Source organism: Eutrigla gurnardus (genome assembly GCF_963514095.1).
Source record: "Eutrigla gurnardus genome assembly, chromosome: 11".
NCBI lineage: Eukaryota > Metazoa > Chordata > Actinopteri > Perciformes > Triglidae > Eutrigla > Eutrigla gurnardus.
Genome location: NC_139925.1, coordinates 16,287,289 through 16,431,467, shown reverse-complemented (window position 1 = coordinate 16,431,467; position 144,179 = coordinate 16,287,289). Strand labels below are relative to the sequence as shown.

The 144,179-nt window shown below is 41.2% G+C and overlaps 4 protein-coding genes and 1 pseudogene across 6 annotated transcripts; 4 read left to right on the top strand and 1 right to left on the bottom strand.

The window, feature by feature from the left end:
* Positions 1-8,137: 8,137 nt before the first annotated feature.
* Positions 8,138-13,214, top strand: cyp26c1 (cytochrome P450, family 26, subfamily C, polypeptide 1; the record flags this gene model as incomplete). Its single annotated transcript, XM_084021161.1, is given in 7 exon segments — positions 8,138-8,156; positions 8,159-8,373; positions 9,257-9,481; positions 9,808-10,083; positions 10,474-10,632; positions 11,180-11,590; positions 12,784-13,214. Coding segments are annotated over 7 exon segments (1,650 nt in total). The 3' UTR covers positions 13,129-13,214.
* A 19,118-nt stretch (positions 13,215-32,332) lies between these two features.
* Positions 32,333-33,941, top strand: LOC311020811 (D(1)-like dopamine receptor pseudogene; annotated as a pseudogene). Its single transcript has one exon. The product of its transcript is annotated as a D(1)-like dopamine receptor pseudogene (transcript).
* A 9,002-nt stretch (positions 33,942-42,943) lies between these two features.
* Positions 42,944-49,740, top strand: fgfbp3 (fibroblast growth factor binding protein 3). Its single transcript, XM_084022011.1, has 4 exons — positions 42,944-42,963; positions 44,350-44,402; positions 47,769-48,048; positions 49,185-49,740. The coding sequence occupies exons 1-4, from the start codon at positions 42,959-42,961 to the stop codon at positions 49,615-49,617; spliced, it is 771 nt and encodes a 256-aa protein (XP_083878137.1). The 5' UTR covers positions 42,944-42,958; the 3' UTR covers positions 49,618-49,740.
* A 27,011-nt stretch (positions 49,741-76,751) lies between these two features.
* Positions 76,752-79,356, top strand: LOC311020628 (protein phosphatase 1 regulatory subunit 3C-B-like). The gene is made up of 2 exons (XM_084020779.1): positions 76,752-76,916; positions 77,293-79,356. The coding sequence occupies exons 1-2, from the start codon at positions 76,903-76,905 to the stop codon at positions 78,317-78,319; spliced, it is 1,041 nt and encodes a 346-aa protein (XP_083876905.1). The 5' UTR covers positions 76,752-76,902; the 3' UTR covers positions 78,320-79,356.
* A 25,124-nt stretch (positions 79,357-104,480) lies between these two features.
* On the bottom strand, positions 104,481-140,661 carry hectd2 (HECT domain containing 2). Of its 2 annotated transcripts, none has more exons than XM_084020527.1 (22): positions 140,171-140,661; positions 136,131-136,272; positions 132,023-132,161; positions 131,778-131,880; positions 131,490-131,579; positions 130,767-130,831; positions 130,543-130,588; positions 128,787-128,896; positions 127,538-127,686; positions 127,309-127,432; positions 126,720-126,816; positions 126,327-126,434; positions 125,461-125,593; positions 122,502-122,590; positions 117,534-117,598; positions 117,312-117,405; positions 115,485-115,559; positions 112,884-112,971; positions 112,190-112,296; positions 109,354-109,469; positions 107,375-107,518; positions 104,481-106,783 (listed from the first exon to the last, which is right to left on the bottom strand). In XM_084020527.1, exons 1-22 carry the CDS (start codon positions 140,252-140,254, stop codon positions 106,663-106,665), a joined length of 2,289 nt encoding a protein of 762 aa, XP_083876653.1. In that variant the 5' UTR covers positions 140,255-140,661; the 3' UTR covers positions 104,481-106,662. The 2 variants fall into 2 exon arrangements, with proteins under 2 accessions (XP_083876653.1, XP_083876654.1); XM_084020528.1 differs by lacking the exon at positions 140,171-140,661 and adding an exon at positions 136,814-136,844.
* Positions 140,662-144,179: the final 3,518 nt, after the last annotated feature.

Genomic DNA, 144,179 nt, shown 5'->3' with positions numbered 1-144,179 from the left:
ATAAGAGGCTGCCCAGGCGTCAAAATAGGACGAGTAGGGATGAGAACATGTTGCTCTTTTTTTGATACTCAAAGAGGCCTTGTAGTAGTAAGATAAACATCTCTACTTTTCAACTTGGCTTATCAAAATAAAGGCCAGGTTGCGAGGAAATCTTTTACAGTGTATGTAACAAAGAAGAAACATATTTTCTTTGGCACAAATTACTTAAAGACAAATCTTCCCTATGGTGAAAAATAACTGTAAAAGAATGAAAGGACAGATGATGCTAACAAATACAATTTGCAGCTCGTGATTCAAAATAAATGACACTAATGAGTAAATGATAATAAGAGGTGTTGGTGTTCGTTAGGTCCTCGCTTCACTTAACTTCATCAGATAACCAAGGAATCATTAAAGAGATGTTATGGTAGGCTCATAAAGTCTTCCTAGTCTTCAGTGTGGAAAGATACATTGCATTAGCCAGCTGGCTACACTAGTAACCTGAGTTTACTGAACTGTAGCCAAAGAGATGACCTGTACAGAATTCTCCTTAGAAGTTTAATTTCTATTTAGTTTAACTGAGTTTGGATCTGAAGTTATTGTCAAGAAAACCAGAATTCATACAGTCCAAGCATGCTTGATGTAAATACAAAAGCACACACACAATTTACTTTCCAATTCTGTCGAGAACAGAGCAATTCAACGACAATGCTTCATCTTAAAACCCTAACATCTCACATACGGTCTGACTTTTCTTTTTTCTAGGTGAGAAAGACAGTAAACCTGACTGTACAGGGTTTTAATTAAATTCCTGTGTGTGTGTGTGTGTGTGTGTGTGTATGCTGTATAAATGTGTGTGTGTGAGCACATGTCTTTTAAGTATGTGTGGGTGCAATTACACATCAAAGAGATGTGAGGTAATGAGTGTAATAAGTAGGAAACATTACAGTAAAATATCCCGCAGCGGTTTGGTTTTAATGGAGGTGTGAAGGGAAAGAGGCTCAACTCAACAAATGGATAACATCATCAGGATGAGCTTTCACTCTTAAGTAGGACTCTACACAGAGCCAACATTACAAACGTAAAAACCCGCCTGCCATCACCAACTGGCGTATGAACGTTTGTAAGTGCAGTATGGCATTTGTAAGTGCTTTTGCGTGCAATAAGAATGCATTCCTTGCTTTTTGCGTCATTGCATGCCATGTAGTCTGTAACCACGCAACTATGATACGCCCTCAACAAGTGACGTAGAATGAAATGTGAGGGAGGTGATGGATGGGTCAAACTCACAAACAAGTAGTGTTAAGCAGTGTTACTGCAAACTGCAAACATTTTCAGGCTCTGTGTGCTGTAGTGGATATTCCTGTTCATCCTGCATAAATCAATAAATATAATAAACATTATACTGTGGTGCCAGAAAACGTCCTAACAGTGGGCTCTTATGGTATGAGATCAAATGTTTTATTTTTTAACATTTGTCTAAATTAAAGTTGAGTTAAATTGTCTCTGTGTAGATTTTGGCATTTGAAGTGTGCATGAAAACCAAAACATCATAAGGGAGATATAATGGTGTGTGTGTGTGTGTGTGTGTGTGTGTGTGTGTGTGTGTGTGTGTGTGTGTCAGCCTCAGGTAGCAGGAGGTGAAGCTGAAGCAGATTTTAGCACCTGTCAGACTCCGTCGGCATCAAACCTGAGGAGACACTCCTGACCCAGAGAGGCATGCAGCTACGCTAATTACAAAGGCACGCATGCATGCATACACACACACACGGGAAGAATACTCACACAGTGGCTCAGCACTGAAGTGCCACAAATACACACAGACACACAAACGCACACACTCTTGTATTTAGCAGGACCCAGATCAAAGTGAAGCCTTCAGACTGTCAGTGCCGCCGTGCCTCGGGCTGACAGCAGCCACAGTTCATCCAGTGTTTACATTACAGCACTTTCTACTCTCTGCACACACACACTTCACCGGCTGATCTGCAGTCTGATAAGATGGTCAAGATCTTCACACACACACCTGAATTATCCTGCCGTGAGGAGAGTGCAGCTCGTCTGGGGGAGTCAGATATATATGAGAAATAAAAAGGGGGATTTTTCATGACATGACAGGACTTTTTTTTTTTGCCTTTGTAGCAAGGAATTGGAAGGTCTATGTCCAGACTACAGTAAATAAACAGGAAAATGTACAAAAGGGTTGTATAGTCTTTAAATTCCATTGATTCAGAAAGTGCTGGTATTTTTAGATTCTCTAACCTTCATAGAGAATGTGAATTCATCCTGACTCACAGGCCAAACAGGCCACTCTGCAACAGCAATTTGATTGAGTGCATGTGTCTAAATGTGCCCATGTATCTAGATTTGTGTGTATGTGCGTGTGTGTGTGTGTTTGTGTGTGTGTGTGTGTGTGTCCAGCATGCTCCTACTTGCCTCCTTCAGTCTCTGCTGTGGTACTGTCTGTCTGTCTGTCTGTCTGCTTCAATGTTAAAATGAAATCACGGGAGCTGAGTGAAGAACATTTTCAAAAGAAACCCTCATTGCCATAATTACTTTCCTATGGCCTGACTAACCTTAACCTAAACCTAAAACGCCTCTTGCTTTTGTATCTGTATGCTGCTGATTTATACATCGATCATGGGTAGCAGGGGAGTATATTTAATTTTATTTGGGTATGTTTTTTGTGTTGTTATCTACGCAGGGCTGCGACCAACAATCATGATCATTACTGATAGGGTTGCCCATTTGTTTGGCAGATTGATCAGCCGTTCAGTCTATGAAGTGTTGTGAGGATGCTAATCGCACTCAAAGCCTAAGGTGAGGGCTGCAGACGGCCTCTTCTGTGGCAACACGTTCTTACATTGTGAGAGGATCGGCAAAATGTCCTCAATTTCCAAAAATATCCTCACTTTTGAGGATAGTTTATCAGCAACCAAGATGACCACTAGATTACCAAATAGGGAGGCAAAAACTAAAATGTTTCATCAAAAGAAAGTAGACATCAATGGAAATTGGATAAAAAAACCTAATTTGAAAAATGTATGGAGAGCTTGTGATCACATCATTTGAATCTACACCTGTGATTAGTTCTCCCAAAGGCCCAGTGAACAACACCTCAGATGTGATCAAAACTGTGAACCGAACATCTGAGCCAACTTGAAGCATCAGTGAGCGTTCTGTTCTAAACTCTGGCTTAACTTATCAACTCATCAGCCCTCAGGCCTGCACACACACACACACACACACACACACACACACACACACACACACACACACACACACACACACACACACACACACACACACACACAGATAACCTGGAATGCAGAGGATGTTGAATAAATCACAGTAATAATTCAATCTAACACAATACATTTGCATCATTCAGACCTAACTCTTGTTCCCGTTGTTGTCTTCTAATTCATTTTCCATCTGCATCTCAGTCTTTGGTCTCAATGCTGTAAAACGTTCATGTTGATGAGGCTCAATAAGAGGAGATCATTCCCTGGTGTCTCTGTTGTGAAGTGAAATTAATCGGATCTGATGTATTTTGGGTCTCCAGAGTGTCTGAGGTCGAAACCAGAGCTGCAATCTGGAGAATAAACCGTTGTGAATGTAGCAGCCCGAGGCACAACATGGAGGAAGATCTCCATTACAGAAGCTTTTAAAAGCTCAGGATTAGGATTAGTGGAATGGCCCTGTAAGTGTCTGCAACAGAGCAGCATGGTGTGATGGGAAAACAGGAAATGCACCTCAGCATGTGTGTATGTGTGTGTCCGGAGTAACAATGAGTCCTCACAACAAAAAAAGATGCATTTAAATTCATTTTTGTGGCCTGGGTGAACACTTAAAATCACTGTTTTCTGAATCACATTGTTTATTCAGGCTTTGTGTCAATATTAACTTGCAGAAATTAAATACTTGCAATGGAAAAAATGAAAACTGTTGTGACAATGTTTATTTATTGTGGTTGATTTTCTGTGTCGTTGTGAACACAGTGATTTTTTGGCAGCTTATGTGATGTGTTTCCTTCAGCAGCAACAAGAAGCAGGTTGTCTGGTTTTAAAAGAACTACCCACATGGCTGCCTGGAAAGGAAGAAAACAACCCGAAATATGTTATAGTGTAGAAGATTGTCAGGCACAATGTAAACTCTGATCTCCTGACTATCATTTCTTCTTTTTAGCAATGTCACTAGTACGTTCCCAGATCTCAGCTACTGACATATGATGGACAAAACTATAGAAATGAGGGCAGAAGTTCCTTCAGTTGCAGTCTCGATTGCTCCTCTCGTGGGATTCCCTCAACAACCTGACCTGCAGGAGACGGCTGACGTCACGCTGCTGCTCTTCCTGCCTGGAAACCTCCCCACTGCTGTTATTAATGATCAGACTCTCTGTGATGGGAGCTGACAGGCAGGAAGGCTCTGACACAAGCATGAAGTGAATGTGATCACAAAAGGGAAGGAGGGCGTGAGGGAGGGACGGAGGAGGGAAACTAAAAGAAAGCAGAAAGCACCAGGAGAGGAGGATGGATGGAACCGCATAGAGAGAGATGAAGAAGTATAGTGGAAAGTAAAGAAATATAAAGCTGCTTGTTTTAATAACCTGGCTTGAAAGGTCACATCAGTGAACTGAAGTCATTCAAATCAAACTGGCTTTAATACGTGATGTTGGTGACTTTTGTAAAACTCTGTATTGTGCTCTAAATATTACATTCATCAACATCATGTAATTTAAGTCCAAAGCATTTATTCATTAAGGGCCAACGTTCTACATAAAAATATTTCATAGGCCTTTATACAGTATGTCCTACTCGTGCTGGGCTACGGGAAATGTAATTATTTTCGAAAATATTATTTGAGGATGCACAAAAAACAGCTAAAATTCTGTCTCATGTCCAACAGAGAGCAAAGTTGATTAGTCTTTTAAAAAAGTCAAGTAAAAAATAGAGACTTCCCTAACAACAGCAATAATAATAATAATAATAATAATGATAATAATAATAATAATAATAATAATAATAATAATAATAATAATAATAATAATAATAATAATAATAATAATACAGTTACATATGTTCACTCATCTTCTGAGAGATCCTGCTTCAAAACAAGTTCCCTTTCATCTTCATAGCAGAACATCTCTGTTACTTAAACCTCTTTAAACGTGTGACAGCTAATATGAAAGATCTTTTTTTTCCACGTTTTTTTAAATTTATTTTGATGTGTGCTGAATGATTTATGTATTTTGGGGGAATTCCCCAGAGGTTATAGCTATTGGATGTCAGCTGGAGATTTACTGATCTGTGAATATAATATGGACACTTTTGATTCTGAAGTTCAGAATCTTCAAGATCACATGAAGGAACAAGAGAAATAAAATAGTTTATACCCTAATTAAGAGGTGTTTGTCTCGGAATATGATTAGCCTGTTAGCCTATACGATTAAATTATTAAAATGCGTATTTTAAAAATAAAAATCTTGTGGTGGTTTCCCGCACGTGTGAAAGGTTTTATACTGAATTTTACTGCACACAGTGAGTTCGACCTCCATCACATCCGCAGTTACTGCTGAAAACGGCGGCCAACCGTGCACTTTAATGCTAGACACGACAGAACTAGATAGAAAGGAGCCCGGTGTCCGTTAAATTCACACAGACCACTCACATCTCTGCACAATTCATTTGAAGCGTCATACCCAAAGTCTGTTAATAAACGCTTCGGTTTGCGAACACAATTCAACACCTCAACCATAACAGTGTTCAGGTATTGAGGAAATGATATGCATCAATTTATTATATTTTATATTTTATATTATATTATATATTTTAATCACGCAATTAAAGTCCAGAAATGTACACCCGGATTAGAAACTTTCTGTCGGTCCGATTATATAAAAACAATGTAATTAATAGACAATACATATTGAAATCCAAAATTAAATCGACAGTGTGACATGTGGATTAGGCCTTTTGCGGGTTAAAATATAATTTCCTCTTTTCTCTGGAAACTGCAGGAGGCAAAGCTGTGCCGCTGAAGTCAAGAAGGCATTCAATAATAAAAAATAAAAAAAAACAACGAGAAAAAAACCCCCATCTATTTCCAGCAAACATTTATTCCTACCGCTTAAATGTACTATTCAAGGATTTTTCCTGCGCTCAGACCTTCTCCCCGCTGCCTCTCCCTCTGGAACTCTCTCCACAAACACATCCGATACCGACCTGTCATGTTCAGATCTCACCGTTTTACCATTTCTTATGGATTGTTTCCATTGGTCATTTAAATGTATAGGCATATTTGTAAAATGTGTTGAACACTCTAAAAGGCGCCTATAAATAAAATCTATATTATTATTATTATTATTATTATTATTATTATTATTATTATTATTATTATATTTATATATGTACTATATATTATTGTTATTATCATTTGTCGTCTCATGAATGATTTGCAACAAGCTTAATGTCACCATTCACAGGAAATCTATTAAAAAAAGACATACGCTCAGACATTGCCTATTTCTGTTACATTAATTTCATATTTGGCTCATTCCATAAAAATATATGAGGGAAAAAAACATAATGATTGCACCGTATTTCAGACGTCTTTGCGTCAAAAATCAATATCAAATTAAACTATCTGGATTATATTTTACTCTCTTCTTTCTACGTTGTTTCTCTAGGCTGGACCTTCATACGTAGAGACCGCAGACAGACGCAGCAGCTGCGGCTCCAACCTGAAATACTGAACTCAAACCTGCGCCAAAATCCGAACGGCTCCCACCTGATTGGCTTCCTCCATCCGCTGCTGTCTCTCTCTCTCTCTCTCTCTCTCTCTCTCTCTCTCTCTCTCTCTCTCTCTCTCTCTCTCTCTCTCTCTCACACACACACACACACACACACACACACACACACACACACACACACACACAGTCTCTCTCTCCCTCTCTCTCTCCATGCGCTCAGTCTCTCTCCCGGAGCGCACCGCTGCGTCTCCGCTCTGCTCTGATCTCCAAACTGTTTCCTTTTTTTTTTATTTCTCTCTCCTTGGCGCGGTGAACGAGCCTCTTTAACATATTCAGACCAACGTCATCCGCTGAAGGTGGATCATGTCGTGCAGCCTTTTCTATAAAACCCCCCGCAGCCCGCTCATTGTGAAGGAATAGCCCCGGTCTGGTGGAGAAGGCGAGAAACAAACTTTGCTTAAAAACACGCGGATTTCCCCCCTTCTCACCTTCTGACGGGACTGCTGGTTGGAGGTAAGTCTGCTATCTGATTACATAAAGAAAGACGCATTTCTATATCGGACTGTGGAAGTGGGCGAGCGACTAATTTGTTCAACTTTGTTTTCATCCTGTCGTCCTCTCCTCTCCTCTCACATCTAGTTTGATTATCCACTCCAGCCTACTGTATTCAAATCTCCTTTCTTCTGCTTTTTTTTGAAACAACAACCAGCTTTATTGCCATTGCTCCATAAACCTCGGCCCGCCTAGGGGGTGGCTGAGCCCCCTGAACTGTACCTATAAAGGCGCATAACCTAATAGACAAGCCGGCGCATGTAAACCTGTAAAACTATTTGGAATAGTTGACAGCTACTGCTATTTTGAAGGAGCAGCGTGCGGCGGAATGAAGGGAGTTTCCTCACAGGGGAGAAGCACGTTTCTCCCATATTTCATCCGGAGTCAAATATGAGTCGGTGCGGGCGCATCCACCCAGTCCGATGATTTATTTCCTCTGGAGGTGCGTCTGGAGGTCTTTAGCATAGACAAGTACATGCTGAAATAGCAGAATAATGATGACTTCCTTTGATTTTGGGGCATTATAATAAAACAATTAGATGAGTGATACCAACCTCAACCCCAAATTAATCAGGAGGCATGTCGTGTATGATCATTGTTATTATGATAATGATTATTATCATAATTGATTCTAACGGCTCTCGGCCACTGTTTGTCTCCAGAGATGAGTTCAGAAAGAGTTCAGATTCACTCTCCCTCTTTCTCCGCTTTGTCGGGCGGAGCTCACACTCACGCCGAGCTAATACAGCCTTCTTTTATTTGGACAGAGTTCACGGAGGAGAAGACGACGAAAAAGAAAACGAGGGAAGAGAAACTGGACGGAGCAGAAGCGCCTTTACGCACAGACACAGGTGGATGCTGGGAAGCGGACCGGCTCGTTGGAGATGTTACCCCTGGCCCAGTTCGGGGTGCTGTCGGCCCTGGCCACTGCGCTCACCTCGGTCCTGTCCGCGCTCTTGCTGCTGGTGCTGACCCGGCAGCTGTGGAGCCTCCGCTGGAGCCTGACCCGGGACAAAGAGAGTAGCCTCCCGCTGCCGAAGGGCTCCATGGGCTGGCCGCTAGTCGGGGAGACTTTCCACTGGCTGTTCCAGGTGAGCGTTGCAACGTCTGGGCTGCACTTTGCGATCATTTTTTACAAGCGTTCCAAACTATAGGTTAACCTCCTGCGCGTCTGGATGTAGTCCTTTATTTCTGTTCATCACTTGTGGATGCCCATTCCACGAGGGCTTAATTTGACAATTAAAAGGGGGTTAACCACGGAGATGCTTTAACAATCGCAATATTGATGTAAAGGCGCGGGAACCTTAGAAAAAAGATCAGATACTTGTGCAGGCTCAGTTCTGCTGTTAATGCGACGTGTGCGGACTTGATGCCCTGTGCGTAATTCCTTCTTGCGGAGGAAAAACAGAAGTTTCCTGTTCAATTCTTACTCTTCTCGCTCTCCCTCCCTCTCCGCCTGCCTCTTCTACATTGAGGAATGCACTCACTCATCCCTCGACTCCGTCCCTCCAACTATCCCTCCGCTCCGCACTGCATGGGCGTCAGTTTGAGCGCCTCGTTACAGCACACGTGATGCGTGTTGCTTTTCTTCCCCTCCTGCCTCTCATTATTTTCACCTTCTTTTTCATTCTCTTCCCCCAAAATGTCTAATTTTTAGCTAAAAACTTCTAATTCTAAAGCAATTAAATGCCCATAGGGACACATTGTTGGAGGGAGTCTAAGATCTATGATTTCTATGTGCATATGACAATAAAGAACATGAAACTAATAGCTCATGTGAAAAAAAAAACTCCTTGTGCCTTGGCCCATGGAGAGGTGTTTCAAAACTACCAAACAGTTTTTTGCATTATCCTGCTAAACAGCAAACAAACAAGGTGTTGGGCCTTTGAATAATGACATCTGGACAGGGACTTTAAAATTGTTAAGCCTGAAATTGACAAACTTGTAATCCAAATGTACTCTACATACATGCAGGGTTCCAACTTCCACATTTCACGCAGAGAGCGTCACGGCAACGTGTTTAAGACCCACCTCCTTGGGAAGCCCGTCATCCGGGTGACGGGCGCTGAAAACATCCGCAAGATCCTGCTGGGCGAGCACAGTCTGGTGTGCACCCAGTGGCCTCAGAGCACCCGCATCATCCTGGGACCCAACACCCTGGTCAACTCCATTGGAGACCTGCACAAGAGGAAGAGAAAAGTAAGGAGGGGGGCCTATGTATAACCAGTAACCAATAGTTTATTATATTAAGCTATCAATTAGTATTACATTGAGGAAAGTGTAAGTCATCATTTAAAGAAACATTCTTTCAATCCTCTCTTCAATTCTGTATCATGTCATTTCCTCCATCTTATCCCAACCCTCTCTCCTATATCTTCTACATGTTTCCCTTACTTGTCTCAAGTCCTGACCCACCCCACCTTCTCCTCCGCTTCAGTGACTATTTATTGAAAGTTGTTGACTGCCATGTACAAGGTTATAACTTTTTATGACACCTCTCTCTTTGTTTCCTTAACCCTTTTAAGATCCTGGCTAAAGTGTTTAGCCGGGGGGCTCTGGAGTCATACCTGCCCCGGCTGCAGGATGTCGTCAAGTCGGAAATCGCCAAGTGGTGCTCGGAGCCAGGCGCCATCGACGTTTACAGCGCTGCCAAGTCCCTGACATTCCGCATCGCGGTCAGGGTTCTGCTGGGTCTGCAGATGGAGGAGGAGCGGACAGTTTACTTGGCCAAAATCTTCGAGCAGCTGATGAACAACCTCTTCTCGCTCCCCATAGACGCGCCACTCAGTGGGCTACGCAAGGTGAGTGAGCATGAAGAAGCCAACTCAAGTTTATTCATCTGTTTTACCTGGCTATTATCTGTCTAGCATCACAGGGTCAATTTCTTCAAACAAGAGCCACTATCACAAACAATAGGACATTTTCACAATAATGTTCTGTGGAATTTGGGGGATTGAACAAGCAGAATCAGTTTCAGATTTTAACAGAAACAGACAAACAGAGAGAGAGAGAGAGAGAGAGAGAAACAAGGATGGAGGAAACAGTACACTTTTAGGAAAAGACCATTATGATCTTTCTTTGCTGTTATTAGAAAACTAGGATGTGGTTGGATCACGAAATGCTCTCTACAAATGACATTTTTCTACTAAATGAATATAATCCAATAATGACATTTTTGGGTTCATCTCCAGGGGATAAAAGCCAGAGAAATCCTGCACGCCAACATGGAGAAAATCATTGAGGAAAAGCTGGCGCGGCAGCAGACGGACGAGGAATATCACGATGCCTTCGACTACATACTGTCCAGTTGTAAGGAACACGGCCAGGAGCTCAGCATCCAGGAGCTCAAGGTACCAGAGTGGAGACTCAGATTTAATGTCAAAGGTTCACAAAAAATGGATTTGGAAAGAGTCAGAAACAGACATACAAGACTACATGAACCGTGTGACGTGTCTGTAAGAGTTCAGAATCACGTGTTGTGCAAAGCATCATACTAGACAAAAGAGGACAGAAAAGTCGACTATTGCTCACCATAAACATTACAAAAAAAAAAGCCCTATGCTTGTAACGCAAAGCATATTTTCTCCCAACACAGAATTTCATAAGATCAAGTGATTATTGGGCTGATGTTGAGCAGGCTGATCCTATGTTAACACGCTACACATGTCTTTTAAGGTCTTTACAGAGAAAAGAGGTTTCAGCAGTTATACACAATGGTTCTTTGATTTGAGTTCTTTATCATCCAAAATAGTTTTGCAACGGTATAAGTGCAGAACCTTTCAGTAATTTTTGTTCAATGGCCTAATCATTTTGAATGTGAATTTCAAGTAAAATAATCTTCACTGGTAAATAATGATGAAATGATATAATTCCACATATCCACTTCCTTCCTGGCAGGAAACAGCAGTAGAGTTGATCTTTGCTGCTCACTCCACCACAGCCAGCGCCTCCACATCTCTAATTCTGCAATTTCTTCGCCATCCAGCGGTGGTGGAGAGGGCCAGAATCGAGCTGGAGGCCGAGGGCCTTGGCTACGAATCCCATGGCAGTCACGGCCCATCAGGTGTCGCCATGCAGAAAGAGGAGGATGCTGCAGACACAGAGACGAGCTGCCTGCTGAATGGAGGTTGTCAGAATCACCACAATCACAGGGATGGTTTTCCTCAGTCACAGTCTCATATGCCATGTCTTAGCCTGGACAAGCTGAGCCAGCTCCGCTACGTTGACTGTGTTGTCAAAGAGGTGCTCCGCTTCCTGCCACCCGTCTCCGGTGGTTACCGGACAGCCCTGCAGACGTTTGAATTAGACGTAAGTTTATGTCTCTGGCAGGATTATCCCATTCATATGTATGCTGCATGATGTTTGGGTGGGTTTTCCTTCTACTGGGATTAATAGGCTCAGATCAGAACAAGGCATCTGTTGTTTTAAAGATAAGATGCAACGTTTTAAATTACCCAAAGATCCACATTCAAATGCAATATCCAGCCTTTTCTCTTTTTTTCCTCCTGCAGCTGTCAAGTCATTGTGGGAAATGTAGGAACTAATTTAAGTAGTTGTAGATGATGTGAATCCCTTCAAAGCCGTAGGGTTAGGGAAGTCCACCCGGTTGGTGTGGCTACTAATGCTTTCTTATAAGTTGATTATGTACAATTGGTCCAATGACAAGAGCACAGCACCTACTTGTAGAGAATCAGCAGCCTGAGTTTCTGCGTTTTTTACCAGCAAAAATGAGTCAACAGATTGGTGAGAACTTCAATTTGCTCTTCATGCATGAAGTAAAAGAAATTCTTGATTCAATTGTATTCTATTTGAGTCCATTTGTCATAAAGCAGGCTCTGCTGCACTTTAACAGACAAAAACATTGACATACAGAGTTGCGTGCCCTTTGCTGAGAAAGTGCCCCGGCATGGCCTCATCCCTTGTCCTTACATGCCCCCTCCCTGCCCTCACTGGACCCCTCAGAATACTATTGTGGTGCACGATGCCATTTACGCACCTCTTTCTCAGGGTATAAATTCTATAGCTGAGAAGTAATTGCAGTATTGAGAATGTGATTATGCTTGTGCATCCATGTGCATCTTCCTAAACCCGAGACAATACTCCCAAATCCATACTCAGAAATAATTAGGATTAGGTAATAAAGAGGTCTGGGTTAACAGAATGAATGAATGAATACATTAAGTTGTAACAAAAGTGGACAAAATGTATTGCAAATAATAACATTCACCTAGTTTTAGCCAAAAATAAAAGTTCAAAATCACATGGCAAGTTAGCATTTTTTGCACTTAACATTACCTGTAATTTTTACAAACATTTTTGATTTTTTTTCCCGTGCTGCAGTCCCATCATATAAATTCATTTTATTATTATTATTATATTATTTTATTAAAGAGCTTCTAAAATGTTAGTTTTTGTGGTGATTTTATACATAGAAATGGACCAAAATATTCAGTAAAAAGAATCCTTATTTATATGTATAGATTTCTGTCCTCATTCCACAGGGCTACCAGATCCCCAAGGGCTGGAGTGTAATGTACAGCATCCGGGACACCCATGAGACCGCGGCGGTCTTTCAGAGCCCAGAGCTGTTTGACCCAGACCGGTTTGGCCCAAACCGGGAAGAGAGTCGGTCAGCCCGGTTCAGCTACGTGCCGTTCGGTGGTGGCGTGCGGAGCTGTGTAGGGAAGGAACTGGCACAGATCATCCTAAAGACTCTGGCTGTGGAGCTGATCGGAACATGCAAATGGACTCTGGCCACGGAGAATTTTCCCAAGATGCAGACAGTACCGATAGTTCACCCGGTAAACGGGCTACATGTGCATTTCACGTACAACTACCCCCTTTAGATACGAACACAGTCTCACAGTGAGTCTCACAGACTTTCCAAAAAACTCACCCAAGTGGCCATCAATCTGCTTCTGGAAACACTCTCCAAGCCGGATGGTGTATAAAGCAGGCGTTTACATTTCTGGTTTGGAGCACGTCATCATCTTTTCAGCCGTTGGGTCCAAACTTAAAAAAAATCACCTTCTGTTGTACCACACCCTTTTACCACCTCATATGTACACCTGCAGCATTTTCCAATGCAGAATCATCAACATGATTTACAGATTTTTAAAGCAATTATTTTCTTCTTCAGTCCTTCAGTTGTTTATATTTACATCTTGTAACTCAGGCTTGCCTTTCTGAAATGCGTGAGTAAGGCACTGGATGCCTGATCCATGGAAATGTTGCCCGTGGAGAAACAAAAAGATAAAATATCGTTTTTCAATCTAAATGGTACAGTTCTCATTAGAACCCGATTAAGGTTAGATATACAGTGAAAAGAAAAAGTGTGGAAAAATATTTGAACACTTTTGGGAAATAGTTCCAGACCCACGTTGAACACAACAGAGAGTGGACTAATGTCTAATGATCTTAGTTGTGATGTTTTGCAATGACCTCCACTGCTAAAACACTTTCACTGATGGAACTTGCACTTGAGTTTGACATATACATCCCACAGCCAGGAACTATGCAAACATCAAGGTCAAAATACATTCAAATTGTTCTGTTTTTTGAACATGAATGTGAAATACTGTATATCCTTAACAGTGCTATTAAGTGTTTATCAAATGAAGTAGCATTATGAATAAGCTGTATTTAAAATGCAGATGTGCCATTTCTGTTGTACCTTTACTCTGTAACAGTATTTGCTGTAATTATGAATAGATAGACACTAACCTGTAGTGTAATCTCCTGCCCATCAAACTTTATTTCACTGCTAGAATATATCTTTCATTGTTTAGAGCAGCATATATATAGAGTAAAGTTATTATTATTATTATTATTATTATTATTATTATTATTATTATTATTATTATTACTGGTCTAATTTTAGGACTGTTTCTGTCTGGGTCTTGAAGCCTAATAGATGTGCTGTGAAATCTAATGTACGGCTGGATTCGTGGAAGGAGATAGCACTTTCTCCGCTTTAAGGAGTCTGTATATATTTGTCTTGTTAATGCATTCATTGAGTCTATGAGATGTAGCTGCTGTACAGTTGAGTAAATTAGAAGATGAAAAACAAAAATGTTGTTTTTTTATGAGTTGGTCATATCTTGGACAACAATATGTTCATCCTATGGTGTTGTGCATTATGTTTAGAATTGTTCATGCCATGTGCCAGTTATTTGAACTAAGTCACACACAAACAGTTTCAGATAGTGATAGTTTTTTTTAATATGTTTATTGATTTTCAATGAAGAGAAAAAAGAAAAAAATATTTCAAATGAAGAGAGAAAAAGAAAAGAAAAAAAAGTAAAGAACACAGCACATCAAGCATTACAACTATATGTCGTGGTCATAAAATGAGTATCTACTATAGACAGAATATAAGAGCAGAAAAAATATATAATAATAGTAAAATAATTAGGTCGGTAGACTTATACAAGATAATATTCTTGTTTGCACTGTGAGGCTTTGTACAATGGCCAGTGTCTATGGGCTCACATTTTTAAGGTAATTCAGTACTGGGTCCCATGTTTTATCAAATTTATCAGATAGTGATAGTTTAACCACTTGTATGGGAGGTTTGAGGAAACTGGAGTATTTTGCATTAGAACAATTGCACCACACATCTGTTGTCATTCATGTATGTGATCACAACATCCTTGCATACCTGGCTCTACTCCCCTATGGACCCTTATCAGTTTGCATATAGAGCCAACAGAGCTGTTGATGATGTAGGTATAACCACACGCCTCTTCACATGCTGCCCATTTCTGGATCCCCCTAAAACCTATACTCAAATCCTTAAAACAAATCATTATTAACTAAAAAAAATAAAATAAAAGTAAAAGTTAAAATTTTTCTTGGGGCTGCATGTTCTCTCAGTAGCTCTTATCAGTACACAGTAACAAACTCACATCCCACCGTAGATCTGGTAACATCTATATGCAGACGACACAACGATCCTAGGTCTAATCTTCCAATAACAATGAAACACAGACGCTACTAACAGTTTAATCAAGCAGTTAACTGGGTTCACAGACAATTATCTGCAACTCAGCTCATCCAAAACTCAACACCTTCAGGTAGTTGTAATCAGTATTAGAGAGTTGTCGTAACAGTAGTACTAGAAGTGTCCACCGTATTTATAGTAGGTCAATAACAATCCCACTTCATATCTTGACCTCAATACAGACAAAACGGACAGTGTGATCACCACTGAGGTCAGCGCTGATGTCACCACTGAGGTCACCACTTAGGTCACCAGGCATTTCCAGCCTCCACCTTGCCGCATTCATTGACAGGCAGAGAATGGGGTTAAGCTATGTGGCAGAAAATTAATGGGACACACAAACAGCCCGGCCTAATTATGTCTGCTGCAGGGCCCCGTAGCTCTGCCAAGGTCGTTATCTGATGGACACTCAGTCACTGGGAACTCTGCAACGTTTTGAACCAGAGTTTACTCCAATGCCACCGACTGCGCAGGTCAACTACCGGTCAACTGATAGAAGGGTGCATGGGAACCAGAGAGGGGACGAATGCAACACAACACACCAAGACCTAACCGCCCTTGCTGCGTATTATACAACCGAAACAAAGTGTACGAGACTCACAAGCTTCCACTCTGGGCTGAAGATTTGAAAATACCAAAGGGCTTTAATGTGGAGACTAAAGCTGTGTCCCAAATCCACACTGGAAATGTGAGCATAGAATGTTGTGCAACTTCTCACAGGTGCAGATTAAGGATTAAGGATATAAGAACATTTCCTGATCACACCGTTGTCGATTCAATGACATAAGTTGTATATGATTGCCAGATGTGTTACAAAACACTCTGCCTGCGTTTTCTCTTTTTTTTTCTTATTTTGCTGTGTTCGAAACTCTTCTGGGCATCAGCAAAGAGCATTTATACCCTACGTGGGGGTATAACCCCCAGCTGGGTAGACAGCCCAAATCCCAGTCTCATTCCCAGGTTAAACACCACTACTTTACGATGCCCTGAGGCATCCCGAGGCTACCAGACCTGACGCACGTACAGAGAGAGTAGACAGACTAGGACAGGATAGAGCATGCCTTGGGCTGCTCACTAATTTTGAATGTTCTGTTTACAAACAATAACGGACAGCGTGACTGTGGCACTAATGGAGAGTCTTCATTCATGTGACAGATTGAGATCACACACAAACTCCAGATGAAATCCACTAGCATTGCTGTTAGAGCTACTATATAACTTTCAGAAAGTCTTATAATGATGCTGAGGGCTGTTAGCTGAACTGTAGTCAGCATCCTGTTGTCTACGCTTGCAACAGTGACATTACATCGTCTAATATGAACTAACTTTTGCAACGTTTTTGATCCACTAACATGACAAAGCAACTGAAGCTAAATCCACACCACATAGAAAGCTACAGCTAGCTTGACCTGAGCTAAAGTTGTAAAGGTTTTTATTTCCTCACTACTAGTAGAAAGAAATTGTTGGTTACAGCTTTGCTTTGTAGCATGTCATCATTTATTGTTAGCTAAGATCAATACCGTTTTTCATAAAACATAACACATATTAATATTTGGATCACGCTAGCTGGTAATTTGGCAACCTAGCCAACTAACGTATCAGATATTATTTTGGTAGCAAGAAAGCAAGCTAAGGATAGCCCGCTAGCTGCTATTTAGGCCTCCCTCAACTGACAACTTGGTAAGTAGAAATATTCTGAGAGATGTGTTTGCTGAATTTTCCAGACATGATGGAGCAGGTGATACAGTATATTGAATTTCATAATTTTATAAAATGTTGATATTCCCAGTAACCGACAGTATTAGAATTAGCTGACTATCCACTCAGTAGGCTACATGCTTCTTTAGCTACACACTGTTGCTGTGGGTATCTGAGGAGAGGTAAGGCACTCGGGCACATAAACCTTGCAAACTTAGGAGTTTACCAGAAAAAAACATCTTTTAAACATAAACATAAATAAATCTGTCATATAACAACAAAATTAATACATGCAGATGTTTACATGTATTACCTTTAAGTAAATGTAGAATTCAAGTACATCTTTGAATGGGCATTTTACTATCACTTTGCATTTCATGGTTAAGGTTTTAGGGGATTTGGCACGAGGGATGAAAAGAAAAACAAAACCTTTCAAACAGGCTGTGATTCCTGATGTGTTTCTGCTACGTCTCTTTATCCATCCCATGAAATCTATTTTTTCTTTCCCTCAGAGCTATAAAAATCTTTGCAGGGAAGCTAAAAGTTCAGCTTCCCCGCTCCTCCTCCTCTTATTTGTGTGTTTTCTGGTTCAAAGACTGTTCATGGTCACGATAAGGGACACCCATTTGCAAAATGAGGGGGGAAAACGGGATCAGATGGTGACTTGGATGAGGCGCTCGGTGGCCAACATCAGCTCCTTAGCCAGCCAGCAGGCGTGTGCGAGTGAGTACAGATATTTTACCTCCAGCATGTCCAGCTTGTGTTTTCTTTAAGTTTATTTCCATCGCTACTGCTGTCACAGGAAAAACCACAATGCTGCAATCTTGGTGGTTCTTCTCTTTCGTACTTGTAATTGAATGTTTACATTGCAATGTTTGTGCTGAGTCAGTGTCAGAAACCTTCTGGGCTTCATTGTGTGACTTCAGGAATAAAAAATGGACTACATTTAAATTCTGGCAACTGTATCCAGCAGTTCATCCATCCTGAGCAAGCAGGGAAACCCTGCCAGATATATTTATTGTCTTTGTTTTGTTGTAAAATCAAACGGCTCCATCCAAAGTAACCAATATTTAGTTGGTCACTCTACTTTTGAATATGCTTGTTTTGGGTCTGTTTTAATCCAAAGATTGAGTTGCAAAACCGTAACAGTTTTACAAAATCTCAAGATGTGTGCAAACATCCCATTTTGTACACATAACAGCTTACATCATGCCCTAAATAATAACTTTAAGTGTGTTGTGTGTCGTTTCAGTGGAGTTAGGCACCTAAAACAGAAAAATGGCTTCTATTCTTTTATTTAATATTTTGAAAAGTTTATCTCCAAATAAATGCAGCATGGGCATTATTCTTTTTGGGGATCGACTGTAAGCAACAAGGATTTTGCTGTTCATCTACATCTTGGGGAAGTGAGATGTAGTTTTGCTCGTCACAGCTCTAATAAATAATTAATTAGAGCTGTGGTTAGTACAACAACGGGGATCACCTGTGGGTTTCATTGTTTTCAGTAAAGGATGATAAAGGAGGTAAATCTCAATCTAAACCAATTACACAAAAATATAGCATTTACTTGGATCAAAACATGAACATAGAGCATGAAATAACCCTATTCAGATTCTTCTCATTTTCAATCCAACAATCAAATGAAAGGACAAAACAAAAGCAACCTCTTATCAACCATTTGGCAGCATTCTGTCGTTTGCCGTACAACTGCTCACACATCGCCTGTACCCGACCTCCTCACCTCTCTGGACTCGTGTTGCTTGTGTTCTGGTTGAGAACAAAAGATACACATCAATAAAAATGTTCTCTAAATGGCTGTTTCAGGTCATTGGGAGAGCACTTAATTACATTAATGAGGTAAAAGAGCAGTCCTTAGAGAAAAATTAACTAACTGTTTTGGGCTAGCAGTGCACTGTAGCGATCTGTCCACCACAACAAAGTAAGGTCAGGTTTATTTAGAACAAGCTGTTCCAAAACAAACTCCAAACAGCTAAATATTCTTTGTAATGAGTATGTCTGCAGCTGACACAGTATGGTTTGTTTTGGTTGGTTCCTCCATTGGTTCCTCCATTTAATAATCCAATGATTATTATTATTGAGTGTTTGTGTCAATTCATAGCATAAACTTCATTAACACATCCTTTGTGAAATTAATAAATGGATTTTTAAAACTGGGACCCTGTTTTGAGCTATACAGACAAGAGATTCAGGGGCAGATGTCTTAACTTGGACAAATAAAACAAAAACTATCTGCATGGCTCAATGCCACTTGAAGGAAGTGAGAAAATAATTGTAATTTTTGGTGTAATTTCAGTGGGCCGATTTAAAAAAAAAATGTCAGAAGATAGGATAGAAGGTACATGTCATGTCCACATGCAGGGGTAAATGTATGTTGCTGCACTGGAGTCACAGAACAGCTGGAGGAAACATAGATGGTGAAGCAGTCAGAGGAGGCGGAGGAGGATGTGGAGAGGGGGGAGGGGGAGGAGGAAGAGCGGGTATGGACATACAGCCATACAGCAGATAATTATTGGCTTTGTCAGACAACATCTGTTATGTCAGCATTCCAGCCGTCAGCCTCGAGGAGAACGAGCTAAAAACCGCCTGCAGAGTTCAGAGAGACACAAAGACAGACAGAAACAAGGCCAGACACAGGAAGGCAGAACCCTGCGTTCAGTATGGACACTTCGGAGTTCACCTTCACGTTTATGTTCGCAGAGAGTCTAAACCTTCAGCCTGAGGGTCAGAAGTTCAAATCCCCGTCTGCCCTGCTGCAGTGTCCTTGACCAAGACCGACTACCCGCAGGCTGACCATGACCTCTGACCTACATGGAGTGTCCTAGAGAATTCACACTGACTACCTGGTTAATCCTTCACAGATAAACGTTTAAATCTACATGTTAGGGCTTTATTTGACTCTTACCTGTAAGGACGTTGCTTTATCATGTTGCCCCTAAAAATTCATACTCTACTGCTGCAAATAACAAAGCTGGAGACTGCGGTATAAGTTAACTTCACAGATGTTCGGGGCCTACGAGATTTACAGAGTCACCAGTAAATCTGGGTTGTGTAAAATAATTAGGACATAATAATGCGAGGGCTTCATCTCAAAATCTTTACTTCTTACTACAGGCAATGCACAATCACACCCCATTATGCAGCAGTTGGCCAGGTGTTCAGAGGTGTGAAAGTAGGAAGGGTTTGAACTTCTCTTCTTTTTCCACTCTTCACACAGCTTCTTCCGTCATCTTTCATACAACACCTAGAATAGCTTCAGGGCCGTTATCTCCATATGCAGACAGGAGTATCACCCAACTTTCAAGTTCGCCACGTGAACGTGGTACACACTTTAATCATTAGTGCAACCCCTAAAGGGGCAACACACATGGTGGTGCATGGGAAGCTTTGATATTATGTTGCATTTTTCAGCATAAACACATGTCAACAGACAGTTAATGTGGCAACACTACATGATGCACCGGGTGGGTTTCCCTTAAGGGGTTAAAACAAACAGAGTGGGAGAAGGAGAGAGGAGGGCAGACACAAGGAAAGGAAAGTGTGGGAGAAATTCATGGATCCAGGAGATGGGAAGATAGAGGGAACAACAATAGAGAGGAGGGGCAGAGGCACCGAGTCACGGCAAACCAACCAACGGACATTTATTGGTTGTCTTAGTGATTGATTAGGACTGGATGACAGATGTCAGTGACTTGGCCCTGTGTCGGAGGATCTACTGTTTTATCCTTAACCAACAACCATTTACTTATGACCAAGTCTGTCCCAGGAATTGACCCCAAAAAGTCCAAAAGCTCTCTCTATACTGTATATTTGCTGACTTCTCCTGAAATTAAATGTTTTCTTCATTTAAAATAACATTTTAGGACTCAACAGGCTTGTTAAGGCAGAGAATATTCCTGCACAGTTGGACCAACTAATTGTCTGAATGACTGTCCCTACATACCAGAGAGCAGTTCAAGAGTTCACTTAATTCATGAACTCTGTCAGGGCACCACACCCAGCCAGCGGCACATTAAAGCCTCACGTATGAGTGCTGTTGAGTCCTCATGCACAAGGGATTCTACAGTATGTGTGGAAGTGTTTAAGTTTGTCTGTACATGAATGCGTGTTAAAGCCCCGACACACACACACACACACACGGTCCACTCACACAGGTGTTTTCACTTATTCTGCCTGAATGGACCTCCATGTGGGCTTGGACAGACTGTGACTGACAGTTCTGTGACTCTGTTGGTTGTGTTGCATTTTTCAGGATGGAACTAATTAAAGTTTGAGTATTCTCAACACCAACATGGTCGTGTCACGTTCTGGTTGTACCACAGTTCTAATGCACACTGGAAGTAAGTATAGCTTTAAATTACTTTTCAAAATCAGAGTGCTCCACGGTTACAAATAGAGACGATAAAAGCCTTCAAATAAACAAACATTGTTGAAAAAATAAGAACAAACCAGGGTTAAGATGCTTCAACACAGACATATTTGATGCCAACCCTGATCCATGATGATAAAACTGTCTCGAAAAGTAATTTTCCACCAGAAATGTCAGGATCCAAAAGCTTGATGTCTATAAGTGTGTTTCAGTTCAGTGTGTATTGGAGACAGAACAAGAGCCTTGTGAGTGAACTTGAACACACACCGGGTCACGGTGGGGTCCGTGGCCGAGTCAAGTGGGCCGCGGCTGCATTCCTGTATGGAGGTTTGTGTTGATACGTGCGTCGCAGCGCCGCACGGCTGTCTGGGCTCCCAGCCTGTGAATCCAAACACCGAGGGGTCAGGACCTGGCCGTATTTGTTTAACGTCGAGATAGGTGTCACCGCGGCGGGGTTACAGCGAAGCAGCGCCAGGCATAACTAGCTCCGGAATGACAACAAACACGGCTGGAGTGTTGTTCCGGCTAATTTACTGAGCCGGGGCTTAGCTGACAACACAAGACGTTTAACTCGATCAGTGTTCCGTTTTTTTTTTATGTTTTATTTTTCACGTAACGTGTTGTTGTTGCCCTCACTGTCCCTCCGCCCAGAACTTAACTCAGTCCAGTGGAGCCCAGTCAGGCCCTGGTCCTGTTTTAATAGCTTCCTTTCATTGGCTTTAAATTGTTATGATTGGCCCTCATAATTCAGCAGCCCTCTTCAGATAACAAAGGACCAATGTGAAAACAAAAAAGGACATGAACTGAACAACCACCCGGCCGATGGAGTTATCAGGTTTTTGATGGAAATTTTTATTTCATCGTGACTTTTTTTGTTTCCTGATTTCTGTTACCTCTCTCTGACTTAATATGTTTGTCTGTCCGTAGTAAATAACTAGAAACATGCAAATATAGAGCAAACTGTAAATAGTAATCTTTGTAACTAGAAGGCTAATATCGAGCCTACAGAGCAGAAAAATCCACAAGTGAGTTGTTTCTGTAAAACCAAAAGTGTTTGGAACTTCAATGTGTTGCTTATTGACCTGGATAGAAACGATTTTCCTGCTCTCAACAAAATGTCTGTAAAGCCGTTACTCTTCAACTTTCAGTTTTATTTTGATGATACAAAGAATTGGAGAGAGAGGTGACACGATGCCCCACTAGATCTGATAGCACAGCTAGACACGCCCCAAGCAATCATGTCACAGCAGGTGTGTTAGCTTTGACAGCTGATGGGAAACACCTGCAGTGATCACTGATTAGGGCCACGGGGGAAACACGTAACACACTGTAGAATCGGCAATGCAGGAGTTGGATGAGACTTAATGACCTGAAATGTGACTCGTCCTGAACCTGCTGCCTGTCTGCACAGAGCTTACGCGACTGCTTCAGACTGACATTTTTTACAGTGCATCCATCCGTCTCTGCTGAAAAAGCAGAGCAGGCTGTCTGTGTGTCTTTGTGTCAGTGTTGTTGCTGAGTGCAGTGACCTGGGGTTACACTCTCTCTCCCTCTCTCTTTCCCTGTTAGGGTAAATATTCCTCTATTAGCAACAAGTGGTCAGAAAGCTCTGATGCTCTAAGAGCTGCTGGAAGCTTTTAGAGGGAGAGAATGAGAAGAGCAGCTCCGTCTGTTTAACCCTTACAGCGATTGTTAGCGTCTTTCTAATCTAGTTCCAAGGGGCAAGAACAGAGTCATCAACTGCAGATACATGTAGTTTTTGGTAATGGTTATTATATATCTTTCACAGAGGTTAATAAAGATAATGCATGCAGTGGCACAAGCAACACAGAAGTGATGTATGACACGTTAAAACATCTGAACCTTGTTCTTTATAAACGTTCACACTGCAAGCCTTCAATTTGTATTTATTGCTCAGATCCCCCCCAGAAATATTCCTTTGGTCTTCACATTATTTTTTAAATATGACCAATATTCCAGTGTGTAGCCAACATGTACAAAAGAACAAAAAAGAAAAAAAAGAAAAAAAGACATCACACACAGCACACTGAGGTAAAAATGGAGACGGCTGTGCCATGAATTCAGTCTTTCATGGTTTCATTTATAAGCAAATTTGTAAGCAGATGATAATGATCCACATAATGAAAGTGGCCTTATTCAAAAGAGCATACTGAAATGAACAAACTGAGTGAGTCACCGAGCAAAAACAACCGCCTGATTTGGGGCACTTTTGCCTGCAGTCTGAAGTAAGCCTGTGCACCGTGTTACACATCAGGTTACACCGCTGTCCTAATCCCCAGCTTCAACAAATATAATTTTCCCCCCATTTTCATATTTGTTCACAGATAGGTGGTAACACGTTTCCCTCTATCAAACTAGCAAAACATTTCCAACTTATTTCCATAGTCATTTTCATGCAAATCTCACACTGAGCTGATAAAATGCAGCATTGATGTGAGGTAGCTACAATGGGCCATGCTGTTAGGAAAGGCCCTTTGCTAGTTACTACTTGTGAAGCAGACAAACGCCATCGTATTGTCTGGTCACGTGACAATGTCTCGACATTGGACATCTACATCCATGACCATTGCATCTGTATGTGGCAGATTGCTACTGACTATTTTATAAAAAAAAAAAAAAAAATGGAAACCACGATGGAGATGGGTTTGCCTTGTTCCGGGGAGAATATAACAAATAATGGCGTCATGTTTGCATCAGTGCAAATTCTTCTTTGAACACAGACATTTCTAATTCAGCAGTGTGTCCCAGGAATAAAATAGGACCAGCGCAGGTAAATCACCTATCCTGTCAAAATGGGGCTTCAGTGCTGCAAAGCTTGAAAAAAAATAATAACGGAAGCATGAATTATGAATGATTATGGGTGATCAGCCAAACTTTAAAAAAGAAGAAGAAAATGAAACAGAAAAGTGCGAAAACAAATGGATTCTGCTGATCTGATTGGATGCACGGTCACTGATCGAGAATTACACTATGGCACTTCCTTTGACCCTCTACTCTTTTACAATCCGTGTGACATAAACACAATCACAGATTCAAAATGGCTCCTGTCTGTTCTCACTGTAAATATTTATGACTGAGGTTTCCTCATCTTCCTGTTGCTCAGATGTTCCTCCTGCGTCACTGTCGGACCTAAAAGCTCTTCTCACTGTTAAGACGCCAGTCTGACACTTTCTGAGACAGCTCACGTTCTGCACGCCTTCTTTATTTAGTCTCCATCTCAGGTGTCTGTCTCACTCTGTCCTTTGTCTCCAAAAGTACAATCAGCTTTCATGTCGACTGTAATTCTGCACAGTAAACTACTTTGCTGTAATTTAATTACAATAAACTGATAAAACGGATGCCAAATAACTACATAATGATGCCGATCTGGTAAAAAAAAAAAGTAAAATGCTTTTTTTGTAGCTTGGATCGATGGGTGCTAGGCTACGCTAACATTGTAGCTGCTCCTTCAGCCCTCACAATAACCTCATCAAGGCACAAATGCGCCAGTGGCATTGTTGTTTGTACCATAGACCAGCCATCCCCAATTAGTGTCCAGCCAGTGACACTATGCAATAACCTGCCATAAGGTGAAATAAAGAGTTCGGTAAATCTGAAGTGAAACGTTTTTTAAACACAAATGATGCCTCTGTCCCACCGTAATATCATAGACTACAAGCTACAAGGACCAAAACTCAGATTTCTTTTACAAAAATAAGCCGTCCTCCGAGCTGGACGGAGAACATTGATCTCTTGTCGCAGCCGGTAGCCGGGTGAGTGCGCAGGGACCAAATTGAAAGACAAGAGCAAGACACTGCAAACAAAAATAATTAACTCCACTGTTATACAATCTTTTTTTCCTCTTGTGCACCACTTGCTGTAGAGCTGTTGTTTTTTGTTGTTGATCAAAATGGTCATATTTTGTTGATCAAAGGGGTTCTCCAGGGGCATTCAAATAAATAAATTGATATTGGACTATTTTCTTTCAAGTGTGCATTTTTTATCTGTCCCTCAACACAGGCTATGACTACTACTACTATCTGCTACTACAACCAACTACCACTGGAAGTACTAATCATTACAATAATAATACTTCTAATAATAGCAGCAACAATAATAACATTTGCACATAAAGTAATGTTTAGTAGTCCAATGAAAAAACTAATTTGGCCCTCGACTTGGCAACCTGGAGATAATTTGGCCCTCAGTGAAAACTAATTGGGGAACCCTGCCATAGACAGTCTGTGGTTTAGAAAAAAATATCTACAGATGGTTTTGTCTGGTCTCTTTAAGGGACGGGAGAATCGCAAAAGCTGACGGGACACAGCCTCACGCAAATGTCTTGCTATTTCGACTATTTTCTCACTTTAAACATGATTGAAATATTTAAACGAAGGATCTTTTACGCTGATCAAGATCAAATTTAGATTATGAATAGAACAAAAGTCTCAATATAAACACAGCTGCTGTCAGAGATCTGTTTCTCATTTAGCTGATAAACTGATATAAAGTGAACACACAGTTGTTTGACTTGTCCCTCTCCCAGCAGCCAGTGGCTACAGACCACCTGTGTGTGTGCGTGTGTGTGTGTGTGTGTGTTTTTCTTGGTGACCCTGCCGTGTGTTTGCTGTCAAACAGCAGGATTTATGTCTCTCTCTCTCTCTCTCCCTCTCTCTCTCTCTCTCTCTCCTTTCAGAAGAGAAGGACTGCATGCTTTTCTACAGGACAAACAAGATGTCTTGAACAAACACAAATTAACATTCTGCTAACAAATTCAGGGAAATGTAATTAATTATAATTAGGATCCCAAAGGCTACTTGATGCATAATAAGAAGAACATTTGGTGTCCTCATCTTGTCAGGTTTGAACATGATGACATGGATTTGTACTGAGCAGCCGATACAAAGAAGAGATTAGATGTACATTTCTGGCTTGGCTTGACAGACTGAGTCATTATCTTAAAGGTTAACTATAGTACGTTTCTGAATTCATTCTCAACTTCAGAAGAGAAAACACAAAAAAACCTGAAAAACTAAAATAGAGTGTTTTTAAAAGGCACAGCCAACTAAAAACTATTAACTCCAGAACGTATGAACCCTGAAAAAACTGTGATAAAATCTAAAACAAGCACGGCCGCAATAACATGTTCAACACTCACACACACTTGTCCTCCAGGATCATTATCCCTCTCTGGTTCAGCTGTGGGTCAGCATCAACTCTGTTTTTTTCTCTTCTTCTGCCCTCCTCACACTTATCCACCACTCTCTAAAAACTTTGAATATTTCCTTCCAAGAGGAGTTTTTTGGAAAACATCTTTTCCCAATCATCAACTTTACCACTCACTACTGATGCAGCCATACGGAGCTAACGTCAGTTACAGAATCATGTTATTGATGCAGCTATACAGAGCTGATGTCAGTTCACACTAGCAATTAGCCACATCTAGACCAGTTTAGGCTAGCTAACCACTCATTTCATATTGCTAATGGTATCAAAAGTAGATCTCGTAAACCGAGAGGGAAGAGCCTGTTATCATTGAATGCATTGAATGAAGGAGTAAAAGCCCACGTTTTTTCTACCATGAAGCATTTCAGTGGTAAAATCATTTCATTTGAGTCAGCGTCTGACGACCTCGTACGGGCAAATAGGAATCATCGTCATTTGATGATGTTGCCCAGATTACTAAAAAGAAGGAGCCCTCCACTGACTCTGAGACTAAAGCTTTTTAGCTGTTTTGGAGGAGTTAGCAATTGATGATAGAGTGAGGAGTAATGAGATGTCAGAAAGAAGAAGAAAAAAACCCATGTCTGAGGTATTCAAAAGATTAATTCCTTGGGATGGGACACACAACCGGTTGAATATTTATTTTTACAAAAGTGATTTCTTTATTTTCAACACCACAGGTCTGTCTGCCCGCGCTGTTTTCATCATTCATCCAGCCTACAACACCTACACGGTTGTTGACCGAGACATTTCTTCATCAATTGTGGCTGAGGTGTGCTTTCTAAATGAAGGATTAAAGCTCTGGTCTACGATTTGAAAGATTTGTCAATTGAGCCAAAATTGATCCAATACGATCCATCCAGTCAGCATGGCTACTATTGGATCAATTTTCCGATCCAATCCTTGCTCACTCTCCTGCTCCTGCTCCTGCCTCGTCCCGACCCACTTCCGCATTTGAAACTACGAGCGGACAAGACACTTGTTGCCCTGAGCAGTTCAGGTATGGAGGGAAAGCAGAGCGGCAGTAGCAAGCGGCCTCTGCTTGCCCCACCAGCAAAGGCTGAAAGAAAGAGAAAGTCTGTCACTGAAAAGACAGACACAAAACGGAGATGTGATGTAAAGAGGGCTCAAACCAGAGTAAACCTCGGGTCATCATTTGAACGGTGGCAAAAGCTCCGCGAAGTTATTGATCTGAAGAGCGATGCTGATACAGCGGAGTTTCTGTTGAACAGCAGGGCTCTCAAGTCACATGCATTTCAACCTGTTCACACGCCACACGCCACATCTAGTATTTCTCACGCAGATAAATTACCGGGATAATTTAAAAAACATTCTTTTATTTTATGCAAATAGTTCACCGAAATGTAATTCTGAAAACATTTTATGCAAGAAATAAGCTATGCAGTTGCTGAATCTGTCTTTATTTTAGATCGGCAACGGTCAGTTTAAAAGATTTTCAAGAGCTTGAATGCAATGGAGCATTTCAGAGGAATCTCTCCCTCTTGTCCACCGATTTGTGCTGAGGGAATCGCCTCCTCCTCAACACAGCCAACTGTGACAATGTTTAGCTAAGTTGAAGAGGAGACTTTCACACAAAAGCAAAAGGGGTACCGACGTCACTAAACGGAGGTTCCCTACAACTAGAACTAATTGACATGCAAGCATCCTCTGCTCTGAGGCAGTGGCTTCAGTCTGGTGTTTGCATCACAATTACACATATGAATGCCATTTAAAATGAGCAATCTGAATTCTTACTATTTGTTAAGTGAATTTAGTGGAATTTAGGAGTCAAGCTGAGTGAAAAACTGCATTTATCCTAAACAAACTACTTCAAAAGGTGCCATTTTTCCACATTTACTAGCTTTACAATTGGGACATTTGTAAATGGAAATGTCTGGACCCTTGGCACTTAAACTTTTTTTGAAGAGTACCTTTTATCTTCTATCTTTTTCCACATCGCTACACTTTATTTTCAGTCATGAAATCTCAATGTGTTGAGGGAATGGAAATGGAGATACCAACACACCTCATCAAAATGCTACATTCTGTGAGAATGTGTAATGGATGGTTTAGGGTTTACTAAGTATTAATTTGTCCAAAGTACAACAGATAAAGGAAGGCTTTCACAGATTTGTTCATAATTTCTGCTTGTTATAATGTTACTCTTACTAACTCACTTTTCTGAGTTTGTTCTGGTTTCTTGAATTGACCACTCATGTTCCTGTCCCAGATATCAATTAACATGGTTAAGAAAATGTTATTATTGTACCTGATAGATGAGCATGGTGGATGAAATGAAAATAAGGGCCAGGTCATAAAAACATGAACTCTGCTTTCAATATTGAAGCTCATTTACCGTATACGAAGGGGACAAATGACTCGGTGTCTCCCTATATCAAACACATTTCAAGTCTCTACAAGTTGTTTTTCATTGCACAATGAAATGATCTAAAACGCTGCTGCCTGAGAGGAAGAAAGTCAATCTAAAAGAAAAGTGAGCACAGATTTAAAATGTTTGTGTAGCCAATGGGCTAAAATTAGTGGTCCTGTAAAAGGAATTATAGATCTGTTTTGTCATCAGATGCCACAGTGGATTCGACATTTTTGTAAACTATAGAGAGCTTGAGAGAGATGGATTACAGTTTCTCTTTAGCTTCTTTCTACTCATCAGGAAGAGCTGGCAGGTGAGCCGCGCCCCGCTGGCCACGATGCTCTGTTTATGTTAGCGAGATGACAGGCAGAGACGCTTTAGATGAAGCGAGGTGTTCACTGCACGGCGGGTTCACGTGAGTTCAACTTATATACCGCATACACTCACACACACACACACACACACACACACACACACACACACACACACACACACACACACACACACACACACACACACACACTCGTCAAAGTAGCAACACAGTAAACATGGTTGTTCATTAATATTACACGTAGTTATACTTATACACAGTCACAGTCAGAAACACACTGCCTGCAAAGAAGAAAAGGGTTTACACATACACTAGCACAAACATCCCCCCCACACACACTGAGCAGCCCCCCCCCCCCCCCCCCCCCCCGGCGTACCAAAACGGTGATTAAAGTTTCAACTCTTCACCTCGACGCTGAACCGTCAGTCGTCGCCAGATGTGCCACGAGGCAAGGAGGAGCAGCGTTATCAGCCCGCCTGCCTCAGAGATGACTCTGCTCTCACCTCACGGCCAACTGCAGCACACACACACACACACGATTAAATGAGCACATGTAAAAACAAAGTGTACAGGAGAAAACCAAAAGAATTAGAGATGTTGCCACGGACTACGGTTGTGCCTGAATCGTGTCTGTGCTTGTTGCTGTGGTTCTGCTGGACACCGACTGCTACTATCATTATTATTATATTTATTATGAGTCATATTTCTATCATTTTTGCCATGCATCTCTCTCTCTTTATTTTCCCATTCAAATTCAGTGGGGCTTTAAAGCATGAAAAATGCAAAAGCACTAAATTATAAGAGCCTTGTTTCCATTTATCCTCATATATTTGCTTTGCTGACTGGAGTGTCACCAGCCCAGCCAGTAATTGAGTGAATAACAGCTTATGAGTGAATGACAATAAACCAATGGGATTGGCCAGTCAGCCAATGTGTGGCCGGTCGGTCAATTTGGTGGCCAAAAAAATCCACAAATCAAAATCTTTTCGTTGCCAAAAAGAGTATAGAAAAGCTTGTTTTCTCCATGAGTATCAAGACACAACAGCAGACATGTTGCACCATCTAGTGGTTGCAAAATGCCTGCTGTGAAAAAAAGGTCTAAATTACTGTTCAAATTCACCTTCATCATCTCTGATCACTTCTTTGCCTTTCATCCAGTCATGTTGCTTCACCATATTTATACTAAATATTTAATCTGTGTTGACTCCGTGTGGCATCATCAGCTCTAGATGGATTTCATTCATTAAAACTCTGTTAATCAGGAGGATGGGATGAAGATAATCAGATGGAGTAGTAGTAAATGAATAGTGATGATTTTACTATATCTGTGCTGTGAAGATTTTAAGGACTCTGAGAACACAACAGTATAAAAACATCCCTCTCTTACGTGAGAAAGTTATCATTGAGTTCCATCGGTTCAGAAGGCTGTAGAATAACTGTCACTTTGAACCCGTTGAGATGTAGAAGAGAAGATCCATATCCCAATCCTGTTCTCCCAGCTGACACCAGCAGAGGGCCTCATCACAACCCCCAGAAGCATCTGCCCTATTGTTCAGATGGACAGTGTTCAAGAGCATGTAAGAGGTGTCAGACAGAAATTAATCTCATTAGACGCCGATTGATTAGACATTTGATTTATTATTTTTCTATCAAGCAGAACTGCTCATTCTTAGTATTTTTATCTCATATTTCTTGCATCAATTAATGATTTTGTTTTGCTTTAAATGAGTGAGTGAACAGTCATTACTGGGAAATGACACTTTTCTGTCATTGCAATAGTAATTGTTGGTCTTTGCTCAGGAATTTAAGAGATGCTTGGCAATAACACATCTCAATACATCCAAAAGATTTTATACTATAGCTAGTTGAGGAGTGTTTTTTATTAAAACTTTAGCACCATGACAACAGCAACAGGCTTTAAATGTGTTTTTACTGAACTGCCTATAGTTGTGAAGTGCTTATGCCGTGTGTTTATTCCTATGTGTGGCCGTTATGGACAGTGTATACAATGAAGCAGTCTTTGTTAGGCTACACATTGTGTTGTTGCTTATTGTCTGAGAAAAAAAAAACAGCTTTAATCATCTCATTGTTATTCAAATTATAGTCTCCATTTGTCTTAAATGAATAGGGAACATGTCCAATAAAGATTTCAAATATATAATTGCCAACCAACTGCTTCTGTAAATAAATAATAGGCCTACTTGTAATAATAGGCTACTCTGTAATATCTGCTTTTTTTCTGCATTTTTGAGAGGAAATGTCTGGCTGATGACACTCCTATCTGAAGAGTTGCATGCAGATAATCGTGACAATTATCGTTATTTTTCTTATTATTTGGATTGTGCAAGTTGTTTGTTTACCTGTTGAAGACGTCTGGATAATGACAAAAACATTGTAAACATCTGCATACCATTTAGATTAATTTTAAAACAATACTGAAGCAAATGCATTTTATAGTCAAATTGTTATTTATTTATTTTTTTATATTAGTCGCTTGTTTAGTTCTCACAGACGCGCAGGAGGAGCAAATGTGCCTGACGCTAATTTTCTCGGACATAAATCGTGATTATCTCATAATTCAGACATTCTTTACATTTCGACTCGTTTTTACTTAAAGCTGAAACGCTAGACACTGAACTGGATGACAGTAATCTATTACCTGAGCTGAGGAGGCAGCGAGCCCCGCAGAGGCTTCCACCTGACTGAGTCTGGGCGTCGCGCTCAGAGAGGTGAGTCACTCTGGGACGGAGACCTGTTTAGTCCCCCGGAACACACCGAACTTCGACGGGATGTATTATCACCTATGGTATTTAGTTATATTATTTATTACCACTGTTTATTTTTTAATTGATATGTCCGAGGACGAATACTCGCGGAGCGCATTTCTGGGTATTTGCCTCGCGCCTTGATCGTCCGGAGGCAGAATCTCATTTAAAAATAAAGTCGCATGCGGGATTTTTTGGGGTGTTTTTTAATTTTTTTTTTTATGGAAGACAATTTGAGTTTACTGTTGTCATCTTTCACTGAGAGATCAGAGGATGGTTTGTGCGTCAGGAGCCGCTGGAAAGAACGGAAGCCGTGTTCATTTTGGATGTTAATCACCTGTTACCACTATTAACCCTTCAGTGGCAAACAAAAAAGGAAATAGAAAACTACACCATGTGGAGTAATTTTACACAAGTTCTGTCGGAGCTGGACGGGACGGGTGGTGAGGAAGAGGAGGATGGGGACGTGGAGGAGGAGGAGAACGGCGGGAGCGCTGCGGGGAACGGGGGACTGCGCGTCCTCGTCGGCTGCTTCCTCTTCCTGCTCATCGTGTCCACGCTGCTCGGGAACACGCTGGTGTGCGCCGCCGTGGTCCGGTTCCGCCACCTGCGCTCCAAAGTCACCAACTTCTTCGTCATCTCGCTGGCGGTGTCGGACCTGTTCGTGGCTGTGCTGGTGATGCCATGGGAGGCCATCACAGAGGTGACCGGCACGTGGCTTTTCGGGCGCTTCTGCGGGGTCTGGATCGCCTTTGACATCATGTGCTCCACCGCCTCCATTTTGAACCTGTGCATCATCAGCGTGGACCGCTACTGGGCCATCGCCAGCCCGTTCAGGTATGAGAGGAAGATGACTCACCGCGTGGCGTTCGTCATGATCGGGGTGGCGTGGTCGCTGTCCATCCTGATCTCTTTCATCCCGGTGCAGCTCAACTGGCACAAGGTCGGGGAGGAGGCGGAGGAAGAGGTGATGGAGGAAGTGGTGGCAATGATGGCCACCAGTGGCGCGAACCTCACTAACAGCAGCGGCAGCCTCAACGGCACTGCCGCCTCCAAGAGCTGCGTCGCCAACCTGAACAAGACCTACGCCATCTCTTCCTCCCTCATCAGCTTCTACATCCCCGTGGTGATCATGATCGCCACCTACACCCGGATCTACAGGATCGCTCAGACTCAAATCCGCCGGATCACGTCTTTGGAGAGGGCGGCGGAGCAGGCGCACAACCACGGCCACGGTGGGAACCGGAACCAGCAGCAGCAGCACAGGCCCAATGACGAAGCCTCGCTGAAGTCATCGTTCAAGAAGGAGACCAAAGTGCTGAAGACCCTCTCCATCATCATGGGGGTGTTTGTCTTCTGCTGGCTGCCGTTCTTTGTCCTCAACTGCATGGTCCCATTCTGCGACCCGCCCTGTGTCAGCGACACCACCTTCACTGTCTTCGTCTGGTTCGGCTGGGCCAACTCCTCCCTCAACCCGGTCATTTATGCATTCAACGCGGACTTCCGCCGGGCCTTCGCCACCATTCTTGGCTGCAACCAAATGTGCTCCAACAACACGGTGGAAGCAGTGAACTTCAGTGACGAGCTGGTGTCTTACCACCACGACACGACACTCCACAAGGACACGCTGGTCCCCGTGCAGCCACAGCAGCATTCGCACACCATCAACGTCGGGTCCGACCACCTGGAGGACATGAGCGCGCGCTTTGACGAGGAATCGATGATCTCCGGCGGTTCCCGGAGCCACAACAGAATGCTTCCTACCACCGTCCAGCTGGAGGATGACCCAGAGATCTCCTTGGAAACGATCACACCGTTCACCTCAGCGGTGGGGCTGGAGAGTGAGGCTCTATTACCAGGACAAGTCCACCACGATGGATAAGGCAGAGAGTGCATTGGGCCTGAAGGCCATAACTAAACAGGAAGTTATGCGATGTTGCCTTCAAAATCAAAGCACAAACTTCAAGCCTGTAATGATCTTATCCTCCAAAATGCTGTTATTTAATGTAAAAATAATTGAGGACATTAAGGACAGCTGCCCTTTTAAAATGGTGAAACTTAAAGGTCCGTACCAGTGTTACTACATTGTCCATCGACATCACCGGCCACCTAGCTAACATAAACCCAATGTTTGTTTCCATATTCAATAAAGTTTTTAGAATGTACCTGAAAATGTTTTTCAATGTTAGTTAAAACTCACCTCGTCATTTAAATCCTCCTCCTTGATCCTGTCCCTTTGAAAATTAAATTCTTGTAAGAAACTATTTTGTCAGGCATAATAACTTTCTGCCCTACGGCTGTCTTGGCTCTGATGTGATTGACAGTTCAGAGGGTGGGACCAAAGTATATAGGAGGTCAATGATTGGCAGAAAGTTACACCTCAGCTCATCAAAATATCAGGCTCGTACAATTTAGTCGCACCGTAAATAAATGATTTTCAACTTCTCCCAGTACGTCTTGCTCATATTCATTACTGGATGTTGGGAAGTTGTTCTCCGACCATTATCTTCTTCTCTACATTGAATTGCGCATCCTAAACCAATGTTGATTTCACAAGGTTGTTTATCTTACCGCTTCCTGGTTACAAATTCCAATCAGAACCAGCCAGAGAACGTTTTGCCAATGTGATGCAGCCAAGGGAACATGATTTTCTCTCATTCTCTCCTGAGTGTGCTTGTTGAGGTCGGCGTACATCGAAATGAGACTCTTGAACTTGATATTACCGGCAAGCTCCAACCAGGCCACTTACATAAACTGGAAGCAGCTGGACATTAACAACAACTGCACCCAGAACCTGCTTCTGGCTTCGGACGCAGATGTGATTTGATATCAATTTTATTTTTATTGCAGTAACAGTAATTTTAGATAAAACAAACAATATGGTGATTTTCCCACGGTTGAATTATGAAAACCCAGAGACTTAAAGGTTGAGTAGGTAATTTTATTCAAAAACACGTTCTGTTATATTACTTGAAATCCTCGTAACATACCAATAATAATGAATAAATGAAATCCTCTGACATACAAAAAAAAAAAAAAAAAAAAGTCTTGCATGTTAAAGGAAAAACTTCCTTTAACATGCAAGAGCTTCAATTTCAGATAAAGTGCCAATACCAGAATTAACAGATTTTGTTCTGTGTGACTGCTGGATTGATGTTAAATGTTTCTGTTTTATATTTTAGGTAAGTTAGAGATTTATTGATGATTTTTTGAGAAAATGAATTATTTGTCAGGCAATAAAGCTTATTTATTACACTGAAGCACTGATGTTTAAATTATAAAATATTTACAGAAAAATGTTGATTCAATGACTGAAGATGGAGTCCACGAAGGGACTGTCAAAATATACCAGAAAAGCCAGAAAACATTTTAGTTGTTTACTTATGTGCGGTTGTGTCCATTCTCAGCTGATTAGTCTTCATTAAAGTAATTAATAAGGAATACGTTTGGAAACCATTTGAATATTAACACAGAGAACAATAGCTGCCGATGAGCTGCTTAATATGTGCTTCATACAGAGCTCTGAGTAAACCATGAGTCATGTCGTCATCCAGGTTTCAGAAGCACAACAAACCATTTGAGAAATTATAAAAGCTCTGTGCATTTGCAACAAAGCAGTGGTTTATTTAGGCGATGACTGCAGCCAGAGCTCTAAAGCCTTTCATATAGATTTAATCCAAAAACAGAAAAGTATTACAGTTCATACGGACCAGTCCAACTGATTGTCATGCTTGGTCTGAGTGATTGACTCAACCAACAACCTGCCTCCCCCTGCAGATACTTTATGGTGCATTTCTGCAGTCACTCTCGTTTTCTCTTCATATTCTGACATGGATCCTGTTCTGTTCCGGGAGGAAGGGAAAAAAAGCAGCTAGAAAAGATATGCAATGTTGAATTAGAGTAAAAGCTGCAGTATGGTGATACATGTAAGGGTAATGTGTTGACATAAATGATGTGGCCAAAATAAACATAGGTTGTTCATCATAGTTTTAGGATGAGAACTCAAATGTTGTCTCTCAGCATTCTTAATATTGTCTTAATTTTGATGAGAATTGCAGAATTCTGATTTAGCTGGTAATTGATTTCAGAAGTCTGCTACAGGAATCATTTTTGTTTTAGTGACGCAGACACTGCAGTTGTAGGACTAACCTTCACATTTGAGACAAAACATAAGTGATGTCATTATATAGGATAACATTCTGTACATTTTTTTTATTGGATTCATTTTTTGACACAAAACAGATATGTAGGCCTACAGTATGTCCATGCATAGGCCATATAACATAAAACAGAGACTATTTCCTGATTTGGTGTAACAACAATACCATTTATATGGTAATGTCAGTATTTTGGGAAGAGTTATGAAAATATGTTTCTACATAGGTCCGAGAAGGAAACCTATAAGGAGGTCATTACCTTTCAGAAATACTTGATGATGAAGAAAAAAAGAACACAGTATGTTTTTCCTTTTCCAACATCTCTCTGCTTGCTCCTTTCATCTTCAGTCAGTGGTGGAGTTGAAACAGAGCAGAGGGGGCCAAAGAGGGGATGACACCATGAACCCCACAGGTGTCTCCTACAGAATATATTATCAGAGTGGTTGGGTACTGGTCTATGTGCTGGAGGTTTAGGCTGTGGCTCAGAGGGAGTGGAACCATATATTATATATTTCAGGAAATTAAAAAAAAGCATAGTTGTAATCTGTGTGGTGGATGGAGGAGTGTGTCAAGTTTTCACATCAATGATATATGATGTCTATTTCTTTTCTTTTAAATCATGAACTCTCCCCAGACCAAACCAAGTAGAAATCCCAAACCAGATAACCAAAACAGGCAAAGATCGACCCTGGTGGACAATAAATATATTTAATTCTTTATCTTATTGTTTTGGGCATTTATGAATATTGTCGGAATTATGCGAGACAGATGCACTGCAGGCTGTAATAGATGATAAATAATGAAAAAAAAAAACAGTCATTGGTGAGAGATCACAAAAGAAGGCAGACGAAACCAGTGAAAGCCATATTATTCACTATGTCTTGTAACTGTATATTTCCAAAGGGCAGGCTGGGAGGTATGCATGCACTGAGACTAATGATCAAATAGGAAGCAGGTGTTTGAGGACAGGTCAGGTGGGTAGAACAGAATGAGGGCAGAGAATCAGAATCAGATGGTGAGTCAGATAAAATCATGATAAGAAACCAAAAAAATAGATAATTTTACCCTCTGGGCAAGGACACGTGTTCTGAATTGTTGAACCCTGATTAAGATTCTATTGATTTCCCCAATTAGTCAAACATACTGGTATCTAGCTTGGTTCTCACTCCCAGGGGGACAAATATTGACGTATGGGAAGCAGCCCTCGGTGTCTTGATACCTGAGCATGAGGCACCCTGCAGCATGTGTATGAGATCCACTGGGCTTCCAAATAACAGTGATATTTAAATCACATTCTTTACTACACACACCAAATCATCCCATATTTCATCTTCAAAAGTAGTCGACGACTGAAGGCCACTAATCGCGCATTATATACCATCATGCAGTGCGCCGATGGAAAAACAGATGAAGGAGAGTTGTGGTACTAATAATATAATTAATATTTAATGTGAGTAGAGCGCTGCATCATGAGCATCCTATTAAGTGTGTGTGTGTGTGTGTGAGAGAGAGAGAGTCTGCATTTTAGATTGTAATCCAGCATTTTGGTGCAAAAACATAAATGCATTGCAATCTTTGGGTGCACATGTAAATCCATCTTGTCAGGCTTCAATTCATGCATTTGTGTCAGAAGTGGCTCAGGTTAGTGGAAGACTACATGGAAAGGCAATTGCTCAAAACAACATTGAGTGAAAGATTAATCACTTCACTTCACTTTGGGCACCTTTCCAAACAATTTTCAATGACAGCAACCTCAGCATCTGGCAGGTAAGGTTAGATTCACGTTTTTATGTTCTTTAAATGAAAAAGAGTGATTTGAATATTTAATTGAACTAAAATTCATATTTTTCATTCAAGTTGATCTGTTAAAAGGGGAAGAGGTTAAAACAAGTCATTAAGAGTTACATAAAACATCATTCTTTAGACTATCTAGCAACTAGCTACCTGGTTTGGGTGCTACACACTGCTTTTGTCTCTTCCATGTTTCTACATCTTATATTTTATGAGGCTCTTCTTGCACATTTGCCAAATCTGATGCAACCCGAGGCAATCTTTATCTTATACTTCGCTTATACATAGCTCTTTAAAATGTCCCTTAGTTGAAATAAGCAGAATAGAGCAAGCATAGGTCAGGAAATTGCAATATTTTACTGTTTAAACTCTGAAGAAATATGATATTGAATTATCTGGCTTGTGTGCATAACTGACAAAACTAAAAACACAAATATGTCCATAGATCTGCTCAATGACCTGCTTCATCACGACGAGAGCAGCGCCCTTCATTTATCCCTCTGACCAGAACACCAGATAAATGTAGCTAGAGAACCACTCTGCCAGGCAAAGATGGGTAGTAAAGTGCCCTGTTTTTGTTTGAGCTCCTAATGATGAATAATGTTTGCAACTCTATAATTATCTCCTAAATCATGTGACACCAAGGATCACAATTTATCAGAAGAAGCACATTCTCTCTTCTGACACCCCCGCACACCATCTCCCTCCGTTTTTCATTTACATTTAGAACCCTTTAACCCGCTGCTGGTACAGTGCAATCTGCATCAGGCTCTCTCCAGATAATAAAAGATTCGGCCACCACCATTTAAATCTGGTGTTTGTCTGCATCCTCCATATTTGCATTCTGCCCACATAGTGATTTAATTCTGCTTTTGGAGAAAAATAAGCTGCTGAGTAGACAGAGATTGGCAAAAAAAGTATCTTATAGTAGGGGGCCAACTGTAAAACAGGAAGACAAAATAAAACAGGGATCACAAAGAAATACCATATAGAAATATCATAATATAATTACAACAGCAATTATTTATCGCGCAATTAAAATGTACATGATCAATACATAATAATTATTGACATAATGTGTTGATGCCACATATACTGTATGTCCACGGCTTTTATTGTGAAAGGTAAGGAGGGGGCCAATAAGCGTGTTTTCCCAAATTAGTAAATAAAAAAAAGTACTTTGTGGCTGTTTTTTTCATGGATTTGTCTCAATCAGGCTGCTCTCTGCTCTCGTTCTTCTGTCATTTTCCTTCAGCGCAATGATGGCATATAATGCTTAGTAAGTGACCATTGGTTGTACAACTTATGTGGGATACTTTGAGCCCACTATAAAAGGTGTGTTAATTCTCATATTTAGACAACACTACAACATGGAGAACTCACTATATCGACTGTATAGTGAGTATAGTGACATGAGACAATGAAAACCTCTTGTTCAGACTGAAAGCGCAGATTTTATGGACCTATGCAGATGAAGACTTTTCCAAAATAATTCAAAATATTTCAACTCGCGGTGATGTGAAGAAAAAAAAAATAGTTTAAGAGTCTTTTAGTTGAATTTGCACACAAAATACTGCAAAATACTCAGTTACATTCACTTTGAATGCTGCATTTAAGAAGGAATTGGATTGTTGGGTTTTATAAAATGTGTGACTTTAACAAACCTTGTGTTTTTAGTGATGATGTCTCCATCCCAGATGATGACGAAGCTGAATCATGAAAGGCAGAACTTCAACCCAAATTTGCCAGTTTCATTTTTCAAACTTTCACTCATTCACTCCCGCAAAGGCACACAGACCGTCAGCTTCTGCATTCAAAACATTTCATTGCCTCTTCAGTATTACTGATCCCTGCGTAAACGTTCAGCTAATTTGGCACAAAACCAGCTCAGAGGATTTTAATGTCACACTTGTCAAGACAAGACGAGACAGGATTAAAGCATTGGCATTATTCACAATATTATTTTGTTAAAGGGAGAATATTTCTGTATTTTGTATATATTTATATATATTTTTTTGTTTGTGCTTCCAAAGCATCCTGATAACACAGGGCGCAACACAAGCTGCATTTGATCCATTTATTTGCAGCATAGCTCCACTGACCCGACTCCAATCTGAGCAAAAGCCTAATTTGTTACAAATGAAAGGACATCATCACTGTGAACAGCCACCCATGCTCATTCCTTTATTTTATTGTTTATCTCACCCCCACAATGTACATTGTGAAACTGGAGATCACGAACGCTGTGGATGATTATCAGAACTTGATTAGTTGAAAATTAAGCATATCCGTGTGGTGAAACGAATGAGCGAGAGCACTTTTGAGAACACATTTGAGAAACAAGCCTCTGAATGTCTGGCCAGAAGATAATATTAGAACATCCTGTAATCACACAGACCCTAACTTTGCACTTGATTTAACGTTGATATGCTAATTTCACATTTGATTTACGTGACAAACAAAGCAAACCGATTCATTTGAGGTACATGAGGCTGTGATGAGGGTCAGTTAGACAGTTGTCATAGAAACATCCCTACGAGTACGCGGGGAGGACTAATAAAATACTCTGATCCAGCACCTAATTTATACATCTCTAAGGCATCTTTCTTCCTCGTATTAATCACCTTTCTGTGATTTCTGAAATTTTCTTCATATTCCTATTCCACTTCCTGTATTAACTGCCAATAAAACTTAAACAAAATGTTAATTGCTTGGATAAAATAGTTTTTAACTTTTAACTTAGGAAAGGACAGGTACTTTATTGTCCCCGAGAGGGACTTCAGTGATGAGAACCAATACGAAAACAGAATAAACACAAATAAAAGAGGGAAAAAGAAGCATGAAATGAATTTGTACATCTCAAACTCTGGAGTTCATATTTCAGTTTAACATCCTTCACATCACTCACAGTTTAAACATGCCAAAAGAGAACAGCTCTCTCAGTTCTAAATGGTTTTTCAATGACAGGACGCTCAGTCCCATCCCATTTTCTTTCCATTTGACCTACTTTCTGATGCCCCTTTGTCCCTCTAAAACACACACACACACACACACACACACACACACACACACACACACACACACACACACACACACACACACACACACACACACACACACACACACACACACTCTCTCTCAAGTTAGTGGTCTGGTGTCATAATCAATGCAGTAATCACGGCAGAGGAGGTGCTGGCGGTGATGGAGCGCTGATTGCGTCCACATCTCAATGACTGTTGAAAAGTAGTGGACGCCTCTGTTCGCTGTCAAGGGGTCCGAGTCATCAACAGCTCATTTCGCTCATATGTAACTGCGCGTGCACACACACACGTATAAACGGATGGAGACAAGAAAGTGACCTCTCAGATGGCCTCTCACAGGTTTTCAGCCTTGTGGTGGAAATGAAACAGTTATAAAAAGAGATTGGTTGCAGGTTTGGAGCAATATAATATTGGATCAGCTGTTGGAATTGGTAATGAAAAGGTCTTTCTTTGGAACACCAGAATTTGGGCATATTTGTTCTTTGCCCATAAGACGATTTCCTCAAACAGAATACCAGATGAAGTGTATTCTTCTAATCAGCTCTCGAGTCAGGAAACCACCAACAGGAGGCAACAGAGTCCCAGAAGACCAGAGAGGGTATTTTTTCACCAATTACTTTGTCTCTTAGCTTTTGACTTTTTGCTTCCACTTCTCCTGTCTTATATTGTTATATTTACTTAAATATTCATTAGATTAAAACAAGAAGAAACCACAGAAGAAAAAAAAAAAACCTTGACATAAGTGAAAGTATTGACATGTAATTTTGGAGAAGTTTTTGTGTGCCACTCTTATTGACATACATTTATCACTATTCACTCATTTATTTATTTATTGATTTTGCATGATATTTATGCACACATACAGTCGCCTAGCCCATTTCGCATTAGCTTGTGAAGCCGATATGTCCCGATATACAAGCCCGCTTTGAATCCATTTGATATCAGGTTGGGTCGGGTAGTGGGTCTGAATAAGGGAACAGGTCTAGACCAGTATTGAAATGGAGATCATTGTAGGTATTCAAGTATTGAGCTTTGTGCATATGGGGCAGTTACACCTTTTCAGCTTAAGAATCCGATATTTGGTGGAGGTGGTGGAGGCAAAAACAGAGCTAAAATGAGAGCGCATATTGGACTAAGACATATCAGGTGGACACAAATATCGGGATGATAATGTTGCTCTATATGTGGAAGTAATTGTTTACTAACACTTCACAGGGGACTAATATGTCAGTACATGTGTCTTGATTTGTAGTTCTTCTGCCCACTGGTGGCCTAAAAACAACGGATGAAGCTTTAAGTAAAACTTTGAAGGCATTATTTACTTGCAATCCAGCATTTAATGTTACGTGATAATATCATTTTAAGGATTTGTGTTCTAAATTCTTCCTCTGCGGTGTATAAAAAAAAAAATGCAAATGTGAAATGTAAACTTGTTCGTAGGAGCAGAAAACTTGAAATGAACTCAGATAAAAAACAATAAACATCACAGTTCTACACATTATTTATGCAAAAAAAACCTGACACACCACAGATGTGCTTTTGACATAACTTGAGTAAATGATGCTTCTCATAGCCGTGCCTTTCCGAGAATACTCGCAGCTGAAAACGAGGTGAAATATTTGTTCCTGATTGGCCAAGACTGGGCGGAACGACGTGTTTATTGTTGTTGGCTTGTTTTTCAGAACAACCTCCTCTCGCCAAGTGGATTTTTGGCAGGGGTGCGTGGGGAAAGAGCCATCCTTGGATCTCCAGCAAACCCTGAGCTGAATGAGAAGAAGCTGGGCGGCGATGGCAGGGTGTCGGCAGGGGGTTAAGCTGTGACCCAGATTCCTGCCCGAGTCTTTGTGCTGGAGGAGAGAGAAGATTCTCCTCATTCATCTCGCTGAGGGCCGAGCTACTTACTGAGATAAATGCAGTGAGAGAGAGAGAGAGAGAGAGAGAGAGAGAGAGAGAGAGAGAGACTTGGGCCAATAGAAAAAGTGACTTCAAGTTTTGATGTTCTTTCATGTGACAAGTCATACATTATGGATTATTTTGGGGATGCATGAAAACAAAATCTCACTTGAATTTTGTTTATCCTGTATTTAATTATTTCTCGTTTAAAATGGATTTGTGCTTCAAAGGTCACTTCTGCAGTTGCTCATGTCACATTCAGGAGGAAAAGTCAGTTTCAGTTTACATGGGATTTTTTTTGTGCAACCGTTCCGACATGGAGTTCAGAGCTGCTTTACACTGAAATAGAATAATTTATGTACTATTTAAACAACAGCTATAAGACCTATATGGATGTCAACATTCTCTCCCACTAAATTTAACCCAATCAAAGTGTTTCAACCTGCAAATTTGCTTTCAGAGGCTAAAACCAAGTTACCACAGGCACAATACAGATATGGATGTTGAAAAATGATTAACAAACAACACAGAGTGAAACAAATAAGTTATTGCTGTTTTTACCCCCCAAAAGCGGAGAAAAACAGAAGAACACAAACACTTACTGGGTTCAACCTGAAAACTACATTTATTATGTATTCATGGGGATAATTTCTCATTTTTAAGTCAAGAGAGATCATTTATGTTTTCTGCCCAGTATATTTGCCATGTGGCCAGACTCTAGAAACCATACGGACAAAAAACGTTAACAATTGAAGTTCAGAATCTTCTTTAAAGCACCTTGGTGATGTAAAGGTGCACACTATGAAATTCATATAAATACTCACCTCACGTTCACTCACTTTTTGGGCACTACATTCATAAATTGAATAAAAAAAACCTTTCCTTCCTTTTCACTGCGGCTTGGAGTCACATTGAGCTGCTGATGTGGTTTTACATTTTTAATGTCTGTTCCGTCGCTTATTTACAGCTGAGTGGTCTGCTGGCAAACTTATCACTGAACCCTGTCTATTAAATAAATAATTTATAACAAAATACTACCAACTGACAGAAAGAACTTAGAGTTTGGTGCCTTCATGTCTACAACAAAATTGTATTATTTTATTTTGTTATCTTTTACTATATTTATTTCAACACGGCGTCATCACAGGTCTCCCACGGATGAAACATTTGCAAGTGTGTCCATTGTCCTTTTCTCTCTCTCTCTCACACACACACACACACACACACACACACACACACACACACACACACATATATATGGGGGTTTGCCAGGAGGGGTGAATGTGGGAGGTGTCCTTGGTTTTGGGTGGGCAGTTCTTCGTATAGTTTTCCTCCTCATTCCTCGAACCCCCTCCTTCCTCCACCCTCTCCTCCTTTATCCTCGTCTTCTCCCCTCTTTCTCTTTTAGTGTTCGTGGTCCCCACATTCCCACAGCGACTCAGAGCCGTCAAGCGTCACATGGTAAGAAAACTGGGCCTCTGCTCACACTAACCAGTAAACCCTGAAAAACTTAAATTAAACTGCTATACATTTCTCCTACTTCCTAAAACTGTCAAACCAAATATTAGAGCACGACAGACAATGGAGAAATACTTTTTTTTTTAAAGTCATGACTTATTGATGAGGGTTGTATTTGGAGGAGTGGGGGGTATACATGGAAGGGGGGATTATTTTTGTTTTGGTGCTGGGTGTCTTTGTTTTTCGTCTCCCAGAGATGCCTGTTAAAATGCTGCAGTGAAAAGATGTCTCATTCTGCCAAAAGACATTATCTTTGTTTGTTTTTAAGTTTTATTTCAAGATGGACATGGACTTGTGAAAAGAACATCCTGAATATGTTAAAAGAAGAAATGAAAGAAAATAATATAATACCATACCAAACGAAAAAAGGGACACCATCATGTATAATTTCTATAAATGTTTTTTAAGTAACACACAGTAAGCACAGGTGCTGAAATCACTAATGGACTTACTTGTTTTAAAATATGCCACTTCTGTTAGTTTCAATTTTGTTGCAAGATAATTCACTTTGGCAAGAAATGTTATGCTTTGTGAATCAATTAAGCCAAACTCATTGTGTTTATATTGCATTATGTTGTGAACGCTGAAAATCACCTTGGACCTGCTAAAAGACAGGAGTACCTTTTTTTTTTTATACCTACTATAATGCAATTTGTCGTGTGTGTGTGTGTATATGTGTGTGTGTGTGTGTGCTACCCCTGATTCTTGGTTTTAAACTGCCATGCCACGGTACTGCTTGCTGAATGCTAACTCTGGCCAGTAGGGGCGCTAGCTAGATAACACAGCATTGACAACCCCCTGCTGCTATATTCTGTCCCAGACACAGTGAGGGGAAACAGTTTGCTCACTTTTATTGTTTTCAATGTGGTTTGGCTAACAACTAACGGAAATATACTGTATCGCCGACACTCAGCCGCTGCTATGCGGGCAGACAGCTTGGTGGGTTTCATTTTGTTTAGGCAAGAAATGCCTTATAAAACAAATTTGAACTGGTGGTTTGAATGAAGTGTGTTTACATTGATGTCCAGATCGGGGGTTAGCCAACACAATACAGCAGTGGTCATCGCAGACTCATCTGCTGGAGATCTGCACTCTACTGAGGGCACCTTAGTTGAAAGTAATTTCGCTTCAGGGTCAGACAAAAGAAATACATTTCACAAATGAAACAAAACACATACATTTAAAAATATCTATTGACACTAATATGAAATGACATTTTTACTGACACGGATGCACCATTATGAAAGGATATAGCACAATGTAGATGCTAATGATTTCTCTCTGAATTTTATGTTTTATCATTTATAGTTTTTATAATCACAGGCCAGAATCAACTTTTTATAGTCAGTTATTTCTTTTAATTATACCATGGCCATTAATTCTCAATTATTGGCTGTTTACGGTAATGACACTTTAACAGCAGGAATTTAAATGTGATACAGATAAGAGAAATAACTACATTCAATATAAACTGATCATTTTAAAGATTTGACTGCATACATTGTTGGCAATTGACCAACAAACTTGAGTTTCACATTCCACAATGACACAATAATGTTCCACAATGATGCATAACCACTTACATCATTACTAACCATTTGAAGATATTTATGTATACTGCTGCATAGCAACAGTATACATAAGGCTAACTCCTCTCTAAACTTCCATATAAAGGTACTTGCGCCGCCAACTTCAGAGTAACAATGTCAATGCCATTGTCATTTTTGCAGTGAGTTTAGGACAACGAGCAGGGATCAATGAATGTGTTTTTGTACACAATGAAAATACTGTGGAGATAAAGATTGTCTACAAATTGTACCAGGGGCGGCCCGCGGCATAGGCGTATAGGCGAAAGCGAAGTAGATACACAACTACACAAAAATTCATCGTGTTTTTTTTTTTTTAGTTGTAACCATTGCCAATGCTCAGCGGCAGCAGCGGCAACAGCGATAGCAGTGGCAGCAGCGGCACTAGTGCCATTTAATGCTATTGAACAGGCAATGAAAATATAATAAACAGGAAATTGAAAATATAATATAGAATTGAAACATATAACTGAAAACACAACAATATGAACATGTGTATTGAAATTGCGATGTGAGGGGGGTGCCAGCTAAAATCTCGGCTAGGGCGCCAAATTGGTCAGGCCCAGTATTGAATTGTAAGTGCCTGATTATAAAGCCGATGTATTTTTTCGAGGAGTGGTCTGAGCTCTGGAGCATAATGCACTTTGATTTAACTGTCCACCTCATTACAACAGCAATGCAAACATTAATAATGGGTTTAAATATGGCGCCACAGAACCTGTTTTTTTATTTTTTTTATTTGCACCGTTACACATTATTTATGATGAAATTCTTAATTAGGAATAACCCAGGATATAGATGCTATCTATGATATGCTATCAAATCCAGACTTTTTTTTATTTTGATTGCAAGTTCAGTTAATTAAACAACTATAACTGCAGGCAAAGAAGAGACAGTCTGACACTCATGCAGTCTGAACATTTAGGTAGACTTGGATCAGTTTTCAGTTTATTTATCTGTTATTATTAAATATGAAATATGTGTTTATCAATTTCTCTTAACAAGAGAGCTTAATGGGTGATTATTAGCTGATACTGATCATGAATGTAGACAGATGTGAAAATACACTGTATTTAAGGACAGCAAACAATTTTACTTTGCTCATGGTGTTTGACTTTTGCAAAATGATGTTGTTGTATCTGTTAATATTAGTCACTATTGAAACCATTTTAACTTCATTGATGTTTTTTCTGTTCAAAATAGCCTATTTATTGAAGCAACAACATAATCTATATTTGACTCTATTTTCTTGTTATGTCTATCAAATGCCATTTTCCATGTTTTTTCGAAAAGTGAAACACATTACTGTGAGTTCAGCTCCTCTCCTCCACTCTCTCTCCCTTCCTGCTTGTTGTTTGATGGCTATGTGTCCGCTCTGCACTCCTTGGGGGAGTGTTTCTGATGCTTGACTGATTTTCAATACGCCACTGACAGAGACTCACACCCCACTCTGTGTTCATTGTCCAATGTTTTTAACATTTAACACTTGTGCTGTGTCACTCTGACATGATGGACCTCTGGGATACTGATGAGGCTTCCTTAGCATTGCTGAATTCAGAATGACTTCAAATGACATGTTCTAATGTTAAAACTGGCTGTTGCAATATTCAGCATATATACTTTTATCTCTTATTCAATATCTCTTTTGGAATGTATGATTATTTAAAATAAATCAACCTCTAAATGTTCTCATTTTATCTGTTGACCAAACGTCTCTCCCCAGCCACTATGTGTGTCCGGCCATGCAGTTTCCTCTTCCTCCTCCTCCTCTGCCTCCCTGTTGTTACCGAGGCCAAGCGGCAGCCCGGTGAGGGGAAAACTGAAAAACCCCACCAACCTCCACCATCCCCCCAACCAGCCAAGAGAGCTAGGAATCGCTCAGTGCCCGGCTCTGGAGACCTGACCACCAAGGAGGGCCATCACTGCACCTGGCAGACGTCTGGTGAAGGTCTAGTCAGCCTGCTGGTGAACTGCAGCACTGAAACACTGGGAGACCAGCAGAGGTGAAGGAAGCATTATTAGTTATTTCGCTGCTGAGACGTAAAGTGCAATGTCTCGCCAATGAACATAGATTATAATTCACCTTTAGTGCCCTTACATTAATTTTCTTTCATTTAAGTATTCAGGGCTTTACTCAGCGAGAAGGACACTTTACTTTTAAGTTACTCTCACCAAAATTTGGCATTCTAATAGCTTATTACGCTCAATAAGCTCATTACATATCCAGTGGAAGGTGATGTGTAGGATTAAGGCTAAAAACAGACATCTGTACCGAGTAAAATATTACCCTTTTCTTTTGTAATGCCTTACATTACTGCATTACAGCAAAAAGCAATGCATAGGAGTCTGAGGCCATGTTCACACTACACACGTAGGTTGACAGACCGGTGCCGGATGAGGGAAGGCGTGTCGGAGATGCATTTGCAGGTGCAGCCAGCTCTGATCTCGATCTGATTGGCTGACGGATTGTCGGCGCACGAAAAGTTTAATTCATTTCGGCATAATGTGACGCAAGCCCATGCAAATTCAAAGAGATCCGTCAACGGAAAGGTGTAGTGTGAACGCGTCCTGACGCCAGCAGGAAGATAAAGTCACAGTGTGCAGTTTTAGGTTCACGTTACAAAAGCTCTTTGTCACAGCTTCTGCAGGGCAAGGGGGTAGGACCCAAACAAACTAAAGGGGCAGCAGGATGAATGATAATTGACACTTAAACATAAAAGCACTAAGCAAGAAACCAACCAAGCAACTAGAATAAACTGACACGGGATGCCCTGCCTCATAAAAAGGTGATCACTTGTATGGCCGTCTAGACACAGTGTGCTGTTAATGTTAAAAAATTGTGAGCGGTTGTCCAAAAGCAATTTAATGAAACTTACTAAGACATTTTGCATGGATTAAAATGTCAAATTATTCATTATAATGAATTACTTTCATTTTCAATTGAAACCAAAAGTCAGTGACAGAAAAAAAGGAAATATATTGAAAGAAAGTTTCAATCCCTGCATGCATTTGGTTGTTTTACAACCTTTATGTACTCCTGTCTTGTCTCCTAATTTCTTCAGCTTTCTCTATTTCTTTCTTGACCTCTACTAATGCTTGTCTTTGTCCAACCTTATTTTCCTTGTTTCTGTGTCTCCAGGTATTGGTGTCGTTACGCCGGTAAACCAGACCTTTGCCAGGCCTATGGGGTGAAGTCCAGTCAGTATTGGAAGCAGCTCGTGGGGAAGCTGAAGAAGAGGCAGAATGCCTGTGAAGGAGAGAAAGTCCTGAAAGCTAAAACCTGCAAGAAGGCTCCCGCCGAGGCCCACATGAAGCTTGCCCAACGCAGTGGAGAACAGGAGAAGAAGGGAGGGAAGAAGAGGGGACCGCCGGCCAGTAAGAGCTCAGCCGAAGGGAAGGCAGAGAAGAGAAAGAAGAAAGGGGAGGAGGAAGAGGACAAGAAGACTGAACTGGAGGATTGGACTGGGTTTGATGATGATGGAGTGGTGAACGACATGGCCCCAGTGCAGAGTTACTGCAGCGAGGGTTGGCACTCCGTCTGCTCATTCTTTGTTAAGTTTTTTGAGGGTTGATGGGAAATGATGAAGGAAATGCAAAGCTAATTTTTGATACATGATGGTGCGTGTTCACAATCTGGAGACAACCTACAGAAAGATGTTTTTGTATGTGAAACACCAGGCAGCTCATTTGTAAAATTTTTTTTTTTTTTTTCAATTTTATCTTCAACGTTGAGCTGCTTAAGTATAAAGTTAAAAAGGTTTTCAGACACTTTGACATTGATTTCGGGGTAAAGCAGAACTCTTTGTTAATGTGAGCTTTTTTTTAAAATATAAATTATGGATGTATTACAAATGAGGCCACCTGGCATCTAATTTGCAACATTATAGTGAAGCGTCAAATAAAACCTGGCAAGCCATTATATAAAACCAATAATACCTATCAATACTGAATGAAAGCAACAATTTACCCTCTCAGTCATCACACACTGAACATCTGCTGATTTAAATCCACTCTGGAGTGAACAGATGAACAAGCATTTTAATGAAGGAAAATTAACCAATCTGATTATATTTGACTCAAGTTTGTTATGTCATATACATTTTGTTGTAGTTTTGCACTCAAGAAATCATATGATACTTGAGGAAAGTTGAGCTGTATGTAGCTCTATGTACTGCTGGAACTTTTTGACTAACAACTAAAAATTGTGTTTTGGAGAACATTCAATCAGTGTTCATCACTGATGATAATGGGTACGGATAATAGTGATCGTGATGGCTGTAGTTTATTTTTTGTGATGGGTAACTAATATTTTCTACAAAATTTGTGTAATGATTTGGTTACTGTTGGATGTGATCTGTGGGGGTTAGACCCCAGCAAAGACATTCTAACACCGTTTTTGAAATGATTCAATAAAAACGAAGTACTTCAATAAACAAGTGTTTTTCAAGTTCTACCATGTCAGAAAAAAAAATATATACACATATGTATATGTACAGTTATTTAATGATGTGCGACCTGAACATATCATCAGTGATGGACCCGGGGTCATCAGGTGTTTTGGGTCTGAGCATCAGACAACATCAACCGGGTGACCCAGCCGGGCGTGATCAAGCCCCGACTTGTGTCCAGGTAACATATTTTGCCACACATTACCCCTCTTCATCCTGAGCCAACAGGGAGCCTTTTCAGCAGCTTCCAAGATGTATCTTGTGGCTCATACGCCTAGGAGAACCAGCAACTATACAGAGAATGTCGATCCCAGCTGACATTGGGCGAAGGCAGGGTACATTTACATTACATTACATTTAGGGCATTTAGCAGACACTTTTGTCCAGAGCGACTTACAATAAGTACATTTGTCAAAAGAAAGAAACCACAACATATCATTGCCGACAAAGTAAGAGCCTAAAAAATAGAAACAAGTGTTAGGTCCTGGTCTGAGTAAAGTAGTAGCTGTTCAGCAAACATACCTTAAGAACAACAGTGCTATGATCAAAGTGCTATAGGTAAGAACATAGAAGTGTTATTTTAGATTTTTTTGTTGTTAGTGGGTCATGCTATGCAGAGTCGAGGTGAATTCTGAACAGGTGAGTCTTGAGCCTTTTTCGGAAGATGGCAAGTGACTCTGCTGTCCTGACTTTGGTCGGGAGTTCGTTCCACCACTGAGGCGCCAGAACAGAGAAGAGTCTGGACTTTGCTGAGCGACATTTGTTTGATTTCAGCGATGGTGGTACTAACCGGCCAGCTGAAATAGAGGAGCGAAGTGCTCGCGTCGGGGCGTGTGGTTTGACCAGTGTTTGAAGGTAGGTGGGTGCCATTCCATTGATGGCCTTGAAGGCCAGTGCCATCGTCTTGAATTGGATGCGGGTCTGCATGTCTTTGGATTGTGGGAGGAAGTCGGAGAACCCAGAGAGAACCCGCGCTCACACGGGGAGAACATGCAAACTCCACACAGAAGGAACCCGAGCCTGACCCGGGAATTGAACCCTGAATACAAAAGCTGTGAGGCAACAGTGCTACCCACTACACCATCGTGCAGCCCCCTCAGCACTCCACTTCTGACACTTCCAATTTGACCAGTATGGTCATTTTCAGCGTAAACAGGGATATACATTTACATTTACATTTAGGTCATTTAGCAGACGCTTTTGTCCAAAGCAACTTACAATAAGCACATTTGTCAAAAGAAGGAAACAAAGAAACCACAACGTATCATTGCCGATAAAGTAAGAGCTAAAAATAGAACAAGTGTTAGGTCCTCATATCAGTAAAGTAGTACTTCAAGAGCAACAGTGCTACGATCAGAGTGCTATAGGTAGAGTTTTTTTTTTTTTTGGGGGGGTGTTAGTGGGTGATGCTATGTAGAGTCGAGGTGAAGTCTGAACAGGTGAGTCTTGAGCCTTTTCGGAAGATGGCAAATGACTCTGCTGTCCTGACTTTGGTCGGGAGTTCGTTCCACCACTGAGGCGCCAGAACAGAGAAGAGTCTGGACTTTGCTGAGCGACATTTGTTTGATTTCAGCGATGGTGGTACCAGCCGGCCAGCTGAAGTAGAGGAGCGAAGTGCTCGCTTCGGGGCATGAGGTTTGACCAGTGTTTGAAGGTAGACAGGTGCCGTTCCATTGATGGCCCTGAAGGCCAGTGTCATCGTCTTGATTTGGATGCGTGCTGCAACAGGGAGCCAGTGGAGGTCACGGAGGAAGGAGGTCACATGGGAGAATTTGGGTAGATTGAAGATAAGGCGTGCTGCAGCGTTCTGGATACGCTGCAATGGTTTAATCGCAGAGGCCTGGAGTCCGGCCAGGAGAGAGTTGCAGTAGTCAAGGCGGGAGATAACCAGTGCTTGGACCAAGATTTGCGTTGCATCCTTTGTGAGGAAGGTCCGAATCCTGCGGATTTGTAGAGGGCAAATCTGCAGGATCGGGCCACAGCAGTGATGTTTGGGATGCAGGATAGTTGTTTATCGAGGATTACACCCAGGTTCCTCGCAGTTGACGACGGCAATACTGTGATGCCCTCGACAGTGACCGACAGGTCCATGCGAGGGCAGTCTTTCCCTGGGATGAAGAGGAGTTCAGTTTTATTCAGGTTACGCTTGAGGTGATGTGCAGTTGTCCAGACAGAGATGTCAGCCAGACAGTTCGAGATGCGAGTTGCAATGTGAGTGTCAGAGGACGGGGGAAAAGAGAGGAACAGCTGGGTGTCATCTGCGTAGCAATGGTAGGAGAATCCATGCGATGTGATAACAGAACCTAGTGATCTGGTGTATCGTGAGAACAGAAGCGGTCCTAATACTGAGCCTTGAGGGACACCCGTGTCCAGAGAACAGGGTTTGGACATAGAGCCATTCCATGTGACCTGAAAGGTGTGATTTGTCAGGTATGATGTAAACCAGGTGAGAGCAGAGTCAGTTATGCCAAGTTCAGCCAGGGTGGAGAGGAGGATTTGGTGGTTGACTGTGTCGAATGCAGCAGATAGGTCGAGGAGAATGAGAACGGAGGAGTTGGATGAGGCTCTGGCATCTCGCAGGGACTCTGTCACTGTGAGGAGGGCCGTCTCAGTGGAGTGAGCAGTCCTGAATCCTGATTGATTAGGGTCTAGGAGGTTGTTCTGCGAGAGAAAGGATGACAGTTGGTTGTAGGCGGCACGTTCCAAGGTTTTAGAGAGGAATGAAAGAAGAGATACAGGTCTGTAGCTTTGGACGTCAGTAGCGTCTAGGGTGGGTTTTTTAAGGAGAGGCTTCACGGTAGCTGTCTTAAAATCTGCTGGAATGACACCTGAGGTGAGGGAGGAGTTGATCAGGGTGGTGAGGAATGGCAAGATGTCGTGTGAGATGTCCTGGAGAAGAGAGGAGGGAATCGGGTCGAGGGAGCAGGTGGTGGCACGGTTAGATGTAACAAGTGCGTGAACGTCTTCAGAGGTGAGGGGGCTAAAGCTGGTAAGACCATCAGAGTTGAGAGTTGGGGGAGATGTCTTCTAGGAGGGAATAGGCGTGAATGAGGAGCTGATGTCATTTACTTTCTTGGTAAAGTAAGTTGCAAAGTCATCGGCAGTAAGGGAGGAAGGGGGGGGAGGGTAGGAGGGGTGAGGAGGGAGGACAACATGGAGAAGAGTTTCCTGGGGTTGGAGGCAGAAGAGTTGATCTTTGCCAGGTAGAAGGCAGATGAGGTGAAGTCAGAGAGGAGGTGGTGGTAGTGAGCAAGGTCCTCGTGCTGGCCCGATTCTTCCATTTTCTCTCTGACGCTCGCAACAATGATCTGTTGGTTCGCAGAGGTTCAGACAGCCAGGGAGGGGAGGGAGATGATCGCGCAGGTCGTGAGATTGGGGCACAGAGAGTGTCCAAAGAAGAGGAGAGTGAGGACATCAGGATGGAGGAGGCTTCCTCAGTAGGCATTAAGGAGAACTGTTCTGAGGATGGAAGCGAGGAGATAACAGTTGAGGAGAGAGCGGAGGGAGTGAGGGATTTCAGGTTGCGGCGGCTGGTGACCATTCGAGGCGTAGAGGGGAGGGATGTGGTGGGCTTCATGGGGAGGGAGAAAGTCACAAAGTGATGGTCGGACACGGTGAGCGAGGTAACAGAGAGTGCCGAGATGCCACAGGATCTTGTGAAGACAAGGTCAAGTTGGTTCCCGGCCCGGTGAGTTGGTGGAGAGGGGGAGACTGTAAGGTCAAATGCGGAAAAGAAGTCAATGAATTCAGATGAATGCAGCTTTCCGGGATGGATGTTGAAGTCACCGAGGACAACGAGTGGTGTGCAATCATCAGGGGAGCAGCTCAGGAGGGCATCCATCTCATCCAAAAAGTCACTGAGAGGACCGGGTGGGCGATAGATCACTATGATGTTGAGTTTGAAAGGAAGGGTGACAGAGACGGCATGGAATTCAAGTGTAGATCGGGGTAGGTGGTCCAGAGGAAGGACCTGGTAGGACCATCTGGGTGAGATGAGGAGACTAGTTCCTCCTCCTCTCCCTGTTCGTCTTGGGGAGTGTGAAAACGAGTAGGCAGTTGAAAGGGCAGCTGGAGTGGCAGTGTTTTCTGGGGTGATCCAGGTCTCCGTGAGGGCCAGGAAGTGGAGAGTCTGCAGGGAGGCATAGGCTGAAATGGTGTCCGCCTTCTTGACTGCAGACTGGCAGTTCCATAGCCCCCCTAGTACTTCAAGTTCCTTACCGGTGGAGAATGGTGGGTAGTAGAGATTGGATGGGTTACAGCCTCGAGTGAAGGGTCTTCGGTGTGATGTGCTGACTGGGATAAGACACATGGCTGCGAGGGGGGGGGGGGGGGGGGGTGAGATGTTATGCCTACCTCAGTGGACTTCCTCGATAGACTCCCACAGATAGACTCCCTTGTCTTTGTTCAGATGTCTTGACTCCCACAGACTCCCTTGTCTTTGTTCAGATGTCTTGATTCCGACAGATAGACCCCCTTGTCTTTGTTCAGATGTCTTGACTCCCACAGATAGACTCCCTTGTCTTTGTTCAGATGTCTTGACTCCCACAGATAGACCCCCTTGTCTTTGTTCAGACGTCTTGACTCCCACAGATAGACCCCCTTGTCTTTGTTCAGACGTCTTGACTCCCACAGATAGACCCCCTTGTCTTTGTTCAGACGTCTTGACTCCCACAGATAGACCCCCTTGTCTTTGTTCAGATGTCTTGACTCCCACAGATAGACCCCCTTGTCTTTGTTCAGATGTCTTGACTCCCACAGATAGACTCCCTTGTCTTTGTTCAGATGTCTTGACTCCCACAGATAGACTCCCTTGTCTTTGTTCAGATGTCTTCGTTCTGATGGCCTGACGCTACAGCTGACGCTGTAGTGACAGCCTTTTAAGTGCTCAGTTTACCGCAAGTACTGACTGTGACCCCTCCCTCCAATCAACTCTATTCACTACAGCTTAAACTAGCTGATTACTCACTTAGCATAGACAGCTTCACAAGAATTTAAACAACAAGCTATCAACACAAGACTAAAAGTTACAACTAGCTTTACTCACACAATGCCTAAACCCATATCTACAATTAGTTTCTGACTTACCAACAACAGACAAAGCAGCTTCCTTCCTTTCTCCAGACAAAATGTGGTTTGAAGGAGATCCACTGGCAGCCCTTTAAGTTCTGACTGTGACCCCTCCCTCCAATCAACTCTATTCACTACAGCTGAGCTGACTGAAACTAGCTGATTACTCACTTAGCATAGACAGCTTCACAATAATTTAAACAACAAGCTATCAACACAAGACTAAAAGTTACAACTAGCTTTACTCACACAATGCCTAAACCCATATCTACAATTAGTTTCTGACTAACCAACAAGAGACAAAGCAGCTTCCTTCCTCTCTCTATACAAATTGTACAGCCGGTGATGACGGCCTTCCCTAGTAGGGGACACCCTCAGGCTGATGTTGTTATAGAATTTGAGTATGATGTTTCAGATTTTCTCTGGGATGTGGTACCTGGCCAAGGCTGCGTCAACCAGCTTGAGCAGGACTGATCTGTAGATGTTAGCCAGGTCTAGCCACAGCACTGCCAGATCTAACCTGCTTCCATGTGACTCCCTGAACTTTATGTTACCACACCTGTGTGTTCTATACATCCTGGAGCACCTGGAACTCCTCTTTTCTGCACTGAATATCCTAGCAGTTATTCAGGAGAAAACCCATGACACAGTTCTTGCATTCCCCCACTAAGGAGTGCGATTGTCCTGAATTGGACAATCCTACTTGAGTTCTCCTACTTAGGAATCCACACACCTTCGGCATATCTCTATTCCTGAAGCACCTAACCTCTTTTCCGATCACATTTGTTGGGGTTGTAGCAGGAGCAGATTTGGTTATCAACAGTTAACTATCAATATCAATATGATTATCGGTATTAATAATTATATTTAATATATTATCATGATATAATCATGAATAAACGGGGCACCACCCTGGGATCAGGGAAAAGATAACCTAAAACTGTATTCAGTCTCAATATGAAGGTTTTATACTCACATGCCAATCATCGTGATCATTGGCATAGGAGTACAAAACCAATCGAACAATTAAAAGGCGTGAAATTCAAGCACTAGCCTTCACAACCTGCTGTTATCCAGTGACATATACACAACAAGCACAAGAGACCGCTAGTTATAATATAATAAGATTTATCAAAATCAGTAATAATGATCACAATCAATAACACTGCAATTAACAAAGCCTTATTACCTAACTACCTAACACACAAAACTAAGCTAAACAGAAGGAGAGACACACGTGGAGTGTGTGTGTGCGTATGTGTGTGTGTGCGTGCGTGTGCGTGTGTGCGTGCGTGCGTGCGTGTCGAGAGAGGGAGAGATAGCTGATGTGCGGCCACCAGATGGAGCTATTCCTCGCAGCGTTCAGGGGCGGAGCCACTGAGGTTCGATGGGGTAGCGAGAGAGAGAGAGAGGTGGAGCTATTCCTCGCAGCGGTCAGGGGCGGAGCCACTGAGGTCTGACGGAGTAGCGAGAGAGAGAGAGAGAGAGAGAGAGAGAGAGATAGCCGTATGTAGCCACCAGATGTAGCTATGTCCCTAGCGCCCGCCGGGAACAGCTGGCTTAGGACACGTGTGTGCGGTGTGTGTGTGTTAGCGGGGCACAAACAAAGAGAGAGAGGATGCGCGAGCGATATTCGGAGGGACAGAAAGCGTGCCGTTATCACACGGGCTCGCGTGAATGAACTGGCGTTTATTCCGCGAGACCGGTCTTTTAACTGATAGTAGAGGCTTTCTGAGCTCGCGAATATGGCGGAGGTTAGTCGAAAACACTGTTACAGAAATCAACCCAGCTGCGTGTACACAATCAGTATTCAAATACAGCAGCACATGAACCAACGGACTCGGCGGTCCGCGATCAGAACTTAAAACACATTAACAAGAATTACAAGCATATCCTACACTATCACTTGTGTCTCTGCCCAGACTGATAGCCTCTTACTGGTATCGTTGCGTAAGACGATGACGGCGTTCCGTAACGGCGGTGGTTCGTGAGTCCCCGGCGTCAGCGGGGGACGTGATGAGTCGGCTTCGTCCAGACGAGAGCGGAGCGGGTTTCCTCTCGTCGATCAAACTCAAATAAAGAAAACAGCCCTTGTTTCTTTCTTCCACGGACGGCGATATAATCGCGGCTTGGCGATTTAGTCAGCTTACTTCAGACAGCGTCTGGTAGCTGGACGGCAGGAACCGGCTTGGTTCCTCTTGTTGCAGCGGTGCGCTGCGGGAGGGGGTCGCCTCCCGTTGCAACGTGGTGTTGCGCCGGTTGTAGGAAGAGGCCAGAGTAGGAGTCGGAGTAAGAGTGAATAAGAGAGCGTTCTCCGGGCGGCTTCGGTTTATAAAGCTCAGGCCGCACCCGGGGACCCCCCGGGGTTCCCTGAAGATGTCAGCCAATAGACACTGGTTGTGAGGTGTCGCATCTCTCACCTGGGTGAGATGTGAAACTAAAATGGCGGTGTAGTTTTTATTCCCCTTTGTCCCTTTGTCCTGGCCACATGTGTAGGCTTCTGTAGGCCGCATTGTGTAGTCCTTCTAGTGAGGTCCCAACAGTCCCCCTTTTGGTCTGAAGGTTGAGGTGTGGGACGCAACCTTCGGAGCAACATAAGGGCCGAACCGTCCATGTATTCCTTGAAACATGTGGGAGTCCAAACAGTCTGTATATTCCATGGAAAAGAGGTTAAACAGTCATTCAGGTTAAAGTCCATAACTTGATGGAGGCATTGTCTGGGCAGAGATTGAGGCAAGGTCTGGGCAGAGATTTCTACGGTCTGGGCAGAGATTTCTAACCATCTAACCTATATCAAACATCTGCTAAGACACAATTTTCACAAACATCAACATTGTCATTACACTCAGGTAGTTTCAAACAGGACACACCCCAACTATGAAAACGGAACGAAGGAGGAAAAGGAAAGCGAGAAAAAGGAGAAGGGGTTAGTGGTCGTTTGGTTTACTCCTGGAGAAGATTTAAGTTAGCCATATTTACTATGTTGTGGCTCAGGGCTGTAACGCTCCATGTAGCCAGAAACAGAGGAAATGTCAGAGGCGCTGTCATTATCTGAGTTGTCATGTTTGTACACTGCTGGTTCACTTGACTGGGACAGAATTTCGGAGTAGGGCTTCCTACTACTTCTGTGTGAATGCCCATCTCGACGCAGTTGGTGGGCATGTCGGTGATGCTCAGTTTCCCCACGCCGTCTCTTACCAGGCTTCTGGGGGGAGTTTAGTGATGGTTGGGTCGAGTCACGCCATAGCGCTATCGTTTTTATCAGCTTCTCGATCGGGTCGCACGGATCCCTATCTTCGTCAGTTTGGGAGTTTGTCTGATTCCAGGGGCGTGCTGGCCGCTCACCCCCTTTCGCGCTGTTATGAGGGCTCTGCTTTAAGGCGGCGGATGTTTGGGAGTTAGTCTCGTTCCTTGGTTTTGTCTGATTCCTGGGGCATGCTGGCCGCTCACCCCCTTTCGCGCTGTTATGAGGGCTATGCTTTAAGGCGGCAGACGTTTCGGACGCAGATGTGTCGAAGTTAGCGGGCTGGCTTTTAGGTTTGCGCGCTAAGTGGGTTTCCCAAGCCACCTGTGCGTAATTACGAATCTCTTGCATGGAGAGTCGATGTGTCCTGAAGTGTATGGTGACATCGTAGCGCACACTTTCGTGTAGGTTATGCAGGAAGAGGGCCTTGAAGGCAGGCTCTTCCTCCACTCCTGGGGAGTTACGGCCCTGAGCATAGGCGGCCCTGAAGCGCCAATAGTACTCCGTGGGTGATTCCTGCTCCTCATGTACGACGGCGAGGGCACTGATCGTAGCGGCGGCGGGATCCCAGTCCCGGCTATACTCCTTCCGGAGTGCTGCACAAAGTCTGGGGTATCGGTCCTGGGTTCTGGGTGCAAGTGTTCCTATGAAACTGCGGACATGTCTGGTTGTGGTCTTCCCGACTAGTCTGAGCTTCTCCCGTGAGGAGGCATGGGGGAGGTCAATCAGGAGTCTGTCTAACTCTCTCAAATATTCGTCAATATTATGGTTCGAGTTGTCGGGATCAAAATGTTGAATATCTTTAGCCATGCTCTCAAGCTCTTCAAAGCGGAAGCGCTGTGGCGTCCTTTCTGGTGAAGGTGAGACTAAGCTAGGTTGAGGAGGCGCGTCGCAAATTACAGGTTTGTTCCAAAGATAGGAAGATTTTGGAGGAGAACTTGTGTAAGTTCCACTGCTGGTTTCTTCGCTGTCTGTGTCGGAGCAATGGGAAGCTGCGTAGCCGTTACCGCTGTCTCTCACTGGAGTTTGTCTTAAGGACTTTGTGTCCGCTGGTAACTGTTCCCATCTTCTGCATGGCGGGGGAGTCGTATTTTCACTACGAAAAGAGGGGGAGTCGGAGAAGCCTGAATCACACTGACTGGCCGAGTCGGCTGAGGGAGGACATTCTGGTTTAGACTTCGACCACCTGTTCTTGTAGGACAAAAACTGGGACTCTGTGGTGTGCAGGACATCTAAATAACGCATGGCTCTCATGTCTGCTGCTTGAGCATCGTGGAGGCGACAAGCACTTTGCTCCTCTAGTGCTACCACTTTTTTCTCTAGGGCAGATTTACTCTGAACCAAGAGACAGGTTTGTTTGTAGAAAGTCAGTAGCAAGCATTTTAACAATGGACCCTTGGATGATGTTACTTCATCAGATCTGCTGTTCAGTAACACGTTGATCTCCTCTTGGCACTCACTGAGATTTAGTTTCTGCAAAAACTCAGAGTAGCCTGTCTGAAGGCTCTGTGCCACAGATGAGATGAACTGTTCACAAAAGGTCTCCATTGTGTCTGGAGAGAAAGGAGGGGGGTTATGCAAATCACCTGATAAGGTGACTGACGATTCTCTTTTAGAGAGGTCAGCTTCACCCTCTAATGATTCTATACAGCAACTCAGACTTACTGTAGGCTGCTTACTTAATTCTTTGCCAAAGGCACGCTAACTGAAATGCGCGGCAGGAACAGTTAGGGAATTATTTTGAAATTTTAACTCGAGCTAGAACCCGTGGTGGAAATAGCAAGGTACAATTTCAACGTTCACAGAGTCGGTTCACTCTGTGGCTCTATTCTCTGCTCTACTTCTAGTAAAGGGAGAATACGGTGGCTTTACTTGTTCGGTGCTAATCGCAAGAAAAAAGAATGTATTTGTTGTTATACTGATGTGGGTGCACAGGTGAGCTGCGTCGACCTGTGACTTACAATGGAAATGTTAGTACTCTTCTACAGCCTGTGGACTGTCAATGAGGTGTCTCTAGCACCTCTGGTGAGTAATAACAGTGTTATAACGCGTCTTAGTATCCCTAACCCTGTGTTTGTTAGTATTGTTGTCAAACAATAAATGGCTAATCACAACATGCATATGCAACCCTCAACTGTATTTGCTTGGCAAATAGTAACAGGGAGCAAACAAATCGATCCTTGAACATCGATTTCTAAACAATGATATCAATAACAACAATTCCTATTATTGTTATTATTACTATAATTCTCAGGTTATTGTGCATAAATCTCTGGATAAAGCTGGTTTAAGAAGCCCTCACACGGGGCACCATTTATGTTGGGGTTGTAGCAGGAGCAGATTTGGTTATCAACAGTTAACTATCAATATCAATATGATTATCGGTATTAATAATTATATTTAATATATTATCATGATATAATCATGAATAAACGGGGCACCACCCTGGGATCAGGGAAAAGATAACCTAAAACTGTATTCAGTCTCAATATGAAGGTTTTATACTCACATGCCAATCATCGTGATCATTGGCATAGGAGTACAAAACCAATCGAACAATTAAAAGGCGTGAAATTCAAGCACTAGCCTTCACAACCTGCTGTTATCCAGTGACATATACACAACAAGCACAAGAGACCGCTAGTTATAATATAATAAGATTTATCAAAATCAGTAATAATGATCACAATCAATAACACTGCAATTAACAAAGCCTTATTACCTAACTACCTAACACACAAAACTAAGCTAAACAGAAGGAGAGACACACGTGGAGTGTGTGTGTGCGTATGTGTGTGTGTGCGTGCGTGTGCGTGTGTGCGTGCGTGCGTGCGTGTCGAGAGAGGGAGAGATAGCTGATGTGCGGCCACCAGATGGAGCTATTCCTCGCAGCGTTCAGGGGCGGAGCCACTGAGGTTCGATGGGGTAGCGAGAGAGAGAGAGAGGTGGAGCTATTCCTCGCAGCGGTCAGGGGCGGAGCCACTGAGGTCTGACGGAGTAGCGAGAGAGAGAGAGAGAGAGAGAGAGAGAGATAGCCGTATGTAGCCACCAGATGTAGCTATGTCCCTAGCGCCCGCCGGGAACAGCTGGCTTAGGACACGTGTGTGCGGTGTGTGTGTGTTAGCGGGGCACAAACAAAGAGAGAGAGGATGCGCGAGCGATATTCGGAGGGACAGAAAGCGTGCCGTTATCACACGGGCTCGCGTGAATGAACTGGCGTTTATTCCGCGAGACCGGTCTTTTAACTGATAGTAGAGGCTTTCTGAGCTCGCGAATATGGCGGAGGTTAGTCGAAAACACTGTTACAGAAATCAACCCAGCTGCGTGTACACAATCAGTATTCAAATACAGCAGCACATGAACCAACGGACTCGGCGGTCCGCGATCAGAACTTAAAACACATTAACAAGAATTACAAGCATATCCTACACTATCACTTGTGTCTCTGCCCAGACTGATAGCCTCTTACTGGTATCGTTGCGTAAGACGATGACGGCGTTCCGTAACGGCGGTGGTTCGTGAGTCCCCGGCGTCAGCGGGGGACGTGATGAGTCGGCTTCGTCCAGACGAGAGCGGAGCGGGTTTCCTCTCGTCGATCAAACTCAAATAAAGAAAACAGCCCGTGTTTCTTTCTTCCACGGACGGCGATATAATCGCGGCTTGGCGATTTAGTCAGCTTACTTCAGACAGCGTCTGGTAGCTGGACGGCAGGAACCGGCTTGGTTCCTCTTGTTGCAGCGGTGCGCTGCGGGAGGGGGTCGCCTCCCGTTGCAACGTGGTGTTGCGCCGGTTGTAGGAAGAGGCCAGAGTAGGAGTCGGAGTAAGAGTGAATAAGAGAGCGTTCTCCGGGCGGCTTCGGTTTATAAAGCTCAGGCCGCACCCGGGGACCCCCCGGGGTTCCCTGAAGATGTCAGCCAATAGACACTGGTTGTGAGGTGTCGCATCTCTCACCTGGGTGAGATGTGAAACTAAAATGGCGGTGTAGTTTTTATTCCCCTTTGTCCCTTTGTCCTGGCCACATGTGTAGGCTTCTGTAGGCCGCATTGTGTAGTCCTTCTAGTGAGGTCCCAACACATTGTAGAACGTCCAAAATACATTCCAAAGACTTGGGCACTTTGGGAAGACCTTGTATGGCACACCACTTGGGCCTGGGGCTGAAGATGCTGACTTGATGACATCCTTGGTGTGGGTTTGTTGGTGTTAAACAGGATGCTAGGTTCAGGTGGGGAAATCAGAGCTGGGCAGATCCCTCTTGCTCTTACTAGGTGTTACCCCTGAGCATGACAGATGTGTATATATATATATATATATATATATATATATATATATATATATATATATATATATATATATATATATATATATATATATGCAATCATTTAAGAAGCACATTCAAATTCCAGCAATTTATTCGGCAACAAGCCTGTGTACCTGTTGTCAGATGATTCATTTCAGGCAGAGTTGCAAAACATATTCAGAATATTTCATTGTTCCATCATAAAATTATGCATTATGGATGAGGATGAGTGTCCTCTCATTTTCCCCCCACCTCATCGTTCTGGTTATTTTCACGGTTATTGATTCATTCGCAGTGATGCAGTGTTGCAGTATGGTAGAAAAGGATGATGGACAGTAGAAACAGGACAAATGGAAGGTAATGAAAAGTGAGTGGATTAGTTATTTATTCATAATTTTGGTTCTTCTGCTCAACTGTGGCAGTAGTTTTGCTAATGCATGCTGCTCATACAGCGGCAACTGTTGATAATGCCTTCTCGCTAACTGCGGTGGCAGGAACACGTTGCTATGGAAGAGACCCTTGTATGCCAGTCACAGTCTTTTCCCAAACTTAAACAAGCAGTTATTATTTTGACCAGGATGATGAAGATCACACCCATCCATCCCATCCATCCATCCATTGTCTACCGCTTATCCTGTATTCAGGGTCACGGGGGGGCTGGAGCCGATCCCAGCTATCGCAGGGCAGACATGTAGAGACAAACAACCATTCATGCTCAGATTCACACCTACGGGCAATTTAGAGTCATCAATTAACCTATCCCCATCCTGCATGTCTTTGGACTGTGGGAGGAAGCCGGAGAACCCGGAGAGAACCCACGCTTACACGGGGAGAACATGCAAACTCACACAGAAGGAACCCGAGCCGACCCGGGAATCGAACCCAGGACCCTCTTGCTGTGAGGCGACAGTGCTACCCACTACACCACCCAAGTAGTTATTTTCAACCAAACCAAGATGTTTCCATTGTTTTTAGATTGGATAATTTATTTATTTATTTGTGAAGGACATGTTTACAATATTAAAAATACTGTTTTGTGAAGCTCTTACAAATTAGTCTTCATATCAATTGTGGTATAAGATTAGTTGGATAAATTGCTCTGCAAGACAATTACAAATAGCAAGGATGATGATGTTGAGGTGTGTGGAGTGTGGTGCTATATGGTTTTGAGTCACATACATACAATTATGCTAACTTGTACCAACTCAACAGCTTTAAATATTCAAATACTCCTTGGTATTTGAGGTGAGCATGTCCAAAAAATGAACTGTCTACAGAAGAGCTTTAAAAATAGAACATCTAACTTTGTAGTGGAATGAGTCCAGAAGACAGAAAAGAAGGGATGAAACCAGAAATTTGGACAGCCTGGACACCTCTCTGTTACAGCTATTATTTGTCTGCCCCCTCCATGGACGTACTGGACCTGGACCTTCACCCTCACTCTCCCTGAGCCTGGCCTGCTCCCTCATTATCCTGCTCCCTCCACAGACGCCCCAGACCCTCAGCTTGCCTTCCCCTTTGAAACAAGAAATAAAACTTGTGAAATTCCACCTGTCCTTCTCTGTCTGTCCACATTTGGGTCCTCACACTACCGTCCCCTTAACACTCTCAGTAGTTACCATACCAACAGCCAAGTGCAAGTGTGTGTGTGTGTGTGTGTGTTAGTGGGATATGTGGTAATCTGGCAGGATGTACAGCCTAGTGTAGCCAGCAGTTTGTTAAAAGGGGTTGTATGACCCTGTGGGCACAAGTGAGACACACACACACACACACACACACACACACACACACACACACACACACACACACACACACACACACACACACACACACACACACACACACCAATCAAAAGAAGAGGAAGAAGGTGTGAACACAGAGAACATTTTGTTCTATTAGACCTGGTCATAGTAACACTTTTTTTTCCAATTCTGCGTCCATTCATTTACCCATCAATTCATGTGTTCTTTCAGTTATTCATGTGGGCATCCTAGGAACACGCTCACATGATAAATTATAACCACGTCATTTTAGCCCTGTAAGGCTGATATTAAGACTTGATCTAGAAGCAAGTTAACTAGTTAAAAATGGGTAAATCGTGTGCCTCAAAGACTTAGGACCAACCAAAATAATGTAATTATTCTCATTTAGTTGGTAAAACGTTTTTGGCCATCCAATCTAATATCAGCAATGCATTGGATGAAGTCATTCACTGGGTTGTTGGCAGAAACATATTACATATTCTGGACATGAAGGCCACACTCAAATGTGGCATTGCTTTGTGTTTGTCTTGAGTATGAGTATTTAAGATTTAGTTGAGACTTTCTGCTGGACCTTCCCAGAGTAAGACACTGGTGTTTTATATGTAGCAAATCCAATCGTCACACAGGAACAAAAAAAATAAATAAATAAATAAACAGAATAAAATTAAGCTTATTGCCCATTACACCACATCACAATCACCCATCTCAAATCTCCACAGCACCCTGATTATCTTTCTAAGACACACGCACGCACGCACGCACACACACACACACACACACACACACACACACACACACACACACACACACACACACACACACACACACACACACACACACACACACACACACACACACGCACACACACAGCAGGGAGCAGCATGGGTCAGATCCTCCATAGATTCAGACACTAAGACCCCCTATGTTGGACGCTGGCCTTCTGCCTGTAAGGACTCAGGCACAGTGAGGGTCTGGCAGCTCTCTACTTCGGCTCAGCTCAGCTTTTATTCCTCAGCTTTTCTCTACCATCTTCATTTTTCTCCTCCCCCATGGTCATTGTGGGCTCTCACCTCCCTGCTCACTGTCAAATAAATCCAAGGTTCTGCTGGGATGAAGTCACTAAAACTTTCTGGGAAAAAGATTTCTCTTTCATCCTAAAAAAACGCTAGTTTCTTGTCTCTTGGTTGGACTATATATTAGGATGCAGACTGGATAGGAACCCACAACTTCTCTCACAACATTCTTAATGAACTGAACAATCACATCAGCTGATGAGAATCTTCATCACAATCCATTAAGTAAACAGCAAGTCTTATAATTTTATATTACCTCCTCTATGCTGGCATGTTAAAACGTCTTTAAAATTCAGCAAAAAACAAAATAATTTATTTTTTTAAATAAGCCCTTTGAGTTTTTTCCAGTCCGACTATTTTTTTTTCTTTTTTAAATTGATAGCACCAGTTTTTAAAACTGTTAAATATGAAAGGGCTGTTTATAGTTATATTAATATTTCTGAATGTAAGACCTTTTAAGAACTGGCAGACAAAATGGTGTACTGTATTGTCAACATAATTTGCCTTTATATAATAATGCTAGTTCAATACATTTCTGTTCATATGCTTATGGTTGTTCTGTATTAATCCCTAAGAGGCAGACTTTCCCACCCAATGCTCAATTTGTCAATTTATCTGCAGCTTTGAGCTAAACACAATATCAGCTGGTTACAGACCTGTTTCTATTTTCTCTGTTCTCAAGATGTTTTAATCAGTGGAATCAGCTGTGGCTGCTATCCTGTTTGATTGAAAGACTAAACACTTCTAGAGCTTGTGTCTGTCCAAATCTGGTTGAGCAGCTCTCTGTTGCCCTCTCCTGGAAACGGCTTATAATTGCAAGAGTGTCCAATTTAATAAATGTAAGAAATTACCGATATTTACCACAAATTAATCAAGGAAGTTCTGATTGTGGTGTTAACTCATATTAGCGTGTAATAAGATCCGAAAAGATTGATTCCAAGTCATCTTTGTGTAAATGAATTAAACTTAAAATAAAAGAAAAAAAGATATGCTCCATATACTTATGGAAAAATAACCCTATACTAATCTCAGAGCTTTGTTAAAAAGATAATAGCTCACCCATTTAGTGTTCAATGTGGGTATTATTGGGTAGGCCTGTTAAGCAAATGATATAATTTGCTAAACAGTTTGAATGTGTTAACAAGCATAAAGTGATTCTAAAGGCGCTTTGCCACAAGAGGTCATCACTGTATCACGGAAGTAAAAACACTACATAAAGGTGGATGAGTGAGTCCAAGAGAGCAAGACCAATGAAGATGTGGAGAGGTCACGAAGAGTGGGAACTGAGTCGGAACTTCACACAGCTGCTGCCTCCTCACCTCTGCCTCGCCCTTTCTTCACTCAAAGGTTGAGACACGAAGCAGGTGACTCATACTGGCCTCATTCTCATTGTCACCTGTGAGATAAATGAGTTGAACAAGCCTGGCTACTCATTTACTTAAATCATGTTCACACACACACACACACACACACACACACACACACACACACACACACACACACACACACACGCACTCACGCACACACGCACACACGCACACACACCCAGGCCAAAGGCAAAAGTGTAATAGCTGTCACATATTACATTACAAAACACAATTGTAAATAACTCATGAGAATACTTTTATTTACAGATACAGTTAAGGATCCACAACATGGTCTAGTTGTGTGGCCCTCATTTCATCTGCAGTTACAGCTCTGTGTCTTTTCCTAGGTCTTCCTCCACGCAGCACTCTCCCTCCACCAACCTGTCTCCCTGCCACTCTTCTCCCTCCACCAACCTGTCTTTGTTGGTTCATTTCCCCAACAAAGTATTTATTCTCTTTCCCTATATCTATGTGTCCAGTCACTACCAAGTCTAAAACAAGACACCTGCTTAGGCTTTCAGCTAAAATATGAAAATCTTTGAAAGTCACCAGGCTAAAATCATTCTGTGTTGAATGTGTGGTTTACAGTTTTGACAGCAGTGTGTTTAGCATTTGAACAAAGTGCTGTAAATCCACAGTATTATGCAGGTTGTGGTTAAAGCCAGGAGACAAGTGTGTAGAGTTTTGAAAACTGTAGTCAAGCCATGAAAACGAGCTAGAGTTTGGTCCACATGAACTGCTGCTGTGCAAACTGTGGTTTAAGTTTTGCACATGTAGCTGCAGTTCTGCTCGCTGTTGTTAAGCAATCGGAAAACAATGTATTGTCGTGAGAAGAAAATACACCCTTGGAAAGTCATCTTTGACTTGAGATGTGGACATTCAAGCTTTAACCAGTCTAACTACTTTGCATATTACTAAGTAAGAATGCATTTTCATTTAGCTGCACAACAACCGGTTGCTCAAGCTTAAAGAAATGTAGTGGAGGAAAAACATGATTACATTTGGAGAGTGAAACGTAAAACTGAAAGGCTTCATTTACAGTTTTCATTACACAAAACAAAATTATTGAATGGATAAAGAATGGAGAGTTGAAGACTTCATTTGTGGGTTTCTGCTGTTGCCTAATTCAGTTTTAAGAGCGTCTGTTAGCATTGTATTTATATTGCATGTAAAATATATAGACCGATTTAATGCTAATAGGCTGATGTTAACACGGTCACTGTTAGCATGTTAATAACTTTAGCATGGAATGAGCAGGGCTCTCAAGTCTCATGCATTGGGCATCAGAAACATGCATTTCAACCTGTTAACACACCACACCTCACACCACACCTCACACCACACCTAGTATTTCTCGCGCAGAGAAATTACCAGGAAAACACCACCAAGTTGCGTCACCAATTCTTCACCCATCCTCACCCCATCTGATCCCTGCCCCCCACCGTCCCCCACCCCCACAGCTGCCTCAGGCAAAATCTCAAATCTTGAGAGCCCTGGCATGAGTACCGCTGAGGTTGACCTGATTGATAAGTTTAGTATTTTGCCATGAACTGAAGTGCTGGTCGACAATAAATGAAAGTCATAGGATCATGAAAATTCAGCAAAGCTGTTCATTGTTATCCATACTGGGCAAAAAAACATTATTCCCATCATATCTTCACAAAGTAATGTAATGTGATGATCGGCATTGAGATTGACAGAGCTAAAAACAATGCAGCAGCAAAAAGAAAAAAAAAAGTGTATTTGTACCATACAAGAGGGTTATACATAATTAAACAATATGATCACAAGAAACCACTTCACACACACATACATGCACACACACGCACACACACACTCTTGTTGACCTTGTGTTATCCTCCTGTGTTGGACAGAAGCGACCGCTTCTCACACTCACACACACACACACACACACACGCACACACACACTTTTGTTGACCTTTTGTCGTCCTCCTATGTTGAACTGAAGCGACCACTGGTCTGGACTGTTTCCTCGGTCCAACATCAGGCAGATAACAGGCCACAGTCGCCTGGTTGTTTCAGGACCAGCTGAGCCTGAGGTGACACACTGGCTGTTTGTGTGTGTGTGTGCAACAAGAATATCTTTCAACATACTGTCACACTCCACACGCTCTATCACTGTGCTTGTGTGTGTGTGTGTTGCAGGGCTGACCTTATTTCCCCACATTGCTCTGGTGTGCCAACCTGCAGGGTTAAATTGGGATACACACCTCAGCCTGCTGAGACTGCCTGACTGACAGAGGCTTTTTTGACTTTTAACTTTATTGATTCCAGTAACACAAAGTCAAACAAGCATGAAAACTCTCCATGACTTTTTGAGAGTTCACAAGGCTTGCACATGGCTTCAGGCTGCACACCTGATCCATGATTCTGTATAACCTCAGACTAAATTACGATGTTTTTTAGTGTAATGCCCTGAACATATTTCCTGCTGCAACATTTAGGTATAAAGTATGGCAACTATGGTTAAGGTTTTGGAAAGATGTGCCTCCAAGTGTCGTCTTGAATTTTCTACACAAAGGTTTACCTGAGGGATTACAGCCCTGTAAAATGAGTCAGGTGACATGTATTTGTGAGAAGGGACAAGAGGCTTCCCAATTTTGCAGGTCAGAGTTCAGTTGAATTAACTCATAAGTCTCCTTCTTTGATAACATGAATGGAGAGAGAATTATGGTCTGCAACATATATGTTGCTGTGAACATTCAATCTCAAATCATTACTAAACAAATATAGGGAAAAAACACATCATAAAATCATGGAAAACACCCATGTCAGCGATTTCCCATCTTTAAATAATTATTTTTTTAATACAATTTTTCACTGTTATTCACCCTAAAAAATTCTCCAAAGTCAAAGTGAAGGATGATGAATATCAAATTTCTTTTAAGTCATTGTTAAAGCCTGCATTTATCCATGTATTTATACTCTTATATTTTATATAATTTCATATAGAACTGAGATGAAAAGAAATGACCTCATTAGCTGTTTACACCCTCAACATTATTTATCAAAAATCCAACAATTCAGTAATGAAGGCATTACATTCCTTGTCACTCAAGTAAGTAAATACTGCACTTTAAAGGGCGATTAAGTTCACATAAAGTGAGAGTTGCTGACTCTTCAGTTGGTTGATCGCTGTCCCAATGTCCTCAGGACCATACCACGTTACAGATGTGTTCTGGGGGATGACCAGGTTTACATCAGGACAGCTTGCAACACAGATTCTCTGTTGTCTTGTCAACTGAATCTGAGACAACAATTAAAGCGTTTAGAGCTTTTCTAAAATATCAGAATTCTTGGAGAATGTGCTGCATGCAGGATCATGTATGCAGGTTTGCTACAGATGCATACACAAAAATGTCTCATCAAACTCAACACAAACTTTGCAACAATGAGGTGATTCATGAGCAATTTACTGCAATTTGATTGAGCAATAAAAACATACAATTTTGGATCCATTTTAAATATATAATTTATTTACTTTGTGTAGGCTATGCCATGAGTGTAATCGTGTGTGTTTTAAAATGGAATTAATCCTAATCCTAATTCAAATTTATTTCAAAGGCTTGGGGTGAGCCTATCAATGTGATACAACCAATACAATGTGTTGTGATTATCCATATTATAAATAGTAAAAGAATCCATCGTTTTTCTTTGTTTCTTTACCATTCAAAATGTGGCTTAACATATATGTGATTAATAAATGATCAGAAAAAAGTTAAAAGAAATGAGTATGGCTCTGAGATATTCTGGTTTTGGCTGAGCCACCAGCACACACCCTTCTTGACCCCTACACAGAGTCAACTAACAAAGATAGTTTCATGGACTCTTATCAGTATTTGCTCTGCAGTGAATTTACCAATGGTGTGCTCTGCAAATAGGCTTAATTGCTTCAGATGACCTCAAACAACTCAAGAAATTAAGTAGCTCTGTTTGCTGATTTGTTTGATAGGCAGAGGAACATGTGCAACACTCCCCTCAGCATGTGGCCTCCATCTGAAGACCTTCGACAAAGCACACAATAAGGGTTATAGTCTTATGTCTTCTTCAAGTCTCAACAAGAAAGCTCCACACAAATGGATTCACGAACGCAGCACAGCACTATATGACTGAAAAGTCTATTCAAGTCACCTCAATGTTTTATCAACAATACAGGTTAGAGCAGACAATGTAAGGGCCTCTATAAAGGGAACCCAGACCTAAAGAACACAGAAGAGAACTAAAAGAAAAACTCCAGATTGTAAAGGTATGCAGTTAACAGCACTTACATTTATTTCCTCCTTCCCCTTATTCCCTTTTTCCCAACAACGACACATTATTCAATAAATTAGTTTCAAGTTGTTTTTTGTCATTTGCCCAACAATTACAGAGAAGCTGTCATTGGCAATGAAAGCTTAGATCTCAGGCTCATTAAATAGGTCTAAAGAGAAAATCATGGACCTACGACATAAATCAAGTGAGTTTACATGGACTGATACTGAGGCACACAGGCTTGGTACTGAATGAGGACACAATAAACAAGAACGGCAGATGTTGTGGAGAAAAAAAAGAGAATGTTAACCAAAGGAAACCCCCAAAGTCAATGAGATGATTAAAAGTTTTACTGTATTATTATATATATATATATATAAGAAAATTGAGGCCACAGTGGAGGCAGCCTTTGTAGAGGAGTGCTACCACTTATCCTCAAAGTGCAACTCAGCAATCCTCAAGGCAAACAAGGGTGCAAACTACTAACATTGTCCCATTGCACAAACACACACACACACACTCACACACACACACATTAAAATTAAGCTGACATCAATAATTACAAAACAAATCAGACTATAAGCAAAAAAGCAGAAACAGCAGCAAATTAAATACCTAAAGAAAATGAAAAGGACTCAGTTCAGCACGAGGCCCACCCTACTGCCATTCAATTGCACCATTTGACTCCACTCACTACCTCTGGCATGGAGCTCGGCACATGGACTCAAAATTGCCTGACTCATTGAGCTGTTCCTGCCCTGACCCCAGATATATCGATTCAATCAAAATATCATGTGCTCCAGGGCCCATTACATCCCTACCTACCTCCTGTGTGGACATGCACGTTCACACACATGCAAAAACAAAAGCATACATAGTCATTCAGCGTGGTGAGCAAACATCAGTTATTAAAGAATGTTTTATATCAATGCACTGTTCTTTACTTTTGCATTCCTTGACCTGATCTGTGACTGAACAGTAATAATCTATGGCTGGCATGTATCTCAAAAGCAACCAGTCTGCATAGATAATGTGTTCTCTCTCCTGAGAATCTATATCAGTCAAAGGAAAAAGCCAAAGTATCCGTTTGATCCCAAAACGCTCTCTCGTTCAAAGAGAATCTCACACAATTACCCAAATCCACAGGATTCAGGTTCTAGACGGCTTTGAATTGGGGGACAATTTTAGGACTGTATGTTTTTATCTCATGCTATCTCCAAACAAGTAGCCTACAGCTACTACAAATCCTTGCTTTTGGGTCATATAGACCATGTGGGGTGAGACCGGTATGGACAGATAAGCATGTTCAGAGATCACAGTGATAGACGGGGGGTTAAGTAACTCTGAAGGCAGGAAAGTAAAGTATAATAAACTAGCTAATCTATTCTCAATTTAGTACAAAAGGGTGCTAATTTCAGGATCTCCTCTAGTCCACTATGTGTAACATTGGCATGAAAGCAGATTAAAGTATGAAATGATGGAGTTTTTTATGAACCGATAGCAATAATGTAATGGCAAAAAGGTTACATTGATTCATGCTAAGCACAAACGTTTTTAATAACTGTTCATTCTCGGTGACTGAAAGAAATAACACATGGAAGGCATCATGCCTATTTTTACTGTGGCTACCATGCAGGTATGCTTGACATTAAACTCTGTTCTACTGGACTTAAGTGCTTGTGGGAAATAGAGTCATACATAACTGTAATAACATCAGCGCTGTCAAGATCTGAAGAGATATTCCAGCCATGTGACAGGTGTCAGCCAATCATGGTGTCCAATAGTCTCTCCTGATCCCCTTTGTCTGCAGGCCGAGTGGTTGCTATGTGAACAGTAACCGTGCCAACTGGCAGCCAGGATATAACACAAGAGCCAGCAGTGTCACAAGGTCTCTCTCTCTCTCTCTCACCCAAAGTGTCACAACCTTCCTGTTGCCCTCAGATCTGTCTGTAACTGTAATGCTGAAATTTCCAAACAGACTAAAGAGGAGAAAATGTACTGTTATGTCAAACACTGGAACTGTTTTACCTGCGATGGATTCCCAGATTATATTAACCCCAAGAACAGTTTAAATTTGAAACACTGTTCATGCTAATTTGTGAATGTAAAGCACATTTACTGTTGCTTTTAGTTAGTGGAAAACATACAACATTGAAAATAAATATTACTAATATTAATTATTATTAATGAAAGTAGTTAGTTCCGAAACTAGTAACAATATAAAGCATAGCATTAAATTTAGTATTATATAAATACCTTGAAAACTGTTACATAGACATAAAGATGTCATTTCCACTCTGATGATCTTTTTGACTTATGCACACAACACTGCCTTAAAAAGGTATCTTACCTTTTATTTCTTGTACAAAAGAACGTTTTTGTTCAACAAGTATGTATGTTGATGCCAAAATGATGAAGAAATATGAACAAAAATGCTGATCTGCACTTTTTGAGGTTTATTGTCCCTGTTCGTGTCCCTGAATGTTTGTATTCCTTATTTAGCAATATGTACACAAGCAACATGTGTGCAAGTAAAGGTCACAAAATTTGAATTGGATTGAGAGAGAAAGTGAGATTTAATGAAATGAGAAAAGCTCCAACAGAGAGCACAGAAATGTATTATTTTTGGGACTGTTGGCCAAAACAACTTCTAGATATGATTATGTTCTCGGTGGGCATTTGTGTTGTCTTATAACATTTATTGGTAATTGTAGCCAGAGCCATGTGGATGGTTGAATGTATGGATGGACAGATGAATGTGTTATCATAAATTACAGAATGACAATCTGCAGCTTACCTTTTTGTTTTAAGATTACTCCCTTTATTGGTACATTTCTTGAGCAACACTGTTTCTGATAAACAGCTGTGACCACAGAAATGCAACAATTTGTGATGAAACATCTTCTCAGTGCAACTGTGATGGTCATTTTCTCCCGTTCATCCTTTATTTGATTTAAGCTTTAAAATCAATCCCAACTTGCACTTTTGTTCCCTCAGTATGCTTTTAGTTTGTTTAATCTTTGTTTACCAGACCATGATCTCATGAACACTGCATGATAGTAAGTGTTCAATGAGAGTAAACACCCAGTATTGGAAAGCCCACATTAGCCTCATCAGCAAATACAAGATAAATGTCCTTGCTAGAGGCAAAAATCATATTAAACATGAATATGTCTGAATATGATATTCTATCGCTACCTAATGGAAACTGTAAATTAAGGTTGCTTTATAAATTTATAAAAAAGATTTGCTTTTTTGTTGTTATTCTTCTAGACCTATTATCATTGTTTACGTTTCATTGTCCACCTTTATTGCTTTTGAGTTTACTTGGTTGTAAATGCTGCTATATAAAGATTCTGATGCAATCCTGAGGCCACAGTGAGATTAGACAGCCAGACAAGGCTGTGTGTCTGTTGACTTCACCATGTGAAAGTGACATGTTTTTTAGAGTTCCAAGTTTAAGAAATGTAAATGAAGGACATGAGAGTCTATCCCTCAGGTCAAACCGCTGTCCTGAGTGGTCATGGCCTCTAGGGGGCACAAACAGGGGTTTCAACTCTCAGCCTTGTCACTGGATAAGCAAAGAAATAAGGAAGACCTAATATTTCACAGTGTGATTGAGCTGTGTGGAAATTCAAATTAGAAATTAAGTTCACCCATTTCTGTCCCTGATCAACCTCCATTCCCCAAATAAATTCATCTCTGGTTCCTCCTCTTTGTTTTTGGGGATAATGTTTAACCCAGTACAGAAAATCAATGAAGCAGAGCTGTAAAAATAGCATCTTTGTCAACATGGCAGTTGAAGTTGAGGGTTTCAGATTCTCTTGTTCACTGTAGTTTTTCCATCTTTGGGCATAAACATGTTTGCTGAACATCTTTAAAACTTACATGCATTTTAATCCAAATATCAAAGTCTGTAGTAACCACTTACTAGGAGAAATGTTTTGTCATACGCCCTAACCCCGCTCGAGATCATGACATAAGTGAAAAAGACACCCCTGAGGAGAGCAGTTGAAAAACATTAATTTACAAGAAAAATAAACATAACAGCAACAAAGTGCAAATTAAATTGAGGACAAATAAACAATGTGCTGGTTGGGATGCCTCAGATGTCTGTCCCAGAGAGAGAATGAGACAGACTGGTGTACAGGTGCTTTGTAACCTCCAGGCATTAGGCCCAGGTGCTCCACATCAGGTTAATTGGCCCCGTCCACGCTGATCTCAAAGTAAACACAGGTACCAAGCACAATTGGTTACTACAGCCTGACTGCCTGCAAAATGGGACAGGGGCAGTCACATCATATCATGTATTTTGGTCTGATCTGCATTGACGTCCCAATAACACCAAGTGTTAGGAAATCCTGTGAGTTCACAGTTATTATTTCACTCATACCTAAGGTGTTGAAAAGCCTTCAGATCCTTCACATCAAATCAACTCATGACCCTCATTATGCAGCACTACAAAACACATGCCAAAATCAGAATTGACCAAAGTAGATGTGGACTTTCACCCTTTTTTGTCGGCCCCCAAAATGTGCCTGCACAAAAAATGGACTTAAATTTAATTTAATTTGAAAATTAAATGTTACTATCGTCTATCAATATGGAATTATTAAAAATAATACAAATTGTGGATCTTTAGAAAAGCGCAACGTCAGTCCTGGGCTTACATATTATCACTTTTCCATAATATATCTTAGAAGTAAAGTGCTTTTCTATTCTATTTAGTTCTTGGGGTAAAACATTTAAACACTTAAATAATATAAGTTAAGGCAACTTCATAACTTCGGGAACTAGAACAATCATCTCTTTAAAGCCTCACACATTCTACAAAGTCACTGTGACATAAATAATCCTGCTGTGGTGCATCCCAGTCATGGAGGGTCAGAGGGTTGGTGCAGCGCTCTGCAGTGTGTAATGTGAAGATCATCTCTAACACCAGCAGGGGTCCACCCTGTTTCTCAAATAGAAGCTGAGGCAACAGCCCTAGGCATCCCAACTATGAGGCCCATGCAGGACACTCCCCTATCAGCTGGCCGACAGCCAGGCAAAGTTTGTCCTCATTGGCCGGCGAGGAATTCCACTGCCTTCTCATTGGCTGTTTGAAGAACCATATGACAGCATATGCAAATTGTTTCTATGTGGCAGTTGAAATCCCTGAGTGCTGAACCATTCTGGCACTGCGAGGCTGAACGAGCAAGAGGGAGGCGGAAGAAAAGGAGGCGTGACAACATCATGCACTTTTAGAGAACGCTGCTGGCCAGAAGTCGAAAAGGGACAGCAAATTTTGCTCAAAGCTCCTTGGCACCTTCTATTTCTTTATTCCATGAGTGCTACAAGGTAAGGAATCAGAAAGTGTTTGCAAAAGTGATTCATGTCATGCTGAAACAGAGAAGATTACTTTTCTGTATCGGATTGTTTTGTTCATGATTTAGATTTAGATTTCAATGATAGTTAAAATTTGATCTGCGTATTATAAATCTCGAATCATCATTTGTGAAATGGGAACTTTTCACATGAACAGAAATGGCAAAGTATTGGCATCCTGCCGATTGCAGAAGAGATATGCAGAAGTTACATCAAACCTGAACTTCGTGAGAAAAGTGAAGCCTCTATTCTAATATCTCCCTCTCTCTTTCTACCTCCCTCAAATGTCCCCCCCCCCCTTTCTCCCTCTGACCACTTCCCTTCTTCTCTCCCCCTCTCCCTCACTCAGTGTGCTCAGGTCTTTCAGTCCAACAGCAATGCCAGGCCCAGTAATGCCGATGGACGTGGCTATGAGATTCTACATTAGCCACTCTCCGCCTCCTCTCCGAGGTTTCCTCAGCTCCTACGAGGAGCTGCAGAGGACCAAGAACAGGGTCAACCAGTCCACCAACCGCAGTCACAAGCAGCAGCTCTACAAACCCCTGCGGCCCTGCCTCAGCAATCTGCAGAAAGCCGTGGACGTTGGTGACTGTGTGGGCTGGAACGGCAAGGCCGGCAAGAAGAAGGTGGTGTTCGCAGACACCAAGGGCATGTCACTCACCGCCATCCACGTTTTCTCCAAGTTCGACGACGAGCCATATCGCATCAAGCGCTGTAGGGGAGTCAGCGAAGAGCTGCAGTTTGACATGACGGACCTGGAATTAGCCACAATGGACCTAAAGATCAGCTCAGTGCGCAACCTGGTACTGGACTTTAAACAGCCCTCAGCCGACTACCTGGACTTCCGGAACCGCCTGATTCAGAACTCTGTCTGTTTGGAGCACTGCTCGCTGCAGGAGCGCTCGCTGACTGGCACCATTAAGGTCCGGAACATGGGGTTTGAGAAGTCGGTGCAGTTGCGCGCCACCTTCGACTCGTGGGTCAGCTTCACTGACGTGAAGTGCACGTTCATGAATAACGTCTACAGCTGCCAGGACACTGACACCTTTGCATTCGTACTGGAGCTGCCGGTCCAGATCCCACCACAGCATCGTGTCGAGTTCTGCATCTGCTTCAAATCCCAGGACCAGACCTTCTGGGACAATAACGACGGCAAGAACTACGTTCTCAAGCATGTTGGCTGTAACGGAGAAGACCAGGTCATTCTGATGCCCCCAACTTCTGTTGAGCAGGGAAAACCTTCAGAGCACAAAAACGGGGGGGTGAAGGTGCTGGAGATGGAATTTGACCAGTTCGGCAGCCCACGCATGTCGAGTGGTCTCTTTCCCGGCTGGCAGAGCTGGGGTCAGATTGATAACGCTGTGCCTTATTGGTGAAAACCTCAGAAGGTTTGCTGTAATGGAATTGGAATAAGATAACACTGACAGGGCATTCAGTGCGAAACCAGCTGTAAGACTGGCCTCTCAGCCAGAAACTAAACTGAAGCAAACAACCTCCGCTTTTATAGTAGAGGAAGTGTACAAACCAGACAGAAACCTAACTGTAATGTGCTCAAATGACCTGCGTTTGCTGTAACATGGTCGGTTGGAGCATGAGGGATAAACGGGGAAAATCATTTTTCACATATTCCTTTTTCTGTAATAATTGCTGTGTGCCTTCTCAGAGTGCCTTCCCACTAAAATACAGACAATGTGTACAGCCCACAACAAATGTCGAGCCCCATTTGAGTGCCTGATGTCTTGATTAAATATGCACTGATTGAGATGTCCCTCTCAATGTGATGTCTGTCAACATAAGAAGTGGAAATGGAGCTGATTAAGTCCTTCATATTGAAGGGAAAGTATGGGGGAGTGCATGGCAACAAAATGCTTCTCTACTAAAAGAAACAGTTGATTCATTTTGAATGAAAATGCACACTAAACTTTTGCACCTTAAAATAAAAAATATTTAAAAAATATTAAATATGAATTACAATGGCCTTAATTCTTTGGAAATGTTGAGTCATGCAGCCCTTTCTTTCCCTCAATGTAAATTGCACATGTGAAATGAGAAATGTTTGGATGAGGTTATATTAAGGTTTGTAGAAGAACTAAGCTGCTATCAACGGATGTGTCACAAGAGAGACTGCATGTGATTGGTTGCCTTGAACAAGGAAAACTGTTTGGAAATTTCGGGTGTTAAAGTATGTCAAGAAAGGAATGATGGACGAATGTTTTGTTTGCTCATTTTAACAAGTGCAATTCTGTGATGAGTGTACAGTATGTGTGGCTGGAAGTGAGAGTTTTTTTGTTGTATTGTTTTGCTCACAGTGAAGAAAGGTCTGTGCCCCAGCATTTTCATGTTTCACTTTAAGGTCTTTGTCATGTATTTTCCTTCCAGAAATAAATTTCTATATTTGTGCAAAATATGCAAATTCATGACATTGTGACCCATTTGTTGTACATGTTTTACTAGTTTCTGTTTGCTTATTAATTCCTTTGTCTTATTTTTTAAGGCTCAAGAAAAACCTACTCGGATGTTTTAATTCAAGTGCTTAAAGATTTAATATTATTAAATATGCATATGCAATAATGATATTAAAAATAAAGCTAAAAAATTTACGAATGTTTAATATTTACACATCTTATTTTTATTTATTTATTTGTTGCCTTCTCAATGTGCGAATAGGGAATCAATAAAAGTACAGTTAGTGGGCTAAAGTGGGCCCAAATACAGTGATGGGAATAACGGCATTATAAGTAGCAGCGTTAGTAACGCCGTTACTTTTTTCAGTAACGAGTTATCTAATTGATTACTCATCTCATTATTAAAACGCCGTTATCGTTACTGCCAAAAAATGTGTCGCGTTACTACATTGAAGGCAGATGTTTGAGGGCGGGAGCACGAGACAACTGCAAAAGTGAAGACCATTGGCTGGAGTTGAGTAAAATTCTATGGTAAGCCAATCAGAGGGGAAGTTGGGCAGGTGCTTAGTCTGCTTACTTACACTGCGCAGCAAAGTTGAGCAGTACGAGCGAGTAGTCAACTAGATCAGACACACACAAGTTACATTACGTAAATGTTACGGGTCCCAGGATAGGGCACCATAAGGCAGATGTCCTGTTAAGGAAAGCAGGTGAGACACAGCAAATGAGGACACGGTCTCCAGATTGCGTCTGACAAGACGGGGGAAGCCTCGCATTATTTACCGTCTCCGCAACAACTGGAGTGACACAAGCGTTCCGCCCCACTGTCACACATTACACTCTGCTCTGATTATCCTGTAACCTGTTCCCTCATTAAATTTAAACGAAAATACAAAAAAATACATATACCAATTGAAATGGTTTATTATTGAATAACCTGCCGAATTTGTATCTAATAAATCAAATCAATGTGGTCAGTCTTAGGTGTGCCACATAAAAACATACGTACAGTATGTCTACTGTTTTTTTCCCCTAATTTACACTACAAAGACTATATTTATTATTTATTTTTGGTACATTGCTTAACAAGTATCATTTAATTTTGCTAAGTTGTGACCTGTTGAGGTGCAATAAATATCAAAAGTTCCAAAAGATATATTGTGTTATTTTTATCAATCCACTCTATAAGCATAGTAATTATAATATCTACAATAGTCCACCACATTTTATTGGATGCCAGTCTCACATTCCCACAGCAACGTTAAAATTGTTTATTTGTGCACTGTGGATATCTGTATTGAGTATCCATTTTATTATAATACTCAGATTTATCATAAATAATTGAACACGCACATGTATTTTAAGTTCCGTCAAAGAGGGATGGAGATGGGGTCCAAATTATTTGACACTTCAGTATTTAAAAATTATTTGAAAGTAACGCAATAGTTACTTTCCAAAGTAACTAGTTACTTTTAGAATTTGTAACTCAGTAACTACTTTAGTTACTTTCTGGGAGAAGTAACTAGAACTTTAACTAGTTACTTTTTTAGAGTAACTTGCCCAACACTGCCCAAATATAATCAAACATGTAGCTACAAACCAGCACACCAATACAAAACACAAGACAGCAAGTATTTTTAAAGTCCAGACTCATGTGTAACAATGTGAATAAAGCTATTCATGGTTCACGACACTGCACTGTAAAATGTTTGATTACATACGTAATGTTTGTAAACATAATCAAACTATAGTAAACTAAAATGTTTTGTCTGAGTTACATTGATACATGCACATAATCGGGGATTAGAATTCATGGTATGGAAAATGTCCCTTAATTTGTTAAATAAACCGTAACCTTATTTAACCTAATTTTCATACAGTGGGAAAAACACACTATGACATTAAAAATGATGCAATACCCTCCATTTATTGTACATTAACAATGAGGATGGAAGAGGGGAAAAAACCATCCATTTCCTGCAGCAGTCTGCAGTTGCTTCCCTCAGACTCTTTTAATTGTCCACGCTGTCCATGGATTCAGCTTCAGCACGAAGAATGCTCACTCCCTTTCTTTGGCATGCACAGAGGAAAGACCTCAGGCTGAACCAGGATAACCCTCTAAGCCCGGAAATGCCTGCTTCATCATAGTTTTAACTCTTTAACAACAACTTTTCTAAACAGAAACAGAAAAAGTATTCAAAAGTTCGATCTTCAGGGTGAAGTGGACATCAATTTCTCACTGATTTCATTGTGGAAAATGAAAAAGCTGAACCCATATCAGCTCCAAATGACAGCTGCATCCTGAACTCAAGCTTATCTCCACCTGCTGGCTGATGGAACCATATTCCTTTAATACCTGTAATTTCCTGATGGGTCCTCTTTCGTCCAACCCTCCATCTTTCTACTTTTCATTCCCCTCGTGTGGTAGCATTTGCCATCCTTATTAAGGTGTGGCCTACTCTCATTTCCGTTTCTTTGTCTTGTTTTCCTGTTTACATATTTCCGTTTATTCAAAGGGCAGGTCAGTAAGCAATGAAATAAATACCAAGTCATTTTTATCAATAGTGCTCTGCACCACCTGCAGCTGGAGTCACGTGTAGTTCACCGTCTGAAAGCAGTCAAACATTAACATAGGCTGGACTACATTCAGAGAATGACTGGACCCAAATGATGCAATGAGGATGCAAAGATGGCAACCGCCCATGCAGTGATAAAGTCACAAAAACAAAATCCAGGTCTGTGAGACGAAAACAAGTTATTCAAGGTCATTTAAGGGCAAATTTCATATGAGAATAAGCAGGATGGTCAGGATCATTACAAACCGGAAATAAACTTACAAGCAAAAAGTTTATTGGGACAAGACAAAAGGCCAGGAAAGTTAGAGGTGAAAATATATCTGCATAAGGTTTAAAAAAACTATTTGTTTATATACAATTTAGGCCTTTTAAATAGCAATAGTCTTCCTGATTGCCTCAGTCATTTGTATTCCTGGTGAGTGTCCATGTTCTGACTGTAGTAATGAAGTGTGAGGCATGAAGTCCTCCGTGTTGGCTGCCTTTTTAATACATGTTTATTTATCCCAAAAAGCCAATGCATCAGCATCAGAATATATTATGTTATTGGTAAAGTCTCAAAATTAAGTTGGCAATCTATTGACTTGAACTACACAGAAAAGGGCAAAATTCACAAAGAATCGGTTGCTGCTGCTGATGGCACTATCATTTGCAAACTGCCACATCTCAGATTTACAAAAGATAATGTATTGTATTACATTCCAAACAAGCCCATAAAATGTCCGACTTGAGTTTCCGAGTCTATTCAGACTGGGCTGGTGCTTTAATTTTGTCTTTTTAGCATTTTAGCAACCGCAAAAAGCAACACAATCCTTTAGTGAATTTTCTATAATAGCAGAGTGAACAGATTGACACAGGTGAGAAAAAAATATATAATTCAAATTATCAATGTTGTTCACAGTAACATGGAGGGAGGACATGCCTCAGCAGAGACACGACGTGCAGGTTGGCATGAAAATACCCCATCAACCTGAAGTGAATGGACCCAAAAAAACAAATAAAACCAACAGCTATGTGCTCCCCTTCTGAAAGAAAGGAGAAAAAGATAGGTGACCAGGTGAATGTTATGTATTTGTACCCGTCCTTGTTTGTTTTGACAGGAGGTTGGCATCATAAGCTTAACCCTTCCGTTGTGTTCTGGGCAAATTGATTTAAAAGTATTCTCGCTGAAACATTTAATTCATTTCAATTCCGATTATCATAAGATTCCACGACTTTGTCCACACATCTGAACACACAAAATAAATGCTGATCTGATTATGATTTTCATTAAATATGAAGTTCAAAAATGACTGGCCTTTAGAATGGTGAGACTACAATAGTTGACAAACGATACCCATGTCCTTTCTTCACTCATACTTTCATCAAAAATAAAACACCAGTCAGTTTTGACTAGGAACACGTCAGATGTGATGTTCTGCCACTAATTACCTTTTGAAATGGTTCTTGAACTTTGACATTAAAATAAATAGAAGATAACCAGCCCAGCACTTGCACAAAAGTAATTAACATGAAAAAAATACAAGCCAGTTAATATTTGGACTTTATATCACATATAAATGCTTGTGTGTGTAGACATGGACTTCACATGGCCACACAAATGAACTGACTGTTTATGTGAATTTTGACAATGTGCATGTGTGTGCACGCGTGTTCGTGAGTGTGTGTATAAAACATGTACATGCTTGTTGTCCAAGTTGAAAGGTCATATGGGTTGCTCTTTCTCTGGCACGTGACCAGATAGATAAGCAATCACTTGGGAGTTTGTGTTTATGTGTGATTATTGATTGTCCTGTATTGATCTGGAGTGACCGGGGTTCAAAATCCAAGCAGGTACAGATTCAACTTCTAACATATTCTTAACACTGCAGATTTTGTATTTTTTTTGCCAAACATGGAAGATTTTAGGATGTTTAAGTCAAAATTGGAAGTACTTTTGAAAGGTGGAAGTTCTAATATAAAGTGTTTATCATGAGGTCAAGTAATTATTCTGTAAATAAATATTGCCGTCTAATTTCTGAAAATCCATTTTCACATATTTCGGCAGCACAATATACATTCTGCTCACCTCCAGTGAATTGAACTGGAAGCAGAAATTTATGGAACACAAGATGATACATGTTCACAAAGTTCAACTTCTGAGTGATGCAGCCTGCCAAAATTCACCCAGAGACACAGAGGAATGAAAGGATATGCAAGTTTTTAAAACCTATATTTACTTTCCTTTATCTTTGTGACGCACCCTGCAATTATGGTGCACCTTGCATTCCTTTGTCTGAACTGTACGGGACACCTGTTTCCAATATCACATACTGAAATCCAGACTTTTTCAAGTTGGACTACTACAACTACAGTTTTTTTTTTATTTATATTTTTTTTCCCACAAAGTTTGGATATAATCCTCAGAACAGTAGGATGGAAACAAGCAATCGATAATAACAGGAGGAAGGCAATCGATGCTTTTGACTGTAACAAAGTGGTTGTTTGCCAATGGATAGAAGCTATTATTTTTACCTTGAGTGAGTGGGAGAGTGATAAACTCTTCTTACAGGTGTATGAACTCAAACACATCTCCACAGGCTTTAATGTTCATGTCAACACATACCAATACACACATGACTGCACAAACTATCAAAAGAAAGAATAAATAGGGCTCCGTATTTGCCCCCTTCTGTGCTTTATATTTACATTTACATTTACATCCAAGATGATTTATTTGTTTTATTCTGAGTGACATTGGGTGAGACTTGTGTCTCTTGACAGATGTTGTGTTCAACACAGTTTTCACCCAGAAACAGTACAGAAGTACTGTAACAGAAGTAATATTTGCTCTCCTGTTATAACCTTCAAACCACTGACATTTTTAAGTCAGCACATGTAGTTATGTATATAGCATGAAGCAGAATATGTAAAAACAAAAAAAGTCCAACCTTTATTAACCTGAATGACCTCACAGACTTGTACAATGTCAGAATTCTAAATAAGGCTCGTTCAGTCCTGGATGATCCGAGCCACCCCATGGCTGGTGAATTCATGCTGCTTCTGTCAGGCTGCTGTTGGTCTTTTAAATAGTTAAACAAAAAAATATTATTGTATATAATATGTTGTATTTAGGTATTATTTATGTTTTGTTTGCTTTTTTGTTTTGTGGGTTCTGTGGTATGATTATAGTACAAACACTATTTATTGCTGTTCTTTGTGTTGATGCTGTGTGATTGTTGTGTGGAAACTGCCGGCTGAATGAATTGCCCCTCTGGGATATACATTTTAAAAAGGTTCACAGTGTCTGGCTTTACACAAGCATTCTGTTCTGTCATGAGAAGGAGGAGTGGGACGGTGGTTAACCAGGATAGAAATAGTCTGTGAGAAGAGCTATTTGATGCAGCAGACTGTCTGTCTGAATGATGGCCAGGAGGGCTGGTACATGTGGGCATTTAAGGAGGCCTACAATATGAGCCATGCACACACATGCAGAGGAAAAACTATAACTGGCACTAACACATGACGAATGACTCATGTTATCAGGAGCGTGTGTCATTCCCTTAGCCCTATATTCCCTCAACCTATGTTCCCTCAGATCAGTATCTCCACTGGTGCCATGCCATTGTGCCGGAACTCCAATAGTCCAAAAATGTTCCATAGAACCGGAAGTTCAATGGAATTTGTCCAACAGCCTATTATCCCTGTAATAAACAGCCATTGTACCCCCCCAAAAAAGCAAAAACATGGCTATTTGGAAAGGTGCACTCAGTAGAATGCAGATCTACCAATACAACCATCATTTGGAAGGCATTACCTGCCCTACTCGGACTCTGATTGTCTATCCTTGATATTCTTACCCTAAACAATCTCACTCCTCATGCTACTGCTTTGGCATTTGCTACTAAAATCACCGAAATAAGACCATTCGTGTTTAAGCTACTTTGTAATGGATCATTAATTTAAGAGCAAATTTTGATCTGATGCCACACAAAAAAGTTACATTCAACAAACTTCTTAATTATTACCATAAAGTGAAGGCAAACATATACATTTACATTTAGGGCATTTAGCAGATGCTTTTGTCCAAAGTGACTAACAATAAGTACATTTGACAAAAGAAAGTAACCACAACATATTATTGCCAATAAAGTAAGAGCGAAAAAATAGAAACAAGTGCTAGGTCCTCGTCTGAGTAAAGTAGTAGCTTTTCAGCAAGTATACCTTAAATACAACAGTGCTATGATGAAAGTGCAGGTTCTCCGGCTTTCTCCCACAGTCCAAAGACATGACTCTAAATTGCCCATAGGTGTGAATGTGAGAATGAATGGTTGTCTATCTCTACATGTCAGCCGTGCGATGGTCTGGTGATCCGTCCTGGTGTACACTGCCTTCGCCCAATGTCAGCTGGGATCCAGCCCCCCTCAACCATGAACAGAATATGCAGTTGATAATGGATGGATGGAATTAATAAATAATCTCTGTATAAAATAGCTATTATCCAAATGATTTAAATTATGAGGTTTTCAATTGACAGTTTTTTAGATATAGAAATATTATGCATTCATTGGCAAGCTCTATAAAATCCTTCAATCCCCACTGTGACACAAAAGGAAAACCACTTGTGTTCACAACCAACCATGCACAAACACACTAGTGCCTCTACAGTGTTCAGGAGGGACACCTTTGAAGAAGAAAAAAAACAACAAAGCCCTTCTTGTTTCCATGCTCACACTGCTGAGCTTCACACGTCAGGACCTTAACAGCTGCTGGGAACTGATTTCTGATTTAGGTAAATACTGGATACGTACTATTTGGAGATGGCAGAAAGGCAGAAGAGGTCATGAAACTGGTTTCAGGTTGAGATTTTATGGCAGATTAGTAGGGCTGCATATGGTTTGTGGGCTTGACCATGACTCCAAATTTGGGTACAAAGTGCTGTTTCAGGTACCAGATTAGCTCTTCAGGTACTCAACGTTCCGAAGCTGCTGCAGAAAAGAACACATGTTAAATTGGCAGTTAGAATGCTGGCTATGTCAGGGTTTTAACTGTGTGGGGAAATGTATATTGGGAACTTTCCTGGCTCAGGTACTGCAGTATATCACACATGATATAAGAGCTCTGTATTTGGTTCTGGCTTCAACTTTACATCTTTGTTTCACAGAAATAACGTTATAATGTTAATAATGTTTGCTTCTGCAAGTGTGGATATACTGTTATGATTTCACAGCAGAGTTTAATGAGACCTGCCTCACCTCATCAACCAACACAGTCTCATGGCAGTTCCGGAAATAGTCATTGTTATGTCATTGTTTCATAATTTGTTTATGGATGTGAATGTGGTAACCGTCATAGATGGCATGAAAAGCAGAGCATTATAGAAAAATATTTATAAATATTTTCCCATTAATTGTATTTGGCTTCTGTGTCTGACAATGGCACCTCCGGCTAAGGGGCAGGAGGAACCCGTTCATCCATAAATAAGTTCTACTTTAATGCAAAATAATATTTCACTTGGTAAAAATCTCAATCTATAAAAGGGCAAGATTGCCATGCACGTAAAGCCTTGGCTATTCTAGCCCTGAAGATGTTGCCACAGATACCATTCTAGTTGACCCAACAACAGACTGCTGGTTTAAATAAAAGACAAACGGTAGAAAACAGTTGCTGGCCTTCTCCTTTGTACATATACACAATACTCCTATGGCACTGTAAGTCAGAAGGAGGGTGAATGATTCCCACTAGCATCGTTTCTTACGGCCACAACTGCCCTTTGTCATCACATCAGTTGTAAGCGTCAGTCGGCTCCAGTTCCCTCCGTCAAGAACGGGACACTTGTGTCTATCTATCGTCCTGCATGAGGGGAGCGAAGAGGTGCATGCAGCAAATGCCAAAGGAATATTCACTTCCAATAGCAAACCTTTACCACTTCCAACCTTATGTTTTTCAAGTATCGTTCTTGCCTGCACCACATTTTTTTCTGTCAGTTGAGATCACATTATGCTACAAAACGATGGTAAGGTTTAGGAAACAAAAGCCCTTAGTTAGATTTTTGAAATCTATCATGAAATGTGCTACTTCACAACAACACTTTTGGTCAGGCAGTGTTGGAAACCAGTCTTGTGGTTGAAAGGCTGTATTGTTGGACCCTTCCAGTATAAGTAGTCTTCCTCAATATATACTACTACGCCACTAGCGCTGGCCGTTGCATATATTCACAACGATTGGTTTGATTTGCGTGTCCACAAAAGAAAAGGTTCACAATTGACTTTCCATTACAACTGTTTTTCTGCAGAGCTACACAAAAAAAATGTCAATTTGTGTCCCTGTACATAAAGCCAATGGATTGAATTTTGTGACTACACATATAACACAAGCCTTTTAGGTCAGTCTATTTGTGCACCAGATGAAAGCAGAGTGGATTTTTGCCCAGTAGCAAGCTGCTCCTTCAATAGTTTCTTTCTAAAAGTTCAGTTACATAAAAAGCATGTGCTCTTGTGTTTAATAAAGCTCACTGTTCCAAGCCCTGACGTCAGCCCGTCAGCAGCACTCTAATACTAATAAATGGAATAAACAGAGACTAGCTGCCTGCGAGACAAATATGTTTCTGGTCCTGCAAAGGAAGAACCAAGAAAAACAGAACAAATTGGAAATGTACACAAAATATGTTCATAAACTTCTCTCAAAAATCTCACTCGAGGCATCAGTCCATGTTGTAAATCTAAGTTATTATGAAGTTGTGTCACAAGTTCATGCTGTGTCATGCAATGTCAACAAATTTCTGTTTGGACTTAAGCTTGAATTATTAAGAGGTCAGAAACAGCAAACTTCTGCTGCTGGCTCATTGCTAAGTTGCGATCCACGTAGAAGGACTAGATACTGAATTTAAGGCCCGAGAATATTATTCAGAAATGTGTTCATCGCTTGTGAGGAAAAACTATTCTACTAAGTAATCAAAATCCTCTTCCAATATAAGGCTGCTAAAATCAATTGTACTTTCATAAAAATAGCTAGACGAGGAAAGGACATCCTATTTTTCCACAGCTGGTTCAGGATCAGCAAAAGAGTGGAGACAGATAGGGAGAAACTCTGTTTTTTTGAAGAAGTCATTTACCATGGTAACTAACCTAAAGTTTAAGTTAACTCTCTTTCCGGAATGGAAAACTCTCATGGAAATCTTCTCATGGTTAACAAACTCTTTTAAAAGTTTGAGCAAAACCGTCTTTCTGGAAAAAACCGCTGGCCATTTCTCCTTTGCATGGAGTGCTGTTTGATCAACACTGGGAGCTGTGAAGACTGCTTACTTTATAAGGGTCATAAAGTAAAATATGTTTGACAGTGAACAGAATTGTAGCTGTGTGTATGTTTGTGTCATGTGAACACATTGTGCGTCAGTGTGTGAATTTATGTCTGAATGATGATACTGGCTCAGGTCAAACAGCATATAAATGTTGTCTCCTGACTAAAAAGAACAGCTCACATTTCTTTGTGGTAGAAATATGTTTGTTTGTGTCTGTGTATGCCAAAAATGGAAACAACACTGAGCAAAACCTCTTTCCCAAACGTCAGATTTTAAAAACCATATCAGTATTTCCGCCATGTTGAAGTCCATTTAAAGTAGGATACACGTATTCAGTCGATCCTCTTTCTCAAACAAATGTCAAGTCTCATTAGGAGGTGAACGATTTAAGGTATGTGAAAACCAATGGCTGACGGGAAGGAGCCAGATAACCTGACTCAACATCCTGTCCATGTAAGCTGATTTTTCACGGATTGCTGGTTATTTTTGGCTCAACAACTCAGACAAACTCCGTGGTAGTGTCGATAGGAGCAACTCACTTAATGTGTATGCCCATTAAAAGAATATGTTGATGATGTCTTCTGACAGAAACCAGAAGGTATAAAAAGAAAAAAAAACATGGTTCATAGCAGGCTTCCCATCCAACTCATCAAATAGAGATAAAAGTAAATGGCCTCCAAGGTCCTCAGAGATATAATCTTGACATGAAAAGTTAGGGTTTTTGACTAATTACTCTTATGTTTTATTTACATCTTCTGTTTTTTTCTCACTGTTCTTGAGCCATGTTATAGATAGTCGTGACATGAGTCTGAACGTAGCCTTGGTCATGTGCTATTTTTAGTCACAACGTGGCTAACATAAGCAGTTAGAAATGATAAGAGCGAGAGACCGTCGACTGGTCATTGATAAGCAGAGCTCAGGAGATAATGAAGCGCTGATAGAAAATGGGTGGAAATCGGTCGGAATGGTTGAGATAAAGATATTTTTTCAGCGACAAAGCTACTTATCTAAATCATAACTAACTACAGTTCAGAGTTCTAAGAATCTTTTCAGTCTCATCTGAGGTTGGTCAATGTATTCATACCCGCGGCTGGAGAAGGTTTTAAGAAGGTCACCTCTGTCTGTGACCATCACTTTTCTGAGTCAATAATGTTCCCATTCAATTTAAAAAGTAACCAGATATACTCACTCACCTTCTGTACAGATTCCAAGATAATCTGATTTCAGAGTTGATGTATGTGAAAATCTCTGTTGCGCCTTCACTGTCCTGTCAATATAATGCACCTATTGCTTCAAGTAAACATTCTCAGCCGCTAATGAAAGGTAACACCAAGGATGAACGCCAATGCATTCTCACGTGTCCACAGCATAAAACCATTCTCAGCATAATGGACCGTCTCTCTTCAATGTCAGCTGGGGTCAACGGAGAGCAGCTATTCCTGTAACGCAACTGGCAGCTGATTGGCTTTGCCGCAGAAGTGTGCGATGCCACGCTAGTGCTGCCACGCCAGACCCACGCTGTGAGAGCATGATCAGCTAGTGGAGGGGGGGAGTGGTGAAGGAGAGAGAGAGACAGAGACAGAGAGACAGAGAGAGATGCTGGCACAGAGCTAAAGAGCCTTTCAAATCCCTGACCTCAACTAGAACTTGTTCAAATCCAGACTGAGCCCCGTGTGTCAACAATCCCATCAATTTTGCATGTAGAGTATCGTGTACAGAAGAGGTTCACAGTTTGTCAATGACTGATTAACATTAAGAATAAGGGACCCTGATATTATCTGATTTTGCTGAGAGAAGATAATTATGGTTGATTGATTACATTTTAAACCTTTATTTGGGTTCATTACAGGACATCAAAGAGCATAATAATGTGTTCAACATGCCTTCTGCATGAAAAATAAATTGTGGAATGTAGGGAAAGAAAAATCATTAAAATTGTGGCATCGGAGATAAAAGGCGACCCATTAGCACCAGTGATGCACGTGCAGGAAGGGCCTTTTTTTCTGTGGGAGAGAGAATGTTAATGGGTTCTTGTTGTGTCTGCTGACAGACAAATGTGAGAGTCTGAATAGAACCACAATCCACGTGAATCTTTCTGAATAGACAAAGAGAGAAAGAGAGCAGAAGCCTCATCAAACCACAAACACACACACACACACACACACACACACACACACACACACACACACACACACACACACACACACACACACACACACACACACACACACACCCCTAACGAGCTACAAGGTGTTGCATCCACACACACAAACCCACACATTAATAGACTCACTCTCGTGAGTGAGTGCAAACAAACAAGCACACAGACATGCATGGGGGAACAGTTGTCACCCTTCATCTTAATCCACTTGACAAACTGAGTGTGGTCACATGCTTATTGTCTTGGAGGCCATCCATCTCATCACACAGAATTTGCTCTGCTAGTTATTTGAAGCAGAAAAAGTTCAGAGGTTCAAAGGTGAAATACCTAGTGAGTCACAGTGAAGGAACGGGGAAATTGAGAGGTTGCGTCGACTTTGTACTGATCTAATGCTGGGAGGCCTGTTGGTACAGGTAACTCACTCTTGGTGCACTAATGTGTGCTCTCTTTCTCTCTCATAGCAACTGTGGTGACCGTGATTTTCAACACCATCTCACTCAGGCAGCATCTGCAAAAATTAAACTTCCAACATTGTGCAACCGGAATAACATGAAAGATTGTTCAAAAATCACCTCCAGATTTAACTAATTGTTAAATATGTGAAGCCATAATGTGGATAGAGGACATTCACTTCTTTGTGGTTTCCATTCACCGAGTGCAGCAGGTGCAGAATGAGGTTGACATGATTAAGTAGTGTTGAAAGTCACACAACACGGTGCTGACGGATGCAAATCCAGGACAACATGTAACAGGAACCGTCTCTGCAGTGAGGGGACACAGAGAGACAGGAGCAGATTCAGGATGGAAAAATGTTTAAAATTATTTAGTTCTTAATTATTTTCATTGTTTGTAGTCAACTTATCGACAGCCTTTTCAACCCATTTTTCTCAAAGCTAAATAGATTTCAAGGTTGTGAGGAAGTGGAGATCTTTTCTTGATTTGAGAAGGTGAAAGAGTCTCCAGCATGGCAATGCAAGGTACATTTTGTGCATTTCTTCCACAAAAATAGTGTTGAAAAGTTGCATTTAGTTCACACACTGTGTTTTGATTTGACAAAAATACATGATAACCTTATTTTAAATGTGACATTTATATTCATGGCAAATTATTCAATTTGTACAAGAAAATGAATCATGTGACACGTGTTTCGCTGTGACAACTGTCAAGAGGTGACAAGTTTGAGTACAAAGAGTTCTAACAGCTAAAACAGGTGGACATGAGATATGGATGGATGCTTTGGCAGAATATATGAGCTGGAATAAAGGTGATGTAGGCTTAAGGCCAAATACTGTATATAACATTGCAGCGAGGTTTACAAGGGTGAGAGAGGGAGCAGCAAAGAGCTGGAGAGAAGACGAGAGTCCTCGAGAGGTGAAAGGAGAGGTGAAAAAAGTCAGGTGCAAGTCAGGGATGTTTTGGAAAAAGAGGTGAAAGAAAAGGTAAAAGTTTTGATGGATGAAAGAGAGAAAGGAGAACTTCAGTCAAGTGCTCAGATGACCCTCAGAGAGAGAGAGAGAGAGAGAGAGAGAGAGAGAGAGAGAGAGAGAGAGAGAGAGAGAGAGAGAGAGAGAGAGAGAGGCGTCAACTTCTGGTTTAAAGCCTGCAAAATTATGGTATGCAAACATAATAATAGAACATAATGTTTTGTTTTTTGCCAGGGGAGGCTACACTACTGTGAACAATATCTGGGCTCCAGCCCAACTACATGACTTTATGGGACCTCAGACACTTACTTTCACTCGTTGTTTGTTCATGCTGAGGAGAGAACAGATGCAATAAAATCTTTATAAAGCTGATTTATTGTTGATGTAATTCATCCTTATTTCCCCAAGGAAGTACAATAAATGTAATGTGATGTAGGCTACTCAGAAAGACACACACACACACACACACACACACACACACACACACACACACACACACACTAGAGGTTGGTGCTGGTTTCTGTAGAAGTGTTTGGAGATTCCACCATCTCTGCATGACTCAGTGAGACGGATCCAGTTTGAGCCCATAAAAGGCAACATAATGAGGAAATTAACTGCAGAGCTAAAGTGGAGCACTAAACCAAACACGATTAAACAAACTAAAACAGAGGAAGGAAGTATTTATGCATTTATTTATTTATCATATGTTTTATGAAAATAAGTGTGTTATGAACAAATACAAACTGTAAAATACTTTTTTTAAATTAACATTTTTAAAGTCTTTTTTTTCACAATATATATTTTTAAACAATAAAAATGCAATTGTTGTAAGCTGAGTTTCCACATGTGATGCTTTGAAATCACCAAAGGTTGAAATTGGCCAAACTATATCTGTCAGATATGATGTTCTAACTATAGAAACAGGTGATTCATTACAGTTTTTTTCAATGGCTAAGACGCATTGGTCGAAACTGAAGCGACATGTTCAAAACTCTTAACACAGTCTGCAAAACAGAAATGCATGTGGGCTAAACTGTGTCTCACTTTTCATTGCTTTCAGACGAAGTGCATACAGTGACCACAGTCACTGAAATGGATGAAGTATTTTCTCATTCACTAGTTCACACCTGCAAAACACTATGCCTTAACACACTTTGTTCAAAACAGTTAAAAACACACCCAAAACAGAATGATAGGGGAAAAACACTGGACATTTCTGCTGCAGCCACATTAAAATCTATTGAAAATTATATCAAAATATTGACAATAAAAATAATTAAAACGAAGATGCAAACAGCTGATGGTAGTTTTCAGCTGAAAACTGATTCAGGTGATTTGCGTTTGGCCTCATTAGAAAGCATATACGAAAGGAGTGGCTTCTGATTCTTTTTCCTGTGCAAGTATGGATCAAACAGCAGCAGGCGAAGTTGGTAGAGAGAGATGAGCAGCCAGGAGAGGAAGGAGAGGAATACCAAGAGATGTGGTATCTGATGAAATCAGGCCTGCCAGGGATGGATCAGACAGTCAAGAAGATAGGTGCCTTGCCAGAGAAGATATAAGATGTGACATCGAGGAAAACATGTGGCCGAATGCAGATGACAGGGTCTGAATATTACAATATACATGTGTTGTTTTATAGTGTTATCTCTTACTGTAATTTGTGTTCTATCCCTGGAATTTTGAGATTCTGCATTATTCAGTTTACGTAATCTTTATTTTTTGTATGGTCCTGAAGTACTTATGCAAAAGCACAAATGTTCTTGAATAAATCTCTGCATTCCTGATTCAGTGTTGTTGCAATATATTACAGCATATACAATCATTTAGAACCATTAAAGTTCAAAAGATCCTATATAAAATACTGATTTACCTGACAAATCATTCTTACTTGAAATATCAGATGTATTTGATGTAATGTTCTTTGTTGTTAGTTTATCATTACGTTTGTTAGGAGTGATTGTGTGTGTTTCCAAAGTGAGACAATGTGCTAGTTTTTTGTTGAATGAGCTTTGAGACAAGTATGACGTGTTTTGTTGGTAAGACACACTTTTGGGCATGAGATTAACTGCATCATGGAAATGCAGACTGTGTTAAGAGTTTTGAACATGTTGCTTCAGTTTCGACCAATGCGTCTTAGCAATCGAAATAAAACTGTAAATCCCCCTCACATGTCACTGACAGGACCAGGGGCAGTTCTAGGGTCCTTTGAGATCCGGGGCCCTGATATCTTTGAATAAGTCTGGGGTCACGCTTCAATTGATGAAGGTTCAATATCAATAAATTCTGTACAAATGAATATTTGTTATTTTTTACTATAATAAGATACAAAATTGCTATTTTATTTCACTTCATTGATTTAAGCTTGTACATTTAATAAGAAAGATCAGCTTCACTATGGTGAATTGAGAAGTTTTATGGCAAACATGAGAAAATGCTCTATCCAGAACAAATATTCCAGCCAGCTATGTGTCAGAAATAATGAACCAACAAACTTAAAGTTATGCACTGAGGTACACACAGGCTGCACCATGGTGCAGTGGTTAGCACATTTAGCTCACAGTTGAAAGTCCTGTTTATTTTGGACCAGTCCACTTCCCCTCCCTCCTCCTATAAGTGGTGTTTCACACTGTTTATACACATCACCAGCTCTGAGCGTTGCCTATTCATGTGGATGGGCTGAATTCATGTGTCCACCATGACAAAAGGATCTTAATTGACTTTCCAATGGCATCGCTTCCATTCCATTTCCATGCAGAGACGTCCTTTTAACACATTAGTGCCACCACCACGCAAAGCGCTGCTGTGGTCATTTCACATATTTCAATGAGATCTGGCTGGTCTGAATGTTGTGCTTGACTTTTGCAAAATTTGTTATATTGGGTTATATAAAATAATTGCTCAAAGTTGTTCAGATTGAGCCCGTCATGGAGGTTTGACATACACACCTCTTGGAATTGTTCAAAAAACCCACAGGAGGTCAGTCATTTTTATTTAAATGTGATTTCTAACCATTACAGGTGCTGTACTTGATCAAACAAACCCTAACCCCAAACCCAAACTAGGTAACCCTAATCCAAGACTAGGTAATCCTAACCCAACCTAAGTAACCCTAACCTAAGACTAAATAACCCTAACCCAAGCCTAACTAACCCTAACCCAAGCCTAAGTAACCCTAACCTAAGCCTAAGCCTAGTGTCCGATTTAGAAAATGAAAACTCCATGACAAAAGAAAATAAATTCCTCCACATTTAGCTCCACATTTGAAAGGTGTGTGTCATTTACTACCTGTAACAATCACAGCCCACATTGACTGGAAATACCAATGTTGCATTGAAGAAGAAATCCTTACTAATACAACAGATATGTTTCAAGAACAAGACTCATCATGTTAGGAAATAAATGCTGTGTCCAATAGTTGCGCAACACACATACACACATTCCCAGGTTTGTTTACTCACCTCCATGCTGCACCTCTTCACTTTAAATTCCTGTCACAGTGATGCAGTGATTTCCTGTCATCACAATTAACTAATTGCTGTTTACTTCAATCCAGTTAAAGAAAATGTTAAAACAAAGCACGGATTAATAGAGGTTTTAGAGCATAATAATGATGCATTTTATTTGTTGGCGCCTTTCAAGACAACCAAGAACACCTTAAAAAACATTAATTAAAACATAAATAAAAGCAGCACATTTATCAATATTAAAATCAAGTAGAAAGTAAAATCAAGTTAAAAACATACCACCATATCAGTCATTTATTTTAATGTGATCATCATTTTTGAAGATTAGACATTATGTGGTGTAAAAGTTAGAAGAAAGTTATTTCATATCACCCTTAAACACAAAAGGGCCTTATGTTACACCCGGAGGAAAGCAGCACACAGACCAATGCAACCCAATGCAACGGTCACACCCAGTGTCCACATGCAGCATATCTCTTGTTCGTCATTTAGCGTATACCTAGTTTGAGGCGTGCGCCTGTGATATTGTTATTGGGGGAGGTGGCATCTGTGGCGTGTGCACGAACTGTGAACTGCTGAGTGGACAGGATGATACGGGCACAGTGGATTTTTGCAAAACAAACAACAAGCTCTAGGTGCCCGTAGAGGCACGTTTTTTTTCTAAAACCGGATGATTTATGTTGTTCTATCGGTTTCAGTGAATATGATCAAAAGCAGGGAGAAGAGAAACATTTCTCATTCAAAATACTGAAAGCAGTGATTTATGTTTTCTTTTTCAGGTTTGAAAATGCCATATCCAATACCCTGTACCATTAAATTTTATTTTATTGAATGACATTTATGTCAAAGATACAGGAGAGTGATAATACACACATAGCAGCCAATACAATTTGTTGTTCAATATCTGACTGCTTATATTGCCTCATGACTGATGAAACATTTGCCTTGTTGTGTGCAGTAGAATTTTGATGCATCGCAATGCATCGCAGAATCAAATTGAATCGAATCGTAATCTAATCGAATTGTGAGGGCAGTGCCAATGCACCTATAGAGTGTCTTAAAAAGACACAAGAACGCAGAGGAAAGACAAATATCCTGAAAGTTTACATGATTCATGATTTTCCACACAAAACTATTTTCAAGTTATTATATCGCATTCAAAGAGCACTCAATTCCACAGCAAAGAGAAAGCTGAAAAGTCTTCGCAGAATGACTAAATGTGAACAATTTAAAGTATTGTAGTTACTGATGGTGGTGTTTGCAGTTCACAGATAATACTCAAAGTAAATCATAAATTGTATTTAGCTGTAGGTTTGTGTGCAGGCTGCACTAAATGGTAAATGGTCCTCATTTATATAGCGCTTTTATCCAAAGCGCTTTACAATAATGACTGACATTCACCCATTCATACACACATTCACACACCGACGGCGGAGTCAACCACGCAGGGCGACAGCCAGCTCGTCAGAAGCAATTGGGGTGAGGTGTCTTGCTCAGGGACTCCAGACACTCAGCTAGGAGGAGCCGGGGATCGAACCAGCAATCTTGCGGTTACCAGCCAACCCACTCTACCTCCTGAGCTTGCCCCACCGCCCTCCCACACTCCTGCCAAGGCTTTTGGTTTCTATCAAGTTCTCACCTGATTCAATTGGGTGACACCCTGTTTATCTATTAAAAGGCCTATAGTGACGATACAGAAATTGCACAAGTTTATTTGGGTGATGAAATGTTATACTGGCAGTTAACTGGGTGTTGACAACAGTGTTGCACAGCATCAAAAGAAAAGAGAGAGTGCATTGCAAAACCAATAAAAGTACAAACAGTGTCTTTCTGTTGCTGAATCTCCAGATACAAACCATTGACCATCTGTGAAGTTAAATAAACTAAAATATTGGACTGCTACTACCGCCACCACCACACTATTGTCTAAATAAATCTGTTTTTTTTTTGGCAACAATCAAATTACTTGAAAAATAGTGCATCTAGCTGCTGATGGCATAAAGAAAATCCTGGATGTCTCAAATGTCTCTTCCTGTGCTTCCACTGAATAATAATCTAATCTAATTGACAGATATTTTTCTGTTAACCTATATCAACATTGTCATACACTTCCAGTTGATTTCACCGTATTGGATGAGATTGTGCTCTATAAAAGGTGTAGTACATTAAATTAATGAGGAACTATATTAGGGCTGCACGGTGGTGTAGTGGGTAGTACTGTCGCCTCACAGCAAGGGGGTCCCGCATTCGATTCCCGGGTCGGGTTCGAGTTCCTTCTGAGTGGAGTTTGCATGTTCTCCCTGTGTAAGCGCCCCGTGTCTCCAGATTCTCCGGCTTCCTCCCACAGTCCAAAGACATGACTCTAAATTGCCCTTAGGTCTGAATGCGAGTATGAATGTCTCATGTCAGCTCTGCGATGGACTAGAGACCTGTCCAGGGTGTACCCTGCCTTCGCCCAATGTCAGCTGGGATCGGCTCCAGCCCCCCACGACCCTGAATATAGGATAAAGCGGTAGACAATGGATGGAGACTATAATATACACACTATATGATGGTGCTGAGGTTTATTTTTTATTTTGAAGGATGAGGTCAACGCGTCAAGAGACTCATCCTGATATCGACTGTCGGAGAAAGACACCACTACTCCAGGGAACACTTGTCTGTGTACAAAAACAGATACGCAATTAAATTTAACCTGCTGTCGGGTTTAAGAAGTAAGGAAAATTACAAAAGTTGTCTACCTGGCTGAAGAAATAAAAAGGAAAAATAAAACGTTAGCAATCATTTGTGCATTTATTTGGATGACAGCAATTTTCCTAATTAGGCCTGAGGTACCTGTATTTCAAATGCAATGGTTTTGTGATAAATCCCTCACAGCGGTCTCTAAATAGGTTTCGGTAAAGCATTATTACAAAACAACTACGGAAATGGAGAGAATGTGCAATGTTTTCTCTTCAGTGACGCGGTGAGGTCTGTTGAATTAGACAGAGACTGAATGGAGAGGAAGTAAAACAACAACAAAAAAATGACCTTCCTCCAACATTCATTGTTTTCTGTTTGTCGTTACTGTTGTGGATCAAAACAAACTTTTTATTTGGTGCTTCCTGAACAATAATCTTTCCTCTCCTGACCAATTTGGTTCTCTTTTTCTTTTTTAACGATAAGTCAACTTTGTGATAAGATAAGGTGGTGAGATTTCCAAAATCTCATTTAATGCAATAAATGAATCACGATTTTTCCTTGCGGAAACCTTTTAAATGATTAGCTGCAACTCCTACATTTCTCAGTAAGGGGAAACTAGCAATTAAGAGTCATACTTAAGGCGTTTTATGTAACCAGCCCCCGGTTTCTAGGTTAACGGTGAAAAAAGGGACGAAAAGTATGTAAATATATGACAGTTATAAAAGTACAAACTCTGTGTGAACATTACTTTGAACATGGGCCACATTGATCAGTTCAACTGAATGTTGCCACAAGGAAACAAACACACATTTGTTGCAAAACAATGAAGAACATGGAGGAACACCAAGTCTCTTATCAGAACAGAGTGACTAACCCTGAAAATGTTGTCCAGTCACATTGTGAGTCTGGCCCACCTCTGCAGCTCAGGTTATGTTTAGTGTTGGATATTTGCCATAGCCTTAGGGTATGTTGTTTACTGTTACGGGCCAAAGCCAGAGGGCTGGTTGTGTGTGTGGGTGTGTGTGTGTCGTTAGGATCCCGGGGGCTGCCATCTTGTCTTCATTCTGCTCTCGGTCTGTGAGACCAGTGTTGTGTGCTGAACAATTTAAAACACGATTTAAGGTATATGTGCTAAATATGTGTTTGGCTGCTTATGTGGCTAGCTCACAGCCATGTTAACTAGAACCATAGATAGTGTGGAAAGTATTAGAATGCCACTATAATTTCTACAAGACTCTCCCAATGCTATATTAGGTCCAAACACATGTAAGAAGATTGATCTTAGGAAGTGATAATACCAAACTCTGTTTTGCTGTAAAAGTGGAACCTATGGGAATGTGGGATTACATTAGTTAGGCTATGTGTCTATAACAAAACTTCTTCATTGATTATCTCATTCATCCTCCAGCATAATCGTCTCAGCTAAATGGAGTTATTGTAGATTATATGTGAGCAGAACAGAAAGAAACAGAGTAGACTCTTGCATTACTCTCCCTTCGGTGTGATGAGGAAGCAATGAAAAAGCTAAAAAAGCTGCTTGTGTAACTGTTCCGGCTCTTTGCCAAGTCTTTTTCTCTCCAACAAACCAGGTTGTTAAGTCTTTAAATCTGTCGAGTCAAGCTCTGAAACTCAAGCTCCAGACCGCAACCGGGCTCAGAGTCTGCTGTACACAAAGGCGGTTTCTTCACATCTGGAGCAGAAACAAAAAGAGCTTGTAAGGCAGTGTTTGTGTACATACTGGTACATCTATCATTGTGAGGACCAATTTTAATTTTAGACCTTCAGAGAGGACAATGCAGGCATTTTTGGTCAAAGGCCAAATATGAGGATTTTTTTTTTCTCCTTTTTTTTTTGCACTTGTCAAACTATCCCAACAAAATAAGTTTGGATGTGAAAAAAAGTTTCTGTTCTATGACAGCACAATAATTCAAGTTGTAATTCTACTAGTATTTTCGTTCAATTGTCACAGCCCTGCTCTAAAACTCAGAAGATAAAAATGATTTATTAACCAAAAGATCAGTCAAAATAAGTCAAACAAATGGATTGGCGGGAATCTGTGTAGTCAATACTGTAGGTGCTGGAAGCATGAAAATGTGCTGAAAGGTGTTGTGCTGTTAAACCAAAGAAAATAAACCAAAAGCCACAAGACAAAGATACGTGAGAGGAGATCTGCCAATAAGTGAGTTCAGCTGCTCAGGCTTTTATGCGGGGCATACGGGGCCCAGGTGTATCCTATGCTGCCGATTAATCACCAATCAGCTCTGCAGCCCTGGAGAAAGAAAGCAAAGACACAGCAGAATAACTAAACAGAGAGGCCGTCACATAATAAACATATTTAAAACTCAAATCTTTCTTCTAGTTTTTATTTTTTTTATCTTGTAGAACATGCATTTTACGTTATATACTGATAAAAACGTATCTTATTTTATCCCATCAATACCAATATAACTGTGTGGCTTTATGCACGTATACATATGATGCAAGTCGTGTGTGTGTGTGTGTGTAAGTGTGCATGCAAAATGAAAGCTTCTTTCTCTGCAGGTGACTAACAGCCACTCTGTTTATTTTGGCCACACTGCTTTATGGAGTCAAGACTGAAGAGAGATTCCCTTGGTGGGTCAACTGAGGACAGCAGCCTGAAGGATTTAACTACAGAGAGCATATGGTATATTTGCTGCAACAATACAGGCATATCGAAAAAATATTTTGCACTACTAAGCTATTTCACAATCCAGGCTCAGCTTAATTCTCTGCTCTTATGCAGTTAGATTCTTGTTTAAAGAATGTGTACAATTGCTTTATGTTCGGAAGAAAAAAAGGTAAAGTTTAATAAATGGAATGGCTGAAATTGAGTGTATAAATAATCCATGAATGTGTGTAGAGCAACGTAGAAATAAGTAAAGAGTGTGATTAATTTTGGTGATCAGTTGATGTGAACCAGACAAGAATAATTTGAGCTGGCACAGGATGTGTTGAATCCTGCACCACAAGTGTTCTTTAACAGCAGTTGTGAATCACAAAAACAGGAGTGTCCGAGATGTAGAACAATAGAATATTATATATAATGTATTTTTCTATTTCATGTAAGGTCAGGTTAGGTTTAGTGCTGGATATTTGACATATGACTGAATGTTGTTAACATGGACGCACAAATGATACTGGTATCCACTTGTGGACAGATATACCAGTGTTTGGTGGCCAGTAAGGCAGTTTAAAAGAGAAGAAAATCAATAGGGGCAAGGAGAACCAGCTTAAGTTCTGTCCTCTACTTCAAATGTCTCCAGACGTTTGGCATCAGTGATAAACAGGTATTCACCTGTGTTTTTTTTAATGGTTTTGAAGAAGAGAGGTGTGAGTAAGAACTAAAACACACAAAAGAAAACATGGTGTCAGGGGGAGAACCAGAGATGGAGTGAGAGAGCGTTGGTTTTGGACGTGCAATGGACGGCGTGTCAATATATGCCTGTTCCATGCATAGTGTCTTTTCAAAATAAAATTCAGTCTGCACTGCAACAAAACTACTTGGGGTCAGGAAAAGCAAGGTAATTGGATGAAAGTTGCGACCCAGAGTCTGGAGGGGTATGACACATGATAATGTGTATGTATAAGTGGAGCTGCGATGTTGGAGGGTTACAGTATAAAGACGATACTGAGGCATGCAGCCTCCTCAGACGCCAAAACAAAAACAAAAAAAGAGACTTGAAAAAGAGTTTGTGGGCACGTATTAACTGAGTGTCAATAACAAACCACCAATGACTACAGTACCACCTCCACTCCTCCCTCGATGTACCTGATGTACCTGAACTCATGTGTACATAATTACGGCAGTAACGGATCAATATGCGGATCAATTATTATTTGGTTGAATGAAGGGTTTTTTAAAAAAGGCTTCTGTTTTAACCCCCAGTAGCAACTTAAGGTCATTGTCTCAACACTTGGCACTATAGTGTGATTATTTTTGAAACTTAATAGGGTGAAATTTGCTTAGTCAGCCAGACTGCTCTCCTATTAAAAGATAATGGCAGACTGTTAGCGGGTTACTGAGTGACAAAGCGACGCTGGCCATGGCCTACATATTTCTGTTTGTTTAACAAACGATAAGATCCCTTGTTCCCAGCATTAAACTAGGGCACCTCACCATCACAACGAGACAGACAGAAAAAAATACAAATAAAAGTAAGTCTGAGATAAGACATCACTGAGCATGAACTCGTGTTTACTGTAAATGAGAAAGAAACACAGAATATAAGATTATGAATGTGGGTGTAGTTCAGTACAGCCATCAACAGTTTTGTTGCACTTCTCCTTTTACAACTCGGAGTGGAACATTCATTAGTCGATGTACCGTTCTACTAAATCATTCAAATTTTCAAAAGCATATTTCGGACAGGAATTAGAAATCATTTGTTTCCCGTAAGGTCCAGGTATGCTATTTATATCAGTGCAGGCCCCACAAGTTTCTGTAACAAATTGAAACCTGCAGAGTATTAACTATATTCATATATTCTCAAATTGTTTTTCCACACATCTTGTCAAATAGCTTATGCTGAAATCACTTTCCCCTCACCAATACCCCATAACTGACAAGGTTAAACAAGTTTGTTCACTTTGTGTTCCATGTGACGTACCACATCTTTACAGTGAGTCAACATGAACAGTAATAGTGCCCAGAAGGAACAGAACCGTAATTGGTATAATTGGTAACTCTGTGTTTACCCGACTCCTCATGTCAAAACGACATGCTGCAGCAATGAGCGCTGTCTGGTTTTTCCAGGCGTTCCACTTGGGTGCTTCTTTTGAAAACTCTAAGCAAGATTTTTTGTGTCTTTAACCTCTAAGAAGAGTCCTGGGGCCTCATTTATAAAGCTTGCGTACGCACAAAACGGGGCTGGAAATGTGCGTACGCCACTTTCCACGCAAAGGTTGTGATCTATAAAAACCAAACTTGACGGGAAAGTGTGCGTACCCGTAAGCAAACTCTGAGGCATGCGTACCGGTACGCACATTCTGGAGACTGGAGGGGAATCAGCGATACAGATGTCAGATTGTAGAAAGTTAACATGAAAAGAACTATTATAGTTTTGATGACTAACCCTAACCCTAGCTCTGCCCTTGTAGTGGCAGCTATGACCAAAAGGGGGTACAGGGGGTCGTCTCAACTCTAATCTTGGAGCCCTTATGTAGACAGGTGTGTGCCTTTTCAAAACAAGTCCAATCACTTGAATGTACTACATGTGGACTCAAATGAAGGTGTAGGAAATATCTCATGGACGATTAAGAGGCATGGAAAGCACCTGAGCTACATTACAAGTGGAAAAGGATGTGGATACTTGCTGAAATGTTGTTTTCTTTTTTTATTAAAGCTGCATACATTTTTAAGTACATGGTTTGCTTTGCCTTTATGGGGTGTTGAGTGTAGATTGATGAACATTACAGAGCTCTAAAGGCTTTCTGAAAGCACTATTGGATCTACCGGTAGTTCAAGACCGTCTGCAGCTCCCAGTGTGAATGTTGCATGAATTCAATGGGACGCGTCTCAAACAAAAACAAGCGCAGTCAGCAAATATTTTTGGAGAGAGAGATGACCCCTCGTCCACTTTTACTGTACAAATGCTGCAATACATACAGTACATTATACAAGAACTGGGTAACAGTTGGGTCAATTGCTAAGGAGAGAGTGGCATTGCAAAATTATACATCTCATGTTGAAACCCGACAGAACTAAACGTGCACGACATTTAATAGATTCTGATGGACCTGAAGGTTAATATGTTAAATAATAATACAAAAACATCAGAAATACACGACCTTTGTCTACCTTTACGTGGGTTCAAACATCTGACACGTGAAAATAATTACATCTCAACAAATTCTTCTCTATTTTAAAACTACCATCCCACTGTATAACCTGACACAGTTTGGTCCCATTTACAAACAGATTAACATCTTCTTATATAACATTATCCCACTTGACCAAGAATGTGTTCCTGCTAGAATAATTATTGTTTCCTTTTTTTGCATTCAGCATACGGATGCTGATATTTCTTCCATTCAGGTTCTTGTTTTTACAATAAGTTTGCTGTGATGTGAATGCGGCAAGTCCATCTGAAACAGAATGTTGGATAACAGCTGCTTTGGGTGCCTGTTGTCCCACTGGACGTAGTTAAGTGATAGAAAGGATCCATTGTTGCATAAGGAGACCGAGTCAATGAGCGACCCGGGTGAGACTGATGTGAGCTGCTTGACTGTTGCTTGGTAACTTCTGGGTTTTTTGCCAGATCGTTGTTAGGATTTCAGACATCTTGCCATGGCAACCCTATATAGGACAGTGCTGACCAGCAGAAATCCAGCCAAGAGACAGCAGTGGTATGAAAGCCAAAACACTTAAAGAAAGCTACACCACAGGCAGAGAGTCTTCAATGCATTCTGTCTACCAAAAGTTATCAAATAGAAGCCGATCCTCACTCCTCAAACTGGATTGTAATGAAGTTGAATGCTGTGTAAGCAACTTCCTGTAGATGATTTGAATCAAACGCATTTATATGTATATAAATACACTTGCTAAATGAGAAAGAAATGCACTATTTTGGATTTTTGAGGACATGTGATGGGTTTTGTATCTCTAAGATTGATCCAATAAGGACATTTAAGAGCACTGAATAGCAGAAATACTCTCAATACCTAGAACTCATGCTAATAACAGAACAGAACACCCAGAAGACGGCTTCTTTTCCCATCCTGCTACACTCTCTGTACGATACTCGAGTAACAGTCAACATCTACGAGCTTCTGACCGAAGTTTACTGGTCATCTCTCAGCCTGATACGACAACACGACATTGGAGAACTAAAACAAACAACAAACTGTCAATCAACAGCACTCGTTCAACTGTATCGTAATATTACAACATTCAAAACGAAAGTCAAACATTTCTGCTGCAGCCTTGTGTTCAATAAAACAGGCAGCAATGTCAAAAAACAACAAGAAAACCTCACAAGACAATCTATATCTCATGATGCATGATAGCGTCTTCTCCCAGCAAAGCTTGATATCCTGACAGTGTGCTGCAAACAGAGCTAAATGATAGAAAATACATTTGTTATAACTTCATATAAATATGTTTTTAAAGTCACCAAAGCAAAGTCTGAATGAACGCAAAACAGAAAATATAACAACCATACATCCTATAATATAATATAATTACAACTGAAACCCGATTTTCTGTTCAACTCAATTTAGCCAGCTTAAGGCAGACTCTTTTTACGCTCGTTGAACACACTAGTGAATGTCAATGGTGGGCACATACCTAATCTGTAACTATGAACATTATTATAATAATTATAATTACCTGAGCAAACCAATAACTTCTTACAAATTAAAACGTTTACTGTGTGGTTGACACAAGGTTTCTACAGAACGCAAATTAGTGATGTGTTTCAACATGACCAGAGATATTTAAAAATGAATTCATGAAGCTTGGATTCAACCAATAACCTTTCTGGAAATCTGACACTAAAAGCAAAAACACAGTCCATGTGCAAATAAAAGGATTTCTAGTGTTTCTCTGTAGCTGTTGCAAGTGGAAGTTCCCATCATATCTGCTGCAAGTCAACAGAGTTCAACATTGGCAAAGTGATGAGTCCAACCCTAAAATAACAACACAAACTGCATTGTAGTTCATCCACGAACACATCCTGTGTCATCAGACAGAAAGCATTGCTAATAGTCTCGTCATTCCAGGCCAAAGCCTTCAGCGTTGGAGATTGCGATGGTGAGTTTGTGTTTGAGCTCCTTTCTGGTTCGATACGGAGGCAGACAGATCTGATTAAAACAGGTGTGAGAGATCGGCAACCTGCAGAGACAGAACGAGAGAGTTAAGCAAATCATAATTTCATCAATCATCAACTTGAAACATTTAGCCTGCAAATTTAATTCTTACCATCTATGTCATGACAAAACACATTTATGATGGTTAAGGGGCTCAGGAATGCATTATGTCAATGAAGGTCCTCACAGGTATAGAAAGACAAACGTGTCTGTGTGTGGACATAAAAGAGCAGCTGTTGGGCAGCTTCTCTGACCCACATTCAGGGTCTTATCTAACGTTCTAGAACGTTCACTTCACTTGCAGTATCTGTGAGCGACATCAATGCAAGGACAAATGAGAAAGTTAGTTGAGTCAAGTGTCTTGACTTTTGGTCGCATTCTGTCATCTGCAGGTTGCATGTAATTTTGTCAGATCTCATCCAAGTTGAGGAATGAACAATAGGAACGTGCAAAATACTGCCTGTGAATATTTCACATCAAAACTATTCATACTGAGGGCGATGCAAGTTTGCACAGTTGCAAGACTTTTTCAAACAATGGTTTGAATAGATTTGTGCAGGCAGGGGACCAACTGCTGGGATCCTGTTGAGGGAGAGCAGCGTTTTCTGGAACTAACCAGTCAGTTGGAACATCGATCTTGGAGATTTTGAAGTTGAGATCGGCCATTCCTCCGACAGGAACGCGGTCACTTCCTGTGGCAAAGTGGAGGAGCTTCTTCTGCAGCTCTGCAGGGAAGGCCAACACCACATCCCAGAAACACCTGGTGCAACACAAAAAGCAGGCATTGCATTGGCTGCAAAGAGTTGTGACCAGGAGGAGAGCTGCAGGGACAAACTGCATCGCTTTTGACCTCCACTGTGATCCTGAGATGGAGTTTCTCATTTCAAAACAAATGTGCTTTTTGAACCTTTCCATAACCAAGATAATTGCATGCAAATCGTTCTCAAACAGACAGACAGACAGACTTACTTTATACACACACTTATACATTGCACTGTGAAAAAAGAAAACAAAACCTTTCCATAACCAAGATAATTGCATGCAAACCGTTCTCAGACAGACAGACAGACAGACAGACAGACAGACAGTGGTGAAGTTGTGTAACAGCCCTGCAGCTGTCAGCACCATGCCGAGTTACATCATCTGTGGCTGACAAGTGTTTGCTAGCCTTCCCCCCCCTCCCTACTGCTGGGAACAACTGATGGCTGAAGGGCAGCATGGTAAAATAATGTGCCTGTCGCATGTGCAATTTACTTTTCTACCTAAAAATAAAGCTGTGGAGCTAATATTTGCAGTGAAGCTAGTACTGCAGCACATCAACACTGCTATGCTATGCTGCTTTGGCTTTTTCCTTAACCAGTATTACAGCTATCTCTCTCGCTAAGCACACGGACTAAAACAGACTTAAAGTGGCAGTCAAAATTTGAAATACGTTGCTTCTAGCGGCCTCTCTGGCGGTAGATGGAACTGCATGCGTGCCTATGGGACCTCATCTCCCTCACCGAACAGTGTCGACTGTCTCTCATCTGCGTTATGCCTTCAAATGCTCCACACTGAAAGGAGGTCCGACGCAGTTTTGTGTCTTTTTCTTCGGACTGGAAGTTGAATGGTCAAACACTTTAGACTAGAGGGAGCCTGACTCAGCAGTTGGAAGTTACTGCTGCGGAGCGTCACTAATTTTGAATTTTGCATCACTAATGTTGAATCAATCACTATTGTTTTGACTCACTTTGATAGATAGTAACTAAGAAGACAATTAAATAGATGAAAATGTTACGGACTGCCACTTTAATTCAACGAAACGGACCAAAAAAAAAAAACAACCACCAAAACAGCTTTCCCCTTTTTCAATAATGACTAACTCTGGTTTGGGCGAAATTAACCCTTAATTCACTGTTATGTGTGAACATATCAGGAGAGGGTCGTTGGACATTTAGAGAAGCTGTAGAATGAGAGTATTTTCACATGTAATGCAGAGAATTAAGGGTTTATTGTAACCACCAAATGTTGGGGGTTGTTTGAACAGTGGAAAAACTAGCCAAGATGGATTTGGGTGAGTTTTGTTTTGCTTCTTTGAATGAGGTTTTTGTCAATGGAGTCTTGTGTATAAGGCGAGAGTGATATAGCAGCTGTTTCTCGTTACAAACAAAAAGCAATTTGTGGTTTAACAAAAAGGTCCATCTCTTCAGGGTGCTTTCTATAATGTTGTCAGACACGAGAAAAACCAATCTGTCAGTTGCAAGAACAAGCACTTGTTATGTGGTGTTTCACTTTGACACTGTGGTCTGATTCTATCTTTTTCTTTTTAACTGCTGCTGAATCACTTCCAGAAGGCGGAGCTTAGGGACAGGACAAATCTTTCTTGCAGTCCCAAGCACATAGGCCAGCAGAGCATCACTGACATTTTGATTTGCCTACTTTGTTTCAAATAAAATGTGCTTCTTAAGCTCTATGGACCTGCACACTCTAGCTACTAAACCTCTAGTCGTTTTGTACTGAAGTCTTTATGAAGGGAATTGTGAGATGATTGATGATGAGCAGTGAGTAAGCTTTGAGCTGGTTCGTGTCAGTAAACAGGAAGTTTGGGCCTCCTACCGTATGGTGGTCTCAGTCTTGCTGTATCCTTCATACTGAGCAGCTTTCTGCAGAGCACTCATGTCGAGCTCTGGACTCCCGCACACCAACATCTCCACCTCCTCTGGCCGCAGCAACTGCAAGAACACCAGATAAGTCATACACATGAAATCTGGTAATCATGTAATTCAACCTCACACAAATCGCCAAAAAAAAAATCTGTTTTACATGTATCGCACCCCTTCTGACATTCAAAAAGTGTTCATGAATAATCCGAAGGGATTAGCAGACATGAGCAAACAGGAAAAAGCTCACAAACCTTACACACTATCTAAGAAAAAAGTAAACAAACTGCAAAAATACATTTAAAAACTAGAGACCATAACATCAGCTGTGACGTAAAAATGGGTGGGGCCAATGCTCCCTTTACTTCCTAACCCTCTGCTCCCGGTGCCCTTGTTAGGACCACAGCCATCACCAAACTCGACCTTCAATTTGATCTCAACTACCCATCTGTAAAGTTTCTTGCACAATTGCACAAACGCTACCACAGTGACAAAATCTGCCCACAGGCATAAACACCAGGCAGAGTGCACAAAATTGCTTCTGATAGAGATTGTGAGATTGTGTCTCCAGGAACACATCATGCCATGATAACTCACACACAAACTCAGAAGGTGAAAAACAATACCACATATAAGTGGTCAGTATGTCACAATAATGGGATGATGTAAAATAACAAATGATATATTAAATGTTGTAATATAACATAATGTAACACACACAGTAACATAAAAGAAGTATGTGTTGTATGTGTGAGCAGGATGTGCAGTGTCCCCGGCTCAACCCAACGAGCTGCAGCGACCATGTGGGAGCGCTTCATGAAAACAGCTGGACGGAAGGAGCATCAGCCCATCAGCATCATTTTCTCTGAAACACAGCCGCAGTCGAACGCAATCATTTCCTCCAGCATGATTGGTGGAAGAGAAACATGCAAGAGCGATACAACCAGCAAGTCGACAGGAAGCTCTGCCTCGTCAGAGCTGCTCAGAACAGACGACGTGTCAAAAGGTCGACTGCGAGGGGATTTACAGTGAGGACGGTTGCTTACACAAGCATGCAAAAGTGAAATTACATTATGTTGTTTTAAAGTTACAGGCTTTTGACAACTTAATATCTAAGTCTGCACACAGGAGGAGTCTGACTCTAATTAAATTATATACGTTATTATATGTTATAACAATATATAAGTAATTGGAGATTCAAAAAGAAAATAATGCATATGAAATACGCTAATGATTATATCATACTGTATATAACGACACATATACTACGTTTATTAGTTCAGTAGTTGCTTCGGCAGAAGGGTACAGATGACAGTAGTTTAAAATGTTATAAAAATACTTATACTTTACTTTTATTACTTTATATTAAGTAATATAATGGCATCAGCAGAGATGGCCGCCCTCACACCAAGTCTGAACTTGACGTTGCTGCCTGACAGATCATTAGGTGTGAGAACCAACAACTCAATAACTGTGTGTCACAACGCCGACATCAAACCACCCACACACACACACACACACACACACACACCCAGACATAAATGCCTCATCACATCCTGGGACGTCAAGCATTGTGGACGTGACTGAATGAACCACTGCACAGAAGGCAGGTTATGTTCTCGACACAACGGAGAGTGGTCCTCGCCATTTCAGTCTTAACAGTTGAGATAAGCCTGTGTCTGACCCAGATTCAGGCTCTCAGCTGATAAACTGCAGTCAAACTGTTCATCCGTCCCAGTTATGTCAGACATTATGTCACCGTGTTCCCCCTGCTGCCGAGCAGAGGCGTGTCTCAACATTACTCTTCAACAAAAATGTATTCAATTAATAATGTATTATTATTATATCCTACCATTGACAAATCCACTGAAACAGCAAGAGAAAACACCACAACAATATCTGACTGTATTCATAATTGTGAATAGCCTGCCTTCACCATATGTCAGCTGAGATGCTTTTCAGGGTCCCCAAAAGTTCAAATCACAAATCTTATTTTTAACTTCCTACTGAAACAGTAACTCGACATAATGAAAGTTTTCACTGTTGCTCCACAGGAAGTGGTATGCAGGGCTCCTACGTCAAATTCTCAGACTCCTGGGAACCCTGGGTATGTGACATACCGGCATATCTAAAATTGTGTTCAAGGAAATGTATGTTCATAGTTCATCTTAAAACAAGCAAGTGAGGTGACTGGGTCATTCAGCGGCTGTGTTTCAGTTAAAAAGGCAGAGCTGAGTCAAATCCACTGAGTGAGCAGGTGTAAAGATTAGATGTGATGGCGTCTGTTCATCTTTAAAACGATAGGAGAATCCAAACTAAAAATGAGGACACCATGATTTGTATATTTATAATTCTGTTTTTCAGAAGGTTGATAAAATACCATTAATTCAGAACTGATAGTGTATCTTAGATGTTATGACTGACATTTTACATTTTACACACTGTTATAAACATAAACTAAACTTGTAGCTTCTTATTATTTGTACATAATACATAAGTACATAAATGTCTACTGATATTTCTGTCACTGACCAGTGATATTTACTGCCAGATTCTATTTTGTATAATTTTAATCATCAAACTGTCTGAGCATAATTGATGAGATGTAATGGCAGCAAGTGTATGCCACTGGTACACACAAAAAAAAAATACATATACAAAAATACAAATACAAACAAGTAAGTTTCTACTGTGTCATTAACCAAACACACACACACACACACACACACACACACACACACACACACACACACACACACACACACACACAAACACACAAACTGCGGACTCACCATGAGCGCATCAGAGGCACACACACTGTGGAAGCCATGGTAGAAGGCAGCAAACTGTTTATAGATGGATTTATTCAGCAGGAAGTCGACATAGAGCTGGACATACTCTGTGGAGAGAGAAGAAACAGTGTGATGTTCAATATTCCATTACAGACTTATTTCACCCTCCAGTCTTGGCTCCGCCATTTGACACGCAGGGGCATACTGGCAGGGAGCCGGACCTGGAAAACCAGGTTTAATAAGGGAAATTAAGTTGAAGTTCTCGGCTTGACTTGATCCTCTTAAAAAGAACAAAGAGGCTTTTGAGCTGAGCCAGGTTTCCGTGTTGTGTGGAGTCAAACAGCACATGAGGAGAGTGGTGACTGTGGATTACAATCTGTACACAGTGTACGGCTGTTTTCTTTACAGTGCAGAGGAGCTGTAAAGAAAACAGCTGTAAACTCAATGCAGACGTAAAGATTCCCAATGTAAAAACCACTACAGAATACCGAGATGTGTTGAGTCAAATTTTAAGTAATACTCTGTGGTCGTTTGGATTATCTGCTCTTGATTACATTGTGGAGCATTTCATTCTGGATTTAATCTGTTTTCAGTCTGATCAACCAGCAGGATGCAGGCTGATGGAAGCAATCTGTGTACCAGTGACCCAGTTTGACAAAGAAACTCGCTCACTGCTGAGGCAGGGTGGACTCACCCTTCCTGTTCTGCTTGTTGACAGGAATTTTGTCTCCTCCAGGCTTTAGGTTGTGGGATCTGACCACGCCCATCTCCTCCTGGAACACCTGCGACACATAAATGAAGTCACATAGGTAAAGAACTTCATCGTTTGTTAACAATAGTAAATGGCTTCATTGAATACTACAGTGCTGTATTATTTGCATCTCATTCACATGCTCTCCAATGGCAGCAGGCTACCTACAATGCAAAGTGCCTATCAGGAAACGTTTGGGGTTCAGTGACTTGCTCAAGGACTCTTCAAAAATGATACAGTGGATCTCACATTTATTTATTGTAATGTATCTTTTCATACATTTAAAAGCCTGTCAAACATGTCAACAGTGAGGACAAACACCCGGCAAGAAATAGTTCCACTTGTTATTTTGTTTTTGGCAGAAGACTGTAAGAAGTGGACGTAGTCACTGAGAGATAACCTATTGGTTTATGCACTACTGTTCGGAAACCTCGAGTTTGGCATTTTGGCAGTCCTCCTCACTTGTTCTGCCTGGCTCCAGTTAAACAGGTTTTTTTTGTTTTTGAGAAGTTTGGCCTCATCCGAAGCGAGGCTCTGGGCAGACGGTGGCTTTATCAATAGGGAATAAGCAGATGTCCCAAAATGTGTGTCAACAAAACTTCAGTAGTAAGCAAAGCTTGGGGTTACGGTTAGAATTAGGTTAGGGTTAGAATTAGGTTAGGGTGAGTGGCTATAGGGAATTAGTTATGTCTGCGATGTCTCTTGGAACACAGCGGTACAAATGTATATGTGTGCAAAAAATAGAGGGGTATAAATACTGTAAAAGAGACACACACAGTGACTGAGAGAGACCCAGTGTACTCTTGGTCAGTAGGTTCATGTCTAACAGTGGTGTGACTATGACCAGCCTATAGCTCACAGTCCGCTCACACTGTGGGTTAAAATAACACCCCGGCTCAGGCTGTTACATAACGTTGCTTCTCGCATATGTTCCAGCTGCATATAGAAACTCAGCTGCACCATAAAGTGTTCCATTATATCTGGTTACTACGCTCAGTGGCGGGGAACAGCATGGCCTGACAAGCCCCCTTTATAAAACAAGGATAAGGAAGCTGATGATGTTTTAAAGGTGCAATGTGTAGGGTTTTGTGGTGGGCTGCATCTCCCGTGTGCCAAGCATGTAGGACACCAGCTGTGGTGTTCTCCCAATAGATCCTCTTAAATGCTACGCTCTGGCCCTTTAAGTAATTACTGGCTATGACAACGATCGCCTCAATGACTGGTATGTGCAATAATTTGTTCTTTCAGAGTAAATGTATTTGCAATAAATTGCCACTTAACTCTGTGGAAAACTAGCTGATTGATAATAGAACAGACATATAATAGTGTATTTGGTTCCAGGAAGGTAAAGGTGAGCAGTTGCTCAGCATTCCTGTGCTGGTCTGTACCTCACAATCAGTGCTCATATCTAACCAGGAAGCTTGATATGTTTGGGACACTTTTATTCCTGTCAATTCAATCTGCTGAACCTATTTACTTTAAGATTTGGGTTTGAGGTTCAGCATAGGTAATATATAACGTCCGTTATTTTCAAGCACCACACTTCCATAATCAGTGGGTCAAAGAAAAAACAGGTTCCATTTAGTTAACCATAGTGGTGATCCATCATCCATAAAGGAAAATCATTAGGGCGAGGTAGCGTTTTAAAATGTTAATTTTTGTTGAGGATTCAAAAATTAGGACTTTTTCCAGTACATTAATTTGAGAACATCGACTAAATACTTTTTTCTATTTTTGTCATTTGCCGAAAGAGGCCAAAGTAGTCAAAGGCTAATTGTTCCAAACACAAGCAGTCGTACAGAGCTTTGCTTTTACAACATACAATCTAAAGTCATGGCAATATAATGGAACACATTACTCCACTATATCATAACTATACATAGCAAATAGTCGCTTGATGCGATATTCATGCTCTGAATGTCATATAGAGAACCTTTCATGACGTCACAGGTTTTTACACATTACCTATACATTTATTTTTTATCCTGGTTTATTTCATCCCGTCAATTATTTTGTCAGAATGTATAATGTTTGGAACCAAACTGTTGAATATGCTGAACACCCTACATTTCCCTACATTTAGATGATGAAATAAATCAGCTGTATGATGAGGGTCTGATTCAGATGACCCTCTGAATGTTAACTTTATTAAAATCACGGAGCAGTGACAGCAGTCACAGCTGTCCGTCAGCGTGTGTGCAAGAGTTTGATATGTACTCGGAAATTTCACATGTCATTAACAAAAGTGACACTAAAAATAGAATAGAAATGTTGGCAAATAAGTAATGATCTGCGGTTAAGTTTAACAGCTTATCGAGCACGCTGGAACCCAAAACTGAAACCTTGATGAGACACCAATGAAGATTAAGTTGTATTATATTCTTTCTTTGCTTCCTTCATGTAAATGACATTGGCCATCCTGATACGTTTATGCATTGAAGTTATCATGCATGTAAGAAAGAAATGATTTATTTTGTCGTTGCTCAATTGGAACAGAGTGTGCATCATTAACCTCCTTCCCAAGTTTTAAATGTATCTTCATACCTGGAACGTGAGGTAGAAGTCCTCCTCTACGTTTCCCTCGTAGCCCAGAAGCTCTCCCAAACCGTGAGCCAGCTCCTGCAGACACAAGGGTTCAGTATCAGGAAAAAAAAAGAAAGATATTGGAACAACAATATAGAATGATAGGACTAGATTACTGGTTAAATCCCAGATCAACTGAGAGAACGAGAATCAGTGACTCCTCTCAGACAGGAACACGTTGTGGTTTCAGCCTACAGTCTGATGAGGAAAACAGCTTTCAGACTAGTGAAGGGTGGAAAAGATTTAACAATCCCACTTTCCATGTCATGTTCGGTGTGAAACAACTTTTCAATCACACGTTCTTCTGACAGAACTGAGAATACAAGTGTCAAGCCACCTGAAATCTTGCAGCATCGCCTGAGGTCTGACAGGTAAAACCTAGTTTTATCACTTTTAGAAAATATTTGCACACTTATAAAGGGACAAATTACTCCAAAATAAAAAAAACATACTTTCCCTCTTACCTATAGAGCTATTTATCAATCTAAATTCTTTACATGGGAGTTTCATAGTGTTGGAGCTATTGGCCATAGAGATGTCTGTCTGCTCTCAAATATAATGGGATTATATGGCACTCGGCCCGAAAAGTTAGTTACTCAATATAATGCACGTACAACTAGGCAACTCACACCAAAACAATCTAGACTGATAAATACCACTACAGTTTGAATGAAAAAAATACATTTTTGATTCAGGGGTGAACTGTCCCTTTAAGCAAGGCACCAAAGCATCACTTACTTCTGCAGATTCCTGGATTTATTGAATGCTTGAATGTTATGCCTGCCCTGGGTGACGCTGCCATATTTGATATCTGTTATGTAACCACATGACCCGTTTCAATATCCCTGTGTGTGTGTGTGTGTGTGTGTGTATGTGTGTGTCTGTGTGTGGCGTTTTTGACCTTCCCAGTTAGGAAGGTTTTGGATGTGAAACAATTGGAGGATGAGGTAACTTTGAGCGACTGTCGAGCGATAGTTCAGGATCTCTCCTTGATACCGCTGCACAACACAGGGGAATTGTTCCAGCTCTCCCACAGTGTGTCTCTCTTACAGAGGGAGGACAACAAGGGAAGCCCCTTCTTTTGCTGCTGTCGGCAGGAATGTCACATCTCCTAAACACTGTGCTTTTGCGCCCATATTTGGTGGATATGTGAAGATTTTATATAAAGGAAGGAATCTCTGTCTATATGTATGTAGTATGTAAGCATGTATGTGTGTATGTAAGGATGCACTTTAGCATGTATGACTGTCTCGAGGGCGATTCATTCAATCAACTTCACACTTAACGTGTACAAGCAGGCGTGCCGTGGTTCTCGGCAAGCGGCTCCCCTATAAAATTTGACTCCAGAAAGATGATGGTTAAAGGGTTTATGGGTGGTGGAGAGAACATCGAGATTAAACGTTGGACTCTACCATCCTCTAGTGGTAGCACAGAGAAGTGCAAGTGCAAGCATGCAGAGGCAGATATTAAGATATTAAGATTTAAGATTGAGCTTTTTAGTTGAACAAAACAGTCTTCAACACAACTTGGACTGAATATATAGTTTTTTGTGGAGCTATACATACAGACTGACTGTATATCTGCAGACTTTTGGTGAATATTTCTTATTAAAGTGTTGTGGTTACTACCACCCCAACAAAATAAGCACCAATAACCAAAACATGAATACAATGTTGACTCACAGCAAATTTACTCCTCTAAACTCTTAATTTTACTTAAAAGCTTGTACCTCATCGTCCTGTCACAAAAGAGTTTTAAACGACTGACATGTCAACCTTTGACACATACCGGCATGATCTGCTGCAGGTCGTCCAGGGTGGCGGTTGCCATGCCGACAAAGGCATTTTGGTCACAAGGTACAGTAGGTGGAGTAAGGAGCTTCCTGTAAGGGTGGAGCAATATATATCTACAAAGATTTCTCATTGTTTTCAATATGCAATAAGACATCAGAGCTGATGCCTCAGTCTGACATGTGGAAACACACACACTCTCACACACACACACACCTACCTGTAACAGTAGAGGGGGAAGTGGATGTCCAGAGCGATGCTGTTGTAAACTGCTAAGCCCATCAGCTGATAACAGAGCAGGTTAAGAAGGAAGCAACTATTGATAGAGCAAACACACACACACACACACACACACACACACACACACACACACACACACACACACACACACACACACACACACACACACACACACACACACACATTCTGTAAATGAGCCCACACTAAACATATGAATCCATCTCCACCATCAACTGAGCGGGGCGATGATGCTTTGTTTGTACATATCTTTGCGTTTCTATGTCAACGCAGCAGCTTAAAGTCGATACCTCACTTATGTTCAGACGTTAAGAATAAATATTGTAAAAAAATAAATATAAAATAAATTCACGGAAGGTGCTACAACCTAACTTATGTTGTATTTCCCACTTTTTATATAAGAAAATATCAATACATGTGCTGGTGAGGTAAAAAACCACTACAGGTGTATCCAAAAGGACCTCACCTAAAAGAAAAAAGAAGTAAATCAAAATCAATGCATGACTTCCGGTTCCATTAATCAGAACACACGCATCTTTAAGCTCGGCCTTCATTCTGATCACGACTGCACATCTGTTAAGTTTTGCGACTCTGTCTCGTTAACGTAATCCATCCAAAGACACATAAACACCTGGCCGAGTACTCAGCACTGCTTCTGTGGTAGTTCCTGCTTAAGTAGGTGTCTCCTGGATCACACAGACTCACAATGCAAACAACACCAGCCATACACTCGCGGCCTGTAACAATCACCGGGAATCTATCATGCCCCCATAAACTAAACTGCATTTAATGAGCTCAGTTTTCACTATGAGTTTGGAAAACAAACAATCTGTTAAATAATGTCATATAGACAGCAGTGTGACTCACCACCTCTTAAAGCCATCAAATCCTCCGACCGACAATCAGCAACTGTTCAAGATGTATAAATAACTGGTTTTGGTGGATAGTTGACGAGAAATGTGACCTCATCTCCAGAACAGCCACCGTGGTTTCTTTGTTTTGTTTATTTTGTTTAAGAAATCATTTTCACTGACCAAAGACGGTCAAATCTAGAATGAGAAGTCAGATGAGGTTTTGATGAGGCTACTCTGGCTCATCAAAACACACAATCCTTTTTGTTTAATCTTTAGTTTAGTTTTAGTCTTTCAGTTCAGCAGTAGATGCTCAATGATCTTCTAATGTGGACAGAAAACTTCACAAACAAGACTTGGATGTTCAACATTCTGATGGGAGACTGTGAAAGCTGGTGGAACAGAAGTTAACACTTTATAAATAACATGGAGCTGAAAATCCAACACAGATGAACAATTGAAATTGAGAGATAATAGCAGAGTGAAGACAAGTCCGTTCTTTCAGTGTTCAGTATGAAACTTCCAGTGAAAAGTCTGACCTCATAGTTCATTTAGGAGGCTTTGTGACTGTGTGTGTGTGTGTGAACTGAAAAAAAGAGCAGCCAGTCTTTAAGTCTGAAGCCAGAGTTTAATGGAGGCTAAATGACTTCATTGTGTGACTCCAGTGTGTGTGTTCAGTTCATGTACTTAACGTTCAATCCACCTGCAGGTTTTTTTTTTTCATTTTCAAAGGGTGGAGGCCTGTCTCTCTCACACACACACCCACACCCACCCACACACACACACACACACACACAGAGTGTTCACAGCTGCCACAATGTGGTGACCACATGTGGTGTAATTGTGTGTGTAGGTCTAGTGTGTGTCTGTGAATTGAGAGACTACTGATTACAGGTAGGGGACACAAACACACACACGCACACATCAAAGAGACAATAACAGAAAAGCGTTTAGAGGCCCTCATCATATATCTCCACTTTATGGGACAAGCATCTCTCTCTCTCTCTCTGTTTTTCTACCCTCTTCCTTCTATTTTCCAGACTCTTTCTTGAACGTAGCAATGCTTTACTGGTGCAACAGCAAGATGAGCCTAAAAACAACCAACTGTGAAAATAAGGATTCTGCAACAATATTTGCAAATATGGAGGTTAAAGCATGATCCTGTTGTGAAGCACATTTTCAATTAAATTAGCGTAGATGAGTTGCACACTTTTCCCACAAAGCCCAGTAATGAAGGCTTAGTGACGGAATGAACATGGCGGCCTCCTTAGGCACTGGCAGTGCTGTAGAAGTCTAAAAATGAAGAGAAGCTGTGTGGTTTGAAGTTTGTGTCACATGATGACAGTCTCCTTTGCAGCCATTGTTCGAACAACATATTAGGGCTGAACATTCATCTTTTTATGTCAAATATTACTGTATGTCTATGCTTTATCAATCTGGTCAATGCAGTGTGCATATGAATATTTCTGTGTTATATTTCATACAGTTTCAGACTTGAATCTACACATTTGTTTCTGTATCATGTTAATGAATTAGTGTTCTGTATTCTGTTTAATGTGCTATTATGGTTTGCAAGCTTTGTTTTCTAATGTAGACACCCCGTTTTTCATAACTCCAGATACCATTGTTCTTACATATTGGATATTCCCAAATGCATTTGTGTTTAATCAAGCTAACTCACAGAAAACCCTGTGATTATCGCAGCATAGGAATACAGTACACGTTGCACAAGAAGAACAGGGCGGCTGCAACGCCTCCATCTCCTCTCTCTGCTGTCTCTGTCGCTTCACGTCTCACTTTGTCTCTCGACGTCTCTGCTTGCTCATCAACGTCTCTTCCTTTTTGTTGACATCTGTTTATAGTCCATCAGTCTATCTCGCCCTCCACCCCACCACAACCCCACTATACCTCTTTCTTTCTGCTTTCTCTCTCTCTCTGTTACACATTTTCAGTTCAACGCTTCTACTCCATCTCCATAGTGACCTACCATGACTACTAAACAGGAACTAGGGAGATTGATAAATCAGCTCTTAGTGCGAAGCACACATGTGGAACATGCATGGAACACCCAGGATCACACAAAACATGTACGCACACACACACACACACAAACTTAATTCATGCGTTAACTCGCATTTACACCCTCCCTTCTTTTCTTTGTCTTCTCTCTTTTGCGTTCTCTATCTGACCTTTTTTTTCTGTGCTCACTGGTCCTGCCCAAATGTACACACACACGTACACACACACATTTACACACACACGTACACACACATGCACGGGCACAATATCCTGGCGAGGAACAGGGAGCTATTGGGTTATATAACCTTTTGACAGATCCCAGCTGGCTAGTAACTGAGGCTAAAGTGTTGGATCGTTCTCTATACACACACATTATACTGTACAGTATATACACACTCTCATACACACACACTTGCACGTTGTCCCGAAAAGTACATTTTACAAATAGCTACCCTGCAGTATTTGAAAACTACAGAAGTTAAAGTTATGAGACAATTCAAGATAGTGAAATGTATCAAATAAAGTTTTTTTTTTTTCTTCCATTTCTGTCCACCTGACAATCATTTGTTATTCCTCTGTACTGCATTTTTCTAATGAGTGTAGTTTAGGTAGACATGCTGTAGTTACTGCAAGTGCTCATTTCCTGTAGGCTGCAATTGGAAGGAAAAATGTGCGGCTGTCTGAGGTACAATGTGTTCTTTAATCCGAAAGCCGATGGACACAATCCTGTATTCACTACACATGCATATTCATATAATATATATATATATATATATATATATATATATATATATATATATATATATATATATATATATATACACACTTCCAATGACACCTCACTGTGATTTTCTTTAGCATAATCAGGAAATGTTGCTAACTAACATATCTGGTAAGTCACCACATATTGATACTGAGTGTAAGGCCACCATCTTTCCATAACCTTAACCGTGTGGCAAGACACTAACCCTGGTTTGTACACACACCACCCATCTTATGACTTCTGTGGTACAAAAAGTCAACAGTTGCCATTGAACCTCACCCAGGTAGCAATTACTTTTCCTGAAAAAGCAAAATTGGCTAAACATATTAGTAGAATATAAACACAATTTAAGGACACAAGGTTACTTTGAAATTCTCCTTTCATATGTTGTACATTTCAAATTAGTAATATAGACCTCAGATAGTGAATGTGCATGCTATTTGGGCTGCCGGTTGGAGTACTGGCCCTGTTCTTATTCCAACTCATACACTTCCGAAGCTGCTGGACTCAACTTCAAAATATAGACAAGAGTCAAAAGAAGTGAAACTTGAGAAACAGCTGGAGCCCTGGTACACTGGTAAACTGAATAACACAAATAAACGCCAAGTCGGTTAGTGGTGTCAGCTAGTGTGGCCAATCATCTGTACAGTCAGTGCACTGGCTGTCTGTAATAAAAACAACTATCTAAAGCTGTTTGTTCAACAAAACAAACCGAAACTCAGTCAGGCTTGAAAAATGTTTTTGATATATTTGTTATTCAAAAGTTCATGAGCGTGAAATCAATGAGGCGGTTTTATTTTGTAAACTTTTTTACTCTGTGTTGAAAAAAAAGATTTGTTTAGTTTGAGATATCTGTTCAGTGTGCAGATTTATAGCCTGAAAACACACATTAAAGTATCTTTCTCCTCTGTGGTTTAAAATAGAGTGTTATAGTATGTGGGAGAGGGAGGGGGAGTAAAAGAGAATAGTGTGTATATGTGCGTGTGTGTGTGTGTGTGTGTGTGTTCATGTGAATAACCCCAAAACACTCCATAATTTTATCTTGGAGACATAACAGCTACAACCAGAGGCTATGAAACCACTGGAGAACTATGAATATAATGGAAGAACATTCACATGTTAATGTGGTCTGTTTTTGCAGACGTTAAACAAGCTGTTCTTGAAGAAAAACAATTGTACAAACAAACTAAATATATAACCTTAACATACAACTATGGATGAAAAAGTACTCTTCTCCATTGTATAAAGACCATACCACCTGCCTTTAAAAACGTTTCATTTCTTTTAAAAAGGATACAGTCCCGACCAACTGGAACTCAGAATAGTTGTCACACTTCCAACTGCTGAACCAATGGCAGCGCGAGTCCTTCATGTAGGTGAACATTCCTGAAAAATTTAATTAGGTTTAGCACATTTCTAGCAGTTGATAAATCAATAAAACCTGACAAGGGAAGGAGGGGAGGGAATATAAGGCAAGGATCAATCACACACAGCAACAACAGATGATTTACTGTACATTTTCGGCCCTGAATTCCATAAAACATGCATCAGTAAATACCATGCTTAAGAAAGTGTTGTCTTTCTTTGTTTCATGGATTAAACAGAGTGCAGGCTGCAGAGTGTGCTTACGCCTGCAGCCACCAGCAGACCATGTCAGTCTCCAGGTCTTCAGACCACTATGGAAACGCAGACAACACTTGGCTGAAAGGACCTTTCATTTCCCTGAAAAAGTAGTCCCAGGACTAAAATGAATAGGAACTTCTGGTGGCTTATGTTCACCAGCTAGTCTCGAAATGTGTCGGTCTGCTGTTTCTGCTGCCTGCTGAGCAGGTGGTGAACGGTGGCTTTTTACATCTTTTTCTCTGAAAACGATGCAGGACTGGGCCAGAGAGATTAATAATGAAACTCCCTAAATTAGACTCACTACGAAGCTCTTTAAAGTCAAGATTTCACTTTGAATGACATGAAACCTGCGCGGTCTCAGATGGGTTTTTTTCTGCTTCAGTCGAACAATAAATCACCTGACACCCATGAGCATCAGAGCAATAAAGAAAGCACGGTGAGGTAGTCAAATAGAATAAACTCCATAGAATCGTGAATCACCGCTGAAGCTTTTCCAGCTCTGACTGAGAGGAACAGCAGCAGTCTGTTCTGAGCCGAGAGACGCATCTGGAGCACTCACATCTCCGTACACCAGAACCTGACACTGCCTCATAAAAGAGCCTGTATGTGTGTGCATGTGTGTGTGTGTGTGTGTGTGTTTGTGTGTACACCTGCCTATGTGTGGCTTAGTGTGTTTGTGTGTGTGTGTGTGTGTGTGTACACCTGCCTATGTGCTGTTTAGTTTGTGTGTGTGCGTGTGTGTGTGTGTGTGTGTGTGTGTGTGTGTGAGGCAGCGCCGGGGCTTTCCCTGCGCTGCTAATGAGGAGAACACAGCTTTCATTGAGTGTGTTGCTTTGGGCCGACGTCCCCTGGCACCAAAAACACAGACGACCGCGGAAAGATGGAAAGAGGATGGAAAGAACAACTCAACCAGAGGATAGAGAGACACAGATAGAAAGTAGGAAAGAGAGAGAGAGAGAGAGAGAGAGAGAGAGAGAGAGGAGAAGGCAGATTCAGATGTACAGAGGTTTGCTCGGTTTCCAAGTATTATTATTTTTTTACGTCGATTCCAATGAACCCGTGTAGAGAAAGGTGGAGTTGAAACAGCAAATCTTGGAGTAAATTCTAAATCAATACTGTAAAAGGGTGTTTTTATTCTCACATGACGTGAGAATGTTTCTGGTGGTTAAAGAATATATTGGAGCAACAGTGATGGAAACACTTGTTAAATAAAGAAGGAGAAAGTTGTTCATTCACATTTACTCACATTTCATATAAATTCAACTTGGATTTGGAATTAAATAATGTCTGTCAATCACCAGATATCTATGCTGCGTTTCCAACCGTCAACATTGTTGCGTTGCCTCACATTAAGCCATGTTCATTATCGGCAGAATCATTCTTTTTAAAAAATCTAAAATTGGAATTGGCCAAGAAAATTGCGATCGGGGCATCTGTAGCCGAAACCTAACCAAACCTCAAACAGAGGGTTCACATCCCAAAAACGTATTTATCTTCCAACAGCGGGCTGTTACAGCTTTGGCACTGACCAACAATATTGTCAGTTGAGAAACACGTCTATTCTGTGGGCTGTTCCAGTTGGCATCAACAAACCTGTGTCGTCATTTGATTTGGAGGTCTTGTCGTGCTCAACTTGCTTCTTTGATTTGATCAACCACATATGAATTACACAATAAAAAGCCACAGCTATTTCAGAGTCCGTGTTCAATCTGAAACTATATATGTGTTTTTTATAGATTTACTCTTCAGTAAGCACCAATGGGCTTGAGGCTGGGAGCCGCAAAGTAGGGATTAGTCATAAAGTATTGGGAGACGGACATATTTTTGGTTTTGGTCTCCAGAGTTATACCAGTGCTGTAATGTTTAGGTAGAAGCACGGCTGGACAACCAGGATATAATGGATTTCAGTGGCGACCCAGAGTAAATCCAACGGTTGCTTGGAACACGCTGAATATATGGTTCTATGAAGAAAATGTGGATTGTGACTGAGATGAGATTTCTCAGGACTGTTTGACAATTTTCAACTCTACAGGAGGCAAATTTCATACTTGAAAAATCCATTTTTGGTGGACTGTTCCTTAAAAATGGCAGGATTTGAGAGGATCAAAGACAAAGGTTCTTGAGAAAAAGAGTGAAAAGAGACAAGGGCACACAAACAAAGCGACAGAGATATGGAGCTAATTAGAGTCAGGCCGTCAGTAGAGACAGGAGAGTAAAGTGAAAAGAGAAACAGACGGAGAGAGAAGAAGATAGTCATAACAAGAGCCGCTCCAGTCTGAAACCAGTTTGTTGCTGATTTTCCAAAACCAACACTGACCGCTTTTCTCAGCCATCTGACACTTATTGCTGCAGCGTTTTCACCGACTCGACAACTCAGAAAAGCTTGTCCACCGAGACCTCCATCTGATAAGCATTTACTCTCCATTTTTATCCAATAAAGATCTAATTCTCTCTCCACTTGTCTACAATAAAGTATGGCTTCACTTTCCACCGACTTGGCATCAAACTAAATATCCCACCAGATTATTAGTGTTATCTGGTGTTCTCAGTTGAATGATCTCAGCTTTTCCATTTTCTTGTTTCACACTAAAAGGCTGTTTCATGGACGTAGTTTAAGACCTCCGAAGTCTCACCATAGTCTGTGTGGAAGATCTGTCGGACCAGCAGCAGGAACCACTCCTTGGTCAGGCCACCCATGTCTAGCCCCGCCTCCCCGACAAACGTCACCCGCAGCTTCTTCTTCAGGTCACACCGCTTCCTCGTCAACTACAGACGGAGGAGGAGACGCAACGTATACATCAGACTTATTTCAAAGTAAACGTTAAGTTTTAGTGTTGTTTTTTATGTTGGTTTGTATACACACAGTTGTGAAAGCAGTAGTTTCACCCTTTACTAACATTAAAAAAAAAATGTTTCATTCATATGTGAAAATGAAATTATCCTTTTAGGACCACATCTCAAAGTGAAGCCATTTTGGCTGAATCTTACTTAGATGTGAGGGTTCACATGAGATCTACGGTTAGGTTCAGGTTGACCCATGGCTGTGGATCTATATCTATGGTTCTGTATTTTCACCTCCAAAACACGTTTTCCAAAAATATATTTTTGTCATCAAAAGGAAATAATTTAACTTATAGTTATTTAGTCAATCATGGCACTGGACCAGCTGATTGGCTGTTAATAAAACAATGTTGTGCATGATCACAGAGCTCAAGGTAAATATAAAAGTATTTCAAATCTACATATCATGTGACCCTGAGTATCAAACAAGCTAATTGGAGAGGCGAGTTCGAATAGAAAATAAGTTAGTAGAAGTTTAAATCACATCACCATGATGCAGGTCTCTTATTAACACCTGTGCACATCTGCTGACATTCGCCTCCAGAGACAGGATTAACTCCCTGGTGTTCTCAGACACAAAATAATTAACGCTCTGAGGAGGAAACACGACTCAAACCTGTTCATTATTGTGTGTGTGTGTGTGTGTGTGTGTACTCACCTCATCCAGTGAGTCGCTGAGAAGTTGTGCTCGTCGTACTTTAATGTTGAGGAACAGAAGGTTCATGTCCACTCTCTGCCTGCGAGAAACCTTATTGACCAGGCTTTGCTGTGAAACGCCAACATAATTCAAGCGTGAAGATGTGCATGTGCTACCTGAGTACATCCTCATATACACATTCTGCTACTTGTTAAGGACCAACGGACAGTGAAGCCCTCATTTTTCAAAAGGGAGTTTTAGAGTTAAGGCCGGAATTAGATTACGGTTAAGGTTTGAGGCTTGCATGTATTATGTAAATGATGTTCCCCGCAAGTAAATAAGTACAAAGAAGTTCCCATATGTGTGTGTGTGTGTGTGTGTGTGTGTGTGTGCGTGTGTGTGTGCACGTCTCACCCTTGCCTGACTGATCATCTGTTGCTCAGAGTCTTTCTGGATGATGGCTTTCTTCACCGCTGTGGAAAGGATGAAGGGGAACTGACAGAAGGAAAACCTGAACAAGGACAAGAAGAAATGTGAAAAGCTCATCACCCTGAAGGACAAAAACACTTCACTCCTGACCAACTCTCTTGGGTTTTTAAAATCACAGACTTCGCCCTAATGAGCAGCCTGTGAAATCGACACCCTCCGAGGCCGAAAATGAGCAGAATCCCCCATCACACCAGCCAGGGACTTTTCAGAACCGAACGTTTGAACTGTAAACTCTGGATCTTTTTCCTTTATCAGACGTTAACGAGCCACAACGACGCGTCAAACAGACTTCACGGCTTCGGGAAGCTTTTCCATGACTCTGGATAGACTGCAGCTGTGGGAACGTTACTTTGTCTCTGCACAGAGGGAGACACTCGGTCGGACTTCCAGAAATTCAGACCAAGATAACATCACTCTTGGTCATTCTTTTGTCAATGAAGCATAAATTGCTTTTACTTTGGTATGAGAGCGGGTTTAACTGGATAGACAACGAGATGGGCGGACTATATCTGACCTATTTGAGTTGCCGTAGTTCTGCCAGGTCCTGTACTCCTCCATGAAGTCTATGTGCTCCAGAGTGATGTTGTAGAAGTCAGTGAAAGGCATGATGGGAGTAGAGGAGACACTGTTGGCTGCATCTGAGGACGGGAAAGGAAGGAAGGAAGTCAGATGTCATCAAAATCAGCTGTGTGTGTGTGTGTGTACACCTGCCTATGTGTGGCTAAGTATGTTTTGACACTCACTGAAAAGGCTGAGCACTTTGGTGGCAGAGGGAATCCACCAGGAGCACTTGGCCAGAGGAGGAAGTTCGTCTGGTTCTGCAGGAAACAAACGGTTGGAGATGAACTGCAGGAGGCGCTCTACCAGCTGCTTGAAACGCCTTGTCGACAGCCTGACACACACACACACACACACACACACACACACACACACGGTTAGTATTGGTTAACATCAGCAGTTTGGCAGAGTCAAATCTGCACAAGCTGCACATATACCCTGAAATATACACACATGCACAAAAATAGACACTTCAAGGGAGAAAAATAGTAGTGTTGGATGGAGAGATTTGGGCTTTTTGGATATAAGCAGATCCAAGCAGAACTTGTAATTTAAAGCAGCTCCCTTTAAATCATCCCCACATACAGGATGCATTCTCCAGGGCTCCTGCATCAGGCTGAGAGAGGCTCGCAGAAGCCGTCTTTCATTGTAATTGCAAGCCGTGTGTCAAGTTTTAAAAGCTTTTAGATTTGATCAAACGGGCTGTTAGGGAGTTATGTTTCCCAAAACACAGACATAACATGATACATCTGCATTGAGACACTGTTGCAGAGTTATAATGCAGAGATGGTTCATTTTAATCTGACTTGACATCAGTTTATGATGCTTACATTTTAATCAAATATGTTTGATTGTGTTTTAAGATGTGTGGGATGGGATGTGTCTGCATGCAACACATCCCCTTCCTCCGATCAGAAAGGGAAAACAAAGAAGGACAAATTGTTTGCTAAAAAGAATTTGAGGTTTGTACCAGATGACGAGAGATTCATCAAAGCGTGAAGCTGTTTGAGGAAAGTATATCTACTTAGATATGGAAACACTTTATTTTCATCTCCATCAATCACCAGCTAACCCTGCTGCAAAGACCAGATGACAAGACCCTAATCCACCGACACGCCAAACGTTATTTACAATCCTCAAATCACATACTACCCTTAGAAGGCTTTCAGAGTCTATATGTGGACTCAGTTTGGTCAAGAAAATTGTAATTTAATACAGCAGCAATGCAAATACAAAGATAAAGCAAATACACTTTTGCTTTCAATAAGTTGATAGAAATACAAGTAAAGAAGGGAAGAGTATGACGTTCCATTGAGAGAAAGACAAATAAACATACAGAAATTGAAGGAGCGAGAGAGAGAGAGAGAGCGAGAGAGAGAGAGAGAGAGAGGTTGGCTGAAAACAAACATTAAAGGTTGAAACATTCAGACTTACTTTTTTAGCCAATGAACCAGGAAGTGGTGGTCGGCCTCAGACAGAGCTGCGATCTGCCTCAGCAGGTGAGCGTAGATCACATAGGTGCTGGTGTTCGAATACTGGGGGTTCTACACACACACACACACACACACACACACACACAATTAATACTATACTCAAAACTCCAGGGTTTTCAATGTGCTTGCTCCCACATTTCAAAATGTATTGATTAGGGGTATTTGGGGTAGTTTATTATGTTATTGATATCAAGTTAATAGTTCAGCTCTGGGAATGTGGTCACATCTCTAAAAAACATCTGATGGGTAAAAAAAAAAGGCACTCAAATAATCAGAAAACAATCTGGAGAAAACTGGGACACAATGAACAGTGAATGGACATTAACTAATGTTGTCACCACCTGGTTTATGACTTTAGGATCATGGAAGGAGTCCATTAAAAGAAAATCTCTGGTTGGGTTCTTCGGACTCAAGTTGGATATAAATGGCAGTTGTTGTGTTTATTGTTACCGTTTATATGTGAGAACACAATGTTCCGTCCATTAGATGGTTGTTTGGATGCCATATGACTAACAACAAATGACATAATAAGTGAGACGAACCCAAAGGTCCATTTAGTCTTTGCAGGGTTTTAACACACAGAAGGAGGGGGGAGAGAGAGAGAGAGAGAGAGAGAGAGAGAGAGAGAGAGAGAGAGAGAGAGAGAGAGAAGGGTTGGATGTGTAGCTGCAGAGCCTATAAAGGAGTCGTCATCAGACAGGAAACCAGCAGTCCTCAACTCCAACATGACCTCACCCAGTCCCACTGTGTGTGTGTGTGTGTGTGTGTGGTTGTGTGTGTGTGTGGTTGTGTTCTCATGAGAGCTGGAAGATGAGGCGAGTCCTCAAAGTCAAATGGGACAGAATCAGACATTTGGTGTGTGTGTGTGTGTGTGTGTGTGTGTGTGTGTGCGTTGATGGAGCATGGAACCACAGTGAAACTACTGTGGATTCCTGTCTTTATCTGATTCTATTCCCCCAAACCATATATGGAAATCAGACTGGATAGAGACAGAGAGAGGGTGAGGGGGGGGGATCAGAAATAGGATCAAACCAGATAAAAAGCACCAAAGAAAGGAAACCAAACAAACAGAAGAAGACAGAAATGGAAGACAGAATAAGAAAGAGACAGAGAGATGTGAGTGAAAGATTTCTCTGATGAGAAAAGAAAAAAAGGTTTGGGATATCCTGAGCCGACCTGCAGTATCAGGATCAGGAGGGATGATGTTTATGGATTAGAATCAGCTGTGTGAACTTAATCCAATTGTGATCCTGTTTATTGAAGCCCTGTGTGTTCCCCAGCATGATCTCGTGAACCACAGCTGCAAAGGAACCCCAGCCAATAGTTTCATGATATCGATTATTGACGGCGTGCATCTGTCTCCAACACAGGGCTGGGTATATACTGGAAGATTGTGTTTCTTTTTGTTTGGATATAAATACCACAGTTTTCTAACTTTTGAATTAAACGGCTGTTTTCATTTCTTGATTTAACCTGAAAGAACGAACCATCAGAAAATAAGAGCTGAGTTCATTTGAAAGTCCCGCTGACAATTGTAACGACACTGATGATTATAGAAACCAGCCTAGGATCCAACGTTTTTTGAACCAACAATCCAATAACTCTTTATTCATTATTTCTGTACTTTTTCCGCCTCCCCACCTTTTATTGCTACATAACAGAACAACCTTTGACCTGGAACGTCGTTTCAGTCTCACCTGAACAAGAATGAAATAAGCTCGCAGGTCATCTTTTGTCCGAGGCCTGAAAACACAAACCACAATCTGTCACACAAAAGAAACAACTGCAACACAACAGAGCGCAACAAAACCAAAACCTAGCTGCGACTTAGTGCTGAGAAGGTCTGAACAGTCGAAGCTGAACGAGCTCCAACAGACAATAACATTAAGTAAATGGATGACACCAATATAAGAGTTCTCACCCTTTCCACTCCCTCAGCAGGCTGTTGATGATCCCTTTCAACGCCGACTTCTGGATGTCCGGAGGCTAAACACACACACACACACACACACACACGCACACACATACGCACACGCACACGCACACACACACCAAAACATATTCAACATCCAAAACAGAACAAATTCGAAGGTTGAGTCAACATTCCTGAATGTCAGAGACCCACAAAAAGAAACGGAGACGCTGGCTGCCGTATTTATCTAACCTCTGCTGACCGAGAGAGGTCACTTAGGAACACAGAAGTGTTTACGAGGAAAGCTTGAAGCGCTTCATGTTTGAAAAGATCCTCCATGGTTTTTTTTACGTTCACTGTCTGACCTGGATTCAGGATTTTTGACCTGAATCCAGGTCAAATATTCTCCTAAAGAGTGTTTCTGGATGTCATAATAAGCATCACCTGGCTGCTCATCAAGTCAGTAAGATTATATGTAAACTTAAATAGATGCTACAAACTCTATAAACCATTTCAGACTTCTGTCATGATGAAATGACAGAAAATCATTTATTTGCGATGTCATGGAGATGTCCGATCATCGATGGAGTGAATAAGTGGGACTTTGACTTGCTGAACGGGATCCTATCAAAAAGTGGGTGGTCAATGTTGATGACAGCATCAAACAAGGTGAACAGATCTAGAAGCAGTTTGGTGGCGACCTTCTACGTGTTTGTAGGTGCGGATGCTTACTGTGCTGAGCAGTGCGTCGTATACAGCGTTGACAAACTTGGCGTTGACCCCGGAGTCGTCTATAGTGTTAAATGATCCATTCGCCTCTCGCTGGGACGGGACAGACGAGGACGGAGAGAAAGGGATGGAGAGAGCATGAGAAAACACAGGAGAGAAGAAATAAATCCTTTTCCATTGTAAAAAAAAAACAAAAAAAGGTTACGGCGTCTGGTGAAATGTTTAACAGCATCTAAAAGCGTTTTCTCACAACAGGCATCCGGCTGAGAGCCAGACTTTTATGTGTTCTACCTTGAAGGCAGCGTTGATTTCTATGAAGGAGTCGAAGGTGGTCAGGTAAAAGCCCCGGACCTCCCTCCAGTCGCCTGATTGGACGGCACGCTCCATGTCCTCCCTGGGAACACAACCACACACGTTAATGCTGACGACACCAAAACGCATTAGTGTTTGTTGAGTGTGTTTTGAGCACCAAAATTGAGGTTTATGAGGAGAAGAGTCTTTAAAGTTCTGGGTCGTGTCCAGGGACTAACACTCACTGGAACTCCTTGGTGGTCTTGTTACGCAGGGGGATGATGGGGTCGCAGGGGAACGGAGCTTTGACCTCTGGAGGGAGAGTGTCAATGGAAAGCCGCTGCTTCTGGCGAACATCGCTGCAGATCGGAGGCAGCTCTCTCCCTTGGTGAGAAAAACACAGGCAGGCGATAAGCCGCCATTTACTATGGAGCAGCGGAGTAGAAGCTTCAACAATCCAATTATGACTTTGACAGTTTCACTCAAAAGCAGTCATGTGCACAAAATATAGTTATTATCAGTGTTGATTGATTTAAATACCTCTTTGAATATATAATTATTAAAAAATAAAAATAAAATGCATTAAATTAAAATACTGTGTTAAAATAGTGTTATTGGACTAAGAATTTCTCAACACAAACACACAACACAAATGCAGGAACTAACCACGAGCCTCAGTCTGTGTGTAATCATGGAGGGCCGGCTGCTTACGTGACCACAATGTAAACGTATACAAACACTCAGAAACACACACATGCAAACGTATGTTCACCCATCCTCCCACACTCCTGACCACCCATTCATTCTGTAATTAGCCCCCTATTGTCTCCGTCTCCACAGCAACAAAAGTCTCCAGCAGGCCTGCCCAGGTGCATTATGGGTGCTCACTTTGCAGTCATGGACAGCTTGTACAAGCGGAAGATAAAAGGGACACAGGTACAGACGGATATACAATGTGAGCAGGTGGAGGCTGGCGCGACAAAAACAATACGGGTCTTTGGTCTTTGGTTGATTGATGTGAATCCAATTAGGGTGTTTTATTCTATAATTTACTCAAACAAGATTTGTATGTCACAACTTCCTAAAAAAATACGCTCGTGGGAATGTCTACTTTCTGTTCCTGGGTGGAGAAAACAGCAAGATTCATCCTCTGGGGATCATGACTATCCACTCGACATTTCTATCAATCTAGCTATTGGCTTTCAATATACCATGAATCTAAGTGCTTGTTGTGGGGGGGAAAAAAATCGAAATCACTGTGAATCGTGTCTATGAGTTTAACTGATGGAAGCTGATAATGGATGTTGCCATATTAGGCAATGCCTCCTACAGGACAAAAGAGCGAAAAATGGAGAAGATGAAAGGAGGAACAAGGAGAAAAACATTTTCTTGTGTCCTCTCTCCTCCTCCTTCACTTCTTCATAATTACCCCTGCTTTGTTAGCTTGTGCGTCACCCAATTTAGTCCTGACAGCGACAAGTATCGGTCGTCATGACACCCTTTAATCAGTCACCTTCAAGACCTCTGAGGACCCCCCCCTCCCCTCCCCTCCTCTCCGTCATAAAAGTTCACTTTAACAAAGCCTTTGCTGTCTTTAGACGAGAGAGATGAGGACAGCCTTGTTATCTCTCTCAAGTACCATCAAGTGCTGCGCGTTAATTATTGTTTTCCTGCTGATATTGATGAATGAAGCGCTCCACAATCATCAGACTGAAAATGGGCTTTTAACCACGGTCACCCAGCAACAACTTAATTACAAGAAATCAATTTAATTAAGGAACAGTTCACAGTTAAGGTTGAGCACTTACAAATAGAGTGGTCCTTAGTTCATTGGGGTTACTTGTATTCACACTATTTTAACCCATTTACACCTGGCATTAAAATGTGAACTGTATCCCCATAGGTTATCTGGATAGCTATCATCACAGTTGTTCTTAAAACCTCATCCTGTTTTTATTTGAGCGTGGAGGAGGAAAACGATGTCTAAAGGATGACAAAACCAAGAGCATGGCGGTAGATGACCTTCAAATGTGCCAGAAGCTTTTTAGGAATAAGAGAGAAAACAATTTTATACAAACCATTTCTGACATTTTCCTCTCTGTATGCAGCCACTATATCCTGCTGCAATGCCCCAGTTTTCCTGCTGGGATCAATTAAGTTTTTAATATTTAACCATAACAAGCCTGACTTTGATGCCAGCATTTCCAGAAAAGGTGTCACCGTTTGATCCTGAAATGAAACTCAGATGGATCTCTGCTCAGCTCAGCCCCGGCACACAGAACCATATTTGACAATATTAAAAGGAAATACAAACCTCCTGTAATACTTTACAGATGAAAAAGCAAATTGTGGTGATTATCCAGCAGGCCGGATGGCTGTAACAGGCCCGAGGAATGCTACACTATCTTATGTGTGTGTGTGTGTGTGTTGAGTGTTTTCACTTTCATATGGTTTTCATTTGGGGCGGAGGTTTGCATAATTATTCTGGCATCAGTAGCCGTGGTGACAAAGAAGGCTGGTGAGCTCTCGGCTGGGTCTGCGTTCTCACGGCAGTCAGAAATAACCTCCTCGCCATTAACGGGAGGCAACATTCACCTTTTATATCAACAATACAGAACAACTTTTCTTTACTGTGTCGCTGTGATATCATTTCATTAGTGATATTTTGGATTTCCCTACGTTTCCTTCACTAATGCGTTATGCTCTCCAGTGAAACTGAGCAGAAAGAACACCCAAACACCTTTCAACTGCGTATGTGAAATTTCTTCTTGAGCGACGACGTTAAAATGGCAGGAAATCAAGAAAGCTTCAGCTGAGACCTGAATCGCCCAATGAAAATGTCCGTTACTATGTAATTAGAAGTGTGATCCTATGATTTTCTGCATACTGCGAGATTCTTTAAATGCACGTTCACCAACTGGAAAACATGGACGGCTTTTCTCCGTCTTCTTTTTCTGCCTGTCCTGAAGACCTTCCATTTTGGAGACGCGAGTTGCTGCTCCGATGTTGTTGCTAGCAGCTCAACATAAACAGAGTTTGAGCCCATACATCAAGCGTGCTGTAAACAGAGGAAGCAACGCATGATTACGTCCTGGATGAGACGGAGACCGCGGTGAGAACAAAGACAGCGAACACACTGCAGCCACATTCAAACGTTCGCTTTGAAACCGAGGCAAGTAAAGAAAGTGCTGATGTAGCAACTTGAGTGTGTGGGTTAAATTCAACGTCACATGTTATATGGCAAACGTGTAATTAGCGTGTATATGCAGGGTTTTCGAACGCGGAAAAACGAAACTAAAATAGGTGATGACTCCTTTTCCACTGCCAGTACATGAGTGTGCTTTTCTGTTCATGAGTGTCTCATTTGATGTCACCGACACAGAGAACAGGGAGAATATTACGGTGGTTACTTCTTCTTTTTATTAACTTTGCTTTTAACTTTACTTATTCAGTCTCTGTGCCAACTTATTCGGAATGATATCCGAGCGCTGCTTGAACGGAAACGGACGGAATTTGCGGAGCCAAATAAATTGCTGTAAATGGGGCGATTAGCGCGTCCACCTGGGTGTCATGTTTCCATTGCCGCAGAGCAGGAACAGATAAATACTCGTGGCTCCTGCAGCCTTTTGTCCCGGAATGAATGCTGATTGCAACCGTTCCCAATAAAGACAAAAGCCAGATGTTAGTGTGTGTTGATGTTTTCTTTTGTTCAGTGGAAAACAGATTTAGAATAAGTGATGAAAAAGTCACCTTGTATTTTAGTAATATTAGTGGTTTAGTGGACAGATTGTGTGTTGCAGGATGAAGCCTTCATCGGAGCATTTTTGAGATCCAAAAGACCGAAACTAAATTAAACCAGTAAAAATGATGAAGACATGAGATTTTTGTTCCCCCCTCAAATCTGATTTTGTGAAAACTCAATGAACTGAGGTTCTCTTGTTCCCTCACATGAACGTGTTACTGTTACAGTCGCAGCCACACCAATACACACAATACTGGTCCAGGCAACTTTCAAATATGCAGCGAGTCCCATATTTAGTTTGAACAGGCATTAGGCCTACTTTTTGTGATTATTTTGTGTTTGTGCTTGTTTCAAGACGTTTTCCGGACATTTGTTTCATTTGTTTTGTGGACCGAGGGGAGAGATTTCACCTCATTGGCAGACTTTTTTTTTCCACAGCCAGCTACAGTCTAGAAAGGCGAATGTGAGAATAAGACATTTTGGGTTGATTTTTGATAAACAAATTCCCCGTGATTCTAGTAACCAAGTAATGTGAAAATTATTTATTTGAAAAAGGAAAAAAACCCAAAATGATGTGCCTCACCAGTACATCAGGTTTTACATGAACTCACCGTGTCTGAGCCACTGGGTGCTGGTCAGGGTGCCCGTCATGCCGCCAGCAAAGCCCCGCCCCCCTGCGTCCCTCCTCTGGCTCAGTGTGGAGATGAAGGTGCTCAGAGACGGAATCGGCTGCTTGGCTCCTCGCCCAAAAACCTGGAGTGGAAAGATGGCATCATCACCATGAGCAACAGAGAAGAATTTTGGCTGAGGTGTCATTGGAGATATTCTGAGGAAAATGTTATGCACTGCTGCAATTTAGTCAACAATTGATGACGTTTATTCTATGATAAACCAATATCAATCATAAATAAATCACATCTGCCAATATTGTTTATAGAAATGAATACATAATATTAAAACCTACCTCTAAAGAAACTACGGTGACTGAAGCCACATGTTAGGAGCTCAAATACAATTTTAGAAACTGGAGCTTAGAATATCCAACATTTTGCATCGTATAAATGGCAATATAAAGAGACGTGTCAGAACATCAATGTTAATTTGTAAAGGCATTCTTTCTCTTCTAAATATGAATATATAAACCAAGTCGCTACCATTTTTCATGTCTGACAAAATTAGTAAACAAGTTTTCTAATAAGCTCTCGGCATTCTCAGAATGGCAACAGGACAATGAGAATATAATAAAAACGGACCTGATAACATTTACCACACATTCCCTCAATTCATTAATTACCTTCTGATCTTTTGCTATTTCAGACAAGGTTTCGGCAAGCTGCAGAAGAACCACCGGTCCAGGCAGAGGAAGACACGAAGAAGAGAGGAATGAGAGGAGAAATTACAAGACAAAAAGGTGAAAGAAAAGAAAGAAAAAAAGGGAGCAAGAGGACAGGAAGCTGGGGAAGAAAAATCCATAGAGACTCAAGGATACAAGAGGGAGGGAAGAGGAGTGATGAGAGGTGGAAGAAGAAGAGGCTCAACAGATGCACAGCAGCCGGACCTGACAGCAGCAAACACACACACACACACACACACACATATGCACACACGCACACACGCACACACACACACACACACACACACACACACACACACACACACACACACACACACACACACACACACACACACACAGCAGTGATGTGTTCAGGGGCCGCAGAACAGAAGAAACAGGAAGACAGTTAATTCGCCATTCAAAATCAACCAGTTACCAAAGAATTGAGACCTTAAGCAAAAATCTGAACCATATCACAGTCTTGGCACAAACACACACACACACACACACACACACAAAAACACACATAGGTTCTACTGTTTCCATGACATTATATTATTTTCTGTCTTGCGCACGGCAACACAGGGAGAGAAAACAAAGGATGGTTTGTCTCCGAAAAACAGCAACAGGTTGTGTTTTTCAGAGTTACGACACAACATACAAACAGGCATGCCACACTATTGCACACATTCATCTTGTGTTCGTGGATGGAAGCTCCATCTTTCTGCGAGATCACTAATAAGATGCAACAGTGAATGCATGAGGCATGAGAAGTCCAAAAAGAGAGCAACATGTTCAACTGGAATAACAGTGCAGTGGTCCATTTATTATGACCCAAGTTTACAAGAAACCTCTCATTAGAGTTTAATATTCCCTTGACTTTTCCTGCTGCCCCATGAGGTTGACATTTTGTTGGTTTTGGGTAAAATGTCTGCACAGGTATTAAAATAACTGCCATGCATTCAGCAGAAACATCAATTTTCCCCTAAGGATGAATTCTCTAGCGCCATCATTAATTCAAATTTCCAATTTTGCAGAAAACTCAACTCAACTGTTCAAATATCGCTGTGAGCATTAGCATGTTGATGTTTAGCATTTATTTTTGAGTCCCTCTGTGCCGACGTGCAGCACCGCGTGGCCGCCAGCATGGCCGCAGCCTTGCTCGTCCAATGCCTGCCTCGCTACGTCCCTGCACCTATAAAAGACGTTTCTGTAATTACACTTCTTTCTCGGTGAAGCCACAGAGCAGCCACATCACACTCCTCACTCTTTCATTATAAACGTCACAGCCCCGCCCACGCCAGCTGATTGACAGGTGATCTCTGGGAAACGTGGAGCTGAGACGCCGCAGTGACGACGGCTGTGCGACAAACACGGAGGCTGCATCCAAATCGGTCGTAGTGTGATATTCATTGAGGAACACAAATGTAGTTTTCCCTCGAGAAAATGATCACAGACTAAAACCTGAGTCGAATCCGACAACTATTAACAGTTTTACCAGCAGGTTTTTTTTTTTTTTTATCTCAGTGAGTCTTGTGATGTCGGTTCTGTCCAACTCCGCTCAGCCAGTCAGTCTGAGAGGAAATGCTGTCATCCAGAGAGAAACCACACCAAGAGGAGCTCCACATCTGACTCCTGCTCACACACTCTACCGTGCAGACCCTCTCCCTCCCTCTCTCTCTCTGTCTCTCAACCAAAAATGTGTGTTAAATCGAAGTCCGTTATCCCTCACCAAGCCATGCTGGTGATGGCCGAGCGACAGCACATTCAGCTCAGTTCTGGCGCCCCGCGACTCTGACTCCTACATGGCTGCCAGATTTGAAAAGGTTAGGTGTTTTTTTGGGTTGAATCAGGTTGAATCAGGCTGAGATATCAGCTGTAATCTGCATGACTTGGGCCAGAGATGACACACAGAACTGCTGATTCTGGAGCATCATTCATAACGAGTCTGGGAATGATTTCGGCAACGACTTTGTTCCAGATTTAAGCCACCGTTGGTCCATTTGGACCTCTGGGTGTGAAAGTGCTCAGAGGTAATACAACCGTGAGGAATCACAGAACCGAACTGAACAAAAGAATGAGGCTGAATTCGAGACACAATTAATGATCCGCAAGGCTGACATCTTGGAGGTCTGGAGAAAATCTCACTGAGAAAAATTGGGCTAATTAGTTTTTTCTGAACCCTGGGGCAGCCTCTTAACACAGCAGCTCTGGTTTGATTTCTGTTCAGGTGAACAAACTTCTTCTTCATTGCACGGCAGCTGTCTTCAATTCTTATATTTTTATTGGTCTGCGATACAATGTCAGCCCACTGTGTCTTGAACCTTTTGTATCCATTTTAGCCTTTGAGCCTGAATTTCCCCAGAGCAGCTAACATGAGCCAGAAGACTTGATCAGGAGGAATCAGGGAGAATCAGTCGGGCCGAAGCCCCAGAGACGCGAGCAGCAGGGAGAGAAACGCATGCAGCCACTTTATGGCATTTCCAGACAACCAGAGTCAGTCTGAGCAATGACAGACTGTTTATTGGTCAGAACCATTTGATCCACACATTCCTCCACTCTGACAGCATGGAGATGACATCAACCAAACCACTCTGCAACCGGTCTGCTCCAGAGTGCCACCGACAACCCAACTTAAAACACAGATAAAACAGTCCGACACTCGGCTCCCTGCTGTGCATTTGAAGACACTGCTGGAGAGCTGAATATGCCAGGAATCATTATGGAAGAGGCACGCGGGCATCACTTTTTCCACAAGGACACAACTACCACTTCTTTTTGTTCATCACTTCATATACAGTGCATGTTAAAGATGAAAGTTAAAAAGATTACCAACAGAATCTGTTGAATATCAGACATGTCATTATAGAAAGATTTGGGATGAAGTGAGGAACAGATGATCCTGTATAACCGTCTCCAATCATGTTTCAACGAGACAAACAATATAACATAAAGACTTTAGGTTCCTGGTATCACACAATATTAATTCATATTTACTCATCTTATATCAAATTAAATCGGATCTGTTTAAAATAAATTGTGGTTTATAAAAGTTTGTATCGTAATGTATTTTTTTGCCTGTTGCACCATGAATCATTTCTGATATTAATTAGTGCCATATATTTAGACAGATATTCTTCCCTTTCTCTTTCAATGGTCTTTTTATTATTTAGACAGATATTCTAATTGATATTTCTAATTTGAAATGAAGAAAAACATATTAATTTATTAGGTTCGTGTTAAAAGAAATACATTTTCTGCACAACAACAGAGAGAAATGAAGATAGAGAGAATTAAGAGAAAGTGCCGTGTTCTTACAGAGGGAGCGGAGCTGTTGTAAATCGGTGGAAGCCTCTCTCTTTCCCTCTCAACTCCTGACAGCGCGAAATGTTCTCCATCCATCCTCTCGGTGTGGAAGAGCAGACAAAAGTTTGTTTTTCCTCTCCTGGAAGCACTCAGTCCTCTACAGCCTCGGTGTTCCTGCTCCTCGGAGGGCTGCACATGTTTTGACCAGCTCGGACCCCGAGGTACCCGCCTGTCTGCTCAGGCTGCGTCGTTTAATCCACATACATCAGGGAGATTCACATCCTAGAAGAAACGGAGTGAAGTCAACCTTCGTCGGACAGGTGGGCTCTCCGTTACGCGCACAGTCGGACGCGTAAACGTCTCCAAAAAGGCTCACGTCAAGTCAACAGAGGAGACCGAAGTTGTGTTCTTTTCAGGGATCAGGGATGCTTCACTGGCCGCTTCTCCTTCTCCTCCTTCTGTCCCTCTCCGCGTCGTCTGTCGGGGAAGCTGCGAGCCTGCGGACCGGCGCCATGTTTGGAGGAGGAGGAGGCGCCTGGAGAGCAGAGCCTGGAGACGGCATCGCCGCGCGCGCGCACACACACACACACACACAGACACGCACATACACACAGACACACACACGCACATACACAGGGGTGGGGGGGTGTAGCGGGAAACAGGAGCATTGGATTCACAATAAAAGAAAGAACGAAAGAAATAATTTTTTGTTTCTTGAAAATGTCAATAAAACCTGTTAAAACACAACTGTAAGGAATAAGTTCAACAACAACAAAATGTGAAAGATCATGAGGCCAAGAAGACAAAATGTAATAGATGCAATATTAGGAATTACAAAAATAAAAAAAGTAAATAAAAGATATGACTTTAACATTGACTTACTAAATGTTTGAGAGTATCTCATCATTTTGACTATCTCTGAATTATGACCTGTAAGCTATCTCTACTAAAGCAGCAAAATATGAGGAGTGGGGATTAGATCATGTCCACTATCTCCTTCTTTTCACTTAAAAGGCAAAACTATGTCAGACCTTAGTAATGAATAGCCTAGTAATGACATAATATTGACTTTAAGGTCCATATATATTTTTTATTTTTTGTGTTGTTTCAATATATTAAAACATTTCCTCCAACAAACCGTATACATTTGCAATGTAAACAATAATAATAATTATGATAATAATTTGTAACACACTTTTCATCGTTAAAAACAATCTCAAAGTGCAAACAGAGTAAAGCAAAATCAAAACAGGTTTAAAAACAAGAGCACACAGTTCAGAAAAAGTATATAAGGTGATCAGGAAATAATACTAATGGAAGAACCAAGAATAAGAAATATTTGTTTTAATTTTGGTGGTTCACTGATCTCATTTTTTGTAAGTTGTTAATAGCAGCACAATTTCTGTTTCCAGGTATTTCTGGAAAAGTAAAATATCTCTTCAGGTTTCAAACCTAAACATTAAAGGTTGTTTCTTCAGATAGAAAATAAAAAAATAAATGTACTTCCTGTGCAAGGAACTACCTCTCATTTGATTTATTATTTTATTAATTGACCTGTTACTGCTTGAGTCTTTTCATTCTTTCCCTGAACTTTTATTCCCCTTTTTATAGGCTGCTGTTATACCGGCTCCTTCAGTAGTGACTTTTATTTTGACAGTTACGAGAGGAAGTGATGTACTGTGATTTATTTTGTCTTGACCGTGGCCCTGCAGACTCTGCGTCACTGCTACGATTTAACTTCTGTCCATAATTAGTGAGAAACAGGATCCGGGCTGCAGGCCAACTCTCACTGAACATAAAGAAACTAAAGGGCTCCTGCTTGTGTGTGTGTGTGTGTGTGTGTGTGTGTGTGTGTGTGTGTGTGTGTGTGTGTGTGTGTGTGTGTGTGTGTGTGTGTGCGTGTGTGCGTGTGTGTGTGTGGTTTCCCGGTAACGTTGAGATCATCTGAACTCTCTGGTCTGGTTTCCTAAATCAGCTTCAGTGTTTCTGCAGGTCCTGGAAAAGCCTTGAAGACAGTTTTAGATGGGATATTCATATAATGACAACTCTGCTGTTTTGTTGTTGTTCAGCTTAGTTCCAAAACCAGCAGAAAGTTAAACTGTCTGTTTGTTCTGAACAGCAGCAGTGCATCTGAATGAACTAGAATGCCTATTGGGTGATTTATTTATTGACTTTTAAACGAGTAACATCTGAATTGTCTGTCCCAAAAGTGTTCATTGTTATGTAACACTGGATTTTTTCCTTTTCTGACAAGGTGACTGACTAACAGAAAGTTGTTTCTTTGTAGCAAAAATATATTTTCATTTATTCTTTTGTTGAAAAATCTGAAGTGTCAGCTTTTTCTAAAATTGCTTGAGTGCAGGCGTCAGGCTAAGCTGTGTTTGTTTTCGGAGCTCAGACGGTCCTGCAGTAGTCAGGTGTGTTACCGTAACAGCACATGTGTTTTCCTACAGTTTTTATGGCATCGGGGGCCTCAAACTCCCAGTCCAGCCTCAGTCCTGTGCACCTGATGTGGAAACACAAAGCCTGCTGGGAGTTTTCGGCACGTGGTCAGTGGCAGAACCCTGAGCGGCGTCTGCAGTGGACGCACAGTTTCATGTCGGATGTTTTACAGCTCGGATCATTTCATGAGGAGAGAGCCGAGATTCAAACCCTCGTGTTCAAAAGTTTACGTCTGGAGGAAGGCAGCGGACTGGGGCACCAGGCACCGCTGCATTATGGGAGTCTTATGTAAGAGCAGATGGGCTGTGGCTGACTCATGGGTTTATGGGTTGTGGGCTTCTTCTTCAAACACATCCAGGATACGACACAAGAGCCTGAATGAGTCAGGAGGGGAGAAAATAACCAGGTAAAGGAAGGAACATTGAGGAAGTGAGTGATCAGCCAAAGGATCGCTTATTTGATTCTCGGCGCTGAAGCATGTATTTGATATATGCCAACTGAATAGAAACTTCTCCAGATACCCCCGAGAATCTTAATGCTACACAAAAGCTCCAGGGGCACAATATAGGGTTTGACCTTGACCTCTGACCTCTCTGAAGGAATGCAAATATGCAGCTCTCACTACAGGGACATAACTGCTTCCTTCAGAAGACAAAGGATCTCTGCAGAGAATACTGCCTACTCAAGATTTTTCTTTGCTCCCAAAACAAGAGCCTCATGCTGCGTTCCAGATAAATCGGAGGTCGGAATTTTCCCAGACGCTATATCCAACTTCTGACCTCCAAGTGTTCCAGGTGCACGATGCCAAATGTAAACAAAAACCACGGATGACCGTGACAAACTGATGTTTCTTTGGCAAACTCTCAGCAGAGCAATGTGTTCTCTCCGTCTCCTTGGTTACCTATTCTTTGATTAGATATTTCCTGTTCTGTAGTTCTTTAATGAGCTCTTATATGACCACTTGTGTGTAGAAAATCATAAATATTGTATACTCCTTCTTCTGATTGAAAAAAAAATATCGACAAAAGGATTTGGTGTCGGTAGAAACAAGTAACAAAAAACACACACACAAAAAAATGCTATGCCAAAATTAGATACCATTTTCTCAGAACAGTGAGTGTTCTTGAAGAAGTTGGGGAAACTATAGGACCAGTTGGCAAAGAGGAAACACTGCAGTATTTTTAACCCACATAAGCATCAAAGCTGCTGACCTACACAATTTCCTTTAAAGTCTGGGCACTCCTGTAGAAAATTTCCGTAAAGAAAAAAGAAAAGAAAAACAGAAGTCTGCCTCCAGATTTTCCATCCCGATCCTAAGGAAGGTCCCGTACAAGTAAAGTGAAAGATATGATCCTCGTAACTGACCGGAAATGGAACCTTTTTACTCATTGGAGAAAAAACCCCAAAACAAAACAAAAAGTATTTGACAAAATCACAAGTGCCAAGAAGGAAAACACAATAAATCCAAAAGCTATATTTCATACGTAACCATACTATTATTAATCAAACTGAGTTTTAACTTATGAAGGTAATCTAAAAAGACATGTAGATGGCTAGATTAAAACCGGCCTGAATTTAG

What these genes read in the sequence shown, in the direction of transcription:
- fgfbp3 (XM_084022011.1), top strand. An exon ending in GAGCCGTCAAGCGTCACATG is followed by an intron (nt 44,403 to 47,768) that starts GTAAGAAAACTG and finishes GTCTCTCCCCAG; the next exon opens with CCACTATGTGTGTCCGGCCA. An exon ending in ACACTGGGAGACCAGCAGAG is followed by an intron (nt 48,049 to 49,184) that starts GTGAAGGAAGCA and finishes CTGTGTCTCCAG; the next exon opens with GTATTGGTGTCGTTACGCCG.
- hectd2 (XM_084020527.1), bottom strand. Translation starts at nt 140,254, where the DNA reads ATGGATGGAGAACATTTCGCGCTGTCAGGAGTTGAGAGGGAAAGAGAG. An exon ending in AGATGATCAGTCAGGCAAGG is followed by an intron (nt 126,435 to 126,719) that starts GTGAGACGTGCA and finishes GGCGTTTCACAG; the next exon opens with CAAAGCCTGGTCAATAAGGT. An exon ending in CAACAAGCAGAACAGGAAGG is followed by an intron (nt 112,297 to 112,883) that starts GTGAGTCCACCC and finishes CTCTCTCCACAG; the next exon opens with AGTATGTCCAGCTCTATGTC.